The following is a 120,941-nucleotide window of genomic DNA, read 5'->3' as shown; positions in this document are numbered from 1 at the left end:
CACTTATTGATATTTTAGGTTACAGAAGTGGATTCTGACATGTTCCAGCTTCTCAACAATGCCAGCTGCAAACCAAATTCGAAAATCAATAAAGAAATCACTGCCATAAATTTGTCAGATGCCCACAAGAAATCATAGTTACCGATTCGCTACTCATCCGCTACCCCCCAATACAAATGCAAGTACGCACATCATCTGCTGGAATTGGCCAACCATTCTGATAGAAGGCATCCAACGCTCCAATGGGCCCAGTTGAGAAACTGAAAAAAATCAAACGCAAGTTCTCCAACTTTGCATTTAAACGCAAGTCCGTTACTGAAAGGATTTTTGATTTTATATGCAAATATCTGATCATGCAACTTTGCATTTGATTCTGATCAAACGTAAAGTTTCGGCCGATACATGTATTTGATGTGAATTTGTGTTTAATAGCAAGTCAAGTTTTAGCAACAGGGCGAAATCAGTATTGGTTGGCAGCAAGCATTACAGAAACCAGTATACCCCGACGGTGACAATTCATCTTATTTGCTGGCTAATTTCAGCAGAACGTGCACCTCCCCCAAGCATACATGTGTACACTTACAAGTAACGAGCGATCACATATCTCGAACTTTGGGTGGTATAAGGCTTAACGGTACACCACATATTCTTTCTAGGGTATTATAGGGAAAGAATATGTGGTGCACTGTTAAATACCACCCAACGTTTTACTGCCACAGAAGCCTTCAAACGAACCTCGAATTGGTAATAAGTCTAGCATTATTTCTGCACACACTTGTCAATGTTTATCGTATAAGGATTTCATTATTTATGGCCAAAGTTGTATTGCATTATTGTAGAGAAGTTGAAATATGTTAGTGTATTAGAATAATTCTGTAACCCAAATTTCACTTACCAATGCTTACAGTAGGTCCATGGTTTATATCATCTAATACTAGTATTTTGTTAATACCGCATGCACATGTTTGTATTGACCGAAAGATCGGTCTGTATCTGTCCGTCGGGGAATGTTCCGCGGAGACTGCGTCTGGCTTCACGGATCCCCTCCCTCTACGGAGGACAGCGTTATGGCAAAATATAAAAAGAGTCCTCCGGACAGACGGATCTTTCTGTCTAATGTGTTTGTAGACTACATGGACTTATGCATGGTCAACACATTGCATCAATTGTGAAGTGCTGTGTACAATTGCACATGGACCCGATGGTGTAAGATAGTCTATTCAGGAACCTTTTGTTTTACTTTGTTTTCTGGACATCTCAGCCACTTCGAAACCGAATTTCCTCTCAAATAAACTTTATATTCCTCTAGAATTGTTTGCTCCTTAACATTTCTTATAAGTAGTACCAACCACTGTCTGTGGGAGTGTTCTAACCAGGGATGTGGGACTCTAGGTTAACCGTTAGACAGAAAGATCCGTCTGTCCTCTCCGGAGGAGTCTTATTTTTTTGACGTTATCCCTCTCCTCCTCCGGAGGGGATCTGTGAAGCCAGACGCAGTCTCCGCGGAACATATCCCCGACGACCAGATACAGACCGATCTTTCGGTCAAGTGGGACCCCACCTCCCTGTTCTAACGATACACAGCCCTGCCCTGTTGCTGTACATACAGAAGTCTGGTCGGGCTAGTAAGTAGTAGGGCCACGTTCGGGGTGATGCAGCAGGGACCACCAGGGGATTTCTGCAGCCAGACAGACTACAACTAGCCGTACCGTAACTGCGACCAGCCCCAACGTGCAGCGTTGGGCTAGCCGTACCGCAATAGCGACGGCGCGTCGCAACGGGGCTAGACTAACGTTTACAGCCAGCGACTGGGCTGTGTATAGTTAGACTGGACTAACACTACTACTAGCTAGATAGATCCTTCCTACTCCTAGCTACACTTCATGGGCAGCAAATTCGTGTTTAACAGCCGTAATCTAAATAATTATCACAAAACAGAATAAGGAGCACAGCGTCTACCTCCTGTGAGTCCTGGTGTGGACAGGCAGCTTCACCGCTCCGATCCACAGCAGCGTCCTCTCCACCCGTGGCTTGTTTGCACCGAACGCCAATTCGCAATGTTTTCGTTTACACACGACCGATCCACACGTGCGAGTCACTGTGGTTGATGGTGCAAAGAGATTGTGGTGCGAGTGTACAACAGTGGTCCGTACAGTGGCCGTGCCGGTTCGTAGACAACTCGACCCCTAGATAACCCGACCTTTGACCATGCAAACTCGACCTTTGGTCGTCGCGACCATGACATTAAGATAACATCCAGAATCGTATAGACGTGTTTGTGTTCATAGAATCAAGGAGGTTGATATTCGGTCAGGGGCATTGGGGGATGAAAATGTTGCCCCCCCCCCCCCCGAAAAAAAAACTCCCTCGGAAGGGAAAAATTTCACATTTCTTGGGTAAAAACATTTGTATTCTTGACCAGTCCTTATGAGTATTCAAATGAGCGAGTTGATGATGTCATGTCCTCACAATTTTTCATGTATGTTAGATATCAAATTTGGAAAAATTGTTATTTTTAACAAACTAGTGCAGGTAAAATCATATTCCCATACCAAAATGCATCAGTTAACATTGATCTTTTTTTTTTCATTTTGGGCGGTTTTGAAGGGAAGTTTTATATTCATACAGTTGAAATAGGAGATTTTTGTCATTTCTGTATATGAAATGAATAAGAAATTGTGAGAGCATGACATCATCACCTTGCTGATTTGAATACTAATACATTGTATTCAAAACGATTGGTCAAGAAATGTTTTCAAAAAAAAATAGAAATCTCACGTCTTAACTTCCTTATTTCTTATCTGATTTGGATCTTTTTTGCACTGTTCTGCAAGGATTTTTTCTTTCTTTCTTATAAATATTGACAAAATTTGGGAATGGATTTCTTCTTAAATACACTTTTTCGATTGACAAATTTCGGAATATATTTTATCAAAAGTGTGCATGCTACCAGATCTGCCACTTCAAAAGAATACAAAAGTTCTCCGTGTGAGGGGACATGCATGGTTTGTTTTATTTTGTTTAATATCAGTTTGTAGCTCAATTCATCATTCAATGTCTCATGTATTTTCTGAGGGTCCCATATCGTAAAGCTTTGCTTTATCGTTGGACCCTCCATTTCCGTTCCCATCCGTAATTAACTATACTGTATTATCATGTATATTTATATATCAAAAAATACAATTGTATTTTCTTCATTTGTTACTCATTTTCACAAGTATATTTTGTTAAATCACGTTTTTTGCAATACTACAAATATGTTCTGCTTATACATTGTACAAAATTTCTCTGTTTATCTTTTTATTGATGGAAATGAAAATAAATTTGAATCTTGAACCTTGAATCTTGAATCTCATTTCAACCCTAATCCCCGCTTGGTTCCCATATACAGTTTGGGGATTGACAATATCCCAAATTCCATCAAGATGTATTTTCATTTGAATTCTAAAAATGGAAAAGCTCCCTCGTGTGCAAGGGCATCGATCGGGAGCAAGGTGGACAGCTGTCCCTCCCCCCCCCCCCCCCATGGAATTATGGGGGGGGGGGCGGCAAACATAATCATTTTGCCTCAAAAAATTCCTGATGTGTAGGAGATTTTCTTGCTATTTTGATTGAAAATTGTCCAAATATTTCACCCAAAGTGAGCGCAAGATCATTGAATTTCAAGTCTGAAAATATAAAATCTCTCTCGCGTAACATGTATCTCACACCCTCCCCGTTTCCTTCCAGACACTTGGTAGGCCCAACGCTTTTTAGATTGAAAAAATTCCAAATATTTCATCAAAAAGTGTGTCCCAGATCTGTTACTTCAATTCCAACAGATTCAAAAAAGTTAAGTTACCCGAGGCTCAATGTCCGGATATCTGCGAACCTATAAAAGTGTGCGCGGCCAGATCGATAAATGCCAATTCTATAAACAAAGAAGTAAAAGCTCCTTCGAATGGGGGGGGGGGGGGGTGGATTCCCCCCCCCCCCTCATTAGTATAGACTCGATACATTTTCGGGATTGACAAAATTTCCCCAATATGCAACAAAAAAAGTTGCATTAGATCGTACTATTTCAATTCTAAAAATGCAAAAGCTCCGTTGTGTGGGAGGGGATATCATCTCCTCCAAAGTAGACCTCCCCTCCCCCGTCTATACTAATTAACTAATTAGGAACCTATACACAGCACATATACGCACACGTTGAACAAGAGCTGATGACTTACTGTGATTTAGTCACTCACATTTCTCAGAATACTTATTTTTTAATAGGAAAAAGTTCCCAAAATTTCAAGTGTGTACCAGATCGTTGAATTTCAGTTCTGAAAATTCAAAATCTCCCTGGGGGACCCTCTTCCTCACACCCTCCCCCCCCCCCCGCTCCCTCCCGCTCCCTCTCACATTAATCTTCTAAAGGTTTGCCCCCCCCCCCCCCCCCCCCCCCGCTTTGAAGTCATGCTCTGCACCGCTCTAGTTGTCAGGCGAAGTTCGGAGACGAAGAACGCATTTCACTTTTCGTTGAATTACAAGCTTTATTTCCCCATAAAATTTGAAATGAAATACTAAAATTGATTAATATTATAGTTTAGGAAAGAATTCAATATTATAAACATGTATATTTCTAGTTTCTTCGTAATGCGCAAATTGAAATGAAATGAAAATTAGGCCGCCATCTTAAAAACCTAATATTTTTCTATAATGGGCACATTTCCGCATGTTTTCTATCCTTTAATCTGGGATATTTTGATGTTTCAAATAAAGTACTCCACTAAAGCGTGCACAAGCGTGCTTTTAAACTATTTGCTGTTAAAATTGTCAGTTTTACACTGCATTTTGATTCGCTGCTCCAATTCAAGGTACACAAATTCATTGTTGTCATCACATTGCAAGAGAGAGAGCGAAATGCAGTAGGGGCAAGTATTTCTAGATGTGAGAGCGCTAGTCCCGATTATTGATGCTCTCTTTTGTCAAAGCACCTGATTTCCACCTGGCGGTGCCGCGCATGACTTCAAAGGAGAGCAGGAGTTGTCTCTCCTTTTTTTTAACACCTCCCTGGTTGTACTTACTTCATTGCAACTGCACTGGTATTAGATCATTCTTGAAATATTGGTCATGTTTTCCTTTTTATACTTCCCCCGTCTCTTCTGAAAATCCAAGCGTGCAGTTTTCTATCGATATTATTGTAAAAACTGCATTATTGCACACTGTCAACATTGCTATGATAACAATCTGTCTGCAGCATGCGGTTTATTTGTTCTAATCTGGATTTTTTGTGTGTGTGTGTGTGTGTAGAAGAATTTGCTATATCCCCGATTATTGTTGTCTTTCTTTCTTTTTTTGTATCTTTTGGTCCCAAGTTTCATCCGTGCTCATCATCATAAAACTTACGCTTGGTTTCAACACTGGAACTTTCGCTCAATAAGCTTGCTTTTATAGGTTCCATCGTATTTCTTCAGCATTTTACTTACATTCAAAGTTTCATAGATTGATCACCGTGTTCTATTTGCAATATTCAATGTGCATCCTATAGCTGGATGCAAGGTGTTATTTTATTTTGCTATGTTTATTTCTTTTTTCATTGAGAAATTTGAAAATAGATTTGAAACTGAATCGAAATAAAATGAAAACATATTCATGCAAATAGTGCGTTTCCTTTGTAACGCTCAAAATTGGGTAAAGTTGTGCGATCGCAAACCCTACCCAGTCCTGGACAACTCGGACTGGTCGAGACGTCCAAGATTTTGTTTATAAAGCCTTCTGGGTTGTAATATTCCAAGGTCGAGTTGTCCAGTTGATATTAGCCCTTTGGCAAGGCCTCGTGGCTGAAAAAGAGACTACTCCGAAAGAACGGGTGAACGCGAGACCGAGCGGCGCGCGCAGTGTCACTCGCTCGGTCTCGCGTTCACCGGTTTCTCGCAGTTCTCGGTGTGGTGAATTAGTCTCAATCTTCAGCCATGAGACCTTGTCAAAAAGCTAAGTTGATATCCGATGTTGTTGTCGTTGTTGTTGTTGTTGTTGTTGTTGTTGTTTTGGTTTTAATGGCGTGTATCATGCACTCATGGCCCTATCCTAATCCTAATCCTGAACCTAATCCTAACCCTAACCCAAACTCCTAACCCTAACCCTAACCCTAACCCTAACCCTAATCTTTACTCTAACCCTACCACTAACCAGTACAAGTTAGCCGAGGGTAATTGCCCTCTGGTGGTAATTGCCCGGATATTTTCGGGGCTCACGTCTACGTCGGTACTCAGCAAAGTCCAATATTATGATGCTAAGGATGAAACTTTTAGTATGTGATGCCGGTGGACGGTTGTGCAAAACATGGTGCGAGTAAAAAACTCCAGTGTGGAGGGATAGCATGCAGAGATGCGAGTCTTAAAGACGTCGAGCTCCGGAAAAAACAAAAAAACAAAAACAAAAACACCCCCCCCCCCGAAAATTTCTTAAAATAGGGGTCTTTTATTTCCCCCGAAATATTTCTTATTAGGGGTAGTTTACAAATCTTTTCCAACTTATTTTAAGACACAGTGAGAGAAGGAAAAGTGCTTCAAGAAGTAGGGTCTACATCTTCTCTGGTACTTTCAGCATGAGAACGTCTCTAAATAATATATTCCTGTCCATGCAGGTGCTGAAATTGTTAACACTCTTCACCTCAGCACTCTTCCCGAAGTTCATTTAGGGGGTAATTTTGATGGCTCCCCTTCCAAAAGCCCGTGATAGGGGGTCAAAATCATAACCCATTTCCTTGGATATCAAGCATGCATGAGAGTGGTGGTGGTGACCGCCTGAGGAGGGGGGGGGGGGGGGATCCAAAGTCCTGCACATCATTCAGTCGAATGAAACCCTACGACTCGTACGTGCAAATCAAATCCTAACTAGTAACCATTTCAAGGCAACGATTCAATTTTGGCGTAATTATACACTCACTCCCGAGTGATACACGCGAATTTAAAGGGACCACTTTCATGGTTGAGGTGGGAATTCATGTTTTGAACATTCCTAAGTGAGATAAAAAGAAACCTCTTATGAAATATGAAAGAGCATATAATTTAAAGAAAGATTCAACGTTTACTTGATAAAAAATGGTTTTCAAATGGCAGAGATATAAAAAAACTAGAAATGTCGCTATGGCGACTGATGCCTCCGCCATAATGCATGATTCTCCCAATATGTGTATAGTACAATGTCTTCACAATGTGTGATGACAGTTTCACATAACTGGCAAAATACCGAAATAACAGGGGTGTCAGAAATATCTTGAATGTTCACTTTCCACGAACTGGGTTTGCTATAACTGTCTATTAAAGAGTGCAGGTACACATATTTGGGGAATTGAAAATTTTTACTTGACTTCTGACCGACCTTATTATGAGTTTATGCATTGAGTATAATTTTCAAGGTATGAAGAAAGAGTGTAATTACAGTACAAAATATATATATTTTTTTGCATTTAAACCTGACTTTTGAACCTTAACCTTTGACCTTTGACCCTCTGACTGGAAATTGCCAAGAGAATCTCCATTAAGTAATACATGTACATATATCAAATTTTAAAACTAATAATGCAATCATTGCATATACTAGTATATGAGGGAAATAGTAACATTTTGAGGAGTTGACCTTGACCTTTGACCCCCTGACTATTGACCCATGACCCCTAAATTCCCTAGATAATCCCTGCCAGTCAGTACATGCATATGTACCAAGTTCCATGAAGATACATTGAACCATTTGCGAGAAAAGTGATATTGCAACATTTTCACCTTACCTTTGACCTTTTGACCTTTGACCTTAAGACATGAAACTCTCTCTAAAGAATCTTTACGCAGTAGTACATGTATACACTAAGTTTCAAGAAAATAACTGTGGGCATTGCATAGATATGGGGGAAATAGCAACATTTTTAGCATTTGACCTTGACCTTTTGACCTTTGACCTCTTGCCAATGTCACTAAAACCTACTCAACTAATTGTCCCATCATACATCATCCTTGGACCAAGTTTGGTGAAAGCTGCTTCATCCAGTTTTGAGTTATCACGTAAACAGATAAATTTTAGGATTTGACCTTGATCTTTGACCTTTGACCTCCGTCCGATTTCACTGAAAAACTAATCAAGTAATCGTCCCATCATATATCATCCTCCAACAAAGTTTGGTGAAATTTGCTCCACCCAGTCTTGAGTTATCGTGTAAACGGATACAATTTCATGATTTGACCTTGAACTTTGACCTTTGACCTTTAGCCGATTTCACCCAAAATCTAATCAAATCATTGCCCCATCATACTTCATACTTGGACCAAGTTTGGTAAAATTCCAGTAAATATTACTCAAGTTATCGCGTAAACGAAAGCGGACGGACGTACGGACGGACGGACGGACGGACAACCCGAAAACATAATGCCTCCGGCACCACTTCGTGGCGGAGGCATAAAAAGTGATGATAATAAAAGGCGACAGGCCACGCCTTTTATTAGGATCTCTTTGTTTCACCTTGTTTTTGGATATCTCAGCCATTTCAAAACCGATTTTCATCAAATAAACTTTTGATACCCCTTAGAATTGCATGCTCTTTGACATCTTAAATAGAATGATTTCTGAATATCTCGCAAAACGATAAAAGCTAAATCCCCTCCTCAACCAGAACTGTAGCTGTACACACCCTTTAAACCCAAAACAGCAGCAGCAACAACAACAACAACGACAACAAGATGGCAGCGCCCATAGATGGTAACGCGTTTGGTTGTCATGTGTGCAGGACTGTATCCAAGTCGTTGAAAAGATGCAAGAGCTGCAGAAACACCCTATACTGGTATAGTTTTTACACACCAATAACTTAGATTTTCTGTGTTGTAACAATGCAACGCTTGAATGCGTTCTGAAAGAGGGCGTTATTAAAATTGTTTCGTGAGCGTGATCCATAACTCCCTGTTGACTGTAGTCCCATACATAGCATAGGATTGATGGGATGGTGCAGTCAATATATAGGGTGGTAGATCCAATTACCGGACGCTTTTTTTTCGTGGCTTTGAATTCCGTACTCAGAGGATGGAATTTCCGCTAAAAATAACACCACTTATTTACAGACTCCTGGAAATTACGAATTCAGCCAACTTATGTCAATTGTTTCTTCCAGTTTTTAGAAAATATGCTTCAAACATACCCCTCTAAAAATAGTTGTTTTTTGCGCAGTGCAAAATCGCATTACCATTGTATTACCGGACGCGATTTTCGTAATCGAATACTGAGTATACAAATGATGCACAGGATAGAGTGCGTTAGTGTAGTGCATGTTTCACAATTGTAAATACCCTCGAGTGCACTACGCCTACACTAACGCCACGAAATAATCCTGTGCATCATTTGTTTTATAAAATGGGTCGAAAATTCGAAAACTAACATCATTTTTCAGCGTTTTTCACGTACCTTTGTGGGTCAAGACGTCCGAAGATGTTCGTCCCAAACTTTTACGCACGTCGCACTCGCGGAAGTCCCGCACATACAGTATAAGTATAATGGGGGGTTGGGTTTCCGGACACCCGCATGAAAACTTACTTATTTTACATAGAATATGCACCCTTTACCTTAAAGACTTGATATAGACTCCTCATATAGGCCTACTAGACAACATACTCTGAAAACGGCGTGAGAATTAACCTGCTAAATCGTTGGATTTGCTCTTCAAAGTGACTCCATGTACGCGTCCGGTCCCATAACGCTTGGTCTACTGTACTGTACAAAGTGTACGTATAGTACAGTATACGTACGTACGCCACATATGTTATGCACAAGGGAAGACAGGCCGGCCGGCCGGCCGGCAGCCCGAACTAGAAGTTGTTTACAGGATTGACAGCGCGTACGCGTATGCATGCAATTCATCAAAGGAGCCGCCGCGCGCACAGACGATCGGCAATCTACCATAGGATTACAGGCAGTGCAGTTGTACTGAAGTAAAGGAAGGAGGTGTGTCTCATTTCAGCGCTTCCTATTGGCTACATTCTTGAACCCATTTTATAACATAGCATATTGAATATTCAATAGGAGTTCACAATTCTTCTGTGCTGGAGAAAATAGCTAGACATCTTTGGATTCCCTGTGAGTGTTACAATGACCCAGTGACTGCATATGTATATGTGAATAACAGAGAAGCTCTAAAATGCACTGTCATCTTCTACACACACATGCACACACACACACACACACACACACACACACACACACACACACACACACACACACACAGATGCATACACAAATGCTCGCTCATTTGAAGGAATGAAGTATTTTGAGATTGATGCTGTCATTCCCAACTGAAGTAGTAGGCCTAATGTTAAAGTCGTGATAATCATGAAGATGAATATGAACATAATCTTTATGAAAATGAGATGACAAATAATGTTATATAATCTACAAAAGATGACATTATTGGCACCACAAGTGCCTTCTTGTAAACATTTTTGTGCCTCCACCACGACGTGGTTGTCTGTCCATCCGTCCTTCCGTCCGTCCGTAATCAAATTTTGTGGACAGCGTAACTAAAAACCCTTTAAAGGTATCCTAATGAAACTTGGCATGTATGTGTATGAGGGGGTGAAGTTGTGCCTATCAACTTTTGGGTGCACATGCTTAAGGTCAAAGGTCAAAAGGTCAAGGTCAAATGCTCAAAATTTCACTATTTCCCCCATATCTGTGCAATGCCTGAAGATATTGTCTTGAAACTTAGTGTATACAAGTGCTGCTTAATTAAGATTCTTTGGTCAGAGTTTCAGGTCATGAGGTCAAAGGACAAAGGTCAAAGGTCAAGTAAAAATGTTAAAATTTCACTTTTTTCTCCATATCTTAGAAATGGTTCAAGGTATCTTCATGGAACATAGTATATATGCATGTACTGACTGGCAGTGATTATCTAGGGAATTTGGGGTTATTGGGTCAAAGGTCTGGGGTCAAAGGTCGAGGTCGACTCTTCAGAATTTGACTATTTCCCTCATAGTTATGCAATGCCTGCTGGATTTTTTCTTTTAACTTGGTGTGTACATGTATTACCCGTAGAGATTCTCTGGGAAGTCTTTTTGCCAAAAAGGTCAAAGGTCAAAAGGTCAAGATCAAGTGAAAGTGCTTCTTCCTCCATCTTGGAAGTGGCTCAATTTGTCTTGAAACTTGTTACATAGTTATGCATGTTCTGCCTGACAGCAATTCTCTTATGAATTTTAGGGTCATAGGGTCAAAGGTCAAGAGTCAAAGGCCATGAGAAAATGGTAGGCCTAACAATTTACTATTTAATACAGAAATTGCACTTTTTTCCATACCTTGAAAATAGCTCAAGGCATAAACTTATAAAAGGGTCAAAGTCAAGTAAAAGTCCTCAAATCCCCAAATACATGCTCTCCCATTCGTCCAATTAAACATACATTGTAGGTCAAGGAAGGTGAACATTCAACACATTTTTGACAAACATGTCATTTTAATATTTTGCCAATTATGTGAAACTGTCATCACACATTGTCCGTATGTACTATAGACCTAATAGGAGAATCATGCATTATGGCGGAGGCATATCAGTCGCCATAGCGACATTTCTAGTTTCTTACTTGCAGATGGATTGAAATTGTAAGATGTATATTGCCCATATTTTTAAGCCACTGTATATGCAGCTGTTGTTTCTTTATTTCTCATTAGCTCCAGAAAATGCCAAATCCTAGACTGGCCATCCCACAAACAGCAATGTGCCCAAAGTTCAAAGACTGGAATCATGGAGAAGGAAGAGGTAACTTGCTCCTTGCCCAGCAGTGATGAGCACCCTCAATGCCATCATACAATACAGCTCACTAAAACTCTTGGAGACCAGACAGAAGTACCAATGAACCCTACTCAGTGGAATCACAGAAGTTGCACTCAAAGCTCCACAGAGGGTCAGAGATCAGGGACGGGAAATCAGTGTGGAACCACCACAGATTCTTTTGTGCGGACAGAATCAGGTGGCTCCACCACTGCTGAAAGTGACCTCAGAGACCCAGTAACCATCACTGTGAAGTGTAATAAGTCCAAACATCAGATGCTGATGGACAGACAAGCCCCATCTGGTGCCGACATCATGGCCCAAATAGCGTGCACGGTGCGCATTCCTGCCTCGCACTTGAAGCTGATCCACAGAGGGAAGCTGGTCACTCCGGACACCATCCGGGACTCTCTGAGAGACCGCGCTGTGTTCCAGGCCATTGGAGAGGTCGCCGAGAGTGAGGAAGGACTGAGACCAAAGGACATCGACATTGTTATGGACAGAATCAAGGTGGACCGCAACACGGCTATCAGGGCACTACGAGCCACTGGGGATGTGGTAGATGCTATTTTGCACATAGGAAATAGATGATGTCTAAACTTTCTCTGTATGCAAGTGCAGTACATGTATTGCATCATTCCTAGAGCACTCTCTGATGTATGCTCATATCGGTATGTTTAAAACTACAGTGTCTTTACAGATGTAAAAGCCAGAATATGTGTGATATATCAAAATATTGTGGTGATTTGAATTCACAATGATGTACATAAATCAATTGATAGCTAGGATGAACCACACCCTCTTCACCCCTCCCCTGTCCCACCACCACCACCACACACACAAAAAAAAGAAAAAAAAAAGAAATGGCCTTCTTGTATCTAACAATCCAGACTGTACTGTACGAGCAGAAATTTTCGCGGGAGTTTTATTTTCGCGAATTTCACGAATCGCCTTTGAACCGCGAAAATAACAACACGCGAAAATAACAACGCACGAATAAGTAAGTTCAGATAGACCCTCGCAACTGCGAAATTAACAACATGCGAAAATGTTCACCAAGTAGCAATTCGCGAGAATATCTGTACGCAAAAATTTCAGCTCGTACAGTATTTCATATGAAGCAAGGTTTCGCAAGGAAGTTGTTTGTATGGATTCTTGTGATGATCATGTTTTAATTCAGCAGAAATTTAACCTTAGTTATTTTGTGTGAAAATTTACCCCCATAAAGGAAAGCCTTCAAATGTGCTCCCAAGGAAGCTGGTTATATTGTGGCATATCCATATAAATTAATTTTTCACAATCATCAGGCACAGCAAACAAATGTCCAGCGATAACCTTGGAAAAATAAAAAGAACAGCCCCTAACATTATACAAATATACCCAGTTAGTGTTTAAGTTTAAAGTATTATGTCCTGCTATTCTTGTACATAACAAAGACCCACTGAAAAATGTGATGATCTTGTTCTTTTTTTGTATTTAAGCCACAGTGAAAGAGCGCCATCTATGGCAAGCTGCTGCACAGTGTGAGGAAGTTGAAATTGAGTGTCTACACTATTACAGATGTACACAGTAAAACCAGTGTGACCACAAGATATGCTACAGGATGATGGTTTGCAACAAATATGCCAGTTCCGTTGTGGAATGTATTCCACTCATGCATAGCTTCATAAAACTTGTGTCTGGAAAATATATTTTAAGTGATTTTTGTTTAATATTCCTAGACATGTGCTGAAATAAATGTCTGCCAGTCAAAACATTTTCTCAATTTTAGAGCAACCATTTAATTAAAGATGAAGCTTACAGGCTGTTACACAGAAGTCTGCCTGTTTAGTTAATACACGCGTGGTCTCTGTGTATTTTCAGCTTAGTTATCAGCTTTGTGACACCCTTGTGTTGTGTATAAAGGGTAGGAAGAGGATGTACCTACTGTATTGTTTTTTGTGATGCCATGGTGAAGTCTTTACTGGAAGTAACATGGACTTTGTATATGCCTGGTTTATGTTTGTCCAGGAACATGGATCTCCATTTTGATTTTCTTACTTGGGGACAGGTGTTTAGTCTATACAGTAGGGAGTTCACACTTTGCTTTCAAATCATGATAGCAAGTATTACCCAGTCACCAGAGTCCAATACATATTCAGATTGCTTTCCCACACCAATATGTAACTATGGTAATGTATGATACATAGAGAGTAATTTTTCTAGCATCCTTTTGCTAAGTATTCTTTTTTTTTACACCTTCAAGGGATATAAACACATCTCTTCTTGCAATGCTTGCCATAGTTGATATGTAATGCTTATTTTTAGAGCCTCCCTACATGAAATGTAGTTGTGAATATGCCGATTTGAAGTGATCGTTATTTTGTTTTTCACATTAGCCGCTCAGAATTTAGTATGAGTTGGTCAAGACTCATTGTTATGATGAACATTCAGTTGCTAAGTTTATTTCAAGATAAAAATCTAACTGTGATTAGGTCTGAACAAAAAAGAAAAAGAAGAGCTGCATGGACAACATGCTGTCAGAATGTATGATATTGTGTAGATATGAAATTATATGTGCATTGCAAGAAAAGCTTTTTGTCTGATTTTAATGACTGTAAGTGAGAATGAATGAAAGAAAAAAATTATGGCACTTTTATTCTTTAACAGTGTAAGTTATTTATAAGAAGGACCCATATCAAAAGAAGAAGTCTTCCAGAATTTCAATGAGACAAATACATTACTTAATTGTAACATTGCTGTTGGTTTTGTTTTTCATTGTTTTATCTTATTTGTTCTTCTGTACAAGGTCATGGGTGAGTGGAAAAAGGTGATCATACAAAGGACAGTAAGATGTGTGTGTGTGTGTGTGTGTGTTTGTGTGTGTGTTTGTGTGTGTGTGTGTGTTGGCAGTGAAATAAAAATAAAGAAAAAAAAAGGTATCTGTGGTGTCGTGAAAGTTATGATTAGTGATACATACATGTACCTACAATGTAGATAATTCATGTCATCTAATGATGAATGTGCAAAACTTGTGACCGTCGCTTGAAAAATGATTATTTCTTTTGCATACGAAATGTCACATTTTGTCTGATACACTACACCGGGTATCATTCTGCTCTGAATCAATGTTTACCTTTTTACATTGCATGCTGAGTATAGTCATTACAAGTCATATAATAAGAGGTTGTTTTTTTTTAATTATACATGAAAGAAAGACTGAAAATGATAATCATGTGACTTCAATTTTCAGAAGTACATGTACTTCAGTTCTTTGACAGTACACATGTAATCGGTTGTTTGCAACTGATTGACAAATTGCCCTACATTGACGTGGTCAAGACTCATTGTTGCATGTACTTCAGTTCTTTGACAGTACACATGTAATCGGTTGTTTGCAACCTTCTGTGTAACAGCCTGTAAGCTTCATCTTTAATTAAATGGTTGCTCTAAAATTGAGAAAATGTTTTGACTGGCAAAATTCACGTTATTTACGTCAATGTAGGGCAATTTGTCAATCAGTTGCAATGAAAACATCTCGACGGAAGAATTTCATGAATTTGAATAATCGGTTGTTGTTCTTTAAGAGGTATATATGAAACCTAGAGCATTCTAGAAATTTTGATGCACTCTATAGATCCCACAAAGGAGATAGCACAAGAATTCAACAGAAAGTACATGTATTTGATGAAATAGGAACGCGAATCGAAGGGGCAACGATGAAATACACGGACTGAACAGGTACGGGTTGTATACATGTGTGTTGATAAAAATGACCTAAGACGGGACAAAAGCACTTCAACGATTTGGAAAACAAATAAACCATGCACTAGAAGGTTTGGTGTCTTTTATTTTGAATGACATGAACTCGGGTCTGTGAGCGTCACATGAGTCTATAGATACTAATTTATGTAGCATTAATCGTTTATCGAGCACATAATCATGATCACCGTGAAGACCTAAACCTTTGTGGTTCTGATAGGGGTTCGTCATAAATTTCGCAGTGTGGTCTCAAAGGACGTTTCCCAGTGGATGAAGTGAGATGAATTAAGATGACACGAGATGATTGCAACAAAAGGAAATCAGTTTCAATGATTGATACACGAAGCAAAAATCGCCTGTAGATGATAAGCCTCCAAGAAAGCAGTCGGGTGCAACGGCAGCCCACTCAATAAGACAAGTGTATAATGGTGCTGCCGAAGAACTCTAGGTGGACCCCGAGATTGAGAGTCCGCAAAAGACTCCTGATTAAGGTTACTGATCTTCATGTACAGTAACAGAATCGACATTTCAATTCCTTTCTCATTTTCATTCTTTACGTGTTTTCTTTTTCTTTAATGATGAATTCCAGTCCAGTTTCTATAGTTAAAGTGATAAGAAAGATTGAAATCAAAATCGGATCAAATTATAGGAAAGTTATGAAATTATGAAGTTTTACTGATATCTGCTGAACATTTCTCGTATTGTTGATATGAATATGCAAATGAGTGAGTGGATGATGTCATCACCTCATAATCTTTCATTGATAGTGTACAAAAAAAAGACAAAAATTAAATGTTTATGTTAGCAAAATGTAAAACACGATGTTATTTCTGGTTGAATAACTTAAGAATAATGATCAGTATATCATGATTTGAGAGTCAGACGTAATTGCGTTTGAATGAAAACTGGAAATTTCAAAATTTTATGTACAACCTATGGTAAATTGTGAGGGGATGGCATCATCACATGCACTATTTGGATATTCCTATTGACTGTTCATGAACTGTTTCCTGAAAAATTAGTGAAACTTCAAATGTCATAACTTCCTTATTTTTTATCCAATTCTGATCATATTTTCATAGTTTTTGCTTTAAAAATCCTTCTTTTCAGACTAACTTTAAACTTCACTGGAATTCCCCTTTATGGGGAGGGGTTCTCGACGATTGCAGCATCCCATGGCACACAAAACTACCACTTCAAAATTTAATTTGTCAACAAAGTTCCACGACATTAGAAAAATGCGATTGTAATGACAAGAGTTTATTTTACTATTGACTTTGAAATCCTAGTACATGTGTTATACATTCAGTGTTCCACAAAAATGCCAAGTTTCTCAATTGGCTAGGAGTGAGTAACTGCAACGGGGATTAGTATGAGGGGGTGTCCTCCTATGATGGGGAACGTTTTCATTTTGGGATTAGAAATTGTGCAACTTGATGCATATTCTTATTCATAATACAATGATTTATTGGCATAATTCTCATCTGTTCTCTACGGAAGATGTTCTTGAAAGACATCATTTTGAGCATTTGTTGCCCAAACTTTGGTCAAGGGTGAATAGATTTAGAATGCGTGACCAACATACATGTAGTTCATTGATGGCACAGATGGCCATTTTTTCTTTGGATTATATCTAGTACAGTATGAAATAGCAGTGATTTGTAAATAGGCCTGTATAGATATCCTCTTGCCAATAAAAGAAAATAAGTAAAAGGTTTACCTTACTCATTAGCATTGGCGGGCTTCCCATCTTATGTTTATCGTCGATTTACTTCCCGTGTTTTTGTTTTTGTTTTTTCTGGGAGGCGTGGGGAAATGATTGCTGGGCAGGTTAGTGTAAGATTGGTTGCTGGGGCGTGAGACCTGATAGGTCTATTTCCAATGGAATATTATATATATATTAAAAGTGATATTAACCGTTAAAACTTCACATACATTGCAAAGCACTTGAAATTATGAAAAGAGACCCTGTCAAAATCACACTAGTGGCAAGAGGTATTCAACTAACCTATTTGAATAGCGCTGCAAGATAAGGTGAGAGAGTTATACGATATACTTCATATAGCATTTATGGCTTGTCTGTCTTCGTTTTATTTTGTGTTATAGTGCTCGTGCAGCAAATGTATATACCCGGTACTTCTTTTGCGAGTGTTGCAAGCCGAATTCGATTAGGTCCTATATAGCTATCATTCTAACTTACAGCGATGATGACACTGAAGTTGTCACAAGCAAGCGAAGAGACGTATGTCTTTATAATATTTAACGCCACTAATCATCAATCATTGTGTAAAGTCATCAGATAAACAATTACACACACTTTCATGGATAAATTCGAAAGTATAGTCAATAACATGATTCTGCATGCCAACGCTATGAAACGAACTGCAAGTTCGGTGACCTATTGAGCACCTGTGTGTGTGCGCGCGCATGACGTATCCTCTCTCCCTCTCCCTCTCCCCTTTCTCCCTCTCCGGCTCTTATGTTGAATATGGTTTATCGTGAGACGGGGTATAAGAATGATGACAAGTTTGGGTTGTGTATCACTAATATGCAATCTCGCCAGTGTGTACGTGTTGAAGGAGTTGAAAATATACTGTAATCTGTGCATACGCCTAGTGTGACGAACCCATATGACAGCATATTATTAGGCCTCGGACAATGTAATCTTAACTCTTCATTTTATGATGGAAAAATATATAATTATAGGTCTTGGATCAAGCAATCTTAGCTCTTCGTATAAGGAAAATATTTACCTTTATTTTAGAAATGTTATCTCTTGTTTTTCTCCTTCGTATGTGCAGAATCATGGAAAACTTTCTTTTCTACCTAGGCCTTACAAATAGAGCTACTTTCTGCACGACCATCAAGTCTGTTTTTTGTTTTATTTTACCTTAAATTATAGGCGTATTTCACATAATATCTTTTCGATTTACCTTGTTCATAAATTGCCGCACATTCTATCCTCTCTTTCGTAATTTCATTTCGCTTTCATCGTGGGTGAAATCATATCTTTCATCCTTGCCACTTATGCTATATGGTAGAAGTAGTATCGTTGTTTATTATTGACAAACGTTAGAAAAAAAAATGAATACAATTATCTTTATCGGTGATTCATGTTTCATGAGTTTTGTTCTCCATTGTTCTCTACACACATGACATTTACATTTATGTATGAATATACCTGTAACCAGCTCCCTGCAATGTTCAAAGATATATACATTTATCTCAAACTCAGTACAGCCTCCACTCATATCACACTCGTCGCGCAGCTGATATTCTTTTTATCTTATATCATTTGCAAAACTTATACATGTAGCACAAAAATCTATAAAACATTATGGACCATGCAGATGCGTATGGAACTCGTTGTCAGAGGATCTTCCACATCACGCAGTGATTTCTCTTCGCAGTTGTAAATCATCTTAAATACAAGAAGACTCTTTTGACTATACATAGCATTCGAATGGTGATTTTTTTTTATATTCATCAATTTCTTTCATATTTTAATCATGATTTATGTCAGCTGTTGTTGCCTATTATTATACACGTTCGCTGACTAAAAAAATAGAATTTCTATGGGTAACATACAACATAATTATGTTACTTCCATAATCCCAGTCAAGCTTATTGAAGACGGACTCTTCTTCTTGTATCTTGAAACATTATGAATGTTTACACGTTTAAAAACATGTTTATTTCTTTCATGTAGGCCTACATTATGTCTATTATGTTACAAGATTAGATATTATGGTTGTTATCTTATTACGGGGTTTTTTGTGTGTGTGTGTGATCTGTACGAGTATATAGACGCACAAAATAAACTGAAATGAAACTGAGATGTCATAACATAAACTTATTCGTTATGGACCTAAGTGTTGGTTCCCTACTTTACATAAATGTATCTGTTTTTATTGTTGTTTTTCACCTGCTCATGCATCATTGCATCTACTTTTTAGCTATTGCGATTACTCATCGTCCGGCTTCCGTCGTCCGCCGTGCGTCGTGCGTCGTGCGTAAACTTTGTACATCTTGAAAACCCCTTGACGAATTTTTACCAAACATGGCAGATAGCATTAAGGGCTTTTTACACTTACAAATTTTTGCTTAGTCCCGTACCAACGGTGGGGCTAAGGGGGGGGGGGGGGGGGGGGCTTAGCCCCACCGTTGGTACGGGACTATAAGCATCTGCATGCATGGTCCATATTGTTTTATAGATTTTTGTGCTACATAAGCACACTGCCCAAGGTGTGTGTGGATTGGGGGTGGGGGTGGGGGAGACAAAACCCCAAAATTAGAGAATCTTCATAAATCTTCTCTCAAATCGTATGTGATAAGCTAAGGTATACTAGTGCTTACAAGTGTTATTTACATTAGTGACTGTATGGTAGTTTCGAGTTTGTTTGTGACAGATCGGGGGGATGAGCCAGAGGGGGTATATGGGGGCGGGGGAACCAAAGTGAAGCTCTTCACATTTTCATCTTCTTTTTGGAAGAGCACGGTCAGATTTTTACCAAATTGGGAAGAGATCATCGCCACAATTATAGAATTTCATCCGTGCAAATGGGTACCGTTCCCCACCTGGGGGCTCAAGAGGCAAAGTCCCCAAGTCTTTTAGAAATCTTTACGAATCTCCAGAAGAGATACGCTAAATTAGCGCTATATTTATGAGTAATTAGATTGGTGTCTGCAAAGCTTTTCCACCCGTCTCCTCCATTTCCTGCAACTTTAATTTTAATGTACTTTCATCTTTGATGCGTATGGTATTGTTAATATCACGTATTTTTCTTTGTTAATATATACATTGGATATTGTGTTATTTTGTGTATGTAAATGTTTTGCATTGTGGGAAATGACATGAAAGTTTATGATTTCTTCGTGGCCGATCCAGGGGTGGGCTGTGGGGGGAACCAACACATTTTCTTCTTCTTCTTGAAAACATTATGGTCAAAATTTTCACCCCCGAACCCAGTGCGCTACTAAAAGTGTGAATTTAGCTTTGTGTGTTTAAGTTGTTTAAAACTAAAAATAATCTGAGTAAATAGATTAGTGAGTGCACTTTCAATATAAGGTTATTCATATGGCGGGGATACAACTGGGGCAGTTTTTACATTCAAGTCTTTTTTTTTTTTTAGTTGACTGCATAGTCAAATTTTCTAAATACAGTGTACATGGCAGGTATTTTTACCAATGTGACGGAATACGCAAATGGACACCATGTCTCCATGACACCATGCCTCCATAAGCTCTCAAAGCTGCCCCCATACCCCACGTTTCGTGTTCTCAAGAGTCTGCTAGAATACGTGGAAGGTCAAGCCTCGGAAACACAGCACTCCACGTCTGAATCACGTACAAAAAGTTATGAAAATCTGGTGGACGCGGTCGTATAAGTGGTAATTTTTTGGTCAATGTTGATTTGGCCGTGCTTTGTACGGGGTATGGCCTATGGCGGCTGTTCCACTGCTGAAGCACTGCCTAAGCACGGCTAACCACGTCCAGCCACGTGTGTGTACGCGGAAAAATCCATTTGTCAGTGATATAAACACACGCTATTTTCCGTGATACCAACGCGTAACACGCGTCAGATGACCGTGCTCTTGCCCGTGACAGACGGCTAAACTTTCGCGTCTTACCGCGTCTCCCAAATTTTTAATCACTGCCGGAACATGGATTATCACGTGTGTTTCACGTGTGTTGCACGTCTTTACCACGTGTGCCGCCCGTGGTTGTCCGCGGAATAAAATTTTGAGCAGTTCAAAACTTTTTACCGCGTCCGACGCCGTTCCGATTTTTCCCCGCGTCCTGCCACGTCTATAAATCGACCGTAGCTCGTCTTAAACTCGACATCAACGCGAACATCATCGTCTGCTTCAAGGGAGACCACTTTTTGACGTGTTTTGGCCGTGATAAAGCCGTAAAGCGCTGTGTCACCGGGGTTTAAACTTGCGATATCTCACTAAAGGTGAGTGCGAGACCCCCCCCCCATATTTCTCTGTTTTGAAGTGTATTTTAATGATCCCGATTAATTTTGTCCAGTGATATATGCATTTCATTTTGTTGTGGAACATGAGAAACAAATTTGAGTCAATAATGATTATCCAATGCAATAATGGGTCAAATTTTATCACCAAATGAAGTGGTAATTTGAACATAATGGTTGAGAGGGTGCTTCAGATTGTATGCTATTTTTTTTTAGATGAGAAACCGCATGAAATATGAAAAAGTATATATACAATTATGATTAATAATGAATACTGATATGACAGCTGATAAAAGAACGTCAATGTGTACAACCGTTATCGAGGACACAGTTTAAAGGGATGGTACAACATTGGTGGTGATGAGAATTTGGGCTTTTAACTTTTTGCGAGATACCTAGAAAACACTTATGAAATAGTATACAGAGCATACCATTTTAAGAGGAATTCAAAGTAAACTTATTTGATGACGCGGGTTTGGAATGACTGAAACATCCAAAAACAAAGTAAAACAAAACTATCGTAATAAAAGGTGGGTCCCACACTATATTAGAATCGCTCTGTTTTGGATATCTCAGCCATTTCAAAACCAATTTTCATCAAATAGACGTTGAATTCCTCATGGAATTACATGCTCTTTCATATTTCATAAGAGGTTTCTCGTTATCTCACCAAAAAAATGTTAGAAACCTGAAATTAGGTCTCAACCAAAACTATACGATCCCTTTAAGTGCTCAAAATTAGCCGCGGAAACTCGCGGAAGCCTTTGAGTTCCACCATCATGTATATTAGTTGTCTTGTGTTATACAACAACATCACGAATCAGAATGACATCATTGCATTATTATCACATTACAGTCCAATACACGCCTGGTGAGGCGAGTTTGACTTTGTTGTCTCTTGTTGGACATTTCGGGCGTTATCAACATAGGCTCCATCATGAACTTATAGGATATTATATTTAGTATCCGAGGGAAAGAAAGTTCATTTGAACAGAGAATGAGTGAAGTTCTATTGATTTTGCAAATATCGTAGTCAATACATTTTTAGGCCTGTGTTCTACGCCTTTTTTATATTCCCTGTTTCTTTTGTTTCCTCCCCTTTTTATCTGATGTGTAAAATTACTAGCTGTTGCTGATGAAATAATGTCGTTAGACAACAAATTCATTTACTAGGATAATTGTACTAGGAATTTGTAACTTTACCGTTGAACAGCCAAGAGTCTCAAAATACAGCAAAATGATAGAATATATAGGTTATGTAATGGATTCAACTCAATTTCGTTGGAGGATGGAAGCATAGAAATGGAAGGCAGGATGTGGTGGAATCTTTTCTACATTCTGTTTGTCTGTTTTCTCTCTCCCCCATCCCGTCTCTTTATAATACCCTGGGATCCAACGTGACAATCGACATACTATAAATTGTTTCAGTGTCTATTGGTTGTTTCACATTAGGATATATCTATGTGTAAAAGTATATAATTATATGTTAAATACTAAAAGTATACACTTGGGAAGTGTCCGCTAATACGTCTTCAAGTAAGTTGCAGATGGCACTGATTCACGGAATGTCACTGACGTCATTATTCAACTCTTTGTTTCAATTTTCTGGTAGACTGTATAGAAGAGTTTTGATGCAACATGTAGGTGGGTTTACTCTATATATACACGTTTTAGACGAAATTCAGAGATCCTGAACATTAGTCATCAAGTTTACCGAAGCCGGGTTTCCCCGACACTGCACCGACGCTGCTGTCATACATGCATTTACACGTCTCTGTGCAAGTGTAGTGTTCTGCATACGTCGAAGCAGTCCGTACAAAGAAGCTAAGTTCACTGAAGTATCTCGCCCCCGCGTTGGAGCTCCATGATTACTCATTCGAAGTTTTTGAGCTCTGGAGTTATATACCAAGTGAAGTTTGACAATGTGGAAACAACAACAAGAAAAAGTCAAGATGACGAAGAACTGCAACTTGTCTTTGTATTACATGGAAGTAGAAAAAATACACCAAACATATAGCCTACAGGAGCAACACATAGATGTTACAGTACCAAATTAAATTTATCTCCCACCTATACCCCGCCAGACTAAGTATAGGACCTATAATAACATTTATGTGCACCATGATCAAAATGTTGCAGCCCAGCGAATGGAAACCTCATCTTTGCAATTACACTTTACTAATAGGTCTACATTCGTAGTATATAGGATAACATATTATATGCCCTATAATGGGCCTACTGATATACTACTCAAGAACACGCAAATTCTGTGACTAGCACATTTATCTATATTCCCGTTAGTGTTTACTCATGATTTCTTGGCTGATAAAAGTGACGTATCACTTGTCTCGTGAATGACCTACTTGATGGATAAACACTACATTAACAGCAAAAATCCATGAGCTGTCAAACGTGCCATGTAGGCTACAATTGTAGGTACATTGTAGTACACTGAACGGCTAGTCAATAGTTTTATTCGTCTCGACAAATACTGAGTAGATCGCGCCTGACGACTCTTTCACGGGTTCTTCCACTCCTATCAACTTCCATTGACAGTGGAGTTGCGCCGTACAGGGCTGTAGCTAGCTGCGTGTGTGACACGGGGGTTATCCCATACCGTCTTCCGGGGATCGGATCGCGAAGAGGCGGCACGATCTATGAATATATGCAGTGTGTAATCAGGCACGTCATTAAGTGTAGGATGCCGCAAGTGATGTTGCCAATTTGAATACCGCCGTCCATAGCTTGATTCTGGGCAGCGAAAAGCTCAATGGCTATGTTTGGACCATTGATCTCTGTTACAAAGGAACTACACAAACGTTCGCAAGTTAATGCATGCTAGTGTATATAAGTGCAATATTATCTCGACAAACTTTTGTGAAGTTTTTGAGATTAGAAATGCACAATCCGAAACAATTAAAATGAATAAAATAGCAGTAACCCAATGTACAAACTTTGTTTTACAAGTTTGATTAAAATGAATTCGAAAAAAAAAACAATATTACAGGAGTTGTTAATGCAAGCAAGTTGTTACGTAATATGCCTTTTGATATAAAATGACTACCTCAGCTTCAAGACTACTTCTGTGCTCTTTCCACTTCTCACATTTCGTTAATCAGATTATTGTTGTCATTATTGCTGAGACATTCACATCAGAAAATAATCCTACGTAATTAGACATTCACATGCCAATCATATTCGTTGTTTAAAGTCACATTAGTAGATTGGCAACATCTCCGTACAACGCTCTACTCCCCCCCCCCCCCCCCCCTTTTTTTTTTTTCTGCTCAACTCTTCTTCGACGCATCGGCCAGTATGGTGGTGGTACGAAACAAACTGGAGGTCGCAGGGCCTCTACGGTACCGCATGATGCCTGCGTGCGCTAGAGTTGTGACGTGAGCTCGGTAGCTACACACACACACACACGACACCGCAGCGTGTGTGCGATATCCGTAGAATGTGTGTAACAATTTGTACTAGTGTTATTGATTACACGGCTGGACTCTTCGAACTTATTGAAGCCAGTTACTAATAGATCGCGAAGAAACTGCTCGCCCCAAGAATCTCGGGGTTGTTTTGGGGAAGATTTGCCACCATAGTGGTTCTACAGGATACTATGGGGGATTACCTGTCCCCCATCCCCAGAAGCCAACAGGTAATCGACCGACTACGAGAACGATTCGACAGATTAAGGAGAGACACTGGTCTTGCTCAGAGGCGATTTGACGCTGCAAATCCTCTACGCCGGGAACAGGAAAGGCAGGAAACCGACGAATATTACAGACGAAATATTGAGAACCGTAATAAGAGAGCACCGAGGAATGTAAAGCAACAAGAGGGTGGACAGTCAAAAGTTAAAACTGAATCCAACGGTAACTGTTCAAACTGCGAAATGGGCCGCAATCAACCCCAAGTTGTGGTAAGCATACTAACTTATCCTTTCCTGCATGTGCAGCAGCGCACGTAGGTGTTGTATACTTCATCGCGTCCAGCCCGTCGGCGTGTGTCCCCGTTTACGAGTCGTGCGAGGCCACTGCCAACGGACTGGTCGATAGCCAATATGATGTGTGGATGTAAACTAGTTTTGAGCCTTGTTTATCTGTAAATGAGCTCATGACGAGTCCGTGGTTGTACATTCTCATGTTTGTCAATTCTTTCTCTGTTTTAGTATCGTATCTGCTGTGGTCGTGTGTAGTTTCATACTACAGCTTTCTTCTCATTAACAAGTGATAACGCCAAACAGGCACGATCGGATCGGCAGACTTTGTTGCACTTTGTTTGTCGATCGCAGCCATTGTATTCTGTTCCCCGTCGTCCCCATAAGTACGTACGTACCTGTACTTGGCTAGCATAGCGGAGACGCTGCGAGCTGGCAGCGTAGCTTGAAGCTCACAGCTGATTGATCAATGCACTATTGTGCGAGTCTTGAACTCGACTCGCGCACAGCATATAGCTAACAAACACATCGGCTAACAAACACATCGGGCTCATTGCATTTGGTGGACAACACTCAACTTCAACATGTCTTGTGTGCTAACAAACGTGTTCTACATTCGTGCACATACAAACTAGTAACTTCTGTTCAAAGGCAACAGCCCTTATTATTTGTTTCCCCATTGGGAACTCTACCCTTACTCTACATGTATGAGATTGTACTTGTAGCATGTATTGTAATTTGTTATCATGTGGTTTATAAAATTTAATGTAGGCCTAGGTCCACTCTTGACAAGAGATCAAACATGTTTTGCCAACTACAGTATTCAGTACCGTATATATCAGTAATGTTTGCATTGGGTCTACTTGTCAACTGACTAATGACAACACAACTACAATGATATTGATACAATGCATTATCATACTCTACTACTAAGACCTTGATGTTCTGCGTGTGCATTTTGAACTAAACTTGCTTTGAAAATGAAAGAAAACCATTTGGAAAAGCAAGAAAAAATTGTACTGGCATTAAAGCAATGATTTTACTGTACATATAAAAATCATTTTTACTTACTACATATTTAAAATGACAAAACAAAACAAAACAAAACAAGTATTATGATAGGAGGTTGATAACTAACTACTCGGCAATTAAAAAAAGGTTAAAGGGATCATATAGTTATGGTTGAGACCTACTTTCAGTTTTCTAACATTTTTTGGTGAGATAATGAGAAACCTCTTATGAAATTTATATGAAAGAGCATGTAATTCCATGAGGTATTCAATGTTTATTTGATGAAAATTGGTTTTGAAATGTCTGAGATATCCAAAAAAGAGCGATTCTGAAAAGTATGGGACCCACACTTTATTACGATCGCTTTGTTTTACTTTGTTTTGGGATGTTTCAGCCATTCCAAACCCCGATTATCATCAAATAAATTTTGAATTCCTCTTAAAATGGTATGCTCTGTACTATATCAAAAGTGTTTTCTTGGTACCTCACAAAAAGTTAAAAGCCCAATTCTCATCTCCACCAATACTGTACCATCCCTTTAAAGTAAAGTAAGAATAGTGTATATACGCCGTATATCTAGCAAATCTAATTTTTCACAAATTGGGACATCGGTACAATTTTGCAAGTGGTTAAATTCATGATCATGGAGTACCATAATGAATAGACATGTTTTTGTGCATTTTTCAGTCATTGGAATCATATTGGATGTTTTTTGTATGTTGCTAAATTCAAAATAAGCACCTGACTTGCTAAATTCATAAAAATAAACACCCTGCAAAATATATATGCCATATGCAGTACAGGAAACCTTCCATGGAGAGATATCACATGACAGTTGTATGGCACTTTCTTAATGGCAGTAAAATTTCTGTTTGTTCACACCTCTGGTCATTTGTTTAAAGTTGTTCGGCAACTACAATTTTATAGGTCTATGTGTTCATGCAAAATACACATTTCTGAAGTGCTGTACAATAAAAGCTCTGGAGAGGTCTTCACCTCTGTTTTGCCAATCTTAAGCACTTGCTGGAGGTATAATCTGCCTTCTTTCATGTCCCTGCCCAAAGGAATGAATCATTTTCATAATTTCTTGCACCTGTGTGATAAACACTAAAGCAGTGTCATGTTGCATCATTGCCCATGTGAATTACTTGCTACAGATTACCAAGAGCTTTGATGGACAAACAAATTTGTTTTGGTTTTTCTACCACCTAGAATGATGGATGTAAAAGCTAGACTGTTTTCAAGTGAAATTTATGTTATCAGCTAAAAGAAAAGTAATGGCCAGTACTGTCACAAATTTGTACAGTATTAAACCATTGCAATTATCTTAAAAAAGAGAAAGGAAAAAAGATGTATTTTGTATTAAATACACTGGTCGTAGATTTCTTCAGCTGTGATGCATTGTATACTGGTATTTGCACTGAAGTATTGCTGAAGTACGAGAAGAATACACAGCCAGCTACTTTGTATTGATTTCACGGCCATCCTCTCACAAAATTTGAGGAAAACTCTGTCAGAAGCATTCTTTTTTTCAATTGCCACTTATCTAGATATAAGTACTTGTTTTCATAATAAAGAAGCCAATTCTTATGAAAAATGAGGCTTTTGAATGATCAAACAAAAGAAAAGTCACATTAAGAAAAGTATTGAAAAGACAAAACATGTTAATCGGGTTTGATTGGTTGATTATATTTGGAAGTGCATCTTTAATGAAATACAGTTTGTGTACCTTTAGAGCTGATGCCCATTCATGCTAATTTGATATCATTCAGTTCAAATTTGTAGTACATAGTTTTTGATATTATTTGAACATTCTTCAAAAAAGTGAATAAAGTTTTGTCTATCTTTGGACAGAAATTTTCACAGATTCTCTTTAAAGTGAAAATACAGAATCAACATTTATGATTTACTTTTTATCACAGGATTGCAACATTTCAGTCATGCCTCTTATTCAAGAATTTTCATGTACACTGTATGTGAAGGGTGTACATTTAGGCACCTTATGCATTTTTTACATGAAAAGTACTGTACATACAAACTGTGTACTTATGACTCAGATCAATTCTGGTCCACCACCTTGGAAAAAGAACACTCTCAAAAACATAGCAAAGTATACACCTTTAGCCCCTAGCTTCTTTCATGCAACAATTTTCTTGAAAGCAAGATATTATTTGGGGGGGGGGGGGCGAGTCCCACTGGTTCCTGTTTTCCGACATGTTTGTTAATTAATTATGTTCATTAACTCTTCGATCGGCACCAGGCCCGAGCCTGGCCGGCGCCTGGTGCTAGCTTCAGCAGCGCCAAAATAGCCCGCTCCTGGCGAGGGCCACTTTGGCCCGACCCATTCATAAACTCAAAATTTTATGACTTAGCTCGGGCCTGGCCTGAGCCAGAGGAGTTACTGAAAGGGGTAAAAGTCTACTAAGTACTGTTATTGTTTTTGTGTTTTTTGTTTTTTTTTGCAACGGAAAAATGGTTTTAAAGAAATTGTAATCATTGATAAAATGTTTAATCATGGTTATTAAAACAATATATTAATCTAGTAAAAGCTTACAGGTAAGTACTGAGTTGGCAACAAAACTATGCAAGATCCTTTTGGCTCTATTTGGCAGTTTTGATGCATCCCAATATAAATGACCAAGGATTCGTTAGAGAGAAAGGAAGAGAGAAGGGGAGAGAAGGGGGAGGGGGATGAAAAGAAACAGACTTGTTACCAGTTTGGAAAATATGAATTGAAGTGCACTGCACCTGTTCTGCAATATGAATTTTTCTTATTTTCGTTTTATTTGAGAAGAGTTAGACATAGTCTTTTTCCACTGGAAGCATTGTGCATTCATTGAAATTTCGGGAGATGATGCAGTATAGGGAGTGTCTTAAGACTGATGTGATCTTCAGACAAAATGTAGATGTTCATTCATATGATGCCAAGTTCTCAATAAAGCAAGAAGCAGTGCTGTCATTGATCATGATTTACTGACACTTTGTAGAACCATCCCTCCGCTACCAGAATGTTTTTTGTACACTAAAAATAGGGAACATATGAACAAGGAAAGATAAACATTGATGGAGCATCCCACCACTCTCTTTCATGTAAGTCATGATAGAAAACATGATTATTGTTTAAAAAGGTATTCTTCGCATCTGACTAAGGAAGTTATGCAATTTTATTCCCAACTAATGAGATGGCACCACCCCCCCCCCCCCACCCACGCACATGGAGAAGATCTTAAATTGCTAAAGGTAGCTTTATCTGTACCTTTTTTGCTTCCTTTGCTTCCTTTCTGAAGACATTGCACATATTGTAATTTCTGGTCAATTATCAGAGTATTGTTATATGCAAAACAATATCATTACAATTAAAAGCTATTCTTTCCTTATGACCTGAAAACCACCAAATTCTTTTTCATTTTTTTTTTTGAATGGTAAGAGTGAACATTAGTATTGTTCACGAACAAAAAGCTATCAAGTATCATCAAATTTACAAAGCTCATCTAAATTTCTGTAAATCCTAAATGGAAATGATGAAGTTAAGAAAACCTTCTTCAATTTCTTTATTGTTTTCTTTAAAAAGTATTGCTGTTTGGTCAACATATAAGAGGACTTCTATACAGTTGTAGGCCTATCTTCATCAGACCAAAGTTTCAAAATAGCGCACAATTTTGTGGTTTAGGATATTAGCCTGATGTCGAATTAACCCGCCATTTGTACAATGAAGACGCAAATAGTGCACTATTTGATCGTGAAAATTTTCCCACATATCTTGGTCTACAATGTAGTTCGTGAGATAGCATGCTAATTTACAAATTAACACGCTATTTGGGTTTCATCTCCATCAGCCCAAAATTTTTGTGATGCCATCATAGGACCTCCTGGGTAAACCACTTTTGAACCACTTGCTGAGCCGAGTAATGATGCAAAGTATGCATGCTTCAATTTTGGGCTAATTTCCCAAGTGTGCTGTTTTCATGCTGATGAAGACACACATTTGTACTATTGGGCTGTTTTTCCAAACCGCAAAATACATGTAGACTGTTGATTTGAACTTTGTTCTGATGAAAACGCCCCTTACATAATTCAATTGATGTTATATTCGAGCTCGTATCATTTATAAAGTGATAAAAGGTTTTGTTGCATTTGCATAATTGATATTTATGCCTTGTTCACTCTCCCACAAGTTTACATTTGTACGTACAGAGTGCATTGACCTCAGCGCACACTTCAGCAAATTAATTAACTTACTTAGCTGTGATTCAAGTTACATTGTACATCAATTTAGCCTCTCCACTAATATTCAGTGCAAGTTCATTGCCCATCCCCAGTGAAATTTGAGTATACTTACATGTAATGATGTTTACAAATTAGATTGTGGAGGACTTCTTTGCATGGCCATTCTTTTGCCTTTGCTTTGAGAGAAACATATTGCCCACTTTTAAGTTACTGTAAAAGTGGATATTTTCGCGCGACTAATTTTTCGCGCTCGGCGAGTTAAGAAGAGTTTCGCATGTTTTTAATTCCGCGGTATCAAGACATCAACTGCAGGAACATATGGCAAGCAAAGATAATCGCGTGCTTTTATTTTCGCGCTAGTTTCTGATTGTGCGAAATGCGCGAAAATTTCAACACCGCGAAAATTTCCACTTTTACAGTATCCTTTTTTGCACTGTGAAAGATGCGGTAGCATGGGGAATCATGGAAGGTCAAATTCATTCGCTGTCCACCAGGGTACATAAGACAACCATGAATAGCACCGGTCAGCGAATATCTGTATCAAAGTGTACGCCCATTGGTAATGGTCAACTTCAGTTGAGATTCTGTGGCTGTGTGTGTAAGAACGTAGAGGTCAGTGATAAAGCTGTATACAGCTTAATAGCTGTACACAGTTTAATAGCTGACAGGGATCCTTGAATATCAACCGGCCAGTCTTCCCACTCTGTAAATCCTCACATGCTCAGGGTCTTTAATTGTGAGTCCGCAATTCTCCATTTTAGAATTACTGTATCAAAGCGCAACATAGAGGGTGCTCTTGAACATATGTCACACAAACTTCCACATCTGTTTGCTTGGCTTCTGTGGAAGAGAAACTTGAATACCATAACACGTACCAGAAACATTTGTAACATGAAACTTTCGCAAATTGGAGCAGACAGCCTTTTACGCGCCTTTTCGCGGTATGGAACTTTCGCGAATCACCGCTGACATTCAATGAATTGTGTAAACAAACACTTTCACAGGCATTTTACTTTCATGAATCTTAACTTCTTGTAAAATTCGCAAAAGTTTCTCGCAGCCATGCGATTTTTGTTTTTGTTTTACAATAGCATAGAAATGCAGTGCAGTCATTCCTCTGCAAGATTGTGTAACCAGTGTAAGAAGCTCCCCTGTCAATCTTTTTTTTTTTTTTTTTGGTTGTAGTTTTCAAGATGAGGTACTGTCATTAAGCACTGTCATGTCACTGAAACTTGCATTGACAGCTACAAACACATTACATAAAACATTGTCATATTGTCATACATGCTTGGTTCCATACTGTAGACACTGGAGATGTGTTTGACTTCAAAATTTTGTGAATGTTTTGTAGCCAAGGCATCCTTGGGTATTTGATTTTCTGGTCCATAGTATGGAGAAGTGAAATAATGTAATTGTAGAACTAGTATCCCCACAAGTTTCACGCTAAAGCTCATATGACTTTTAATACAAGTACAGTAGCAATGTCTGCACAAGTGCTGCCTATGGATGAAGAAGCAGTTGTGTGAAAAGCATCTATAAAAGATTTGAGAAGAAATGTCATAAGATATTAATAACTCGTGGAATATCTTTCATACAAATTGCTCCAGTGCTTCATACATTTATGAAAAAGAAAAATTTCTGTGCCAAACAGCTAAAGTACATAGACCTCGTATAAAAATTTAGGCAATGAGTATTTCTATCAAGAAGTAATATTTTAGAGAGTAAAACAATAGACCTTTTCCCCCCTCAAATTTTTGTATTTTTTTTTTATTTTGATTTTACTTGTACCCCATGGCAAGATATATAATTGTTGTAATAAAGGGAGATTGTTGCTAGCATTAAATTTACACAGGCATGTAGATGATCTTTTTTGTTCTTGTTAGCATACACATTATTTCCTGGAAAGGATAGAGGGGAAAAAAAAAAAATCTGAGAAGCTTTCATATACCACAGTGTAATTGTTGGGTGTACCACAGTGTTCCCTGGTAAGTTTGGCCAAATCCCAAACTCCAAGACGCATTGTACCCATCCAGACACTAGGGCTCCCTCTAGTGGGCATGTTGTCTGTAGGCTATTGTGAAAGGCGTTGGGGGTAACCTGTGTTGTATAGGCAGAATGTAGAGCACTCGACTGAAGAATGCACTCACACACGAGCCAACATCCGTTGTATCATTATGATATACCAGTACACACAGAGACGCAGCATACATACACATGCACACAGGCCAATCAGAAGTGAGTCAGTCTAGTCTGTGACTAACGAAGCATGGCGTTACCTTACAGATGGAGTCAACTGGTCTTGGACTGGTTCACTTTGTGACTGGAACAGTTACACAGAGAGCTGTTCCTGAATGACTAATCTTCAATGCACTTTCTTTTTAAGCTTTGGGTCCTTTACACTCCTGTCATGCTGTAGCTACAATGCCAGGATGTAGCACAATGTAGTGTCCTGAACATTGAATTATGTGTAGATAGTATGCCGTGTGCAAAACTTGCTGCTTGTGCCTTCTGCACAATTTCCAATGATCAAACGCTTACGAAAAAAAAAAAAAAATCAAATCCTGAAGTCTAACTTTGAAGGAATAAAAGTATTATAGATACTACAACATGACAAACAAAACAAACAAACAAACAAAAACAAAACAATAGAAAAGTGTTGTGCAAAAAGGAGTTTCAGAAACACTTGTGATATCTAGTTAGAGTCAATATGATTTCTGGAAATGTCAGTGTAATGACACTCTCAAAGAGTGTACCATAATATTTGGTTTACAGGGCTGCTTTTAGTGTTTTAGTGTCAGTTGGTGATTACAATGCTGTTACTCCTGGAATAATCACATCAATTTAATGGAACCAGTACGCCAGTCCTTACCTCTAGTTAATACTACGTACATCTTTTTGAACTTGATGTGAATGGCATGTACTTAAGTCAAAAGTCAAGTGCCAAGAAGCTTGCTAAGACAGAATAGCTACGCTGAGTAAAGTTATAGACCTTTATACTGATATTACATTTCCTGGAGGATTTCTTAAAAAGTTGCTAAAACAGTCTAATTTGTTATATAATTACAGTAAATAATTATATTACTGTTATCAATGGCCTTTCCGTTATGACATGTTTACAGTCATACCATGCCGTCTGCATTTGCAAAATGTTCCCTCATATTTAGAGTGGAAACAGACGTGTCATCAACTCTATTCTATAATGTTAACAGTTTTTTAAAAATTCATCAATTCATGAACTGGTTTGAAGTGGAAAACTTTGGTCAATCTCATTCTGTTTTAGTCTTGTTTGCAGAGCTCAATATTATAGGTGGCTGGATGGCCCGGGGCCACCAAACATTAATGTCAGACCACCAAATTTCCAAACAAAATCTTCTATTTGTGGCCTGATCAACTAAGAGTCAAATGGATTGATATGTTTACTTTTATATCAGGCCAGTACATTTTTTTTTTTTTGACTACCAACATTTCAAATTTGAAGGTTTTAGTGGCCCAAATACGTCACCGGAAAAAAAAAAGGAACAAAAAGTAGAAGAAGTTAGTATCGACTCCTGTTTTTGGTAAACTGTGCATCAGAACTACAGTGTATGTACTTTACTTTTACTGAGTGCATGAACTAATACTTTTGCTGTACTAAAACTACAATGTATTGCTGAAGTCTGCAAGTGTAATTACAATGTGGCTTTGCAAGAACAGGTACATGTTATAAAAAAGGGAGGATTACAACTCGCAGCTTGTCAGTGTTACAGTGTGTCATCGTACACAAAGGTCTATTCATTTCATATCTTGTACATGAACTGATGCTTTGTGCCAAGAGTACAGAAGACAGCAAAGAAATTTCTCTGTGTAATTACCATTTTTAACTTTGCCTCATACATTGTACAGTGTAGTTGAAATTGAATGAGTAGAGAAGAATTTACAGTCATGCACTTGAGCTGAGCCCCTGTACTGGTAAACTACTACTGTACTAGTATATTGTATGTGACTTTAACTTAATTAAGAGTATGCTTGAAACACTGTACATTGTAAACTGCAATGCTACAGTGTATGTACAGCATGTAGACTTCCCCACCAGATTATTCTCGAAATTGCTCCAATACAGAGATGTCCATGTCAACCAAATTGTATCATGGTGTATGGTGCTACATTGTATGTGGGAAGTTGTATCAGTGGGTTCATGCACATCATTGGCAAAAAGTAAATAAAAGAACCAACTCATAAAACCTACTGGGTTTCATACTCAAGTGTGTTGACAGTGCCACAAAAAACCAGCAGGAATTTGCTTGCCCGGAAAACTTTAGGATATCTTGATATTAAACGGCATGCACATGCCTGGCTCCCTGTGATGGGGTGAGCAAACTCCTGAGATACAACTGTAGGTACAATGTAGGACCTACAGTGTACACCCCATGAGTGACGGTAACCACCCTACATTGTGTGTAACCCACATGCTTGCCCAAAATGAAGAGAGTCACATAACCGAAACATGGAATTTTCACCACTGAAAGGTGATCGAGCATTCACAGTTAGCAAAAGCAAATGGGGAATTGAGTGAAGTTTGAAAATAAAATGCAATTCAGATGAAGTAGATATCTTTTTTTAAAAGTTGTTTTCTGGGTACAGCTGTTGTAGATGTCTAGCTAGCACTTCTTATTCATTGTATAGCAAAAGCTAATTGAGATGGGGAAATTATGGTGAAGTTTGAAAACAAAATGCATTTCATTCAGATATGTAAGTTTATCTTCTTTTTATGCCTCCGCCACGAAGTGGTGCCGGAGGCATTATGTTTTCGGGTTGTCCGTCCGTCCGTACGTACGTCCGTACGTCCGTACGTCCGTCCGCTTTCGTTTACGCGATAACTTGAGTAATATTGACTTGAATTCTACCAAACTTGGTCCAAGTATAAAGTATGATGGGGCAATTAGTTGATTAGATTTTGGGTGAAATCCGCCAAAGGTCAAAGGTCAAGGTCAAATCATGAAATTGTATCTGTTTACGCGATAACTCAAGACTGGATCGAGCAAATTTCACCAAACTTTGTCGGAGGATGATGTATGATGGGACAATTACTTGATTAGTTTTTTAGTGAAATCGGACTGAGGTCAAAGGTCAAAGATCAAGGTCAAATCCTGAAATTTATCTGTTTACGTGATAACTCAAAACTGGATGAAGCAGCTTTCACCAAACTTGGTCCAAGGATGATGTATGATGGGACAATTAGTTGAGTAGATTTTAGTGACATTGGCAAGAGGTCAAAGGTCAAAAGGTCAAGGTCAAATGCTAAAAATGTTGCTATTTCCCCAATATCTATGCAATGCCCTAAGGTATTTTCTTGAAACTTGGTGCAGACATGTACTACTGCATATAGATTCTCCAGAGAGAGTTTCATGTCATAAGGTCAAAGGTCAAAAGGTCGAAGGTTAGGTGAAAATGTTGTAATATCACTTTTCTCACAAATGGTTCGATGTATCTTCATAGTACTTGGTACATACACATGTACTGACTGGCAGAGATTATCTAGGGAATTTAGGGGTCGTAGGTCAATAGTCATGGGGTCAAAGGTCAAGGTCAACTCCTCAATATTTTACTGTTTCCCTCATACACTAATGTATGAAATGCTTGCATTATTAGTTTTCAAACTTAATATATACATGCATTACCTAATGGAGATTCTCCAGGAAATTTCCAGCCAGAATGTCAAAGGTCAGAGGTTAGGGGTCAAAGGCCAGGTTTCCATGCGTCCCCCCCCCCCCAAAAAAAAAAAAAATCTATTTTGTACTGTAATTAACTCTTTCTTCATACCTTGGAAATTACTCAATGCATAAACTTATAGGGTCTGTCAGAATTCAAGTAAAAATTCTCAATTCCCCAAATATGTGCACCTGCACTCTTCGACAATTATAGCAAACCCAGTTCAAGGAAAGTGAATATTCAAGTCATTTCTGACAAACCTGTCATATCAATATTTTGCCAGTTATGTGAAACTGTCATGGATCACACATGTGAAGACATTGTACTGTACGCCTATTGGGAGAATCATGCATTATGGCGGAGGCATCAGTCGCCATAGCGACATTTCTAGTTTAATTTATTTTTTAAAGTGAAGTTTTTGGGTACAACTGTTGTACAATCTGTATCTAGCTAGCACTTTTGAGGAAAGATCCAATTGTGAGAAAAGTTTGTTTGTTTGTTTTGTTGCTATTAATCAGAATGCCCCTTCTTATGCTTTGGTGTTTGTAGAATTGCAATAAAGCTGAAGACTCTATAACAACTCAATAACTTGTCGATTAGTGACTGTCCCTGGTCCTAAAACTTTAAAATTATGAATTGAATAGGGGGAAAGATACAGTTCTCCAGTGTTGTTATTTTTGCATCATTGCTCATCTGCATAACACTAGTATGCTTTAAAGTCAATATCAACTTAGAGTATGTCACGTGGTACTAAATGTATATTGTGACTGTGTGACTTCACTGATTTAATCAATGAATTATTGCCATGCTGGATAAAGCCCTTGTTTTATCTTGTACATGATAAACTGCTCTAATCTCTTGATCTCTCCGAGTAGAGATGATGAAGACATAGGGTTAGGGACATAGGCACATCAAAGATGGGTGTGTAGGAAAGATTATACATTGGCCAAAAGCCCGCCCTGCCACCCACTCAAGGCACTGTTCTTCAGACTGAGCAGCCCCTGTACTGCCCCAGCAATTTGGGTCAGAAAGCTGCTCACACCCAAATATGTTTCTTGATATACCATAAGACAATTCATTCCCACCCCCACCCCCCCCCCCCCTGCTTGCTTGTTCTATTACTTGAATGAAGGGGGGGGGGGATACTTCACACAGTGTATATTATATATTTTTTTTCTTTGCCTTTCTGGATTCTGTAGACCTATACTATAAAACAAGATATTTTCATAGCATGAAATTTTCACAAATTGGAACTGACAGCCTTTTTTGCAGCACAAATTTTTGCCAGTTGCTACTGGCTTTCAGTGCATGAATGAAGTGTTGACAAGAATTTTTGCATGCATTTTCATTTTTGCGAATCCTGGCTCTCTCGAAATTCGCAAAATTAAAATGCATGCGAACATTTCTGGTTTTACAGTATGTTGTTTATTTTGCTGCATTTTTATTTTTTGTGAATTTTGCGAGTCTACCAATATTTGCAAAATCAACACCTTGCAAAATTATAAGGCCCCCCCCCCCAAAAAAAAAATGCATGCAATGTATTGTCTCCAAGGTGGAAAATTGTTCTCTTTTCTTTTGAAAATTCAGCACTTCTATCTAATTCTGTCATTGTTGTTATCAAATTCAACCACTCATGAAAATGTCTTCTATACATGTCCAAATTCCTAAAAAACTGTACCCACAATGTATATGGCGTATGCGATGTAATGAACAGTTTAGATTTTTTGCTTTGTTGGTTGCTCTGTCAGAGGAGCTTAAAATTCTGATGTTTGAAGGGTACTTGGTATCTGGTATTAAAAGAAGTTGCTTTAGAGGAAAAGTTGAAATGAAAGTAGTGTTTCAGTGCGATGGTATTAAAATTGGGCACTCGGAAACGTATTGTTTAAGTTAAATGATACTTATTTCATTATTTTTTGGCCATTGTCTTGCAGATTTTGCGTGTTTGTAATTCACTGCATCATTTTCTTGATTTGCTTGGGCATCAGGAGCTCAAAAACAAGATAATTTGTAGGCCTATTTTTCCAAATTGTTAGGAGGAATTGACTTCCTAGTCTTGTAGGATGTGAGTATGATAAAGTTATCATCTCAATAGAGGAGCTCTCTGTTTGAAGACGAATGGAGGATATTTGAGCTGAGATCTTTCAGTGTGTAAGTTATGTGACACTATCTATAATTTTTCTCATTTTCCAATACCCAAAGAAATGCAATTGGCTGTAAATCTAAACAAGGCTTCCACTTCAAGTTACATTTAATAGGGTTCTTGCAGTCTGTCCATCACATTTACAGTTGTAATATGATGATATTTGCTATCAGTGTATATACAAGTATGTCGAGAGTGTGTAGTTCCTGGACAACAAGCAGTGGTTCTTCCTCTTAGATACTCATTATGATATTCACCTTGGACTTTTTTGGCCAGTTGTTTTTACAGGAGAGTAGCAGTGTTTTTTTTTTTTTGTTTTTTTTTCCATTTATGACTGAGGCAAACTGTGAGAATCACTTTGTGACCGTTCGTAAATTGCTCTTTTTTCATATTCCTAGGATCAGGCTGAGTCCTCTGTTGTTTCTGTTACAAGTTCTATAATGAGAAACTTCCTTGTTTGTAGTTGTACAGGAGTTCTTCATCGAAGCATTTGTCTCCAAGCTGCATTTTAGAGCAGAAACACAACCTTATATATGAAAAAAAAAAAATAATGTCTTCTAGGCTGTAATGTCTACATAACTCCCATATGTGTACATGTACCAATGGCCTCTTGTAGTGATAGTACAACCAAATGAGATTTTTAGCCCCATTTACCTATCATGGCAATAAGAAATAAAAGTGCTGTTTGCAATTTTGTGTGGTTCTCTGAAAATCAATTTGCATGCAGTCTTTGCATCTTTTTAGTTTGTGTGAAGATGAAAGTGCCTTGCCTCACAAATTAATGATTCTATTGATATAAAGTGAGTGTTTAAAGCTTTAGTGAGTCAATTCTTGTCCTGCTCTTTATTCACGTGGGTTTTTAAAAGTTTTGTTCAAGTTGGCTGCATTGACTTGTTGCTTTATTACAAAATTAAAGTGTATGTCATCAAAGTTCTTACAGTTGTCCTGCAGTTGTACTACTTAATGTCAGGAGAAGAAACCTGTGGACCATAAAAGAGTAACCTTTGCTGTCTGTGATGTGTGACTAGTGTTGTTACATGTTTAGCATGGCAAGCATTGTCGAGGACTTGAAGAGATCTCAACAGGGGGATTTGTAATGCGGGGGTTGTGTGGACATGGATTGTCGACATGTTCAAGTGCATTCGCTTTGGAACATGGGTGACCTTTGACCCAAAGCCTGGGAATAGCTGCTGTCTTCATGAATTTTGCAGTCGAGGGAAGCTTTGCGAAGACCCGACTTTCCCAGTGCTCCCCTGACTGTCGATGTTTCCCTGTAGAAGATAATAAAAGTAGATTACTTGATGTGGCGTGAAGTAGGCATAAGTATGTGTAGTTTAGTGTTCTGTAAAGAATGTACGAAAGAATGTCCCTGGCCCAGATTGTAATACACTTGAATATAATATTTTTATGTTTGTAAATGTCACACAGAGTTTCCACCTTGTACTTTTTATGCAGTATTTAGTACTATTGTAGCCAAGAATACTGCAGGTTTCATTAAAAAAAAACAGAAGAATGTTTTTCCCAAATTATGTCTGTGGCATGAGAGAAAAAAAAAGTACTGTATGATAGTATCATATTTTTTTTCCTACCCAAAATATGAATGTATGCCTTTTCAGCCCTTTGAATATTGCAATGCTGTTTACAAGGTTAGCATCCCTGGTTACAGTAGTCTCTGTTGGGACTGTGAGATCTATACATTTATGTTTACCATAGTTGATTGTTTAGTACATAGGTGCATGGTTTGAAAGATGTTGGAGGCAAATTCAGAATTTACTAAACTTCCTCCTTTGGAGAAGAAAATCACTTTTTGAACTCTCTGAAAAATAATGTTGTATACCAACAACTTGTTGGGTTTTGAGGAATTTTGATCATTAAGCAGAGCTACAAATTTACAAGTACTGTTGTGACATGATGTTTGATAAATAACAAACATAGATGCTACTTTAATAAACAAGCACTGTTGATGTATTGTTCCAAATACTTTTAATGAGTTTTCCTGCTGAAGCAGACTTGTGTGCAATTGCTTTTTGTTTCTGAATGTGAGGTATAAAAAGAAATATTATTTAAGTGCTCCTGTGGACCTGCCATTTTCAGTTCAGAAATGATCATGAAACTGCTTTTTTTGTTTGTTAGTGTCACGATTATGGCTCTATATTTTTTCAAGCCTATCACCTCTTTTCACATCCTTAGGATAAGGCTAAGTCCTCTGTTGTTTCCCATTGCCATATGCACATAAAAAACAAAGAACAAACAAGCAATGCAATGGTCTTTCACAGAACACTACAAATAGACGTTCAGCGTTGTTCTTTGCTGGTAAACACTCGGAGTGTCCTATTGAGCCTGCTCAGTGTTGATTTGTTATATCCGTGGTTCCGCAATTGGCTGGTTCTGCCCAGCTATGCCGTTGCTCATTGCCTGGAGTGCGTTTCAGTGTGTGTGTGTGTGTTTGTGTGTGTGAGTGTATGTTTGTGTGTGGATGTAAGGCTATTTGTGTGGTGCAGTGCTGTGCATACAATCATATTTTTCTCCCTCATTCTAAGTTCATCCGATGCCCAAGCTGCATGGGATGAAAATGAGCCTGATCATGTATTTGCGGCAACCCGGGACGGGCTGTGTGAGAAAGCTTGCACATGGGGTAGTGAGGTAATGAGAAATAATATTGGAGCCGCCGTGTAGTTTGTAGGAGCCATGATAAGTATATGCCACATATTGCTCCGGCTTCTTATAGAATAGCCCAAGTAACAAAATAATACAAGTATCTCTCATACGGCTTAGATTATGTTGTTAGTAAAATTTCGCTTTGGTTATAATGATGTTTCTTACAACAACAACAACAACAAAAAGAAAGAAAAAAAAAGAGGAAAGCCAACTTCTACAAGGAGCATTAAAGTTGATAATAGAAATAAAAGAATCGACAAAAGTGCAGTTTTTCATGTCAAAACTTGAATTTGATTAGTTAACTATAGCTATTCACACTGATTTGTAATATTGCATGCCAAAAAGGAAATCATGTGTGGCAGGATTAGAGTGTCTGTTGTAAACAAATCAGCAGGAATGTATGCCTGATTACAGTTGGAGTGAATATATGAATATATGCATGTCCCCTCCCATCCCATGGAACAAAAACAAATAGAAATTTGTATGCACGTAGAGGCATAATGTCTGCATCAGAATGAAACAGGCTTAGATATCTTGTGCTGGGAGTAATTAACATTTTTTTTTTTTTTCTGCGAGGCCCATCTTGTTATCTCCTCCCGTGCTTAACGACAGACGTGGGTACATAAAATTCCCAGTGCATGATGGGAGCCCGAAGCTGCTCCAGTTACATGCAAATTGGCAGTAATCTCATTGACAACCACCAGCCGAGAGGGTCACCATTGGTGTGCAAGCCCCATACGTATTTCATGACTTCATATTAATTCCAGGAGCCGAGATGTTAATGTCTCATGTCTCTCTCTCTCTACCTAATTTTTCTCCTTCCAAGATATCTGAGTTGTACCCATGTTACCTGGTTCCAGCACCTCCATAGAGTTGCATCTTTGAACCTAAGGAACATCTTATTCCCTCAACAAACCCACCCGCCCCACCCTATTCCATGACCTACCTATTCCCCCCCAAAAAAAAAAAAACAAACAAAAAAACAAAAAAAAACACCTCCCAAAAAACCACAAAAAAACACCAAAACATATAATTTCAAAGAACGGAAAATGATGGAACCAATCATCTCATCCAGATTGATTGTGGCTTTGGCTCAAGTTGTTCTTTTCTGTATCTTTTTTTAAAATCCCTGAATACTGGAATAGGAATATCAATGGTATGGTGTCATTCTTTCAGTATATTTGTGTGAACATGCAGGGATATAAAGTGACAGTGTATGTGAAATACAACTTCATTTACATATTAGTAAAGTTATTTACATATCAAAATTATTTCAGCATGTACATGAGAAGTTGAGAGATAGGAAAAGAGAAAACGTTGGTATGAACAGAGACACAAGATGAACAAAGTGATGCTCAAAACAATATGCAATGTTGCATATTGTTTTGAGCATCACTTTGTTCATCTTGTCTTGATTCGCAAAAAAGCAGACTCTCTAAATATGAGGTGTAATACTGTCTGTATTCAGTCTTTGATACAATGTGTAATGTAAGCCCCTTCTGATCCTGCACTGTTAATGCTATCAGTGCTAGCGACAACTTTCTGATGTACTTTTTGACAATGGCATGTTAGCCAATGGTTGTGAGAGGGTTGTACAGTTTGTGAAAAAAAAAGACTTAAAGGACAAGTCCATCTTCATTTACATATGGATTGAGTGAATGCAACAATATTAGTAGAACACATCAGTGAGAGTTTGAGGAAAATTGGACAATCCGTTCAAAAGTTATGAATTTTTGAAGTTTCTGCTCACTCAAGGCTGGATGAGAAGAATACTATAGTTGTGATGTCACATGTGTACAACGATATAAAGAAACAATAAAGAATTTCAACATATTTTCACTTTTCTCGCATAACAAAATAACACTTGACTTCTCTCTTTCAAAAGGCAGGGGGAATAATATTAGCCTTTTTGATGTCAGTAACAAGTCTAAAAAATTTGCACTTTATTCAAAAAGTGAAATTTTGTGAAATTCTCTTTTTGTTTTCTTTATATCGTTGTACGCATATGATGTCATACATTGCAGTAGTCATCTCATCCAGCAGTGACTGCGCAGATACTTTAAAATTCGTAACTTTTGAACAGATTGTCCGATTTTCCTCAAACTCTCACTGATGTGTTCTCATAATATTGTTGCATTCACTCAACCCATATGTCTATGAAGGTGAACTTGTCCTTTAATAGACGGCTGAGTTTAGCATAGTAAACATACACGGAGAAGGTTTTTGGGCAACGCCTGTTCAGACAGTGGACTTACGTGTATCGTTCACCCCGTGTTTTGATCTGGCAATGTTACCCAATGCTTTGATTCCGAGAGTGCTCAGAGAATGTCTGAGTTTAGTCTGTTAAGGGGGAGTATAATACTCCTTTAACTTTGTTTTAAACTGTCACAAATTTGATGCCTAGATATTACTGCTGCCAATGAGAATGACATTACTTTTGTCGGTTGATTCTCCTCTATGCCAATACATGTAGTATAAGTACATGCTTTATTTCCAGAAAACATAGAATTCCATTCTCTCTATAATTACGTAGCCTTCACCCCAGTCTACCTACGCTCTATGATACCTCATTGTAGATCTGAACAACTTTATGTTATGATATCTGCAATAATGCGAATTTAGTTGTCCAAAGTTTCTTGCAGGAGTGATTGGTTTGACGTTTACATTATGGGGAAAACCAATGGGTCAGGCTGACACCCTACTTTACCTTTGTTCTTTCTCTGCACAGCCAGGTTGTACACAATGCAGAATTGATATGATTGTGATACAACTTGTACTTCATGTCCATTATCATACAGTGGTGCAATGTTATCATGGCGACTATTTTCCCATCATCAGCACTGGCATAAATCGGCACAACGATAAGGATCCAAATGCCGATATTCCTTCCATGTCAACTTTTAAACAGTGAAGATTTCAACAGAGCATATAAATGAGAAAAAAAAAGTTATTATTTGCAGGCATTTATTGTTGAATAATCACAGACAAGAAAATATTTTTGTGCAAAATAATACTGAAAATTATTTTTACACAATTTTGGTAACCCAGGGTACAACGCAGACAAAAAATAAAAAATAATAATAATTCAACAAAATGGTGAATTTTCATTTGGTACCCCAGGGTACCAAATATTGCATCATACGCTGCAACGATGGTAACACATGTGCTACCCTGCAGTGTGATACGCTAGGTATGGTAAATACTTCAGAATTTTACCCTAGGATCTGCTGACAATTCTGTCTTCAGTTCTACGCACAGTTGTAATTCTAGCTCTGAATGTTGGAAAAGGCACTTGTCGTATAAGGACGCAAAGTGACTACTAAGGTCCTGTCGGTGCTACTGGCATGAGGGTCATATACACTGCCAGTGAACATTTTGTGACATTTTGAAAAATAGTGACACTGTGATGAAAGTCGCCAGGCAACTGTGTCAAAGGCAAGTGAAATCTGGTCAGTGAATGGCACACCTAAGTGTGAAGTTTGCTGTGACATTTTGCAGTGAGAATGCTCACTACAGAAAAAGATGTGATATTGTTGTGCGATTTCCACTTGATATTTAGATACCTCCCTACTGCCACGTAAAATGTATGGCTAGCAACAGCAGCTATAATGGCACCATAGCCATTGTTGCATGTAAAGAGTAGCAGAATGGAAAAGCAGTCGCACCTACGCTTCACGGTGTTGGCAAAAACTTGCAATATATAAAATATTTCACAAATTTTCAGAGCAGTGCAATTGGAAAGCTCAAATGTTATGATTTTAGTATCACAATATTTCACAATGAGGATGTCATTAGAAAGTGATTTGCTGTGTTAGGTTAAGATATGTTAGTGAAAGGAATTATTTGTTGAGCCTCTTCTACTCAAAAGTTTTCGGTGTTAGTTTTTCTAATTTTTGAATTGAAATGCCGTGATGAATATGTAGATGCCGTAATTGACAAAGACTATATACCTTTTTTCTCCTTGAAAGATTATTTCAAAGTACATTTTCATATTAAAGAGTGAATTATGACACTCATAAAACATTCTTATTTGATTGGAAAGTATTATGAACATTTTTGATTCTGGCCTAAATAGGTTGTTTACCAATTCAATGCCCTGCATGTTGTATTTTCTGAGATTTTGCACTAATTTTCAGTCACCTGAGCCAAAGGCTCAAGTGAGCTATTGTGATCGCTCTTCATCCGTTGTGCGTAGACTTTTTACATTTTCATCTTCTTCTTGAAAACCCCATGATCAATTTTCACCAAACTTGGCAGGTAGCATCCCTAGGGGGATAGGATCTCCATTTGTTCAAATGGGCACCATGCCCCACCTAGGGGCCTCAGGGGAGCCCAAGCCCCCCAAAATTAAGGAATCTTAAAAAATCTTCTTCTCTAGAACCAGAAGTGATAGAGCTAAATTAAAGGTCCTGTTTACCTTTGGGAACAGTGGTTGAAAAAGTGTTCAAGATATCACATTTAATGCATATATGTGTAGGTTTGTTGTATCGCAAAACATCTTACTGTATAAAATTCTTGCAATAAAGCCTGAAATATAAGGAGATATCAGTATTTTTCTCATTAAACCATAACTGTAGATGGTTTAGTCTGGCAACATTTTTATTATAACTATTGTTCACATTTTGTTTATTTAACAATACTTAACATTGAATACACGGATTCAAATTTTAACAGTATTTGTTTCTATCCCAAACTCACATTTTGAAACTATTTTTAAGCACTAATGCCGGGTTTTTGTTTCATCTGCAAATGATAAATTATGCCTTTAATACTATGAGTTACTGAGTAGTACATTGATGACTGTAGTTTCAAGTTTGTTCATGGGGGAATCAGGGGTGCCCCCTTGGGACCCAGGGGAGGGGGTGGGAGGATCCTAGTGGGGGCCTTGAAAAACCCCAAAAGAGTTTTCATGTAACTTGGCAGGTAGCATGCCTAGTGGGTAGGATCTCAATCCCTTCAAATGGGCGCCCTATCTCACATGGGGGACCCCAGGGGGCCCAAGCCCTCCAAATTAAGGAATCTTGAAAAATTTTCTTCTCTAGAACCGGAAGTGATGGAGCTAAGTTAAATAGTTAGTACATTGATGACTGTTGTTTCAAGTTGGTTTGTGACTGAATCAGGGGTGCCCTCTTTGGGACTCGGGGAGTGGGTGGGATGGGTCCAAATTGGGACCTACATTGTACATGTTCATGTTCTTTTTGAAAACCCCACAATGAATTTTCAACAAATTGGGTAGGTAGCGTGCCTAGGGGATTAGGATCTCAATTTGTGCAACTGGGCACCATGCTTCCCTTGGGGGCCCACAGGGGGCCCACCCCTTCCAAATTAAGGAATATTAAATCTATTTTCTAGAACCAGAAGTGATAAAGCAAAGTTAATACCATGAGGTAGTGCATGGACAACTGTAGTTCCAAGTTTCCTCATCGCAGATCCAGGGGTGCCCCCCCCCCCACCCCCTTGGAGTCGGGGGGGGGGGGGGGGGATCCAAATGCGAGCCTAAATTGTACATTTTCATCTTCTTCTTGGAAACAACATAATGGATTTTCGACAAACTTGGCAAGTGGCATTCCTTGGGGGAATAAGATTTCAATGTGTTTGAATGGGCACCATACTGCCCGTGGGGGCCCCAGGGGGCCCAAACCTCCTAAATTAAGGAATATTCAATAGTATTCTTTTTTAGAATCAGAGGTGATAGAGCTTTAAGTCTTTGTTCCCCCAAACTGCATTGTCCAACTTTTTAAGTACAGTGTACTTAGCAGGTATTTTTACCAGTGTGAGGGAATATGCAAATTGACACCATGCCCCTAGCTCTCAAAGATGCTACCGCCCCAAGTTTCCAATGTTCTTGGGTAAGAGTCTGCAAGAATGCATGGAAGGTGAACTTGCGATACTCAGGTGAGCACGAGATCCCTGGGTCTCTTGTTTCAATTCACCTATCAGTTCTTGTCAGTACATTTCAATACTTGTGTCCAGAATGCGTGGACTAGTTATTGCTACACTGGACCAGCCTTTGGTCATGCTTTGTTGTTGTCACAACCTCCAGTACAACAACATAATGCAAAAAGTGAGTGTATTAGAAACATGGTGGGTGATGTTAGCATTCTGGTACATGTGTACATGTACCTTTTATGATACCAATTATGTATGAATACAAAAGTATTGATAAGTTTATGTGGAGCCACTTAGGGATGCAGTGCTTGTTGTGGTGGGGGAATCTCTTCTGGTCCAGTTGTGATACATGCTTAGAAACACGAAAATGAAGCTTTCTGAGACATATTTTTCCCGCGGATACTTTGTCTTCTTTGTGTTTCACTTGAGCATGATGATTAAATGATTCAATCGCTGGAAGGAGGTCGTGATTAAAAAGGAACGGAATGAAGGGTATAAAATGCTGGCTTTAAAATCGATTCCTGGCAAATCCTCATCTTGACATTAACCTTAAGACTGCCAAGATGTTTTTCATTAGCCTTCTTTCAATTGTCAGCCATTTTGTACAGTGTGCCCCCATACACAGATGAGAGAGATGTCTTCGTATTATCTACCCTAGGTCTCCTTCCCTGTGTGTTCTGTAGTCAAGCTACATTGCTGTTCCCTTCACGGACCTCCCTCCCCCTCCTTTCACTTTCAGATTCCCTCTAATTTTAGGATATTTTCCTCGCCTTCCTGTTGCTTTTGATACTGAAAAAGCGAACAAACATCTTTTGCTGTGTGCAAGCTATACATTCTGCCATTTGACTTCATATCAGTATCGAGATATAGTTCCTTAGAGCTTTGATAAGCTAGTTATTTGGTATTAAGTTATTCCTTATCTTTTTACATCAAACTCCTTTGCTGTTTATGATTTTTAAATAAAAAAACTATATTAAATGAGCCCTATTGATAACTTCACTGCACAACTCTTTTTTTCCACATTGGCAACACTGTGTCTTTAGATATTATGGGATTCTTTCCTTCTTAAAATAATAATATGGAAAAATTCCAAGATGACTGAAATACTTTGCATGATATTGTTGTAATTTTGGTTTCAGCAGTGCTCTGATACAGCAGAATGAAATAAGACATATTATTTACTTCAATCTTTGTTTACACAATAGTCGTGGGTGCATTTTGTTATTACTTGTGAATCTTTATTTAGAATCTGGAGCTCTCACTTAGTCATCAGACAGTGAATACAAGAGGCTTGTGTAATTCTCTGTTTAAGGTTAAGTTTTGTTTGTGGCTAAGTGTTGTTGAGTACTCTGTGGGTTTTATGGGGCTACTTTGATTTGATAATGTTGCAGTCACTTGGAAAGGGTGTTGTATGTGCCATATATTTCACTATGCTTATATATTTTACAAATTTTATGAGTCGACTGATATATCAGGAAATCGTTAATTTGGGGAAATATTGCCTCCTGCAAAAGAAATGCAATGCACATAGTTTCCATTGTGGGAAGTCACTAAGTTTCCTCTCAAACAAGGTTTTAACTTATTCCTCATTCTTGTAATGTTCTCCTCACTTGCAAATTCAACCACCTAAGGCATTGTATTACAGTTGATTCACTTTCGTTTTTTTTTCTTCAATGTTTCAGTTATTCAGAGAGTGATTTCTTTCAATTACTGTAAGATATCAAGTGTTGTCATGATTTAATTGTTTTAAATGATGACACAGCACATCATACTCATTCATTCATTCATTAATTCATTCATTTATTCACTTATTCATTCGTTTAATTCATTCTTCTGTTATAAAAATACATTGAAACTTAACTTCCACTGGCAGAAAATGTTAAAGTTGAATACAATATATATCATCTGAAGACATGTGAAAGAATGAAATGTACCAAAGAAGAAAAATGGTTCACGTGCTACACGAATACATTAAGAATCTAAAATTCTAAATCTGTTAAACATGATAGATTGTGACTTAATTCAATACTTCTATACTGTTTACCGCTGAAGATACCAACTTAGAAAGGATGACTCGACAGTATCTTATATCTGTATTACTGTTCTCTGAGCTATTTAAGAGCATTGCAGTTACAAATGACATGAGAGAGAAGGCATGCTAAAAGAAGTGACAATTATAAGACTTTTTAAAATGAAATGTATCTCAGTTCCAACACTTACAGTAATGATGTAAAGCAGAAAGAAAGCTGACTACCCAATTACTGGTGTATTTGATACAGCAATTGGCTTGACCTTGGAAAAGGAAATGGTAAAGGTACAAAGTAAACAAAAGACAAAGGTGTAAATAATAAAAAAGGCTAAGACAGTGCAGTAAAAGATGACAGGAAAATTATAGAAACTGAAAGAATATAAAATTAAGAAAGATGAAAGATAGGGGGGATTCAGAAAATTGTGGGAGGAAGGAGTTTGGGGAGGATGGAATAAAGAGACACCAAACTCAAAAGAATCCTGTGTTGATGACAGTGGGACAGGGTGTGTCTTTTGTGTGGTAGGAAAGAGGGGATGGAATGATGGATAAAACCTGGTCAAATCAGAATAAAGATATTGTTGGGGAGGAAAGGAAAAGAAAGTGATGGTAGAGGGTTTTTTTTTTCCCCCCTCAAACGGAGGTGATCGTGCTCTCTTCATCAGCATTGAATGCTGCCAAGCACATCACCTCGGTGGATGCGTCGCCAACCTGCTCGCTGGATGTGATTATAATATAGAGACTGCCCTCAAGTCCATGGCTGCCGTCGTCGCGGCGCTGGATCGCTCTTCCCCCCTCCTCGCCGCGCTATATCCACAACAGATAGAGCCACAGAATCTTCAGCTCTTTGGCATATCATTAACATAACTGTATATATCTGGTATACTTACTGACAGCAGACACATCAAAGGGCAAATATCTTTTCTTTTCCAAGGGAAAAAAGTCCATGTTGTTGACTATCCCCATTATTCAAATTCAATTTCACAGTTACAATAAACATGTGCAATATGACCCAAGTAATTTCCTGTGTAAAGTATTAGGAATTACAATTGCCATTGTGTATTTTATGCTATTATGAAGCATTATTACACAAACTAAGTGCGTGCAGAAAATTATACATGCTCTGTTGTGTTATAAAGGAGTAAGAAGAGCTGATGTTGTACTGGTTGTTTTGGTCTCCAGTGTATACTGGAATATAGCAAAAGGTCATGATGACCCTTAAATAGATTAGCAGAGTCATCATAAAACTGTTTGTTGTGAAGAAACACCTTCCGAAGTAATGGCAATGCATATCCTTATCAGATGTTAAGGTCTCCATGAATGACGCTTGTATTACCAGCTGAAGACTTTAGTTTAGAAGGTTGTATTGTACCGTATTAATGTGCTTTTTTTCCCCCTTAACCTTGTTAAATGTCTCCCAATCTGTGTGCCTCTACTCTGGCAATGGTTGCTGCAGTACCAGCATTGTTTTCAGGTTTTCTGCAGTATATCTATCCATCAGTATAAGATTTGTGTATTTAGATTTGTGCATTATATACCTGGTCACTCAGTATTATTCAGTGGGCTTAGATGTTCTTTGTAGTGACATCATACATCTGTTATCCAGGTCAAGGTCATAGGGTAAGGTTATAGAACATGACACCAAATGTCTGTATTGCAGGAAATGTTTATATATCAATCATGATATTCTCACTGTTAGTATTTGTAAAATACTCAACACCGAGATACCCTATCATGCAGGAACATCGTTACTCAGCTGCATTTTATTTGCAGTGACATTTTTGTATCTAACAAGGACAAACATTTCTGTATAAAATGTATGATACAGTATTTGGTACCCAGGTGTGCATACTAAAAAAATTGCCATTTTGTGGAATTACTTTTTTTTTAAATGCTGCACCCTGGTTTACAAAAAAAAAAAATAATCATAATAAAAAAATGGGTAAAAGTAATATACAAGTATGTTTTATGCAAGAAGATTTTGTTGCATGAGCAATCTTAACACAGCAATCAATGAATGCTAATACATCAAGGATATCCTGTGATTTAATTATTTTTTCACTCTCTTTCTAATTACAATTCTAAACAGTAGGATAGTGCTAATGCTCTCAGCTCAGCAGCAGCACTCAGTGGCAGTGCCACCAGTGTCACTGCACTATAAGCATTTTCAGTAATCATGTACTGAGTTTAAGAATTAAAACTGGTCTCCATCTGATGGACTGTCCAAAATTGTAATATTTTTGGAATGAAAATTAAATATAAAAAACGTTTTACTATTATTGTAATTACATTAAACACGTCATAGCAAGGATGAATTACATTGTAGCATTGGGATTGATGTGGAAGATTGCTCAAGTTTGGCCGCCATGGTACTGTAGCAGCGTAACTGCAATGTATTACACATGTAATTATCTTAAGAAAAATGAGGTGGCGCTGCACAACACCGTAATCCATGGTACCATACCCCGGCATGTGGCATGCAGAATCATATGCTCCTTAGTTTCTGATTAAAGTCTCGGCTGTGTCTGCGACTGTCAATCAGGAGTTAAGTAATTCAAAGTAATTAATGATACAGTGATAAGACAAAGGTATGACTATTCTGGTCTTCATGTCTAAATACCATTCATATAGGAAATACAAATGTACATTGTGTCATTATCTCTTCAACCACAATTTGATTCAACCACAACAACTACCAAAAATGCCAAGAAGGAGGGTTAAATTTAAGTGTAGTGATCTGTAGGTGAAATTGTGCAAAGTTCTATGCAAAGTTGTCCAAAATTCATGAGAAAGTGGGGTCTGCATGTATATGTGATGGGTTACTGTTGTACTGTCCAGTCACAAAGCCATGCCACCTGGTGTAGTGGAGTGCCACACACCGCTGCTTTAGTATCTGTGCTGCAGAGTTGGCATTTGCTCGGGAAAGGTTGTGACTCCTTGTATGCCATTTACATACACATCTATCACATCACAATTCTATTCTGTGGTGACTTTTCTGGGCAGCCAAGCATGGCAACTTGAATGCTACGACTCTTCCCTCTTTTATCCCTGTCACAAATAATGTTTGTTTCACCATTCCCATGCCCCTACAAGGTAACCCCACCCCTAATTTTTACCCTTTCCTTGCAGTCTCTCTCTCTCTCCCTCTTCCATGCTTTGCTGTTTGAAAGTTTCACTCCGTGACCTTTTTGTTGCAGTGCTGCCAAAATGCTGGGGGAAGGTTCTGTGGGAAAATTAAGTCCACCCTTTTAGGAGAGATATGTTCCATGGGGTGTACACAGGTACGCCCTAGACTGCATATCGGCCTTTGTGTGAGATCTATTGAAGCCCCCAGTATCATTCAAAATGTGGATAGCATGTAACAGTGGCTTTGCTCCTTTTACTGTTTTCGTTTCTCATTTTTTTTTCTTCACTGGAGTGGTTGGACTGTCAGAGTAAAACTTGTCTTTATGATATTTCAGTATCTTTTTATGTGTGCTCTGTGGGGTTAATTTTCATTAAATGAAAGTGCCATGATGAAATATTAATCAAAAGATTATATCTCTTTTTTAGTGCAGAGAGAAAAAAATATTTGAAACCCTTAAAACAAGCCAAGAGATGAATGAAAATGCAAGTAAAACTAGATAGATATATCACTCAACATTTCTGTCTAAGTAATCATTTGTTTTTAGATGAAATGTTGCAAATTACGCATTTCATAATATTAAAAAAAATAAAATATTTGTGTGTGTGTGTGTGTGTGTGTGTGTGATTCTGCTTATGGATGGTACATCAAGGACTTTATGTTGTCACACATTTGGCAAATCTGGGGTCAGAGGTCACTTTCTTCAGACTCATGATAATACATGTATGACTTAGGTGATTGTGGCTATTAGTTCATGTACCTCTCTTACTTTTTCATGTTCAAAACATTTTTCTTTATCATAGCATATTCTATTTTAGCATGTATGTAAAACAGCAAATCAACAGAAATTTTTTAAGGCAAAAAAATTGGTCGTAACGTTTGCTTGCACCTAAATTCTAGGATATTTTGATTGGTGTGGACTAGTAAAAAATGAAGCAAGGTTATATCTTTCTTACTCAAAGCCAAATATTTTCTAAAAATGCAGTAACCCCACAGGCTTTGCACGCTTAAGAGTTTCTACAAAATATAAACAAGCAGTTTACATGTATATATGCAGTTATGGTTCAGACAAAATATGTTCGTTAGTGTGGGATTATTGAAATACTGGTTATGTTGCATGAACTATACCGGCAATTCTCTTCTTTGGTATGAGCTGTCTATATATTTGATGGGATGACATATGCCTTCTATAGCGAAACATTAGTTAAATTTGGGGAGATGTGCAAGAGTCCTGAATATCATCCACACACAACCGCTACCCCACAATGCGCTGTTTCACAAGTTACAAATGTACCACTGAAGGTATACATTTCTGACCTTCCCTCGTGCTATGTATAGTAAAGTGCTCCAGTTGTATTGAACTCTGTACCTTTTTTGCCCATCACCTGAAGTGTCAGCTTACAAACAGCACAAGGTCTTTGGCTTTTTCTTTCAGTGGTTATTTTGTCCATCATCAAGACAATGTGCCCTGTTACTGATGTGCCATCAACAGAAATCTTTGAAATGTATTAAGTTTGTTTTTATTTTTTTGCTTGCAAGTATAGTAGCATAAGAGCTTGCTATTGAGGGATGGCCTTTGCCTGCTATTACAGGGCTGTCAGTACACTCGAGATTTGACCCCACCTCTGTAGGTCGCAGGGAAGAGTATTCTTATCCCTCTACAGGCACTGCTACCATTGTCAGCCATGCTGGCTGTCAGTGGACTGCTCCGGTGGGTTGATTGGGAGGAATCCGTTTCAGTTGCCATGCCTCCGGGAGGCCTGATGTATTGGAGCAACCTGCAGGCAGCCTAAAAACATTCATGTGTTGATGGTGGTAGTGTCACAAATGTACACACTAGTAGTTATGTACACGTACATGTATGATGTACTGTATGCCTGGCTGTTTAATGTGTATGTACACAGGTGGACCAGATTAATGGAGAACATTCTATGTGGTATAGATATAGTACATACAGGCTGACCAGATCAGTGGAGAATTTTCTAGGTGGTATACAATGTAACTACACAGTAAATGCATGTAAGAGGAAATACATTATAACTCACTCAATCTAGAATGATTTCACCCTTTCCAGAATTTTCTGGGAAGTGCTTACATATTTGGCTGAGTGAGGCACTGTCCCTGTAGCCCAATGTGATTGGTAGTTATTCTTGGTAATGATGTTTTGTACATAGTTAGGCAGTGAGTCATCCAGGTTTCCTGGAACTTGGACTGGCTAGTAGGTTGGAGAGAGTTATAGAATGTGCTAGAAGGGGGTGAATGGATAGTATATAAGCCAGAGGAATTCTGCAGTAGAGAGAGTACCCAACACCTCTGCTCTGAGAGTTACGTCACTTCTGGCTCTGAAGCGACTTGTTATAGTCAGTCCTGTGTTACCTGCTGACCTGTTATGTTTGTGGAGATACTTGGCTTGGGAGACATTTTTGCCTGCAGAGAATTAATGTGCCTTCATTGGACTCCATATTTTAATGTCAATGGACATTGCTACGGCAAAGCTGTGACGGGCTGGATTCATAGCTGGACAATATAAAGTGAATCATCATTCAACGCATCAACTGGACGTGGTCGTCACAACGTTTGGACTCTGCACGTTTCGCCGTGGACGTATATCGTGGATTTTACCCCGGATCTATACCGTGGACTATCGTAACCTGTGCCTCTGGAGTTACGTCAGAGGAATCATTCATCGGTGCATCGCGGATCATTCGTTTGTGCATCGAGCATCGTATTTGGACATTTCCAGGGATATTGCGTGTAATGCGTACGTAAGTGATTCCATTACTGACTTATATTTGTTTCTATTGATCATTATTGTACTGATGTGAAACCGATTACCAGTCTGTACCCACAATATCACTGTTAATAAACCGCCTGAACATCAGTTGATTGTTTCTTTTGTGCGATCATTCTCAGAGTGATTTTGGTCGTAACAAAATTGGGGGCTTGTGTCCGAGAAGTGAATTTAAGCCAAAACTTAGAATTTGGAACGTTCCGGAATCCAGAATATTGGTACAGACAAAATACCAGTTGAGTTGATTGTTCAATTGTATATTGTGTGTTATACATTGTAACAATGTCAATCAGTACAATGGATGTTCAGGCATTTGTTCAGAGGACAGATTTGTCCCTCAAAGATTTGCAAAGGTTACGCAAATGTGATTTGACTGCTATTGGACAGCATTTGAATGTTGATGTTCCACAAGGTGCAAGAAAGGCAGAGATTCTTGACTTAGTAGCTGGTCACATGGAGCTCAAAGAAGAAATTGACACTCCAGATCGAGCTCAAATTTCAGATCAAACACGGCTTGAGCTTGCTAAATTGGAAATGAAGGAGAGAGAAAGAGCAAGGGAAGTAGAACTGGAAAAAGAGAAGATGAGATTAGAAAGAGAGAGGGAGAAAGAACAAATGGAAATGAAGAAACTTGAGCAACAACTGAAATTGCGTGAGATGGAATTGGCTCATGCACAGACTGTAAGAACTCATGAAAGGGCTCCCTTTGAATTTGATTTGGCCAAGAACATTCGATTGGTGCCAAAATTTGAAGAAAACAGAGTTGATGCATACTTTGTGTCATTTGAGAAGGTGGCTGACAGTTTGAACTGGCCACAGGAATTTTGGCCCATGCTCCTTCAAAGTGTGTTTGTCGGCAAAGCAGCCGACGTGTACTCATCTCTCTCAAAAGAGCAATCACGTGACTATGCTACAGTCAAGAAAGCAGTGTTGAATGCTTATGAGTTGGTGCCAGAGGCGTACAGACACAAGTTCAGAAATTCGTACCGCAAACCAGGCCAGACACATGTTGAGTTTGCTCGTGAAAAAGAAATGATGTTTGATAGGTGGTACAGATCCCTGAAAGTGGATCAGGACTTTGATAACCTACGTGAGGTTGTTCTCTTGGAAGAATTCAAAAAGAGTGTTGCTTTCAGTGTGAGGTCACATTTGGATGATCACAAAGTGACACGTTTGCATAAAGCAGCCTTGATGGCTGATGAGTATGAGCTGACCCACAGAAATGACAACAGACCACCTTTCAGGAATTTCTCTGGAAATAAGAGAGACAAAAATCAGTCGAGCAATCCAAAGAATGCTGGTTCTGAAAAAGGCACGAGTTCTGAAACTTCATCGGCACCAAAGCCTCAATCTGACAAAGGGTCCAGTACAAGTGCAAATGTCATCAAATGTTTTCACTGTAACAAGACAGGGCATGTAAAGTCACAGTGTTGGAAGTTGCAAAACAAAACAAAGAAGGACTTGGGATTTGTTATGTCAAAAAGTGTTCTACCCGAAAACAGTGTCCCGTTCAGTGAAACACAGGCCATTGAAAGTCAATCTCCCAAATTCAAAGATAGGATGAAGCAGGTGGATGAGAGCTATCGTAGCTTTTTGTTTGATGGTGAGGTGACCCCATGTACCTCTGGTGAGGCAGGTAAGCCAGTAGTCATCCTGCGGGATACGGGGGCCTCTCAGTCGTTGATGGTGGATGGTGGTATGACTTTTCCACCAGATAGTGCAGTGAATGCAAAAGTCTTGATTCAGACTGTTGATGGCAGTTATATGTCAGTGCCACTGTATAGAGTGGATTTGAAGTGTGACCTAGTTTCTGGTCCTGTCACTGTTGGAGTTGTTCCTGAGTTGCCCATGGCAGGCATTGACTTCTTGTTGGGGAATGACTTGGCTGGGGACAAGGTGGTTGCGTCTCCAGTTGTTTCGGAGAAACCAGTGGTGGTTGCTGAAACTGAGCAGTTGCAGGAGGAATTTCCTGGGATATTCCCAGATTGTGTTGTGACTAGGTCTCAGGCTCGTAGAGCTGTTCAAGATGATGCGGATTCTGTTGATGTGGAGGAGAATTCCGGTGTTTGGTTGGCAGAAACCTTTTTCAAGGATTTAAATGATGGGGTTGCTGTATTAGGCTCCGAGGCTAACAGTGATGGGCTGTTTAGCAAGTCTTCCTTGGTTGAAGCACAGCAGGCAGACTCTGAGTTGAAAGGCTTGTCTCAGACGGCGTGTTCTGAGGCTGAGGCTGAAAAGGTCCCTGAGTGCTATTATGTCAAAGATGGCATTTTGATGAGGAAGTGGAGACCTCCCCATAGGCCAGCTGATGAGGATTGGACGGTGGTCCGTCAAGTTGTTGTCCCTCCTAGTTACCGCGGTGAGATCTTGAGGATTGCTCACGAGTTACCTGTTGGCGGCCATTTAGGCGTCAGAAAGACAAAGGATCGGATCATGAGGCATTTCTATTGGCCAGGGTTGAATGTGGATGTGGCTGAGTTTTGCAAGACTTGTCACACATGTCAGGTGGCTGGTAAACCACAGCATTCAGTGAAGCCGGCGCCATTGATTCCGATACCTGCGTTTGAAGAACCATTCAGTCGGGTTCTAGTTGACTGTGTTGGACCTTTGCCTAGGACTAGGTCGGGTCATAAGTACCTCTTGACAATCATGGATATGTCCACACGGTTTCCAGAGGCTATCCCATTGCGAAATATCACTGCTAAGACTGTGGTAGATGCTCTAGTGCAGTTTTTCACTAGGTATGGGTTGCCCAAGGAAGTGCAGTCTGACCAAGGGTCAAATTTCATGTCAGGCATATTTCAAGAGGTGATGTATCGTTTGGGTGTGAAGCAGCTGAAGTCGTCAGCGTATCATCCCCAATCCCAAGGTGCGTTGGAGCGCTACCACCAGACCCTAAAGACAATGATTAGGGCGTTCTGTGAGGAGTATCCAGAGGATTGGGATAAGGGCATCCCTTTCCTGCTGTTTGCAACGAGAGACTCCCCAAATGAGTCGACGGGTTTCAGCCCATTTGAGTTGGTGTACGGTCATGAAGTCAGGGGCCCACTGAAGCTCATCAAAGAGAAATTCATGACGGAGGATGATGAGGTCCACCTACTTGACTATGTGTCAAAGTTTCGTGAAAGGCTTTCAAAGGCTTGTGAGGTAGCTAGGGAACACTTGAAAGTGTCACAAGACTCTATGAAGAGAAAGGCAGACAAAAATGCCAAAGCCCGAACTTTCGACCCAGGTGACAAAGTTCTTGTATTGCTGCCCATACAAGGTGAACCACTGAAAGCCAAGTTCAGTGGCCCGTACTATGTCAAAAAGAAACTCAATGATGTGAACTATGTGATCAGTACGCCAGACAGACGCAAAGATCAGAGGGTGTGTCACATAAACATGCTGAAAGAGTACTATGAGAGAAAGGCTAGTCAGCCGGTAGGTGTAACCCAGGTGGTAGAAGAAGAAGTAGATGAAGAGGGAGAAGCTCAAGATGAGAATGGAAGTGAGCCCTCTAGTGCCAGGTTGTCTAACTCAGAGATGTTAGGGAAAGTAGATGAGGCACTGAACTACCTACCTGATAATCAGAGGAAAGATGTGACTAGTCTGTTACATGAGTACGAAGAATTGTGTAAGGACAAACCAGGCTGCACCCCTCTGGCTGTACATGATGTTGATGTAGGAGATGCTGACCCTATCAAGCAAAACCCTGACAGACTAAACCCGAGCAAACTGCAAAAAGTAAGGGAAGAGGTTCAATACATGCTAGACAATGACATAATAGAACCTAGTAAAAGCAGTTGGAGCTCCCCAATCGTCATGGTGCCCAAAGCGGATGGGTCTCAAAGATTCTGTATAGATTACAGAAAGGTGAATGCCGTGACGAAAACAGACTCTTTCCCCATTCCCAGACTAGAAGACTGCATTGACAGGGTCGGAAATTCTGCATATGTCAGTAAAATAGACCTTCTAAAGGGGTACTGGCAAGTGCCCTTGACCGACAAAGCCAGAGAGATTTCTGCCTTTGCTACACCAGATGGCTTGTTCCAATGCAAAGTAATGCCATTCGGCATGAAAAATGCTCCGGCCACCTTCCAACGGCTGACAAACCAAATCATTGCCGGACTTGACAACTGTGTAGTATACATTGATGACATCCTAGTGTATAGTGACACGTGGGAGGAGCACATTACACACTTGCGGCAACTTTTTGATCGACTCAAGGAGGCCGGATTGGTGATTAATCTGGCAAAGAGTGAATTTGCAAAGGCCAAAGTGGTGTATCTCGGGCATGTAGTCGGTCAGGGACAAGTATTGCCAAGAGAAGCCAAGGTAGAGGCTATACTAGGCTTTCCCATCCCCCAATCCAAGAAGGAGTTGCTCAGATTTCTGGGCATGGCTGGTTTCTACAGGAAATTTGTACCGAATTTCAGCACTGTAGTCACCCCCCTAACAAACCTGCTGAAGGGCAAGGCGAAGTACACGTGGACTGATGAGTGTCAAAGAGCCTTCGAGAAACTAAAGGCAGTCCTTGCTAATGAGCCTGTTTTGGCAGCTCCTGACTTCGCAAAGCCATTCAAGGTGGCAATAGATGCTAGCGATGTAGGAGTGGGAGCGGTTTTGCTCCAAGAAGATGAAGAAGGCACTGAACGACCAGTTAGCTACTTCTCCAAAAAATTGAACACATACCAGAAGAAGTACTCCACAATTGAGAAGGAGGCTCTCAGTCTCATCCTTGCCCTCCAGCAATACGAAGTGTACTTGACAAATAGAAAAGGGGAGATCACGGTCTATACTGACCACAACCCCTTGGTCTTTTTAGACCGGTTCAAAATGAAGAACAACAGGTTGTTCAGATGGAGCATGATGACGCAGCCATATGCACTCAAAATCAAACATGTGGCAGGCAAAAACAATGTAATTGCCGACGCTCTGTCAAGAGTGTAACATGAAGAGAGTATCAAAGGTGAAAAGTTTTCACCGCATATTATTTCCAGTGTATGTGTTTAGCATATTCATTAATGTGTGCAAAACAGTTTGATATGATTATATAAGCTCCGAGAATCCAAGCAATATCATTGCAAATAGTATCCATGAAAAGAGAACATGGAATTAATACAGCTATCCAAAAGGCATGTGATAGTATGTGATTATTGTTGCTTGACTTGGACTTTACCTCACATTCGTTGCAAATAACAATGAGAAATTGTGAAGGTAAAAGAAACCCTTGCTACAGCAAGGCTTTCTTTTTCCCATGGGGGATGGTGTCACAAATGTACACACTAGTAGTTATGTACACGTACATGTATGATGTACTGTATGCCTGGCTGTTTAATGTGTATGTACACAGGTGGACCAGATTAATGGAGAACATTCTATGTGGTATAGATATAGTACATACAGGCTGACCAGATCAGTGGAGAATTTTCTAGGTGGTATACAATGTAACTACACAGTAAATGCATGTAAGAGGAAATACATTATAACTCACTCAATCTAGAATGATTTCACCCTTTCCAGAATTTTCTGGGAAGTGCTTACATATTTGGCTGAGTGAGGCACTGTCCCTGTAGCCCAATGTGATTGGTAGTTATTCTTGGTAATGATGTTTTGTACATAGTTAGGCAGTGAGTCATCCAGGTTTCCTGGAACTTGGACTGGCTAGTAGGTTGGAGAGAGTTATAGAATGTGCTAGAAGGGGGTGAATGGATAGTATATAAGCCAGAGGAATTCTGCAGTAGAGAGAGTACCCAACACCTCTGCTCTGAGAGTTACGTCACTTCTGGCTCTGAAGCGACTTGTTATAGTCAGTCCTGTGTTACCTGCTGACCTGTTATGTTTGTGGAGATACTTGGCTTGGGAGACATTTTTGCCTGCAGAGAATTAATGTGCCTTCATTGGACTCCATATTTTAATGTCAATGGACATTGCTACGGCAAAGCTGTGACGGGCTGGATTCATAGCTGGACAATATAAAGTGAATCATCATTCAACGCATCAACTGGACGTGGTCGTCACAACGTTTGGACTCTGCACGTTTCGCCGTGGACGTATATCGTGGATTTTACCCCGGATCTATACCGTGGACTATCGTAACCTGTGCCTCTGGAGTTACGTCAGAGGAATCATTCATCGGTGCATCGCGGATCATTCGTTTGTGCATCGAGCATCGTATTTGGACATTTCCAGGGATATTGCGTGTAATGCGTACGTAAGTGATTCCATTACTGACTTATATTTGTTTCTATTGATCATTATTGTACTGATGTGAAACCGATTACCAGTCTGTACCCACAATATCACTGTTAATAAACCGCCTGAACATCAGTTGATTGTTTCTTTTGTGCGATCATTCTCAGAGTGATTTTGGTCGTAACAGTAGTCAGACCCTCCTTATATAGACCTACATTGTACACCAAGGATCATCGGAAGGATGACATTGGGATAATTAAATCAACTAGTGTCAAACTTCAAGATCACACTACTCATGTCTGTGAAGGAGTAGCAGTAATGGATCAAAGTGAGATTAGACTTTTCCCTTTTATTTTTTTAAGATAATTATTAATTTAGTATTGAACACAGCATTTAGTCATTTCTTACATCAAAGATGTCTCATGATTTCAGGTAAATGCATAGTCACCATACAAACAGTTTCTTGTTTATTTGTTGTTGTTGTTGTTGTTTTTAATCCCAAGCTATCAGTTTAAACTATAGGCCCTAACAAACCCAACACTTAGCTTCCTCCCTCAATGTTTTACAAATTAGGGCCACTGCAAATTATCGCTGCCCTCCGATGCAGCTTGCGGGTCTGCTCACAACACATAGGCTACATTATGCAGCCCGATCGGCTATCGTGCCTTACTGCAGGGGTATGTTCTGCCACATATTACAGCACATGGTGTGTAGAGGAGAAAAGAGGCTCTCATACTATGTGGAACCTATATGTAGGGAGAGTGCTGTGATTGGCTGCACTCACAACCGATCCCAGGGAAAGTCTCAACTCTTGATGACTCTTAGCCTTGGTTCCAGGCTGCATAGCTTGCTTGAAAAAATTTCAAACTTTCATGGATTAGCAACCTGTACATGTTGTGGCTCTTTATCACCATACACGGTGGTTTTTGGCATGAAGCAACAAGTGAAAGTTGTGAGGGAACTTGTTTTCTGTCATTCATTGACAGTTTTAAGAACATGTCATTGCTATGGGTGGTTGTTCAGATATATGGGAAATATACAAGAATTGGGCTGTGTACACATATATGCCAGGGTGCTGCAAACCTATTTGCCTGCTTTGCCCGGGCAACCTAAACTGATTGTTGGGCAGGTAAAATGAATTTATGGGCAGTAGTCTGTTAATGGCATGAGGCCCAGACCCAAACGCCCAATAGAGCAAATTGGAGAAATATTGTTTTGTAATGTAACATCCACACACATACATTCCAATTGAAATGTTCTAAATTATGCACATGGAAACTGATGCAATAGATCATTTTAAGGTGCGTACAGTCCTATTTACAAATATCCTCATACCTTGCTGAAAAGTATGAACAGAATGACCTCACAGGAATTTTTGTTTTGTTTTGATTTGTTTCTTTTGTACAAATTGGGGAAGGGACACTTTATTCATGTTTTGACCGAATTTTTTTCTTCAAATGTGATATTAGGGAATTAACCCATATGTTAAATTTTGTCCTAATCATTGAGAAATAAACAGTGATACTTCTATTAATTTCTTCAGTTCCACTCTATGAGATAGTTCCACTCTATGAGATCGTATGACATTCAAATTTCAAGCCATTCTTGCCTCAGCCCTACAGAATTGGTGATATTATCATGCACAAGTTGTTATGTTAGTGTTAAATGTTCATGTCGAGCTCTGCTGTAGGTATGTGCAAAATGTTTGTATTGTACACTTCAAAGATGCAATAGGCAGAACATGTTTTGACCTGTGTTCCAAATGATGCAATGGGCAAGACAACAGTGCTCTGAATGATTGCCTGTGTTGCAATACACTGTTTGTAAAGCAAGTAAAACAAGTACAGTGTTTTGTTTTGTTTTTTTTATCTGACGGTAGAGTTCAGTGAGTGTGCAGTGCTCTCTGGCAGCAGTCACTGACCGTTAGGGCTTGAAAATGGAAGGTACAAATCAGTGCTGGTAACATTGTAGATATGTGTACCAGGTAATCAATCAGTGGGTGGGTAATGAATATGATTTGGCCTACTTGGTGGATGTATAACTATCTTAAAGCTTTGATAGTGAATAGTACATGATGAAACCATAGAATATGACAAATATTTGGAGTTTTATACTATTTTGAAAAGACCTTTATAACTTGAGATGGAAGTGATGGTGTTTTCAAGATAATTTCTAAAAGCCATAGTCTTTTTTTTTTCTTTGCCCCATGAAATCAGTAGTATTTTTTTTTTTTTTTTTTTTTTTGGTCCCTGTGTCTCTTGAGAAAGGATTGTGTGCATTTACATTTGGGTATGTAAGTAGTTAGACAAATTTGATTACCACTATCTTGTAATCATGTTACAGAGTGTTCAAAGCATAGGGATTATGTAAAACTAATCTCATTGCTGTGTAATAGTGTCACCAATTCATCAGGAATAAAACCACCCAAAACATGAAATGAATACCACTGGAGTCTCTGACAGCACAAGTTACAGGGTAAATCTGCCATGAACTATAAAAGCTCTTCTGGAAAGGTGCATTAGAACTGTTACAGGAGGATTGACCTTGGGAATACTGCAATGTTATGTAACCAGCCAGGGACTAGGTTTCACTGGGTTGTTATTACAGCTGTAGATGGTTGACTTCACTTCTCTGGATCCCATCCATTAGCTTGTATGACCTTCAGATGACCTGACCTGACCTGACCTGAAATGACCTCTTAGTGAACTGGACTTCTGTACTCTTAGCATCACACTTCGTACTGACACATTTGTAGTTCGTAGTAAGTCCTACACCTCACTGACTCCTCCTATAACAGCAGGGATTTTAGTCCTAATAGTTTCGCATTGCTTGTTTGTGTGTGTACATGTGAGTTTATAGGAGAACTCAAATTGAAGTTTGCTTGTGGTATAAATCGATGACTCATTTGGATAACGTCATCATATCCCATTTATGGTGTTAATGTGACGTCACCTCCAGATGAGCACTTTTTGTTAGTATACGTGTTTGTTTTCTTTTTCACTTTAGGGGACAGGAAGATGCCTCAAGAATGCAGAGGAAATATCAAGGGGGAAATTTGAGACTGCTTTCATTTGTTATGTTTAAGCCCATCCATGGTATTTGCAAGAAACCAGTGTGCTGCACTATTCTTGTGTTTTGATAAGAATTTGGCTTGTGAAAAGTTTGTGCCATGGGGGATTACCAAATTCTTGATGATCACTCTCGTTTGTCTGAGGAAAAACTTCTATTTTAAGAATAATTTAAAAAGAAGTGATTGATTTTTTTTCTCACTTTGCTCTACGTTTATGAGTTGAATCATAAGAAATATGCATCAAAAAGTAATTTCCCCCTTTTTTTGGGGGGGGGGGGGGGGGGAGAAAAAAGCAACTAGTGCCATAGTCTCATGACCTTGACAGCTATTTTGAAGTGCTTAATACCCCTTTCAGTAACTCATGCATTTTTGGCCAGCTCCTGGCCCAAGCTAATTTGGCCCGCGCCAAGCAGTAAAAATTGCGTTCAGTAACTATAGCAGAGCGGTACTTCTTTTACGATGACCCATTCACGAACTCAGAAATGTAAGGGATAACTACCATGGTAACTGAACGCATGCTCCGGCGGAGGGCATGGCCAGATAATTGTGACCTCTGACTGTGCAAGGAATTTGGTGGAGCCTGATGCTGATATCGTTCATAAACTCTTTGATCATGCTACAAATGTAGTTTCAGCAGCGCCAAAATAGCCCACTCCTGGCAGTGGCCACTTTGGCCCGACTCATTCGTAAACTCAAAATTTTACAACTTAGCTCGGACCTGGCCCGAGCCAGAGGAGTTACTCAAAGGGGTATAATAGAATGCTTCTGTGGGAGGAATTTAGGAGTTTTTAAGCTGCTCCTAAAAAATCTTTGCTTGATTTCATCAAAATATTACACAATCTGTTGACCTTACGTACTATGGTCTTGTGTGTTTGGTTTTTTTTTTAACAAAAATAATGTGCTTCAGATGTGAGGCTTTTTTAAAGAAGATAACAAACTCCAAAAAAGATAAGATGGCTCTTATTATAGGGACTATAAAATTGAGTGTCTGATGAAATGCCCAAGACACTAGAGCACTATACCAGGATTTCCAATGCAAGTTGTGCACTATGTCACGTGGTAGTAGGCACACTATGAAAACTTGTCATCCCCACTGGACATTTTGAATGGAACTGTGCAGGTTCCATTTCATAATTTGATATATGCTGATTGAATAATGACACATAATGTGTAATTTTTGACATGTGCTTGTTTTGTAAGTTGACTGCCTTTGAATCCCACCATAGTAAAATCTTTGGATCTCCATAGGCAAGCCTAATTACCATCCTATTCAGCGATACCAGTACAACTGCATGATTTTTTTTTTTTTTTTTTTTTTGTCAAGCCTAGGCACAGCACTCTTCAGATAAAGTTTAAATTCAGTGTGTGTGTGTGTGTGTGTGTGTGTGTGTGTGTATGTGAGATTCTTTTTTTTTAAATACACTAGCATGTATGGAAAGCAAGCACATTAAAAGCTTCTCCTGAATTGTTTGAGTCATAATCTGTTGTTTTTTGTTTGTTTGGGTTTTTTAAGGGGTGTAAGATTTTAGTATGCTAATCAATAGGTGGTTAGCTTGTTTTGTAGCAGCCAGCAGAGGAAGGAAGCATCAGATATTGTGTGCAAACTGAAGACATGTCGCATAAAACGGTCGTCACAGCTCTTTCTAGCCACTGCATTTTAACTCAATTTACTGGGGTTGGGTGTGATTTGCAGCAGAGGTGGCAGGAAGTCTTATTAAAGAAAGCTGCTGAATTCAGAGAGATGATTTGGCCTTTGTCTTTTGAAAGTAGCTTTGATTCTAGAGAGGGCTGACCATTTATGTTCACATATTAGTTTGCCTACATTTGTAATGTTACTATTTGCAATGTAAAACAGAATTTACAGCATCACCTATTGTTACTGTTGTATCAGAACTCCAATGTATGGGAGCAATACTTTTTCTGACTGTATTATGTTCTTTTTTTCATCTAAAAGAAAGGGGAAACGCAAGTACAGTCAATTGTGGCATGCTAGCTGTAAGGTATTACACTAGTGCTATTTTATTGATTTATGATTTATCTTCTTTTTTCAAGAAATCTTGAGAACTCCCCTGTATGGTATATCTTGAATTTTGATTAGTTTTGTCTCTTTCATTACTGTGCACATGACATCAGAGAGTATGTACAACTGTATATACTGCAAATTCACATCTGTGACAACCTAGGGCATCTTAACAGATCACACCAACCTGGGAGTGACAACTTGGTTAAAAGGTGTACCATTATTTAAAAAAAAAAAAATAGTCATACAGTTCTGTGAGGAACAAGTTTTTCTGTCCAAAGTTGCTGTTGGTTTGCACCAATTGCTCCCAAAGTTCTCATCAGTATTTTTGCACACCAAGAAGATGAACTTATAACATGGACATCATTGCTAACGACGAAAGAAATGCAACAAGCTGTGAATAGACAGAGAAAGGAAAAGAACTTACCCAAGCAGAGGTGAAAAAAAAAGTTAAAATGTGTAAAGAAGAACAGGTAGGCACTTGGCAAGGTAGCTACAGACTTATGGTACTCGCTGCCATGCCTAGGGCAAATAAAAGCTACTGCCGGGGAAAATGAAAACGATGGGCACTTGCCATGTAGAAGCAAGGGGCCCTTGCCCACATGCCCATGTGGGTTAGTGGATGACATACTAGTATCTTATGCAATGCACCCTGTCTTTACCAGTGGGTATGAGGTAAAATGATGCCATAAAGTGATGGTAAACTGTCTTCTTTGTGGTCTACAGATAGAATGGAAAATAGGTAGTCAGGTGGTAAATAAGATGTAGGTACACCGATGATAATCATAGACACTGATGATTGTAAACAGGGATAAAGACCAATAAAAAGGTACTATAGGCAAGCTTGATTTTGAAGCACATCTGTACTGTGTGTGAGTGTGTATATCTGCTCTCCTAACACTGCTAACCAGCAGTGATAGCACAGTACAAAGACACACAAAAGTCCTGCTTGCTATACTCATTACAGTGCAGCCAATATTGAGCACCTGTGCATGAATGGACGAGTTCCCATAGATTGTGGTGCCCACGTCTCCCCAGGTTGTTTCAAGTTAGCGACAGAGACAGAACTCGACTGCATGCTCTTGCCACGTCAACCCTTTTGATAGCACGGTGTCATGTGATACCGGACTAGGGTTGTTTACAGTGTGTTAATACATACTTTTTCATGTTTGTGGAAATGACTTATTTTTTTCTCATCTAACTCTTAGAGGGTATAATATCACTACCAGAGGTGATGTACGCATGATTGTAATCTCACAGAATATGTTTATATTGTTTTTTTTTTGTTTTTTTTTTATCATGTGTAATGTAGTTTGGGAAAACATTATAGCATTTCATGTAGGCAAGTAAAATATCTGCAGAACTTGTCCAACCACATGTATAAACAGTAAAACATGCAGTGGGCAATTCATACTCATGTTCATCATTCAGTTGAAAAACATTGAGGGTAAGTGATGTAGTACCTGTGACAAAGGTATATCTCTCTCTCTCTTCAGGCCGTTGATATGGAGTCACATTCCCTGAGCTTGTATGAAAACAAATCTAGGGGGCAAAAAATTAAACTTTGGAACTGTAAATGATTATCTCACTGTGTGGGCATTTTAAGCATGGGCTCATCCTTTGGTAGCTGAGTGTATACTCTTGAGTGAAATAATCTGCATTTATTGCAGGTTGAGACTTTTTTAGGTCTCAGTTGGGAACTACCGTAGTTATATAATATTATGTTTTAACTGCAGCAACTGTCTAGTCTCGAGAGGCACGCAGATTTTTTTTTGTTGGAGAAATATCAAACATCTTCATGATTGCTCCGTAGGTGGTGCTTATTGTGCTCATTTACATAGCGAACATGCCATTTTTATTTTCATTTTACGTTTCTTATTAAGGTGTCGAAGGAAATGTCTTGATAAAAATCTTCAAAGCGTCTTTCGTGTGAGTGGGGAAGAGAATGTTGCAACGCATGGTAGTGTCGGGATTTTGGGACTACTGGAGATTAATTCACAGCAACAGGTGTGATCCAAATGTGTTCATTATTGGCATGGCGCGTACCGCCTTTCCTTCGCAGAGAGCTGGCGCACAAGGAGAAGGCTGTGTTAGGGCATGTCACGTGTCACAGCCATTTCCAAAGCTTTGCGTTAAAGTATGACATGACTAGGATATGACTAACTTTGACTGCTGCATGATTCGACCCGATCCCTCTCCTGCGTGAAGAAGCATGTGGGGACCACACCCTCCTCAAAACTCTGCTCCATGTCAGAATGTATTCGCCGTTGATGTCGCATGCGTCGATATGTAGCGTGGCATCGGCAGTGGACTTCCCAGCAGTAGTGCAGTGAAAACGAATATGTCTTTGTTTTTCCGCTCATGTCAGGACACTTTGTGTTTTGGGAACTCAAATAATCTGTGTAGCGCCAACCTAGAAAGCAAGTGAAGGGGTGTCTCATATGTGCTTTTGTAGTTAATCATTCTTACTCATACAGAAGACCAAATCTTGCAGGTTTTTTTGTATCTTTTGATTTTTAATTGGAAAGTCTTGAAAAGATGGAGTGAAGTATATCCTTTGCTAAAGTCTTTAAGACAACTTCTAAAAAATGGAAAATGATTTCTGCCCCTCCCCCCCCCCAAAAAAAAAAGAATGCCAGTGTTACACAAAAGCAGGTTGTAGGTGACAGTTACGATGAGCTGTTTTGACAGGATCTGTATTAGATTTCTTTAAACATTCACATTATATTATTTCTGCCATTAGTCACTGTATATTTATTCATTTTTACCATTTTTTTTCTTTTTAGAATTTGCTTTTATTATGAGTGACCATTTTTTTATCCAAAGTTTCACATTTTCGACATTCGCAAAATACCACTTTACGGTGAGCTTTGATACACATGTAATTGTGATTTTGGGACATTTCTGGTTAAATAGAATAGGAACTGGGTGATAAGTAACTGAAATGGTAGCTCTGGACCAAATGTTATGCTTTGTTAAATGTGGCAATCCTGGACCAAGTCCAGCTTGAGGACCAGATTTCTTCATGAATGTGGTAATAGTACAGTACAGTGTCTTTGATGGTAGACTGCAAACCCTAGCCCAACACCTTCCATCCTTGCCAGCCTTGACTGTTGGCTGTATGAACAACTACTGAAACCAGGCATGTTAGAATAATACTACTGTAAAATGAGGAGTGTGCGTGTGCATTTTAATTTTCGCGAATTTCGCGAGAGCCAGGACTCTCAAAATTAAAATGCACATGAAAGTTCTTGTCTACACCATATGCATTGAATGTTAGAGGCAGCTCGCGAAAATTTCATGCTGCAAAAATGGCCGTCGGCTCCAATTCGCAAAAAATTTCATGCCGAAAAAATATCATGTTTTACAGTAATTATCCAGTTTGAGGGGGGGGGGGGATAGCCCCCCTCCTACAACAACGCACATATATACATTTTTGTTTGTGCTCTATATATTACAGTGTGAATGTATAAATTTACAGTTGAATACAGTCGCCCAGTGTGTAATACGGTACCCAGTCAGTGCTGTTTTGCCTTGGCCCAGTCAAATCTAGTGTTATTTGCGCTCACCTTACATGTTACAATGTACAAGCATGTTTGTGTGCGTGTGTGTGTGTGTGTGTGTGTGTGTGTGTGTGTGTGTGTGTGTGTGTGTGCGATTGTAAATGTACAAACTTTGTATGTGTCTGTGTGTGCTCCAGAGATAGAGAGAGGGAGAGATACAACTGTAGAGTGAGAGAGAGAGGGAGACACAAACTTGTAGTTGTGTGTGTGTGGGTGTAGATATGATATTACTTTGAAATGGTGTCAGATACTCTTGCCGGTTTTAGCTGGAGTGTTTAGTTTTGCCCTCTGCTCTTGTATAGGATGAGCTTATCCCACTTGTGTTTTCGTATTGGCTGTGGAATTATTACAGGCCCTGGATGTAGCTGAATACATGTCTTAGAAGATGTAGCATTGAAGTCTTGAAAATAATCATGGTGTAGAACTACTGCATTTTGAGTTGACATTCTCCTCTTGAATCTATCCCTATATTAAACAAAAATGCCACAGTGATGACATTTGATATATTATTGTTTTGTTCTTAGGAAGGCCAAACATAACTGTTTTAGTTCTAAGTGTAGTTTGCACTTTAAAGCAGCATGGAATATTATCAAAGTAGAGGGCTTGGAGTCATACCTCTAGCAATCAAATATTACATTGTAATCTGTAAAAACACAGATGATGAAGAGATATATAGGCCTAATGTGAACTCTTTACTCGATGATGAACAGCTTTTACTTGATGATGAACAGATATGTGAATTCTTTACTCGAAAATGTTTGGATAAGGTAATGAGATAGAGGCAGTGGATAACTGACATTTTTTGGTAGGTCAGATACAAACCAGACGAGGAAAATCATGACTACATCTGAACTGCATTCCTTCACCTGGTGTTAATGTCCTATGAGTAGAATTAATTCTGTAATCAATTTTTTCATGTGACTGCCGTACTACTTGTACCACAACCCCGAGATGTTCACAGATCACTCATGATTACTTTTATGAATTTTGTCTCCAGAAAGTCTCCGTATTGATGGATGCACACTACTCCACAATCCAATTGACATTGTAGCAGAGTCGCAAAGACAAACTCATACACATGCACACACACACACAAATAAATTTCAGGTATAAAGCTGGAACTAAAGTGTGTTTCATAGTCAGAATAAAGTTCCTGACAAGGAGAGGGTCTTAACGGACTTAAAGTAGCTTTTCTGAAATATATAGATTACTAACATTTAGATTTGCAATGTGTTCAGGTCCCACATTGACTTTCCTTACTGACTGCTAAATGCAAACGACCATTCAACAGCTAAGTCACTGCACCATGACCTATCAATCCAAGACACAACTTCCCGATATATGTGCTTACATGCAGGAGTAACACATGCACCATAGCAAAAGTTGATATGAGGTCACCTGAAGCTCCAACACCTCAATAACATTTAAACATGTTGCAGGTCAAACTGATTGTATAACAGATGCTCACTAAAAATGGAACAAAACTTGAGTAAAAACCTCCTCCAGAACATAATTTGACAAATTATCTTTTAGAAAATGCAAGGAGGAAACACAATTCAAGTTGCTTTTGCACTTAAAAAAAAAATGCAATGCGGTACAAAATGAGTCTTAACCCATTGAGGACAAGTCCCGAGTATACTCAGGCAGGTGTCTATGGGAAATGCGTATTGTAGCAAAATCAGTCCGTCCTCAACAGGTTAAAAGCTGTTTTGAGTTGACTTCGGATCACCATATTAGTTGACTGCATACCAGTATGCAAATAAGCATAAATTAATTATCTCTGTTTTCTCATCATGACATTCTCATGTGCCTTTGTATCCATGTGTTGCTTTTGTCATATTGGCCTGCTTCTTTGAAGAGAAACATGTTTATGCCTAAACACAGTTCTCAGTAGAGAGGATAATATTTTACTTGATGCAGAACCATGATTTATATGGGATTACATGGAACAAGCATATTCCAGTGGGAGGGATACAAGTTTTGTAGGCAAAGTTGAATTTCAACAAGAAGTTGAAGATCAAGAAGAAGTTTGACAGAGTTGAGAGACAAGCTGTTGAAAGAGTTGAGCATGTTGATAATGGAGTAAGGATACCGGTAGTATAGAGAGATGGGTGCAAAGGAAGTGTATGCTAATTTTTGAATCAATCTCAAAATTTGAGTTACATGACAATTAAGACAAGAACTGGAACAAGTTGTATACATAGCTTCAGTTGTCATATCACAATGACAAATGAAATCAATGCCTTCACAATGCTGATGCACTGCTTTTGATGTTGATTGATTGGTCTGCTATGACTTCTTAACTATTGAATGGAGAAGGTTTTATAAGTTATTGCTTTCATATCATTTGCTTTGGTTTATTAAAAATTAGTAAATTCTTTTTCACCCCCCCCCCCAAAAAAAAAAAAAAAAAAAAATCTGCTATCTGATCAATGGACAGGTCGCCTGATAAATCACTCAGTGCAACTTCTTTGTCATGTTAGAAATCTATCAATTGAGACATAGGCAGGGGGAAGACACAATAACTCTTTTCATTTTCATCAGATAAGTGTTGTGTTCGCTGGTTTAGGGGAAAAAACACTTGGGAGTACAGCATAATGTTCTCAATACATAACAGCTACCAAGCAAAACAAAAAATATTAAAAGCTCTATATGGAAGTATCTGCTTGTGTCTCTATGTATCGTGGTAATGTATTTTTATTGTGTGTGTTTGTTTGTTTGTCTGTTGTTGGGCTTCATTAGAGACATTAAAAAAATCACAATTTGTTCATTTTTAAATGAGAAAAAAGGGCTTTGTAGAGAATTTTGTTGTGCTCTGAAAGAATTTTCAATTCATTTTCTTTGGTTTTATGTAGAGTTTGATTCCTATTTTTAGTCTTATTCTCTCGCAGGCTGAAAACAAAATTCTGCTCATAATGTTGGTTTTTATTCTTAACCATGATCATCCAGCAATCCAGCAGAGCTGTAGTGACATTTGAGCCAGGCAGGTACACAGTGCTAGTCTGTTTGAGAGGGGAGAGAAAGAGATCTATACTAATAGAGAGATGGAGAAAGAGAAATTTAAACTGAGAAGCATCTCTTAAATTTGGTATGATGTGATTAGATAATTTGTTACTTACAGTGTACATGGTTTGACCAATGTAAAGGTTGCATAGATTCTAACTTGAATGCACATATAGATACACAAATCTTTGTATATTCATCTGTAACAATGGTGATAGTGAATTTTATTAATAAGTGAGTTTTCCCAAGTGCAACCATTATTTGCATACTATATAATATTTATAATGATAAATGCTTAAATATTTGGATGAGTACTAGGTAGTCATTTTGAGGTACAAGTCCCCCCCCCCCCATAGACATCATTTATTATGACATGTACAAGAGAACTTGTGGTTTAAAAATAGTAATTAGCCAAGGGTTAGTTTTGAGAGTCTTGAATGGCTGACCAGACACTGTGTATGGATGGTATGAGATGAACAATGGCTCACAAGTGCATGCCTAATACTTTATTCTCCCAAGTGAAGGGGCCTAAAACTTGGCTTGTATGTTGAGACAGTGGGAGGGAAGGGGGTATGAGGAATGTCATGAAACGATGGTCGTTCCCTCAGGGAGGGAGAGGAGAAGGGGGCAGCCAGTGTAGACCCTGGACTTGTTGTGGTACTCCATTCGGCATGCCTGAACTCTTGGAAGTGGGTATACCCACTGCCAAGTCTGGCCGAGTTGTCATGACGGCAAGCGTGCGAGGGTGACATGATCCCTCACATCCCGTTTGGCCCGCTGTTTGAACGCAACAGAACCTGATGAGCTCAAACACACAGCACAAGACCCCCAGCCATTGCACTTTGTTTTTTGTTTTGTTTTTTCTTCTTTTTTTTTAAAGGAAGATTTCCATATTCCCTGCCACTGTTTGTTTTCCATTCCTCTTCCTACAGATGCAACTTGATGTGCAACCACTACACATTTTGATGCCCTGCAATCTGCATAGAAACTTTGGAACAAAGCAGACCAAGAATGATTGACTTACTGCCGCACTCATGTACTTGTCTTTATAGGTCTTTAAATTGTGTAAACTCGGCAATTCACTTTTGATAAGTCATTCGCTGAAGTATAACTTATTCCAAGTGGATTCACCTTGCTGTCTTTACAAGGACATTCCATTCTGTGTTCAAGCTTGCTTCTGTGGGAAGAGTGGCAAAGTCATACAAAAAGATTAGTAACGGTGTTGTTGAGTGAGAGCATTATAGAATTTTTAAAGTTCATTGTTTTTTTCGTCCAGCAGTGACATCAGTCACAAGTTACATACAGATTATGACATGATGAGGTCTCAGCCTCACAACTCTCCCACTCTCATGCTAATTGGTTTCATAAATATATTTCAAAATCATATTTTCCATCAATAATTCAGTGAATGTAGTCCCCCCCCCCCCCCCTGTAGAATGTCACCATCACTAAATCCTAATTTAGGACACTTTCATCTCAAGGGTATGATATCTTCATAAACTTTTTTAGTTCTTGTCATAAAAAAGAAATTTAGGGATGATTTGTGTACAGGCAGGAGAGACTGATGGAGTTATGGCATCCTCAGTTCATCTTATTTGTGCATGTGATCATGGCTAATAGTTTTTACCCTACCCTCCACCAGTATGTTTAAAGGGACTGTACAGTACTGGTTGAGGTGGGGATTCAGGTTTATAACATTCCTTAGTGAGATAATGAGAAACCTCTGTGAAATATGAAAGAGCATGTAAGGATTCAACGTTTATTTGATGAAAATTGGTTTTCAAATGGCTGAGATATCCCAAAAAGTGCTAATAATAAAAGGCAACAGGCCATGACTTTCATTAGGATCTCTTTGTTTCACCTTGTTTTTGGATATCTCAGCCATATCAAAACCAATTTTCATCAAATAAACTTTTGATACCCTTTAGAATTACATGCTCTTTGACATCTCATAGAGTGGTTTCTGAATATCTCACAAAACGTTAAAAGCTAAATCCTCACCTCAACCAGAACTGTATAGTCCCTTTAATTCTACTCCATTTCATTAAGTCATCAAGGGGTTCGTAGTTACTTGAAAGCTACGGTATACAATTCTGTTACACCACTCCCCAAGCCTCATTCACAGCACAGGGGAATCTTTCTATGAGATGCAAAATGCCCTACACTTTTAAGAGTTGATCTACTTTTCAAAACTCAGTCAACAGGTGTTTTACCCCCCCCCCCCCAAAAAAAAAGACCCTCTATGTAACCGAATTCTAGAAATCATTGCTTTAGATCCGGAATGTCATGTTCAATACCACTGAATCAGTAGGCCTTTTGAATCCCTCATGCCCCCCTTTTTCTTTCACTGAAAGTATGGTTGAGTCGTGGATCCAAACAAGCTGGAGTCTGCTTGCCCATGTCTTCGCTTGATGGGAGGAAGTAAATTTCCTTACTTCCTGAATGTAGTTTAGTGTTAGACGTGTTGCCGACTTTGGACATTGCAACGAGGCACTCGGCTCCCAGTGTGAATTCGAAACCTGTATGAGGATACTCAGAGCACCACTGTCTACAGTGTCTTGTGGATGTGTTGGCTATGCATGCTGTTTGCATTGTAATTTCACAAGGGCTAATGACTTCTGTTGATGTGAATGACATTTTCAAAGGTGGAAATGTATTGATTTGAAGACTTTGTGTATGATTTTTTGCAGATTTGAAAGAATTGAAGGAGACTTCCTGATGATTTTCATACTTTTGCATTTGAACATCTATAAATTGGTTACACTGGGTAAGCCTACAGTGTTTCAGAATTTATAGTGATTGGGATGAGGAATAAGAATTTTGTCAATATTTATAACAATGAACAAGGGTGATGACATAGTAGCTTCACATAGTAATGCATGATTGGGTGCCCAAGGAAGCAGGAAAAAAAAAAGAAGAATGAGAAGAAAGCATACATAAATTTTTACACAGTTAAAGTTGTTCAGCAAGTGGCATTGTAATTGAAATGGCATTGCTACATTACACTATCAAATGTGAGCCTCCTATATCATCATCCTTGTTCAGTGTCTTATGTTTTGGGTTTTTCCAGAATATTGATTTATCTGCTCAAGGTCCATAATAAATGAATAAACAATAAACCTAGGAGATTAACCTAGATAGTTCAGAGAGAGAATAGATATTTCTCATTGCTTATGCATTTCTAGTGTGAATGGACTTTTGACATGTATATATCTACTTTCTTTGAGACCAGTGATCTTGTTGACCAATCTTTGGCTGAAGAGTGTTTGGCCTACAGTAGAAAAAAAATCCAGGAAACATTGTGAAAAAATAATATTTGTTTCAAAATTAAACAGACCCTTATGGTTTGAGGTAAATTCAGTTTGTTATGGAACTTGATATTTTACATACCTGTAAGGACCCGGTCACACTGCCCAAAAGTCGCATAAACGCATGATTAACGCAAGAAATTTGGTTGTGCGTGCTTGTCTGTCAAGAATTTTGGCTGATTTACGCAATGAAAATCACCGATGAATTGCGCAAGAACTACGGAAAGATCACGCAAAAATCACTAACAAACCACGCACTTTCAGCGCATAGGCACGCAAAGGCCCCAAATAGGGCAAATTCGTGGTTGTGCGCGACGACTGAGGTCCACGGAAAACCATGCATAATCTGCGCTTTATCACTAATGAACTGTGTATGAATCGTGCATGAATGCGATAGCGGCAATATTTTCGCGAACGATCACTGATATTCCACGCATATTTCACGCATTGTTCGCGTAAGAACTATGCAAACTACGCAAAAATTACGTGAAACAGGGCAAGCCAAGTCTTGAGCTGCTCAAAACCTGGCTAAGGCCCGTCACACTGCCCCAAAGTCACGTAAACGCAGGAATCACATAAGAAATTTGAGCCTTACGCGATACATGCGCGATTTGCACATTTCATGAGTTTGTCTGATGTGGAACCTTCGTAGTTGTCAGCCGATATGCGCTGGATCGGCGCTTTACGCGATTCCGTTTTTTTTTTAGCAGCTCGAAACTCGGCATCGCGTAAAAGTTTACACAGTATTGCGCTGTTTTACGTAATTTTTGCATAGTTTGCGTAGTTCTTACGCGAACAATGCGCGAAATATGCGTGGAATATCAGTGATTGTTCGCGAAAATGTTGCCGCTATCACGTTCACTGACGACTTTCCACTGATGATTAGCAGACATACTATATGATGCATGTTTCGCGCTTGTTACACCTAGTATCACTGAAAATCACTGAAAAAAAATATTGGCGTATGTATCTAAACAGAACACGTAAATAAGCGCATGTAAAACTTATGAAATACTGATGAATCACTGATGTATCACTAACAACTCACGTATGATTGGCGCTATATTAGTGATTTTTGCATGATCTTTCTGTAGTTCTTGCGCAATTCATCGGTGATTTTCATCGCGTAAATCAGCGAAAAATGGTCAAATTCTCGACAGACAAGCACACAAAACCAAATTTCTTACGTGATTCATGCGTTTACGCGACTTTTGGGCAGTGTGACCGAGCCCCCATGGAATCGCGTAAAGTGCTGATCCGGCGCACATCGGTGGACAACTATACGAAGGTTCCACGTCAGAAAAACTCATTAAATGGGCAAATCGCGTGTGTATCGCGTAAGGCTTGAATTTCTTGCGTGATTCATGCGTTTACGCGACTTTTGGGCAGTGTGACCGAGCCCTTACAGGTAGGCTGCAGTGGAATTACACACCTGGTCGAGTTGCCTTGTGTTTCTCATATGAAGCCAGTGCCTAAGACTTCATATTATTAGGTAGCACTTCATTATTTCTGGATAAGTTTATTGGCATAAAATAAGGATGGACCATCAATTTTCATGTTTAATTACTTATAACTGTTTGTGGAATCCTTCATTTAATTGTAGTAACATGTAAATTTTGATTTAAATGTATTTTGTTTTAAATTTGTAATTTATTTTGGGATTTATGACTTAGGTGAGAAATCCATCAGACCGGAATCTCCTATTGCAGTGCAGTTGAATATAGGATAGCAGCTGTACTATGGAAATGCACCTTGTTATTTGTTGTTGTTGTTATTATTATTATTATTATTATTATTATTATTATTATTATTATTATTATTATTATTATTATAACTATTGTTATTATCGGGAAGCCCCAATTCACAATGAATTTTGACTTGCTAAATATGTGGCGTATACAGTACTCTTGCACTTGCCACTGATATTTGTTTTGTTTTTTATTGCAGTTGAATTATGCCATTCACTGTTTTTTAATTTTATGACCGCGTTCTAGTACTGTATACTGTAACACTAATAATAGAAATGATGTGCAGCACACATGCAAACAGCTAGATACAAGCATTTCAAAGACTTGTTTATTTCAAAGACTTTGGACAGCATGTCGATTCCTTTTTTCTCACATGCATTGTTAGTGATGATAGTAGATTTGACAAAAACCAGGAAGTTACTTCATATTTCCTGGATCTTGGAGTATAGTTCAAAGCTCTTTTAAATATTGAAAGAAAAAAAAAAGTAGAAAATCTTGCTCTAGTCAAAACTTCACCTTGATTTCAAGCGCATACTAATAAAGCCGGGCTGATTTTAATCTATTTTAATTTTTATTTCTTGCTACTCTGGCAGGAGATAGAATACGAATGGTTATTTTCTGAGAAAGGCCTGTAAAACGGTAGTTGTGTCACAAGTTTCAAGGGATGGATGTATGATGTCCACCGTGCCTACCAGAAGTTTCCTAGATGGTGAGCTTCGGTCGCTGTCATACAGGTTGCACCGTGCCACTGTTAATGAATGGATCTTAAGAGGCATTCACGAACACATTAGATTAAAAGTTCTGGTTGCGTAAGAAGTTGTTATCATCCTGGCTATATACTGTAGCTGTCTCTTCCTTCTCTCTCCCAAGCTCCCCCTCCCTATATCTCTTCTGCTTCCTTTCCCTGTACATTTGTCTGTGTGACATTCTGTCCGTCCATATTATAATTTGTGTCAATGATATCCATCATTGATATTAAAGTGTCTATCAGAACTATAATTATATCTCTTATCTTTGTATCTCTCTTTCTCTTTTCTTCTTCTTTCTCTTATTCTCTTCTCTCTCTTCTCTCTGGAGTGTTTCAGTCAAGTTAACCTGCTTTGTTCCTACAGACCATTGAGAGCGTCGCTCCAGTTTTGGACCTCGCACATTCTCAATGGGCGCACACAAACACAAACACCTAGTGCGTGGGAAAGGGATCCCCTCCTCACACGGCAGCCCTCAGTAGGTCAGGAGGTATCTGTGGAGGGCAGTGTGTAGGGAGGGTAAGACATCTAGCGCTGTCCTCCTCATTTGAATAATGTATGCACGCCCTACTTCACTCCACTGGGGTCACAGGAGGTCCGTTGTGCAGGGGAAGCATAGTCTTCCGGGTCCAGCCACCACACTTCTGCTTGGTGAAGTGATTAATGGTGCGAGGGGATGAGAGGTGTAACTGTTCCCAGCTTTGGCAGAGTAGAGACTGAATGGAAGACTATCCCCTTACTCACAGTGTCATTGCTTGTGCATATTCTTTTTTCGTTTTATCAAATTTTGTCACTTTTGTAATGTGAATCAAATACTTGATAAACCATTGCAGTATTGATGTACAATGAGCTAATATTGTGGACTAAATATTCCCTTGATTTGATTGACTGAAATCGTAATATTCCTTGTAGAACTCCTTTATAATAATGATATTCATGAAGGGGAAGAGAGAAAGGGGTCTTCAATCTGAGACTAGTTATGTGTCTTCTTCATGGTTGGCCACCAGTTCTTACCTCCATAATTATACTCCTCAGCAGTGTGTTTGTCAACCAGTACCGGTACAGTGTGTGTGCCAATGAAGCTTCAGTGTGTGTAGCTTGGCTTCTATGTGTGGTCCAACACCTCCTTTATGGGTCATGTAGGACCAGACAACCAATTTTTGTGTGTTTATTTGTTTGGGTTTTTTTTCGAGAGAGAAAGAAATAGATTGATAGAAGTAATATTATTTGGTATGTGTAGGGTTAGGAGTTGGGGACATGCATAAATTTACTTTAATGAAAGCTGAACATTTTTATTCCTACCCATCAACAACTTCTGAACATTCTGTCACACCCCCTTCCCCTTAATTAAGGCCATTCAAGTGCATAGCACATCAGCTATAGAATATATGCTGTCTTTGTAATGTGTAGCTGCTTACCATGTGGCTGTGTAGCACACATTTTCTGCTAGATAAGATATTGTTGTAGAAGTTTTGACAAATCTTTGTAAATCAGTTGGTTGGAATGCCATATTTAGGTAGAAAAGGTAATTGCAATTTCTGTTTCATTTCCCAAACAAACTGCGCTCAGATTGCAGATGTTCAGCAAGTTCATTTGAGGGGAAATCCAAACCGGTTAGAAGTTAATCTTATAAGAAAGAGCAAAATATAATACACACAACGTTGAAAATTTTATCAAATCATTAAACCTTAAAGAAGTTATGAGATTGTTAAGTTTGATTAATATTTGCAAAACAGTTCTCAGTTTATATAAATATGCAAATGGTGGAGCAATTTTAATATTCAACTGCTTAGGCATTCCCCTTTAATATTTACATTTCAAATGTTTTGCTAGTCCCACAGTATATGTGACATTAATTTGTACTTTAATTTTTTAGGTTTTGTAATGCCAAAAAAATGTTGTTGTGAAAGATGAAACATTGAGGTTCAGAGTATCCTACTTTTTTTTCCCCAACTTGGTTCAAATTTCACAGACATTTTGCACTTTAGAAAAGAAAAATGTTTATCATGTTTAATGTTCTGACATTTCTGTCAAACTCAAATACAGTTTAGGTAAACCAGCACAACTTAAAAAACAAACAAACAAACAAAACAAAACAAAACAAAACACCCTATAACAACCACCCTGTGATGAACAGTGATGATGTATGGAATGCTTTTACCTTTAAAACATCTTAATTAATGATTGAGTTGGTTTTGTTTGATCTAATTCTGTAAAGCAAAAAGTTTCTTCACCACAACTACTCATCAAATAGTAACGATTTATGCAAATTTATGCACAATCAAAGAAAGTGTTTCTGTCTCACATCCGGAGTATGTGAACAGTGTTAGTTGGTGCTCTAGAGTAGGATTCCTATGGACTCTGGAGTCAGAATTTATGTGTGGAAATGATGGAAAAAAAAAATTACCAGATGAGAGATGATGTTATGGTGATATACATGAATGACATCCTCATTTCATCACATCCTGGTGAAATGGTCTAAAGAAAAGTCCTTGTCTGGACTGAGGCTGTTCTCCAGTGACGGTGCTGATGAGGCTGCCTATGAGCAGCGAGGTGAATGACCGATGGGGATCAGTGTTACCATGGAAATGATTGGAAAGAGAGTATTTAAGTGTCTGTTTTTGACAAGCTTCATACCTGTTTGCATCTCCTTCATTTCATGTGACAAACAAATGCTCTCCAAATGATTATGTTGCACTGCTATGATCTGTACCGTATAATACAGATGAACTCAGACCAACTCAAGAAAAATTTGGATGCCATCAATCTAGGTAATTCTCTCTGTGTCTTATGCATTATGTGACTACCTTCTGAATAACAATATGTGCAGTAACACTCACACACCAGGGGCGGATACAGGAATTCCACAAAGGGGGGGGGGGGGGGGGGGGGCAGGGAACTTTTTTTTTGTTTTTTATTTCTTTTGTTTTAACAAGAAAGGGCACATTCCTGGTGCCTCCCCCCCCTTTTATAATCTTATGTATTGGGTAAATTTTAAGGTATAGAGAAAAAGTATAGTTAATTTCAGTATTAAATAGTAAATTGTTAGCATTTCAACCTGGCCTCTGACCCTAAAATTCCCAAGAGAATCAGTGTGGGGGGCAGATCTGCCACTGCACACAGATATTGCATACTAGTACTTCCAGCACTCCTAAAGGCTTTCAAACATGTACCTGTCCAATATTCACAACTGATATCCTCATTTACAATGGATTCTGAGGCCACATACTGTAAAAGTGGATATCTGCGCAACTAATTTTTTCACGCTTGGCTGGGTAAGAAGAGTTTCGCGTGTTTTTAATTCAGTGGAATCCAGACATCACGCACAGGAACACATGGCAAGCTAAAATATTTGCGTGCTTTTATTTTCGCGTTTCTGGTTGCGCGAAATGCGCAAAAATTTCAACTCCTCGAAAATTTCCACTTTTACAGTACTTTATTGGATACCATGGTTCTAATGCCCTTCAAACTCAAATTTTACTCAGATGTATGAACAAACTCAGAGGAGCCTTAGGTCAAAGCACTTCAGGATCAGTCCTGTGCCCAACTTTGTGTATATAATGGGGTATTATATTGCTGCCAGCATCACATGCACTTTACATGGTCCATGTATTCTGTAGAGATTAGGAACAATAAATGCTAGTGATACTGAAGCACGGTTATGCAAAATAACATTTGTGAATGCTTCAGTTATTTGACCGTACAATCCAAGTTAGCTCTGGACTGCCGAATCTGTGTTTATAATGCTCCTATTCATTCTCTTTCCTGTCATTTACATAGGCTAACTACAATAGTAGAAAAGAAAAAAAAAAAGTAATGTAAATCGTGATTTAAACACATACCAAAATTGTGTATTTTAGGAAGTAAATAGTGTGTGCCAAATCCAGTCATGCTCCAATTTTCACTTTTGAAACATTTCACATTTATTTTCAAATTCCAGATTTTCTCATAGTTTGGTGTTTACACATATAGCATGTAGAACATTGCTGCTCAGACTTTTCAAACTGAAATAAGCCATGTAAGGTTGTCAAGTCATGCTGATAAAGGAGAAACCAGATATATATATATAGGACCTATATATATATGTGTGTGTGTGTGTGTGTGTGTGTGTGTGTGTGTGACGGAGGAATGACTTGCAGACATTGCAGTAATGTTCACTATTTGTATATGTATATGTATTATTATATTATGGCACTATATTATACACCTAATTTGATGCAAAGGGGTTTCAGTGAATGTATGTTGTGTGGTACTCCACTCACCAGCCATTGAGGAAGGAGTAATTTGTCTCAGCACAGAGCCATTTTCTGCCCACTCTGACACTGACAGGGCACTTCCTGGTAGCAGTGGTAGTTTGCGTCGCGTTACGCCCGCAGTGTCACTACTGGAGCCATGCATACGGGATAGAGGTCATATGTGCCATGACATGTAATACAGCCATAACACTTGCCGTCCAGGGAAGCCAATGGGCTGTGTGGTGTGGAAGAGCATAAACGCATTGCACATCAACATGTGAGAGTTTTAACACTGTGACGGCAACATACAACTGTAAATACAATCATACCGCCATGCAAATACAGCAGCACTGTAGCTAATAACTTTCATTGACTGATTATATCAATAGCATGGTATTGAAATAGAGAGAGAGAGAGATGGATAGTTTGGGAGAAGAATAAATGAGAAAAGATCAGGCTTCAAAAATAAACAAGATACTGATTCACTGACACTGCACTGATGTGCTCTGTTGGAAGGAAAGTATGAAGCCCTGTTTTAGCAGACCCTACCCCAACAATGTTGGAACAATGTCTGGAGAACAAAGTTCCTCTCTTCAGGCAATAAAACTGTAGGAGAGAGCAAGGGATACCGTTTTAATAGACACACACACTGAAAACCTTCTCTGGGTAGGTTTCCATAACAACCTACCCGTTCATGCGCGAAGGTGGTGTGGTTACAATCTATGCACGTGGATCGGCGAGCAGTGTGTCTTTCTGTTTGGACTATTACGCCTGCGTGTTGAATGTATCTGCGAGAGCATTTTAATAGAAGGGCTGTCAGGGTAATGTCAGGGTAATGTTGGGGTAATGCTGGGGTAATTAACCGAGCTGGCCAGGGTAGAATTTGGCAAAAGTTACTGCAATAATGTCCAAACAACATTTTGTGGGGACCGTTTTGACAGGTAGGGTAGAAAAAAGATTGCCTGGATGTTGTCATGGTAACTCTGGTTTGAAATGCTCTGTTAAAATGGGGCTTTAGTGTGCTAGGGTGAGATGAGAAATGAAGATACATCAGAGGAAGGGTTGGTTTTACTGGCAGATCATTACCTCCGCCAAGGGCGGAGGTTATGTTTTCATCGGCGTTGGTTTGTTTGCTTTTTTGTTGGTTTGTTTGTTTGTTTGTCTGTGTGCAAAATAACTAAAAAAATTGTGAACGGATTTAGATGAAACTTACAGGAAATATTAAGAATGACACAAGGAACTGATAATGAAGTTTTGGCAGTGATCTGGGAATTTTTGTTGATTTTATGAAAGATTTTTGATATCTTGGCAGGTAGGGTCAATGAACTTCGGAGTTCATGCTGCGCATCTTTGAGGTTTTCATACGCGCACTAAAATGTGTGCTCTAGTTTATGCTAGGGCGAGGGGAGGCGCGCCCTGCAACTGGATATTGCTGACATAAAAGGATCATATATTGGGAAATCTGGCAACTTTCAGCATGCATGTACGTATGGGTGGAAATCACTGATCTCTGTGGAAGAACAAGATAGTGAAAAATGAGCTGCTTGGCGGAGGTCTGTGCGCTCTCAGAGTGCTTCTCTAGTTTAACAAGTCGTTCATTGCCGACCCAGCATCCACACTCTTAGCAAGACCATCTACAGGTCATCATGTTTGGACAACTCGGCCTTGGCTGGGCCTTTTACCAGGACTAGCATTCTCTGTGGTTCAAAGAGCAGAGCCCACAACCGATAGGGCTCAGGGCTCAGTGCAGTGACGGTCATGTTAAAGTGCATCTCAAATATATCAGCCTTGTGTACTGATGGTGGATTTTGGCTAACATAACAAAGGTCACTATCTGATTTAAGAAAAACCAAACAAACAGACGAAAAAACATGTATGACTTCTTGCAAAGATATTCCCAAGTTATCGGTTGTAGTCTCCCTGCCATGTTAGAATGGATTTCTGGGCCCTGTTTTATGAAGAGTTAAAATTGATTATAAAGTTGATTTCAACTGTAAGTCTATGGCAGCCTGTGTGGTAAGGAAATTTAAAATCGATTTTATCTTTTGATAAAACGGGCCCCCGGTGTACCAAGTCAAACTCATTCGCTCAATGACCCCCCCCCCCCCCCCCCCCCCAGTTGTTGTAGGAGAAGACTGTTTGAATGAGGTTAGTGTACACGGTGCTTGTGTCTCTGTTTGCTACTAAGTACTGCAGAAGAATGAAAGCTAGAAGTGTGATATTTATTAGATTTTCTTACCTGGATTGCTACATTTATTAATTCAGTGATATACTGTAATTGTCAAGATTTTTCTTTTTTTGTCATGTTTGCAGTAAAACAAACGACAACTCTCACGTGTACGGTGTACACTATGATGTGATTTCGTTACCACATGCAAAGAAGCAGCGCAAACAACATGAGATTTGCTTTACTGTGCTTAGCAACACTGGAAATACAAGAATAGACATAGCTAAGGATATTAGATACAGTGGACTCCCATTACAACGAAGTCCTCGGGACCGGCAGTTTTCCCTTGTTACATCAAAATTTGGTTATAACCAAACAAATAAACAAAAAAACAAAGAGTGGATAGTGTTCAGGCCCGAATTTTCACTTTGTTGTAACCGGAATTTCGTTATAACCGTGTTCGTTGTAACGGGAGTGCACTGTATTAGTTAAGGAAATCACTGAATTTTCCAAGAAATAATAAAGACAGAAATAAGAAAGAAAAAAAAAGAGACCCTTTAGGTGACCCCATTATAAATAACAAACACAAATTCGTCAACCCTTCATTTGTATGAGAGGATTTTTCTGGTAAAACTGTTCCCATTTCCCTTTGCTTTGTTTGTTTTTATGAGATTCTGTCACAGTGAAAAGATTCTCATTGTTTCGGACTATCTCTTATTTAAACAGGGTTTGTCTGTACAAAAAAAAAAAAAAAAAAGAAGCCAGTATTGGAGCTGTTTGAATGCCACAATACGGTACTTTTCAACCCAGCTTAAAAAGACATTACCTGGATTACAGGCAGCCTTCTATGTATCATGCATAATCTATTCTGCTGCTTCACAACCTACCACATGTCTTTAGCAATGGTAGCTTTTTGTAAGCATTTCCAGTATAAAACACATGTCTTGTTAAAGACTATGATGCATGGGTTTAAACATGTTGTCAGTGAACAGGTAAAATGAAAATGTGGTAATAATAACAGGCAAAAGAGTGTCTCTCTTACTGAAAAAGTAACTGCCTTTGATATCAATATTGATCAAATACTGATGTATTTGTAAGCTGTTATTTTTCATGTGCAGATACTTTTGCAAATGAGGAGGTCACATACATTTTCGCATGATGTTGTTCGCGCGAATTAACACTGAAGCTATCGTAAGTGCACCAATACCCCAGTGCATGGCTGTCGCCGTGGGCAAACAATTTCTGTTTTTCATAATCTTTTTGGGAAAAGTTTTTCATGTAAACGTATCATAGTTTTGTTACAGTATCGATGTATAAATGTTTTAATGTGAATTCTAAATCCACTCTGTGTCAGCAGTAGGTGCTTATTTACTGAATGTATGATGCCCAGGCTTAAAATGATAGATGAGAATTGGATGCACACATTAACTTTGGAAAGGTTTGAACCCAAGATGTGCAGCCAACAGGGTTTTCACACCATTTCCAATGTTATCAAGTCACCATATAAATCTACAGATTCACAAAAGGTGCCTGTCCAACCTGTCTTTATTAGACGGGGCATAGAAATGGTGAAATAGCAAAATTTAACCTATGCTTCAATGTATTGCTATTTTTCTGTATGTTCAAGGAATGGATGTGTGTAATTCTTCTATTTTTTATGCCGAAGTTGATATGATTACCAATTTTTGTTTCGTCTTGATCATTGCAGAAAAAGGCTCCCGAGCGGAAGCGACCGAATCCAGACTCTCCTAACTTGAGCGGAGCTTCGGACAGCTTGACGAGGAAGGATACGTTGTCTGCCGGTGTAGCTGGAAGTAGCAGCGCAGTCAGGAATGATGCGTCCCCTGCCAAGAAGCCCTGCCTTGACAACAAACCTGCCCACAATCAGGCACCTTCCACCCAGGCTCCCAAGGCAGATCCCAATGGATTGCGTCTCAAGGTTGAGGCGCCACCTGGTGACAGCAGCCAGAGCAACCAGATGTCCTTGGTGCAACCTTCAGGCAATGGGGTCTCAGATTCTCCCGCGCAGGGTGGAGCCTCCTGGAATAGCAAGGAGGATGTCATGAGTCTTTTGCCGATGGAGTCCCTCGACAATGCGCAGTTACTTAAGATGATTGAGTCTGGGGAGATGAATCCGGATGCATTGGTCCAGCATCTCATGAAACTGGAGGATGAGTTATCTCAGCAGCTTGGTGAGATGCCTGATATGGCAGCCAATTCACCGAGTGCTCAGGATCTGAATAAGCAAGGCGATTTTAAGCCAAGTACCCCCGTGAATAACCAGGACAATATTGCTGTAATTAAATCAGAGAATTCAGACTCTTATGACCCAATGATGAAGGGCCCACCAAATACTGTGGCCACAGATGCCATGTTGAAAAGTGGACCACTACCCAGTATACAGGAGTTCAAGTCATCAGCAGGACATAATTCCTTGAGCAAGTCTGAGCCACAGCAAATGAACACCTCGCAGACAGTGAGAGGTACTTTTGATGGACAAAGTGTAAAGACTGTGTCAAGCAGTGGAGCGCCAAATATGGTAGCCCAGTTGAACCAACCAACTCAAATGCAGGCTTCCTTTTCCACCACATCCCAAATGAACTCGCAAGTACAGATGCCATTTATCAGTCAGCAAAGCAATGTGGTGCCCGCCCAGCAGCAGGCTTTCATGACTTCTACGCAGCAGCAACAGCAGCCATCGCAGTCCCAGCAACAGCCTCAGCCTCATTCACAGCGCCAAGTTCAGCAGATGTCTTGGGGCCAAGTCAACATGCAAAATCCTCACATCCCCAACCAAGCCCAGACCCTTAGCCGTGCTCGGATGGTAAACCCAATGCTGAACAATGCAATGAACACTTCCATGTCAAGTGCAGAGCAATTGACGCAGTTTGCCAATAACCCCATGAGGGGGCAGTCTCCCCAGCCTGGACGTCTACCTAGCATGGTGCAAACTTTTTCACAGAATAGGGCAAACTTCCCACCTCCTAACCAAGGGATGGTTCCCACGGGTCAGACAGGTAATGTTATGACTCCTGGTCAAGCTGGTCAGTTTACCCAGGGTCGACAGCTGCGCATGAATTCACCAGATATCCTCCAGAGATTACAGAATCCTGCCAGCAACCCGCCACAATACACACAGGAGCAAAGAAACAAGCTCCTTGCTAACTACACCCAGCAGCAAGGGCACCCGATGCAGTCCAGTAACCCGATGCCTTTTCCAAGGCGCCCACCTCCACGTTACGATGAGACGCAGCGCCGAACCTCAATGCCATTCCAAGGTGCTGTCAACACAAGCATGCAGCAGCAGCAACAGCCACAGCAGATGGGACAGCAAGGTATGATGTCACACATGACGTCCCCCATGGGCCAGAATATGCGAGCAATAGCTCCCACCCAGGGCCAAGCTCGCATGCTGCCCAACCAGCTCAACAACAGCATTGTCACTGGGACCGGCACCGTGGCCACCCACTCGGGAATGATGCAGGGAATGGCCCAGCAGTCTCAGCAGCAGGTCTTGATCCAGAGGTTGTCACAGCAGCAGATGAGGCGGCAGCTGGAGAACCAAGCCATGATGCAGCACACCAACATGGGTGGTGGCAATATGCAGATGAGTGCCCGGGCGACCCAGCAGCATGCTGCCACCATGGGCAACCACATCAACATGGGACATCCATCATCCAATGTCAGCATGGACCAATACCCACGGCTTTCCATGACAAGCCAGTGGCAGAACCAGATGATGCAACGTCAGCGACAGCAACAGAGCAACAGCTTCCAAGGCAATGCCATGATGCAGCAGTCTTACCCTCAACAGCCGCGCTTCCCACAGAGAAACCTCCCTGGACAAATGTTAGATTCCAGCTCAAACATGAGAACTCTGCAGGATATGACTTCACAGGGTGCTCTGAGCAGTGCAACAAACAGTAACCCTGTCATGATGCCTCAGCAGCACTTTGTGAGCCAGCAGCAGCAGCAGCAAATGCAGCAGCAACCACAGCAACAACAACCTCAGCAACAGCAACAGAGTAGCATGCAACAACAGGTTCCAACCAACCCTCTAGCATCAATTGCAAATGGGTCCGGTGTCAGCGGAGCGAATGCAAGTTTCAACACATCTGCTCAGCAGATGCGAATGAGCATGATCTCTGGTAGCGGCAGTCAGCAACAAAGCTCCAGCAATGGAAGTGAGATGCTAGATATACTTGACAACATCATAAAGAATGATGGGACGACAAGAACGACTAGCCAGATGTAGAAATGCACATACAAGGACAGAGTAAAGTCTAAATTATGAAAATACTTTATGAATTTGTAAAGATAGTTTGAGAGCAAGAAAAAGAGGAGGTTTGTATTTATATGAAAATATGCATGTTTATAATTAGAGTTGTAGAAATCCTACACATGTAGGTATTTTTAAACTAATATATGGCTATTTGCCTATGTCATGACTTAAATGTGATGTCATGTGATTGTCTGGAACAAGTCGCATGTAATTTTTCATGTCATTTTGATGAAAGGAATTTTTTATGGTAGAGTCTTGTGTAAGGTTTTAATAGCAGTCTCATAAATCTCAGGTTTTTAGCATCAATGAAAGTGATGGCTAAACTTTTTACAGCTTATTAAACATCTATATGAAGGGAATATGAAGTTCTTTCCTATGAAGTGCATCCATTTTTGCAAGCAAAAAAAAAAAGTTGCCTTTGAACTTCATCTTTGACTAATAAGGATATGATGAACAATAATTGTTCCTTGTTTCTAGAATTGCTTTAGTTTGAACTTCATGCTCACCTAGGAAAAAATTTGGTTTTTTTTTTTTTTTAGTTGAATGCCATGACAATGAAGAAACAGCATCAGAAGTATAGAGCACCCGTGGCATTTTAGGGATAAAATGCAAGAATGTAAAATCTGTCATCCTTACCAAATTAATGCATCTTCAGACCCAATAGCAGTGGATATCATATAGCAATGCTCAGAAACCCAATAGTTGTTTTTTTTTTTTTCTCTCTGAAGTTAACCATATGGTAGTATCTTTTCTGATCAGGTTTTTCCTGTTTCAGACTACTGTAAAGCAAGACATTTTCATGGCATGACATTTTTCGCAAATTGCCACTGGCATTTAATGCATATAGTGCACCCAAGAACTTTTGCATGCATTTTATTTGGGGGGATATAACCATCACAACATTCACAAAATGTAAATGCACATGAAAATTTCTGGTTTTACAGTATTGAGAGTATAAGTGAAGAAAACAATTGCTTGTTTGCTTGTGTTGTGCTACCCTATTGAGATGGGTGGGAAGGGAGTGAGGAATTGTGTAGAAGAGCATCATGGAGATATAGCAGTGCTACTCCTTGAAAAGACCAGATTGAAACAGTCCTGATCTTCTATGGATCTTGCATTTCATTCTAATTGGGGGCTACAGAAGCTTGAAGCAGAAATCTTTGATTTCCAAGCGGAGACGTCAGATTTAATTGTTCTTGTCTGTGGGAAATGAAACTTATGATTCAATGGAAAATCATTCAAACGTGTAGTCATGACCACTCCCATCAGTATGATTCCATACCCCCTTCCCTTCCCTCTCCCCCCTTTCTGCCCATCCCCCTCCCCCCCCCCCCCCCAACAGGAGTAAGCCATTTCATTCACAGATGTCACACATTCAAAATGGCAAGTTTTCAGGAAATAACAGTCAATCATATACACATGTTCAGACACACACACACACACACACACACATTCACACACATAGATTTTTTAATGGCAGGGTATATTTCTAAGAGGGAAGTTGAAGAGAGCTCGGGTTCACTGAAGTTTTTGAGAGGTGTCCAGTGCCCTGCGGAATAAGGCTGTACATAATGTAATCTTCTTGTTCCATAGTAAATGTTGCCTTGAAGAAAATATGGAGTCATTTGGTCTGTTTCGTGATTTTGAAATAAATAATCTGGTTGTCATGGCAATCCAAGCCCCTTTTGATTAGCTGTCAGTGGGTTACAATGAAAATGACATTTTTTATGTGGGAATTCCAGGTGTCTCTTAGCCATCCGTGAACTAACTGGACAGTCTGTGGCATGAAATCTTCATAACTCTTCTCATAGAATTGATTCAGTGGGCTCACATTTAAGTTAATTGATTGGAAGTGTCTGCCATTTCAGAGGGATAATTCAATGCTAAGGTTTAAATAGGAAACAAACACACAATTACCATTTTGGTTGTGGCATACGTTTGATTCACCTCAACTTTACGGGGATTTTTGTTGCATCAAAAATGTATTGTAGAAGGTATGAAAGGAAAGATGGCAAACAGTGTTGTTCATGTAGTAGTGTATAGTTACTGCATGCCATAAAGGACCTGATAACAAATGCATTATATTCATGAATATTTGGGGCTGTGACATTGGCTACTGTGAGCTATCTGTTGCTTTTGCTTCACCCGTCAATTTACTGTGACTAGAATTTATTCAGCCTGCATTGGTTGTTGCTATGTCGGGCAATCTGCAGGGATGAATATGTTAAGTGAGTTGATGTAATAAATTGGAAGTGCTGCTTGGCATTTGGTATTAGGAAGTTATACCACTGAACCCTGTGCAAGCAGGTATGTATTATAATCAAGTAGCTTTCAGTAAAGAATTGAACTGTTCTTTGCATTTTTTTTTTTGAGAGAGGAAAGAAATGTGTTTGTATAAAATTGTCAGAAGAGGGAAAGAGAACTCAATGTAAAGTGATCAAGAGTCACTTTCTTTCCCTTCAATCAAAAAGTAATTTCCAGTGTATTTGCCCATATTTATTACTGTCATAGAATTTATGTGTGAAGTAGTTATCTGTTTTGCAGTATGCTTTCATAACTTTTTTCTTTCTTTTTTTTTCATTTTGATGCTCATGCATCAGTCGAAAAGTGTGTAAAGCTCTCACCCATCCATCATACTTCAGTGGGTGAAATGCTTGAAATTTGTGCTAAATGTACTCCTGCATTTTCTTCAAATACTTTTTTAATTTCATGATTGTAGTAGATATCTTGAATTTGCCACTGTAGCTCTCAAGGGAAAAAAAAGACTTCTTCATTTCATCCATGTCCATCTTATCAATTTTGTACACAATTGATCATTAAAAGACATGTAATTTCCCTTTAGCTTAGAAATTTGATCTGGCCAGTTTTACATTGTGAGCCATTTACCATAAGAACAAATTGAACAAGAGGCTCAGAGCATCACACTTGTCATCAAGATGTAATGTGAGGTAGAGCATACATAAAGGTGGAAACTGAATGTGCTGTGGACTTGTCCAAGTGTACTTGTGCTCAAGCTGATGATGTGCTGGGTGTGTTCTCACTTAACCCTAACTAGGCCGGGCTATTTAGGTAGATTATAGAGCCGGGGGTGGGGGGGGGCCTCCCAGGCCCCCCTCCAGATCTCGGCCGTCGACCGCGCGATCACGACGAAAATTGGCACACACATTGCCTATGATGTACTCTAAAGAACCATGAAATTAAATTTTGAAAAATTATAATTTATGCTAAATTATGCTAATTTATGCATAATGATGCACATATATCAGACAATTTGGTATAAATCACTAAATAAAGCTCAAAATGGGCACATTTTTTGTGTAAATATTCTTTTTAGTATCCTGAGCAAATATAAGAGAAAAGATTGTGCCATCAGAAAAAAATTCTGAAGTATTTTATTGTTTTTTAATTTCTTATGTATTTCTTTGTTTTTTTTTACTTTATATTTTTCATTGTTTTTTCGATGAAACTTGTCCTTGACATTGTTCCGAACAAGGAAATATGTTATTAATTGATATTAATCTATAAAACCCCCAAATAATCATGCTTTTGTGAAATTTGCCTGTAAGCACTGTTTGCATTGAAATTGTACACGAATTCACGTTTTTGAGCAATTTTTGGTCTGACATGCACGTACATATTTATGCGTAGCTTCGGAACCGCGCGCCCGGGCATCACAAATTTGGTGTCAAAAGATGCGGGAGACTCGAAAGAAAAAAGTCATGAAACGTCGCGGCGATAGCTTCTCGCGTTAGCGATACATTGCGCAGAACGTCGAGGGGGAGCCTCGGAGCCCCCCCCGGCCTAGTTAGGGTTAAGGCATGAGTTTGCTTTATGCACAATTAACAACACCTATGAGGCAGAGAATTTAAATGTTGTTGGAATGAACATTCATATGCCTTTTATTCTTGTTGTACGAGATTGCATTGAACTTGCCCTAGGACATTTCAAGTATATGTCTTGTTGCTACTGAATTTTCATTTTAATTTTGAATAGCAATGTGTACAGTAATGCAAGGAGTCTCTAAGCAGGATAATGGCAAGCAAGTTCTTTCTGTTCATGCCAAACTCGCCTACAAGACCCAAGTCCCTAGGTCACCCTGGATGCCGTGGGGGTTACAGTGGCATGTGACAAGCATATAATGTCAGGACAACTCCCAGTTAACCCATTGAATCCCAGAATGACTTGACTGCAAAATTACCACCTCATTCGCATTAAGTTGGCAACTCTAAATTTTACAGTCCCTTGCCCCTAATTGGAGAGAGGTGTGATGAACCTGGCTAAATCTCTGCACAAAAGAGAAAACCTTTTTTTTTTTTCTTTTTTAACTTTATTTTCAAAAGTGTAGTACCCATTCCAGAGTCAAGAGTAAATTTAGCTATTAAGAGGCAGGTGATAATTCTGCCACTGAAATAATGATACATCATCGAGGTGGGGCTCTGACAAAAGAGATTTTTTTTTTCTACCTTATGAAAAACTATCGATGAAAAGTCAAAATCATTCTAGAAAGACACAACACTGAACTACACTTGTATTAGTCGATATGATTTTGAGGGCCTGTTGGGCTAGGCCACGATTAATTTGCATCAAATGCATGCACAGTCTTCAGCCACTGAGAAATAACTTGCTACGGTTAAGTAGAATGTTGTACTTTGATACGTCTTGGATTGCAGTCCTGAAAGATGACTTGTAAGAAGGTGACTGTGAACTACTTCCTGGGGTTGAACATGTTTGAATGAAACCTGGTTGATAAGTTGGGCAATTAGTTCATTCCCTTTGCTGTTGGTACCAAGAGTTTCAGTCCCCTTCGGAATCAAGGAAGTCCTGAGAGAAACTTCTGGAATCATGGGTGCTGTAGGGCTATCTTCATTTTATGGACGACCATTTGCATTGCAGTGAATCGGTTCTTCTTTTGTATCCCATCACCACATATCTGGGTATTGTTTTTCCTTGGTATCGATGCGTCCATTTTCTTCCAGTTAACTGAATATCATTAAAAAAAAAAGACAAATAGTTCTAGGATGCTGATTGTTTTTGTTGGTTGCTTTGTAAGAGTTGTCATGTTCATTTTCTCCTCTTGAAAACAAACGCAAAACGCAAGACAACAAGAAATATGCAAAGTTTTGAGAGCTGTCCTGATAAAGAATATGAGAACATGGGATTGTGGTGATGACTGTAGGACTACTCTTTTTGAGTATCTTACTGATTTAACAGTGAACACTGCACACTGCATGTCAGCGTGCCATTGTATGTTAATCTCGAATGACGCCAGCAAGCCGTGAGCTTGTTTGGTTGTAAAGCATGGCGTAGGTTGGCGGAGACCAGAAATATTGAAAAACATGCATTCTGAGGGGATCGTAGGATTTTTGTTTGTTTATTGTTTTTGTTCATGTGAGAGTGTCTCTGTCAAAGGTATTTTTCATTTTTTTCTCTGTGCTGGTCCTAGATATGGTACTTTAGATGGTGTCTGCCAAGGGTGATCACATCACTATTCTATGTTGACTGTGATAGAGTTTACACAGCCAGGTCAGTGGGTAACATGCAGTGTGGCTGGGGCTTCACAACACTCTCTGTCAATGTGTTTCTAAATGCCCAATTTGGAGACCCGTAGCAAAAGAGTGGAAAAACTGACTGTGTTGTGAATCCAACTTGGCAGATTGCCATTGCTTTGTTAACTCCTAGTTATGTACTAGTGTATCCTCTATTTTGCTACCCCCCCCCCTTCTCTTTCTCTCTCTCTAACTCCCAACTGATCTGTGCTGTTATAGTTTATGGTATGACATAGAACATTGGCATCAAATTGCTAGCAGTTTGCTTAGTCTGCTAAAATCAGACCTGAGCTCAGATAATGAAATGGTTGTGCTCATTATTGTCAGGAGGGTTTTTTGAGCACTCCAGGATATGCGAGTCACACATGGTCACCTCTGCGGAGTCATGGACGAAGGATTTTGTTTTGTTTTTGCACTGGAAGCAGCGCAGTGACCACAAGAGCACCGGTTGCTGATTCTTCCTGTCATTCGTGCAACAGCAAGTGTCGGGTCTGGAGAGAGTAGACTAGCTCACAACGTGAGCTGTGTCACGCCAACCGACTCAACTCGGGGAGAGCTCTGCATTGGCAAACACACAGGGCATGAGTTGCTTGCAGCCTGCCAGTGGTTGTGTGGGCGGAGGCTGCAAGATCAGAAACAGAAGGACGCAGTCCCTCTCTCCCTCTCTCTCACCCTACGTTCTGTTCCATAATGACTTTGCCTATCAGTGCTCGGTGCAGTTCCACCAAGAAGCCCAGTGTAGAATCATGGCACTGTAGCAGTGAGGTTGGCAAAGCCGACATGGAGTCGTGTGGGGGCTGTATTCGTAGAGATGTACGATTGGCCACCGCTGCAGCCAGCCTGAATGGCATTTGAAAACCACAGAAGTCAGTTTGCAATGATATGTCTGTTTTGCGTGTTAACGAATAGCAGTATATGAAAAGAAGGGAGATAGTGAAGCGTCATTTCACAGTTATGAAACATGAATGAATGGGAACACCTTGTTTGAGTATTGCTTGTATATTCCTGGCAAATATCTATGGTGGTAGTGCAACTGATCGCACAGAATACTAGTCGAAACATTCATACATTAGGTTTATATCCTACATACTTTTCTTTATTAGGAACATCATTCATCATTATATATCACTTCTTTTCAGAGATATCACATTATGTCAGTGATTGTAAAATTTTTGAAATTATGATTTCATTGCACTCTTATCCACACTTCTCTTTGCCTGACCTAGCATTCTCTGCATTGAAGTAATTTTTACTGGATCAAGGTGACCAAGAGTCATGTGCCCCAAAGTGATTTTTCTGAATGAATGTGCGTTTTTTTTTTTTTTAAGTTTGGGTCATATGGACAAAACAGTTCCACGCATTTTATCACAGAATATATTTTGCAATATCTTGTAATTGAGTCTTTGCTCAGGTAAAGGCTCAGAATGTCATTTATTACTCATTTGCTTATGATATAAGACATAAGACATTTTCCAGTGGATGAAAAATGGGGGAGACCAATTAAATCAATTTATATGTAATTTATAGTAGTTATTGTTTATAGTGCCATATGTAAATGCCATTTCCACTATTTGATATATACATGCAACTTTGCTACAGGAAAGCAACAAAAAATTTGACTGTTTTCATTTTTTTAAATCCATTTTCTTCTTGTAAGTCAAAGTCTGCTTTAATATTGGATATGACATCAGAACTAATGTTTATCCCAAGCAAAAAATGAGGTTAAAGGCTGTAAAGAGGAATTATATGTATGTCCTTCTTAACATATTCAGAAGAGAGCTCGAGTACCAGTGAAATAGATGAAGGACTACAGATGAATAGTGTGTGGTGTTGTCAGCAAATTTGGGATGTTGGCTTCAACTCTATCAATGCTATATTGTCATCTACTCTCCCCTTATAAAGACTCCCAAACAGAATGCACAAACTGCTCCAGACATGTGAGAGTCCTGCAGTGCAAAACCTTGCGAGTATCGTGTTCTGATTTATTTGCAGGTAGTGTTTCACGAAGGCTCGTTTTGTTTTGTGGAAGACAATGGCACACTAATGTCCAGTTAGAAACTAGGAAAACTGGGATACATCCCTCAAATTCTGCAATAATTTTCAACACTATCTTTTGAGTTTACTGTGGCTATTTCTCTCGGTGGTTTCAGGAGTAAAATGTAGATATTGTATCATGTTTTATTTGTAAAACACTCCCTGAAAAAGACTTGCCATATGAAATTTCAATTACTGGTACTTTGCTCAGTAAGAAAAAGAACACTGTCAGGAGAATGAGGACATCATGTAGTTTCACTGATGTTTACGTTTTGAAAATGCAATATTTTTTTCCCCAGCATGTTGCTGCTCAGAGTATTTCATGATCAGTTGAGTCATTAGTCAATGATTTAGTGATCTTGTGCGTGTCCCAAGAACACAGACATGCATGTTGAGTAACCAGTAACACCACACACATGGACACATACACACACACACAGAGTCTCTCTCTAAAACAGTACCATATATTTTTGTCTTTAACCCTTTAGGATGCAGACATGGAAAGCAGTGGGCAGAGATCCTTCAGCCAGTTTATCCCATGGAGTGACTAGATTTTTTTCAGTAATCATTTCTGGTGTAACAAAGACATTGCATGAAGAGTTCTTGCCAGGGAAAGAATGTGCAGGATTGTCGTCTTGGGACGTAGTCATTATCAGTTTACAAAATGCAGTGTGTACATTGACTATCCTATTCATCTGTATTCATCAGTTATTGGCAGTTTCCTTTAGAAGCAAAGCCAAATGCTTCTGTTTAATTGTTGATTTATGGTGTTTTTTTAGTAAAAAAAAAAGATCAAAATGTTGGTTGATTGTCACTTGTCTGTACAGAATTCCTAACTCCTGAATCTGAGTGAGACACAAAAAATAGAATTCAGTAACATGATGAGAGGATATGTGTCAAGAAACAACAACAGTAGTTATGTGGTAACGGTACAAGAAAAATGTAATTGAAAGTGATTGAAGTGTAAATCCAGCCCCAATAGCAGGTATGCTGACTGCCATGCAATACAATGCTTCATGTATAGAGGTCGAGTTTCAGTGGAGGAGAATGCGTTTGAAAGACCGCTGACTTTTTGCCTATCGCTTTATCAAGAAGAGAAAAAGAAGACCATAGTTTACTCTAATCTCTTTTGTGCAGAATATCAATGTGTATTGTGCTGCATCACCATCTTGCATACACATGCCTCATCTTCTGATGACAGGAGACATATAAAATTTGAAATTTTGAAATAACATTCTGACATATTTTTGTCCTATTTCAAACAAATACTTCTATTGCTTGAACCTTTATGCACATCCACATTTGGAAAATTTTGCTTCAATGTTACATTTAAGTCAATTCACTTCAGTTCCATCCAATTCAATTCAATTTCTTTTATTTCCAATGAACAAAATGTGATGCATGATACAGAGTATACAAGCAAGTAAAGAAGTACAAGCTATAAAGTATAGTACAAACTGTATGTGCACATGAATGTATAATAGTATGAGAAAAACAATGCATACTTTTTGCAGAAATGAAATGTTTGTTTATTTTGTGCTTTGGAAAGGAGAGGGTTATGACACAGATATTTTGTTGTTCTTGTTTTTCAGTTTTAGCCCATTTATTTTCAGATATCAAGAAGACTTTTGAATATTGGAATCCTCAGCCAGTGGCAAAGTTTTTTTTCTTTTTTTTTTCTGTGCAGTTTCACATACATTCGAAGCAATACTTTTCAAGGTAACTACAACAATTCACTTCTGACACACATATGTGTGACTGATGCTTGATATTCTGAACTTGCTCACTGAACGAAATTGACTCTGATTTAAACGATCACCGATTGACTGGAAAACAACCTCTTGGTGAGAAAACATGTGACTGATTCTTTGATGAGAGGAATTGTACACAACAAGTAGATTGTAGATATAGATATACACTGTGTACTGACAGAGGAAAGTGCATGAGAACAGGCATATTGGAAGTCTAGGATGTAGGGCTGTATATAATATGCACTCTTTTGTGTAAACACATTCAATTTGCATCTTATTTTGTGGGTGAATGGCATATAGCAGAAGGACAGTCTGTGTCCAGTTTAACTCATCAACTGCCTCCTGGTTAGTGAACTTGCAGTGTCTTCCAAGTATCTTCAGATAAAAATGATGAATTTCTCTGGGAATTTAACATCATTATTATCACTGTTATTATTAAAAGATATGTACAAATCTAGTTATCATAGAAAGGTATGGTGTGATGTATTTTTGAGTTGCTAAAAATACCTCCCCCCTCCCCCCCCCCCCCAAAAAAAAAAAAAAGAAACGAAAGAAAGAAGAGAAAACTCTGAAAAAACAAGGAGATCCAAATAAATCTTTGAAACCAGTTTGAACTACGTGTTGGTACTGCAAACATGCAATGAAGAACCCCAAAATAGGTTGGTTTGAACTAAAAGAGTTGAAAATAAAGATATGTGCCAAATTCAGTGGGGTTTAAATGTAGATAGATATATGGTTATGCTATCCTATTAGGCCATCATGGTAACATCCTTGATTACATTGTAAATGACTCCAATCCCTGTGGTATGTATTATTCCTGTTTTGTTTGGAAGAAAATTCATGGCATATTGCTCATGCCTTTTCTCTTCTAATTATGATTCCAAAAAGTATGTGTATGATAAGAGACCCTTGCACCTACACAAAGGCAGACAATGCCTATTCATACAGACTTTAACGTTTTATGTACAAAGGAAACAATGAAGGCTACTCGAATGATGTCACTCCGTGAGAACTGTGAAAAAGTTATAGTATCTTTCAGGTTCAATTCTCAAGCATCCTCAGCAGGCCCTAATAAATCATGCAATAATATGTTGTCTACAAACTGGCAATAAAACCTGTTCAGAGATATGGCTGTAGTATGGGAAATGTAGGAGATAGAACACCGTTGATGACTCTGGTGTCCATGGATGCCAGGCTTGACATACACTTGTACAACAATGTACATGTATCTAGCCTCATGGACCTTACTGTACTGCCAAACCAAAAATTGCACCATTCATTACAATGGCACACAACTTGGCTCCGAGTTGAACTTGATGAATGCCGTGTGGGGGAGTTAAATGTCTGCTGCCCTCTGTTGATGTCTTGTAGCACTGTGTTGCACTGGAGGAAATGGCATATTACAAGTACAATGTAAGTAGGTGGCACATAGGGGAAACGCACACACACACACACACACACAAATCATGTACACTCCATCTGTAGTTGATCAAAGTGTGCACTGACCACAAGTAGTGTTTGATGTATGCTGGGTTCATAGGTGCAAAATGACTAAACAGGTTTGCCAGATAATGTTGTGTATTGTATTTGTCAGTACCAGCAGTAATGACAGTGAAAACACAAGAAATTATGTAAACTGGGGGGGGGGGGGGGGGGGGGTGGTTCCAAAGAGAGGAGCAGTTTTCTTTTCAAGTCCATGCAAATTGCTCAGCTCGCACAAGGGGGTATTTCTGCCAGTAACTATGGAAACTTTGCATCTCTTCCTATGCCATTTCCTACCAGCAATTTGATAATCTTTTCTGCCTTACTCAAGTAATGTGAAAATTGCCCCCACTGATGCCCCCCCCCACACACACACATACACTCATTGCACACACACACACACACACACACACACACACACTGCCTTTTAAGAGTGCTGAAGTCTTAGGAATATATCCCCGTAACAGAATCATGGGTGCTACTGAAGCTCTGACACCCCATCTCCTGGAGACCTCTGGTGCTCTTCTTGCAACAGATAACCAGGTCCACAATATTCTTTTGCATTCAGACATGATTATGTAATCTGGGCACAAAATGTACCACCAAAATACCTTCTCCACTCTCATCATATATGGCTGCAATTGGCTAGTTTACTAATATACAGTGTTCATATCTGAAGATATCATTCCCTGTAGATTTAGCAACCATCCGTTTATCCGCATGTTGTTACTCGGCACGTTTCCATATAGTTAATGGGCAATAGTTATCGCTATGTGAGGTAACCGTCTGGTAAATTTTCAGATCATCAGGAACAACCAGACTTAAAAAGTAATGCTTGGAAATTGAATATGTTGGTTAACCTGACCTCTGTCCATACAACTGGTCAGTTTAGAGACATTGTTATCACTGGACACTGCTTGGCCAGATGTCCAATGACCAGCTGTTCCAGTCAGTCACTTCCAATTCAAATTCTCTTTTTAAAGCTTGCATTTGAGCAATATTGACTTTGCTACATGGGTTTCGTCTGTAACAGACCATAAAAAAAGCTCTTGGTAATCTGTACTTCTGTGACAGAGATGTGTTTATGAATTGAAAGTGCTGTCAAACATATCTCTTGGTGGTATTTCTAATATATCATCACCAAGGTATACTCTCTAATGTTGGCATTTGAGTTGTTCTTCTGAGGACAGCTCACATTCCATATGGTTGTATTTGAAAGTTGACATGTTCCACGTCTGGTACCTTTAGTGACTTTCATTTCAGGCAGCTCAATTTTGTCTGTTGGTTGGGAGAGACAGTCACAGTATATATAGTGGTGTGTGTGTAGCAGCCAAGGATGTTCCTTGCTACCTCTATTTGTTTCCAGTTCTGCTGTAACGTATGCAGAAAGCAGAGGATTTGCTCATGCAAACTTGCATCTTTACCCATTGAGGACGAGCTGATATGCTATATCACGCATTTCCCATAGACACCTGCCCGAGTATACCCGGGACTAGTCTCCAAGGGGTTAATCAAAGGAAGTAAGAAGACTTGTTGGGTGCCATTGTTTCAAGGAGATCAGAGTATTTTCATATTGACTGGTAATATCCAAAGAGAAATCAATTCAGTAATGTAAAAAATCTCACCCAGGTGATACATCTTATCAGTTGGGCTCAGGAACAGTTACTGGACATTAGGTATTAATGGAATGTCACTTGAGTCAAAGTATTTTCGGTAGCCGTGTTAGTTTCTGCATGCAAGAGGTTGAGTCTGATTGTTACATAGTGATTATGAGTAGGTAATACCTGTCATACTGAGCACATGTTACTTGGGCTCCCCTTGTTACGGGACATCAGCGAGATGATTATTACTCAAATTAAAATCGACGTCAATGAAGGAGGAGTTGTGATGAGCTAGCCGCACTGACGTTCGAAAGGCTGCCCTGAAGGCATTTTGTGTTTCATGCAGCAGTAAATCAGAGCTTGGCATAAAGTATGTCTGTTGTATTGAAGCACACTGGTGTGACGTGTTCCTCATGAATTGGTGCCAGTGCAATACAGTATAGGCAATGAGTGGGACTACACAAGATGGCCTTGTATTGCACAGAAATTGCATGCATATATCTCATGCTCATTGGTTTGACTGCTGCATTGAGCGATTTTTATTGAAAAATACCAGTTAACTATGATGGCTATCATTTTTCACTTCTCTGCTTGCTTGTAAATTAATCAATACCTTGTCAATTTTCAAAATAGAAGAGAAATCTTTTTCATTTTTTCCTTTTGTTTATCATATTGCCAATTTGTCTTAAATACTGTGAGAGATGAGGTATATTATTTCTATGAATCATCACATTTTGTCTGCATCACATTTTTACTGCACGTTGTATCCCTAATTTTTGTTTGCTAAAGTAGTATTGGTAGCATTTTGATTCCATATTCTTGTCAACAAGCAACTGCAAGGTCACAATGTAAATTTTCTTTGTAGTTTTTTTTTTGTAAATTTTTGTAGATATTGCCAAACATCTCCCCTGTCGTGTGTTATAGCCACCCCATCTAGAAACTACCGCCAGTGTTTCCATGTAGTGTTGAGTTCAGTATAGTTCCATGGTATCTATTCCTTCACTCGAGTCAAATTTTGTATCAGTGTCAATTTTTTTTTGTTAAAAATAATTATTTTCCATATATACATGTGTGTTGATTTCTCTCTTTCGATAAACAGTGAAAGAGATTGATTTTTTTTTTATTGTTTGACTTGCTACTGTGTTTGTAAATAGTGGTATTTTATTCAAAGACACTTCTGAAATGTTTGATTCTCTTTGTTTTGCTTAAAAGTCAAGTCAGGATGGAGTATTGAATTGATGACAAGATCTCTAAGAGTCGTGTTTTGAAAATCTATGAGTTACTTTGTATATTGAAGAAGAAAGTTGTCATATATTTATGATTTGAAAACAAAAGGGTATATGTACATTTGGCATACTCCGTAAAACCAATGTGATTTTCAGACAGGATTTAAATTTAAACCAAATAAGAGCTACCTTTTGTTAGCATGAGATCAATTTTTGTGTGAAGACTTTTTGAACACAATGTAACGTCATTGACTTTGCTGCAATTTTACAAAATGTGTCATGTCCATTCATTTGTACCTGAGACATGTGACCATGTATATATGTATAAGTCCCGTGTTTCTATTCTCTGAAGAAAACAAAACAAAACAAAAACAAAAACAGGGGATCACTCGAGGATTGATCTTTTTGCCTGTGTTTTCTAACTATAGGAAATCATGTTTAGAAATAAACTAATTTTACACATAGCTTATAGAAATAAATGCTGTGTCTCCATTGTGTGTTCTGTCATTACAGCAGATTTGACGGGTGTGTGGTTTGGTTTGACAATTATGATGTTTGCAGTGGGAAGACCTAAAACACAACAGCAGAACAACAATCCATGTGTCTTCTTTCCTGGAGACATAAGAATTACATCTTTCAGTGATAATGTTGCCATAATATCTTATATGTTTGGTGTTTTTAACCTTTTTTATTTATTTTTTTGTAGAGGGTGTAGGAGGAGAGTGATTACAATTGCTCATATTTGGCAAACTCCAACCTACTAGTATTCAGAAATTGAAAATAATGATGAGTTTCATGGTTTTGAGTAAATATGTTAAACTCCTGTGAGATTTATTTGCTATACTAAGTTAAAGGTACTAATATATGTATGTATATATATATATATATATATATATATATATATATATATATATATATATATATATATATACATATAGTGTGAAAGATGTGTTTTCAGTTGTTAAACCCCTGGGCTGTCGCATCTTAGTAGAGTGTAGGTGAGAGTGAGGATGAGACAATAGACGTAGCTTGAATCCTCACGGTTTGATTTTTATTCTCGAGCTTTCGGGCCCTGCCCTTTATCAAGACTGAGGATCAAAGACATCGGACAAAACTATGATGATGGATACAGAACATGATGTAGATATTGTATACAACAAATAATAATGATCAAGACAATAGTGAAAATAATAACGATAATGATGGAGGCAGAAACAGCAGAAAACAAAACTAATAGGAATGTATATGCGTCAATCATACATAATATAACAGATATATACATACAATCACAAACAAGCATACATATACACACGTACAACCAAACACATGTGCACACACATGCACATATAGATACAAATATGTGCGTGCATATTTGTATCTATATGTGCATGTGTGTGGGGTTTTTTTTCTTCACTTATATCCCTCACCCAGTGAGCCATGATGCATTATTCCAGCTTTATTTCTCTGAAATGCAGGCAGAATAGCCAGCAACATCAAAATTTAAGCATTGCTGATAATACGTTTGGCCCTTTAATGCAGGAAATTTAGAGAAGAAAGTGAGCATAAAGGAATGTGTTGTTGCAGTACATCAAAGGACTTTGTTACTGAGAAGCCCTTCGGTTTAGTTATATTGTACTGAATGAGTGCAAGAACAAAAGAAACAGACTGTTGAAGCACAAACTAGACATAATTTATCATGATAGTAGAGCTAGGAAAGCATGAGATATACCTCTTTTCATTAAAGCCCAAACACAGTTCTGGTACGCCTGCAAAAGTTGTCAAATTTCGCTCCCAAATGTCAACGTATGCTTAGGAAATGTGCAGGATAACGATGTTATAATAAGATATTCGATGGGTAACGACGAAAATGTGAAATATTAACCAAAAAGGTTCAGTCTCAGTACTTACCCGAACGGGGTCAGGCTAAACTCGGACTCGGGGATAACTCGGCTTCGCTTTGACGGCGGGATGAGTTGTAATGGTTGTCCCTCTGATTGTACAGTGTTGTCCTATGGGAGCAGCCTGTATAAACTAGCGCTTCGTGTTCTGGCTACTCGCAGTAATGGTCCGAGTTGTTACAACGCGCGCATCAAAAACCTCTTGCGCGGGGATGCACGCATGCAAAATTAGTGTGCGCCTATCAAGCACTTCAAACAATCAACAGCGCTTGATAAACAACAACAAAAACTCCAAAGACCGCGCGTCTCAGCAACTGATGACCGCGCGCTGTCATTTTTGTTTTGTTTGTACAGGATTGCGTTAGCACGCACTTTCCTGTCCATTCAGTTAGGCCTCAGTAGAATGTGGCGATCACGAACTGCGTGTGAATTGTCTGAAGTAGGGTCGAATTTTTCCCGAGACCGAGTTAGTCTGGAGCCTTCTGGAATAAAAGTCGGTTTTCCTACTATTATTATTTTTCTCAAAATACTCCAAACCGACTCATCATTCCGGCAAACCGCGTCAGCCAGGTAAGTTTCTTATTGGACTCTTTCGATATATTGCAAGAAAAAATGAAATGGTGCTAGACGGGTTCTAAAGCACTTACCGAAACTTAGTTTTCACTTTAAGATGCATGCATGCATGCACACATACAATATACATACATACATATGTACATAAATGCATACTATGTACATACATACATACATACATACATACATACATATACCAAGGTACATGACCACACACACACACACACACACACACACACACATACACACACACAGTTTGTCCTGAAGGAAGAAGTGTGGGGGACAAAATTTTAAGTGAAACACTCAAAGAAACTGCATGATGATCACCTCAGTTCCAATAGATTCATGATGTAACTTGATGTCTCCTAGACCTGGTATCCATGGTCTTCTTGGAAGGGAATGAAAGAGGAAGAGAATCAGAAACAAAGGGGGGGGGGGGGGAGGTGCAGTTTCTAATGTGCTCTTTAGACCAGGTAACCATTTTTCCCCCTCTGATGTGCAGTCTATTTACAGTAGGTGTACAGTTCTTCATCTGACTGAACTTGGAAGGGGAAAAAGAACAAGTACTGATACTACCCATAATACAGGTCGTGAACTCTCATATTTGCATAGCTGTATATATGTGTGCCTGTGTACATATATTCGTATTCATATGTTGTGTGTGGGTGTGTTGTGTATAAGTGTACCACCGTACATATGTATGTGTTGTATACAAGTGTTGTATGTACATGTATGTATACATGGTCTGAATCTGGGTGTATGAATGGGAGTATGTGCGTGTGTGGGTGTGTGTAGGTTGGGTGTGGATGTGTGTGTGTGTATGGGGGGGGGGGGGTGGTGGATGTGTGTGAGTGTGTGTGTGGGTGTGCTCTCTTAAATGCCTAAGGTTCACCATAGGCACACACATTTGCTTTGTTACCTCAGGTTACATACTAAATATATTAAGTGTGTACCAGGTAGCTTGATTCTGGGTGTTAAGCTTCCAATAGTAGTGTATGCTGCATCTGAATATAAACATCTCATGTTTATGCAATGTACATATTTTCTACCATAGGCCTCCATGTCAAATTAATCCCATGGAGTGACTTAAATTCTTGGAAAGTTTTAAAAAAGTTCTACCTCTTCTTCCTTATTGGCTGGTGTTTTGTCTTGTGAACAGGTTTGTGTTGGTAAAAATATGGGCATCCCATTGCTGTTCATACACAAACTTTAATAGCATCTGCATGCTTTTTAGTTTCATTTTGTGATGTTTGATGGGCCATGGGTGACATAGGTGATGTACCAACTCTTGAATATCTTTACAGCCTTTAAAGGGACCTTCAAGATGATTTTAACAACTTCACACCATGTAGTACATAAATCAAGAATACCATGTATGATATCGTGTCATTTATTGTGGTCCTTGAGCAGATAAACCAATGCTCTGAAAAACCCAAAACATATTTACTGACAAGGATGATGACATAGGAGGCTCACATATTTCAGTAATGCAGCGATGAATGAATTTTGAAAACATCCCTTATCCCAATCACCATCAATTCTACAACTCTGTATGTATAGGCCTACTTAGTATACTCAATCTATTGATCTATCTATATATAATATACATAATATAATATACAATCTATATATATATATATATATATAGGCGTACCTGTGTTTTGGTGCCTTGTCTGCTACCGGCGGTTTCACGCTGTCGCGATCTTCAGGCAGACTGACAAAGTGGTGTGTTTCTGTGCTCATGTGGCGCGGTGGATCGGTTTGACGCATGGATGGTTTTTCTTTTCCTGTGTCTGCATTTGGATATAAGTTCGGACCTTTTGTTGAGTGCATTTTTGTTTCGGATGATGATGGCCTTCTCATCGAGAAGGCCATCATCATCCGAAACAAAAATGCACTCAACAAAAGGTCCGAACTTATATCCAAATGCAGACACAGGAAAAGAAAAACCATCCATGCGTCAAACCGATCCACCGCGCCACATGAGCACAGAAACACACCACTTTGTCAGTCTGCCTGAAGATCGCGACAGCGTGAAACCGCCGGTAGCAGACAAGGCACCAAAACACAGGTACGCCTAATATGCTCTGCTTTACAGCATTGAGCACTTTTCGACCCTCAACAAACCATATATTCCCGACGGATATATACCCAACGGATATATATATATATATATATATATATATATATATATATATATACAGGCAGCCTACAAACATATTAAGCATTTATATTGATATCTATATCACTCTACTTTGTATCTGTATAGGCCTATATGATATCTATATGTATACATGTAGGGCTTACTAATACAATATATTCATAGATATACATGTATATTTGTGTGCGTATGTGTGCATACATTACAAATATTCACGGTGCCTGCAACCTTGATAACAAGTCAACTTTACACATGTATCTGGAGAGCTCGAAAACTTCTCGTTTGATTTCCCTGTCAGGTTCATATATAGCACTCATAAGGGGGGGGGGGGGGGGATGTGGGGCTACTCTCAGCATGTGACTGACACATGGTCATTTAGAGGGAGATGTTGTCATAGCCCCATCTTTACTTCCGGTTCCTTTTGACGTCAGTGTCAGCTGTTTTTTTTTTTTTTTTTTTTTTTTTTTTTGGGGGGGGGGGGGGGGGGAAGTCCCATTCTTCCTCCGTTTCTATTGGATCAGAAAATCGTGGATTAAAACATGTGTTCTGTTCATTGACTTGAATGTTAAGTCACTTACACAGTCTGCATTAGATTGTTGAGTTTAATTCAGCCAACAAACACATGCAATGCATGTTTAAGAAGTACTGTAAAACCAGATATATTCACGGCATGGAACCTTTCTGAATTGCATGCCATTGGCATTCAGTGCATGTTGTAGACCAGAACTTTTGCATGCATTTCACATTGTACTTTTGCAAATCGTGGCTTCTCATGACATTCGCAAAACTTTCATGCACGCAAAAAAATAAAATAAAAATAAATAATAATAATGATAATCTGGTTTCACAATATATAGACTAAAGATAGCAGAGTCAATCTTGCTTAAGTCAACCTCACATGAGTTGAATAATCGCCTAAGTTGAAGATTTTTCAAGTCCTCTTCTCTTTATTATTCTATTGACTTTAATCCCCTATAAGTCAAATTTTCTCCAAGTCGAAGTTATTTCATCAGTCCATTACATTTGACTTAGACAAGGTTGACTGTATTGAGGTGATATTATGATTATGATCATGATTTTGCAATGAATAATTAAAACCTTAGGCAATGAGAGCAGCATTTGATCATAATATCACAATCCTTACTGAGATTACCTATCCCCTGAGTGGATACAATAGATGTATATGTATTGCTAAATGCTGTAAACTAAATTTCAATCTAAAAACGTGCAAAGACTGTGCAACATGACTTCTAATGTCCTACATATATTTAACCACCTTAGAAGTCATTTTTTTATTTGATTCTACTTTTGTTTTAACCCTTTACTACAAAAAATAGAACTTCTTTTACAAACCGTATCACAAAAGGTATGAAGCACTTGTTTTGAATAAATGGTACACACTGTTTTCCCTAAAAGGAAAATGAAACCAAAACTTTATATACATGTGGATTGAGTGAATACAGCAATATTAGTAGAACACATCAGCAAAATTTGTGGAAAATCAAACAATCTATAGAAAAGTTATGAATGTTTAAAGTTTCAGTACAGCCATCATTGGACGAGAAGACTGCTACAATTCGTGATGCAACTTATGTATGATATAACGAAATATAAAGAGAATTCCACAAAATGTCATCTTTATGAAAAGGACACATTCCCTCCACTTACCACTGACATAAGTTAAGGTAGTATGATTCCCCCTGCTTTCCTGAAAGAGGTATATCAAGTGCTCTTTCATTTTGCTGGAAAAGTGAAAATATGTTGAATTGTCTCGCTATATTGCTGTCCATACATGAAATCACAGTGTTGTAGTTTTCTCATCTAACCATGAGTGCACCAAAACTGCAAAAACTCAAAACTCTTGAATGGATTGACCAATTTTCCTCAAATTTTCTTGATATGGTCGACTAATATTGCTGCTTTCCCTCAATTCTCAATTTCAACTCTCTCTCTTCCTTTTTTTTTTAAAGAGAATGACAATAATCTACCATGAACAGCAGACATTGAAAAATTTACAACAGGAGTAAAAATATAAAAATCATAAATATTTCTGCATTCTCATATAAACGTTCAAACAGCTAACAATTTAATTTGTAATGGCATACAATATCTATGGCAGACTACGCCATACTTACCTACACCATTAATGCTATTCCCTTACCCTATCCGCTATTTACCGCAAAGGTTCTCTTCTGGAGAGAACAACTCTCAGAAAGAGTCTGTGACCACAGACAAGTCTTTCGTGATGATAGACTATCCTAGGGCCACAGCAGGAAACCCCGCACTCAGTATTATATGACGGCCCACCATGGTGAACATCTCTTTTCTTTGCCAGCGCCCGATTCATTTAGTTAGTCAGGTGCACCAACAGGATTTATTTGGTTCCCCTTCACCGGCTTCATGGAACCTTACCACCCTGGAACACCCTTAAACGCCGATGAAGATGGCTGAATCGACTCCCAAACCGGGGCGCTCTATACGTGAGACTAGGAAAACCACCCCTACCGCCCACTACGCTCTGTGAAAATGGATGGTGGTGGCGCGTGTATTGATGAGTAACACAATACCACCAAAGATAGACCCCCATGAGTCAACCACAGATTGAGAAAAAAAATTGGGAGGAATCCCTACAAAGTAAGGACAGACCGGTGAGCCACGTGGTCAATAAAAACAAACAGGCAAAATTGTTGGGGAAATTGGAATCAACAGCAGACTTTCACTAATTGACTCACAAATCTCTGTGGAGACAACCTGCAACATGCGGGAAAACTAGCACTGGGGCAGAGGTTGTCCCCTTGAACCGTACGCAAACCCTCACGTACACTTACGAGGAGAGCGGAGGTTGTAACTACTAACACACAAATTTAGAAAATGGCGGTGAATGGTAATAATGTCCCATAATCGAAGGCTACGACCGTTCCAATTTCAGAGACATCGGCACCAATTCAGTTCACAAACCCTACAACGGCAGCCGGCCAGGTGGCTCCCCCAAGTCTTCCAGATGGCTTTCTTAACCCAAAACGAGCAAACCAAAAGTATTTCAGAATCTCAACTCCATGCAATCGATCAAGTGACCAACATGAAGCTGATAGACTAAACATTACAAGAGAAGATCAGCTACACATTTCTGACCTGCTGCAGAAAATCGCCGAGTTATAGTTCAAACAAGCATCCCGTACAGCAATTCTCACCGCTTGCCTTCAAAGATCCCATGTCTTGGAACAACTGCAGATTGAGAAAAAAGCATCAACCATACTACAAAACCTTCCAGTGAGGGAGTTGATCTCTTCGGGGAGAGATTTCAGGAGACTCTAAAATCATCTATCACAGCTTCCAACACTGCAGATAAGACTGTGCATATATTGTCTTCCTCTCAAAGCTCAGCCTATCGTCGTCAAATACCCAACCAATACACCTCACACTTCCAAGAAACATTTGCTCAACCACATCACCCCCCCCCCATAATTCTTACCATCTTGTGGGACTGTCACAAGAACTTCCACAACTCCCACCAGTAGGGGGAAGACTAAGACTCTTTGCAGAGAGATGGGCCCAAATAACCAGACAAGTTTGTACTCCAAAGCATTCAACATGGATATACAGCATTCACATAGACACAGCTTACTGCAAATCATTGTTTTGGCTAAAATGCATCATCCCCCTTCAAAAGGATCCCTCCCAAAGAAGGATCTTACTGGGAGAAATACACACTCTCAAACCCAAATAAACCATTCGCGGCATAAAATCAAGCAACAATCTCATCCTCCCTCCAGTCTTCCTAACCAAAAAAAAAAAAAATGGGTAAATACAGGATGATAGTCAAGCTCAAACAACTGAATCACTTCATCCCAAGTCAACCTTTCCAAGATGGAAAGTCTGTATAAAATCCTCCCGCTAATCCAACCAAACGTGTGGGCAGCCTCAATCGATCTGTCAGACGCATACTAACACGTCCCCGTAGCCTGCCCATCACAAAGACTCCTGGGGTTTGCAATAGGAAGAAGTACAGATGTCTACTAAGCCCTCCCATTTGGACTTCGCTCATCCCCAAGAGTATTCACCCTTATAGTAAGGACAGTCGCAGCTGCACTATGCAAGTAGGGAATAAAAATCTTCTGCTACTTAGACGACTGGCTACTCCTGGCTCCCTCTAAACAAACACTGATCAGGAACACCCACTACACGATCTCCCTGGTCACCAGCCTCGGTTCATTCTAAACCAAGAGAAATCACAACTAACACCAACCCGAACCCCAGAACTTCTTGGAGCAATAATCAACATTCTGCGTCACAAAGAGCAACACCAGCACTGCACAGAATTCTGAAGGTACAAAAAACAGCTTCCAGCCTACTCTGTGCCCAGCAATCTTTGGTCAAGCACTGGCAAATTTTCTTAGGACTGCTGGCAAGCCTTGTTGACGCAGTTCCCCAATGTCGCCAGGGAATGAGAACCCTTCAACTACATCTGTTGCAGTTTCACTGCTGCCCCTCGCAGACACTATGGAGAATGATCCCCCTGACCCCACAGATTCGGGAAACCATTCTATGGTGGCTTCAATCTTTCACATTACAGATGGGAAAACTATTTCAAGACCCCCGTCCAACCATGACAATTCTAACAGATGCCTCAAAAAAGGGCTGGGGAGCAGTCCTAAACTCCAACCAAGTTGGGGGACATTGGAACTCAGAGGAAAGCAGCTGGCACATCAAAAAATTGGAAATTATAGCAGTACATCTCACCCTCAAACATATTCAGAGGGAGGTAGAGGGAAAGTCAGTCCTAGTAAAGTCAGACAACAAAACGGTAGTAGCATATCTCAATCATCAGGGAGGAACCTGCTGAAGAACACTGTGGTACCTATCTCTGAAAATCCTAAAATGGTGCAACAACCAGAACAATTGTGTCTCTGCATCTCACATCCCTGCCATAGACAACCACATTGCACACTTTATATCATGATGGAGATATCTACCAACAGAATGGATGCTCCACAAGGTAATAGCTAAACAATCATTCAACCAGTTCAACCAACCCTCCAACGCCCTGTTCACTTCAACACTGAATAAACAAATACAGAAGTACTGCACAAAACACAAAGACCCCAAGGCTCGGGCAACAGACGCATTCTCGATTCCATGGAACAATGTCCTAACCTAATCTCACCATGAAGGTACTAATCAAGGTCCAGGAAGAGAAAGCACACACTCTCATGATAGCCCCATGGTGGCTCCGTCGTCCCTGGTTTTGCACTCTTGTAAGCCTTTTGTACGACTTCCCAGTACTCCCAGCCAGGGAAGACATTCTCAGACAGCCAGGAACAACGCAGTGCTACCCAAACCCATCCAGGCTGAGGCTAACACTCTGGCAAATACACATGGCAGCAGCACTTGAGGCAGGACTTTCAGAAAGGGCTGCCAATCTTACAGCACAATGCCTCAATGAGTCAACCACAAACACCTACAACTCCAGACCTTTGCATTACGTTAGATGGTGCAGGGAGACTGAGACTGATCCACACAAAGCATCTTTAGGTAAGATTGCAGACAGGTTTACCATTGGAGCAATGTACAAAGGCTTTGATAATGGTGAATATGTCTCCTCCTCTCTCATACTAACAAGACTAATGAAATCTATCTTCCTCATCAGACCAAACAGGAAGACAGTATCTCTGCCCTGGAGCCTTCCCAAGGTTCTCCAAGCTCTCAGCACGGCCCCCTTCCAACCTATGTACATGACATCGCTCAAGGGATCTAACTATCAAAACAGTTTTTCTCCTCTCGGCAGCTTCAGGTCAGCGCCACAGTTCCATGCATGCCCTCACAACGATGAAAGGTCAAATTCACTGGGAGAAAAATAAAGTCAAACTTCTCCCACATTCACAGTTCTGGCGAAGAACGAAAATAAGTCATCACAAACACTGGAAATGATACTTGTAATGATTAGTACACATTTGCACAATCATTGTACTAGTTACTAAGACTAGCCACACTAGCCACCAGCTGGTCACTCCTTGACCATCTCCACACATTGCATGTGAATCTATACATCACCAGCAAAAATGTATCTAAAAAACGCATGATTCATTTAACATGGATGGAATGAAGCCCCCAGAGCCATTTTCCTTACAAGGAAATATACCTGAGAACTGTAGAAAATGGAGGCAGAGATTTGATCTGTACGTAAAAGCCAGTGGACTCAATAAGAAGGACGCTGAAGTACAGACATGCACACTTCTTGTGATTGGTGAAGACGCATTAGAAATATACAATACGTTCACATTTCCAGCTCCAGTGTGCACAACAGATGCATCGTCAAGTGCAAGTGGGAGCCAAGATTTTAGCCCATCCAGCCCATCTATGGAGCAAATATTGGAGAAGTTTACAGAGCATTTCGAACCTCAATCAAACATCACATACAAGCGTCCTGTATTCAACACTCGATTCCAAATGGGAAGTGAAGCAATTGAGCATTTTGTGACCGACCTAAAAAAGAAAGCAACGTCATGCAGCTTCGGAGATCTCCATGACAGTCTCATTAAAGACAGAAATGTAGTAGGGATCAAAGATGATTCGACGCGGGCAAGACTGCTACAAGAGAGAGGCGTTACATTGCAAAGAGCAATTGACATTTGTAGGGCGTCAGAACTCACTGCACATCACATGACTGAACTGAAGCAAACCTCCACAGATATTCATGCCATATCATCGAAGTCCAAAACGACTAAGCCATGTCCACGATGTGGATGTAAACATCCACCGTGCAAGTGTCCTGCCTACGAAAAAACGTGTCATGGCTGTGGAAAGCCAAACCACTTCAGCTCAGTGTGCCGATCTCCATCAAAGAGAGGTGAAGCAGCTGGATGTACGTTGAAAAAGGGCAATCGAGGTGACAGCAGACACCAACTGATTCACGACATACGAACTGATGATGAGAGCGATGTTGATGGATCATCCTCGGATAGCGACAGTCTCCACATCGATGCTGTTGGACATGAGAAATGCAAAAAGGAATGGTATGTAAATCTTGTGTTTCTTTCTGAGATAAACAGGCAGAGTTCAAAAGCAAATGACAACATGAGCACAAAACATGCCAAATTCAAGATAGACACAGGAGCTCAATGCAACATACTGTCGATGGAAAGTTACAGAGCACTGGGTAAGCCAAAACTGGCGAAATCAAAATCAAAGCTGGTCTCCGACACTGGCCACTCCATCAAAACGAAAGGGAAATGCATTCTCACTTGACTGCGAAAAGAAAAATATCACAACGTAGAGTTTGAGGTAGTAGATGGAGATGTGCCTTGTATCATTGGACTGGAGTCTTCTTCAATCCTAGGACTTGTCAAAAAAGTTGACACTGTCAAACCAGATGATTGTTTCAGCCAGTATGATGATGTATTTCATGGCCTAGGTTGCATTGGTACCCAACAACACTTAGAGTTAGACGAAAATGTCAAACCTGTTGTCCATCCACCCAGAAAAATCCCTGTTGCACTCAAGCAAAAAGTGAAAGATGAGCTGAAAAGAATGGAAGACATGGGTGTTATTGAGAAACAAACAGAGCCTACAGGCTGGGTTAGTTCGATGGTAGTAGTAGCGAAAAAGAACAAAGACAAAGTAAGAATCTGCCTAGACCCACGAGACTTGAACAAAGCTCTAAAACGACCACACTACCCAATAAAGACCATCGACGACATTACTGACAAACTAGCTGGCGCCAAGGTTTTCAATACTCTAGATGCTAACTCTGGTTTCTGGCAAATTCCGCTAGATCAGGAAAGTTCCAAACTCCTCACTTTCAACACTCCCTACTGTAGGTACAAATTCACTAGACTACACACCTTTTGGAATAAATTCAGCACGTGAAATATTCCAGAGAATCATGACAGACATATTTTGTGACATAGAGGGAGTCGAAGTGTTGGCCGATGACATTCTCATCCATGGCCCCTCCAAAGATGTACACCATGCTAGACTTAGAGAAGTGCTGGAGCGGTGCAGAGTGAAAAACATACGCCTCAACAAAGAAAAGTGTCACATCAGGCAAGACAAAGTGATGTACATGGGACACATCATATCACATGATGGCCTAAAGCCTGATCCAAAAAAGATTGAGGCAATCCAAAACATGTCTACTCCACATGACAAAGAGGGAGTACAACAATTCCTCAGTATGTTCAACTACCTAGGGAAATTTATTCCCAACATGTCAGAAAAATCGGCAGCACTCAGACAACTGCTAGAAAAAGATGTAGAGTGGCATTGGAATGAAGAACAAGATTAGAGTTTCAAATCACTAAAACAAGCTGTGATCAATCCCCCAGTACTGACCTACTATGATGTCCGAAAACCGGTCACATTTCGCGTTAACGCATCACAGGCAGGCACGGGTGTCGTATTACTGCAAGAAGGACACCCAATTGCATTTGCATCGAAGGCGTTCACAGATGCGCAAACCCGCTATGCCCAAATCGAGAAAGAGCTCGCCGCAATTGTTTTCGGCTGCAAAAAGTTTCATCAGTACATTTTCGGATGCGCTGTGCAGGAAGAAACTGACCATAAGCCTCTTGAGGCTATTTTCAAGAAGCAGCTGCATGCCTCACCACCCAGACTGCAAAAAAATGTTGCTGAATCTTCAAAAATATGATCTGCATGTCACATATGAGAAGGGAACAAACCTTATCATTGCAGACTGCCTGAGTAGGAATTTTCTATCGGAAATAAGCGATGATGTAGACATTGAAGAGATCCCAATATGCATCACAAACTGACTTCCTATTGCAGACGTAAGTTTAGACGAGATTTGAGAGGAATCAGAGAAAGACTCGGTAATGCAAAAACTAAGGGCAACCATCATGGCAGGATGGCCCATGAACAAAAAAGATGTCGACACGAAATTTGACAATACTGGGAGTACCGTGAGTTGCTATCTGTTAAAAACGACCTGCTGTGCAAAGATGAGCGACTCATTATCCCAAAAGCACTCCGCAAACAGATGACTGAAAAGGTACATGCGCATAGGGAACATTAATTTGTTATATGCGCTATAAAAATGTTATTATTATTATTACATAGCCATGCTCATCAATAGAAAAACCAAGAAAATGGCGCAAGACATTATTCTGGCCCGGCATGTCATCACAAATTGCGGACACAGTTGCTACATGCGAAATATGCAACATGCACAGACAAGAAAATGCTAGTGAGCCCATGCTTGGTCACACAAAACCAGACCATCTGTGGCAAAAAGTCGGCTCTGACATCTTTAAGCTAAATGGAAATTTAGGAATATGACAACATCATCTGTCATTCAGCACTGCAAAGTTCATTTTGCCAGATATGGCATTCCACGTAAAACTTGTTTCAGACAATGGCCCATGTTTTGCTTCAGAAGAGTTTGCTCAGTTTACTACTGAATACAACTTCAAGCATGTCACAAGTTCCCCAGGCTACCCAAAGTCAAACGGAAAGGCCAAAAGCGCTGTAAAAATTGCCAAAAACATCATGCACAAGTCAGATGATATTCATTTGGCTCTTCTACAGTACCGCAACACGCCAATCGAAGGCTTGAATGTATCCCCAGCTCGGTTTTTCATGGGTAGACGTACGAGAACAACCCTCCCCATGAATGACATATTGCTCAAACGCAAAAAAAAAAACCCAGAAGAATGTAACTCAGAAACTAAAGCAACGACAACAAAAACAAAAGAAGTTCTGTGACAATTAGACACAAGACCCCTTCCCAAACTTCTTACTGGAGACACAGTAAGAATGAGAAACCCAAAGAATCCAAAAACATGGCAAATAGCCAAGTCCTGTAGTTGTGATGTATATAAAGAACAAAGCTCGTACATAGTACAAGCAGGAACAGCACATATCAGGGGCAATCGCAAAGATCTCATAAGAACCAAAGAGAGTCTGAATCCTTCATACCAAGACTACAACTACAGTGACAGCAATGACTCCACCCCAAGACCCATAACCTACCTCAACAGACCCCGACAGTGGACAATACCCGACGATCACTGCCCACTGACAACTACATCACAAAGTATGGCAGGCAAGTTAGACCCCCTTGTAGATACACCACAAGCCAGTAAAAATATTACCCTTATCTCCTTCATTTGGGAAAGAAAGGAGAAGATGCGTTGTTCATTGTTATTTCCACGAGTATCGGCTATAATGTTGCATTGAACACTGTTCAAAACATTTTATTAATTCATTGCTTTTATTATCTTACGTTGCCCATTCAAAATTGAAACTGTGAGAGGCACAATTTTGCTCACTGAATAATTATGTTTTGCCATATGTCTGTTAGGTACAGCAGTTATATACAAACTGTACATGCCTGTGTAACCAGAGTCTGGAAAGATTCATAAGAATTACATTCCATAAGCCATATCAATTTTCAAAGGAGCAGGCATGGAGGACATCTTAAAAGCTGCTTACTGGACCAACACAAACACCTTTATCGCCTGTTACCTGCCTAATATACTTCACACTGAGACAGAGTTTGCTAGGGCAGTTCTGTCCTTTTCTGTGCGCATCCTTACCTCAGTTTACTTAAATGAATGCCCATTAATACTGAAGTTTCATGTCATTACATAAAAGGTGAACAGGGAAAATGCAGCACACACAGATTATACATTGAATCTAATCTAGCAGGACATGCTCCTCACAGTCCTGGCATTGCCCTATGGACAGCCCTACTTCCTCACAGTATTGCTTCCACCTCCCCTGTTGTAATGTGGTATTATAGCATTAATAATGTAGGTAAGTATGGCTAGTCTGCCATAGATATGAATTTTCAGTAGTGAAAATCATATCTACTAAGTAGCCATACTTACCTACACCACACCCTCCCTCCCACCACCCCTCATAAGTGTCAGATCTGGTGTCGCAAGATAGAGGAGGTGTTCACCATGATGGGCCGTTATACAGTACTGAGTGCGGGGTTTCCGCTGTGGCCCTGGGATAGTCTGTCATCACAAAAGACTAGTCTGTGGTCACAATCTCTCTCTGAGAGTTGTTCTCTCCAGAAGAGAACCTTTGCCTACCAGTAAATAACAGGTAGGGTAAGGGAATACATGTATCATTAATGGTGTAGGTAAGTATGGATTCTTGGTAGATCTGATTTTCACTCCTTAAAATTCACACCACAATGTGTATGTGCATGCAAAATTGCTCAGGTGATACATTCTGCAATCAAAACATCTCATATCATGTGTAACTTCTACACCATTTCACACTTTAAAACATGTATATTTTACACATGACACAATCATTTGAGTCCTTTAAGGCATAAATGTTTATTGATTCATGATCATTCAGTATTATAATGTTCATGCTATACAGGTAATTTACATCATACAGGTACACTACATGCATCATTCACATATTTTGCAATGGTTTTACTTTCTTGAATATTATTCAACTTGCACAATTTACATATCTCTGTAATCAAACAGTGTTCAAGGAAATGATAACATTTAAAAATATTGCCTCCCGGTACACAGATAAAATCATATGTGTACATTCGGTGAAATGATGAGCACAATATGCTCTCCCCTCCCCCTTTTTTATTCAACTGTACCAAACCTTCTCCACCTGATTGTGGGTGACCCCAAACATGGAATGGTGCAGGCTGAAGACATCAGGCAGGCATTTGTTGAAGTAAACACCTCATCACATTTAGTGGCAGATCTTGGGGAGGGGCGGCAGCAGTGGGTGCACCCCCCCCCCCACTTTATTTTGTTAAAAGAAAATAAGAAAAAAATGGGGGTGCATGCACCCCCTTTAATTTTGTAAAGGAGCACTCCCACAAAGCTGAGTTTTTCAAGCTTGCAGCACTAGATTGGGATAGCGAAACAAAGGGCTATTTAGATCGGGATGTTATAGAGGCTGTTCTGAAAGCCATCAATCTTAGCCTGAGGTTGAGGTCTTACTTGGCAAACTAAAGGAATCTCACGTTAGACATCCTCAAGACCATCTTGAGGGTCCACTACCAAGAAAAGGATGCTACAGAGGTGTACCAAGAGCTGGCAAACATCACCCAAGGAAAGACAGAGAGCACTCAGGATTTCATCATGAGGGCACTTGATTTTCTACATCACATCTGTGACAAAGTATGAAGCTGCATGAAGTCAGTCATCTGCAATGCAGTTGTGATGTCTTCAACACTTCCGACATTGAGTCAGCAAGGCTGCAGGCAGATGTCAGTGGAGAAGTGGGCTGACACGACAACGTGGGCAGTGCCATCAGGACAGAGTCTGGGACCCAGGAGGGACAAGACTACAGTGAGCAGCGGACAGCTGGCTGAGCCAAGTGACCACAACAAGCATCGCCAAGGATGACTGACTGATACGGGGAGCAAAGTCTTATCAAAGGGGGTTAGTGAGCTTCTCTTGGTCAATTTCAAGGCAAGGCAGAGGGAGTAAACACTATATTACTGCAATATAACTGTTGTATCCTAAGTGTTGTGACAAGGTTATATGTTAAAGGTAACATGGAGGAGAAAAACATTTTAAGTCAGTTATAAAGGATGCAGGATTTGAGGCAAAAGTGTGAAGAGTTGGGGCTGTCACATCAAGGACTGAATAGGAACCAGTTGGTTCAAAACATAAAGGAGGCGAAGAAAAAGCAAGCTCTGTCTCAGTCAAGTGTGGCTGTAGCACAGCTGGGAATGAGGCCCAAAATACTGCTGTGCACACAGAGTCTATAGAAGAAGCACACATGCGATTTAAACCAGAAAAGTTGCGGATGCAAGGGCGGCTGGCAGAGTTCTAAAAGGAAAGCGTGAAAATATGCCTAATGCAGCACCTGGGAATGTAAGCATGGTGGAAGGGGGTATTAGGCGGCAACCCTTTTACAAGGAGGGGGAAGATGAAGATGTGTTCCTGCACACCTTTGAGAAAATGGCACATTTGAATAACTGGCCTAAAGATGTATGGGCACTACAATTGGCCCCACTATTGTCAGGAAAGGCTAGTTAGGCATGCGCCAGGCTGTCATTCAAAAGAAGAAGGGACTATGACGCGGTCAAAGCAGCAATACTGCGTAGATAGGCCCTATGATCTGACTCCAGACACGTACCGGGTCAAGTTTAGAGAGTTGAGAGTCAACAAAGAAGAGACCTACTCAGAAATTTCTGTTAAGCTCTCCGACCTGTTAGGACGTTCACTACATGTAAGTGATTGAAATGGGTGACAAAAGAAAGAAACACCACGTTTCACACAAACATGCTCCAGGAGTGGTGAGAACGGGAGAGTACACTGTACATAGATGTTGAAAGTGTAGAGTGCAAGGAATTGGAAAGAGGACATCAAGTCAATGACCTGTGACATATCCCCATCTGAGGTCAAACTACCACACTACCTC

General features: G+C 39.4%; 2 protein-coding genes across 2 annotated transcripts; both read left to right on the top strand.

Moving 5' to 3' along the window:
• Window positions 1-11,664: 11,664 nt before the first annotated feature.
• Window positions 11,665-14,424, top strand: LOC139711518 (uncharacterized). Its single transcript, XM_071623395.1, has one exon. It carries the CDS (start codon window positions 11,738-11,740, stop codon window positions 12,353-12,355), a length of 618 nt encoding a protein of 205 aa, XP_071479496.1. The 5' UTR covers window positions 11,665-11,737; the 3' UTR covers window positions 12,356-14,424.
• A 10,487-nt stretch (window positions 14,425-24,911) lies between these two features.
• On the top strand, window positions 24,912-90,583 carry LOC139711540 (uncharacterized). The gene is made up of 2 exons (XM_071623416.1): window positions 24,912-25,401; window positions 86,719-90,583. Exons 1-2 carry the CDS (start codon window positions 25,099-25,101, stop codon window positions 89,263-89,265), a joined length of 2,850 nt encoding a protein of 949 aa, XP_071479517.1. The 5' UTR covers window positions 24,912-25,098; the 3' UTR covers window positions 89,266-90,583.
• Window positions 90,584-120,941: the final 30,358 nt, after the last annotated feature.

This window comes from Diadema antillarum, unplaced genomic scaffold (assembly GCF_040938485.1).
Source record: "Diadema antillarum isolate AM-2024a unplaced genomic scaffold, OU_Dant_1.0 seq00001666_RagTag, whole genome shotgun sequence".
NCBI classification, from domain to species: Eukaryota; Metazoa; Echinodermata; class Echinoidea; order Diadematoida; family Diadematidae; genus Diadema; species Diadema antillarum.
This window is presented reverse-complemented; position numbering and strand designations above follow the sequence as displayed.

Excerpts from the sequence above, each read along its gene's own strand:
- LOC139711518 (XM_071623395.1), top strand. The coding sequence starts at position 11,738 with ATGGAGAAGGAAGAGGTAACTTGCTCCTTGCCCAGCAGTGATGAGCAC.
- LOC139711540 (XM_071623416.1), top strand. The coding sequence starts at position 25,099 with ATGGGGGATTACCTGTCCCCCATCCCCAGAAGCCAACAGGTAATCGAC. Across the intron at positions 25,402-86,718 it reads GCAATCAACCCCAAGTTGTG|AAAAAGGCTCCCGAGCGGAA; the intron begins GTAAGCATACTA and ends TGATCATTGCAG.